This window comes from Lynx rufus, unplaced genomic scaffold, assembly GCF_022079265.1.
Source record: "Lynx rufus isolate CCGP_SWC_20201006 ecotype Redwood Valley unplaced genomic scaffold, mLynRuf1.p SCAF_22, whole genome shotgun sequence".
Classification (NCBI taxonomy): Eukaryota; Metazoa; Chordata; class Mammalia; order Carnivora; family Felidae; genus Lynx; species Lynx rufus.
Genome location: NW_025814837.1, coordinates 1,835,069 through 1,979,247, shown reverse-complemented (window position 1 = coordinate 1,979,247; position 144,179 = coordinate 1,835,069). Strand labels below are relative to the sequence as shown.

Sequence of the window (144,179 nt, the reverse complement as noted above, 5' to 3'; positions counted from 1 at the left end):
AAGGTTAAAATGTCAAATTTCAGAGTTCAATTCTTAATTACTGTACTATTCTGTATTTGTAGACATTTATCTCAACTGACTACTCACACAGGGCTGCATTTCTTTGTATTAGATTTCAAAATACAAGAGAAATATAATGAGTTAAAAGCTAACCAATGGGTAGAGTGATCTTCAGTGAATTTACCCACCTGAGCAATGCCAGAGTATTCGGTCTTTCTTTGTAACAGGCCTTGCCCATTCTCTATGCAACAATCACTCCCTCACCAACCCCATTTCATCTCTCCTAATTGAACCTTTACAGCTAGGTGTTGACTTTTTTCCTCCATATTGAGAAATCCTGCCTTTTAATTGGACTGTTTAGTCCACAACATGTACTGTAATTATTACTATGATTGGATTGAAGTCTATGTTTTTTTTGTTTGTTTTCTGTTTGTTGGCTTTGTTCATTCCTGCCTTTTTAGATTGTTTGAATAGCTTTTTAGAAAAAATAAAAAACAGAGAAGGAGGGAGCCAAACCATAAGAGACTCTTAAAAACTGAGAACAAACTGAGGGTTGATGGGGGGGTGGGAGGGAGGGGAGGTTGGGTGATGAGTATTGAAGAGGGCACCTGTTGGGATGAGCACTGGGTGTTGTATGGAAACCAATTTGACAATAAATTTCACATTAAAAAAAAGAGAAAAAAAAGAATTCCATCTTATTGCAACTTTTTAGGTTTGCCTTTTCAGTTCTCCTGTTTTCATTATATTTTTAGTGGTTATTCTAGTGATAAAATATACATCCTCAACATTTTGCAAACTAAGAGTTAGTATTTTACTACTTTACTTAATTAAAACAGAAACTTTTATCCATATAGATTGATTTAATACCCATTTAGCATTGTGTATGCTATTTTTTGTCACATGCATTATTTATATATATCACCATAAACAGGATTAGACAGTATTTTTTCTTTAGTCATTTGCATTTTATAAAAATTAATATTACTTCATTTGCATATTCATATATATGAATGTTTATATATTCATTTGTTATATATAGAAAATGTTTCTTATTTTGTCCTGAAGATCCAAGTTTCACTCAACATCATTTCCTTTTTACCCTAAGGAATTTTGTTTTGTTTTGTTTTTTAGCACTTCTTCTGGGTCAGTCTGCTATTACCAAATTGTCTGTTTTATTTTACCTGAAAAATCTTCAGTTTGTTTCTAAACTACATCTCTGAATATAGAATTCATGGGTAACAGGTTTTTATTTTTCTTTCAGAACTTTAAAATTAATGTTATTTATTTTATTTCATTTTTTAAGTTTATTTTTGACAGAGAGAGAGAGAGAGAGAGAGAGAGCGAGCGAATGTGAGCTAGGGAGGGGCAGAGAAAGAGGGAGACACAGAATCCGAAGCAGGCTCCAGGCTCAGAGCTGTCAGCACAGAGCCTGATGCGGGGCTTTAACTCACAAACCATGAGATCATGACCTGGACTGAAGTCGGACACTTAACTGACTGAGCCACCTAGGCGCCCCTAAAATTAATGTTAAACTGTCTTCCTGGTCCCCCTAGTTTCTAGTTTCTTATGAGAAACTATATAGTCATTTTAATTCTTGTTCCTTGTATGTAATATGTCATTTTCTTCCCAGGTTATTTCAATATTTTATGTTTATCATAGGTATACAACCATTTGACTATGTTGTACCTAGGCATGGCTTTATTCTTATTTATCTGGTCTACCTTTCACTGATCTTTTTAAATATATAAATGTACATCTACCAAGACTGTACATTTTTTCAGCAATTATTTCTTCAAATACTTTTTCTGCCCTATTTCCCTTTCCTTTGTTTCTGCAACTACAGCTTAAATTATGTGAGGTATTTTTATATTGTCTCACAGGACTCTGAGGGTCTTCTTCATTTGCTTTCAGCTTTTCTTCAATGATTTTATTCAAATGTGATAATTTTTTTTAGCTTCAGGATCACTGACTCTTTCCCATCTCCACTGTTATTATTGAGCCTATCTAGGTGATCATTTAATTTCATATTTTTTTCTTTTAAAAAATATTTGTATCTGTTTGACATATTTTTTCTACATTTCATTTATTACAAATGTATTTTCCTTTATTTTACTTAGCATTTTTATCATAGCTGCTTCCTTGTCTGATAATCCTATCATCATCTCACAACTGCCCCCTGTTAATTGTTTACAACCTTGAGAAGGAGTTATATTTTCCTATTCCTTATATTTTGAGTAATTTTAGATTATATTATGGATATTATGACTACTTAGTTGTAGAGACTCTGTATTCTGCTCTAATCGTTCAAAAACAGACACTATTTAAACAAGTTTTTTTTTTCAATCAATTAACTTTGTTAACTAAAATAGCAATATCTGCCTCACCTAGAGTGGGCAACTCAAATATTAGTTAAATTCTATTAGCTAAAAGTTTCTTTGAATTTTCGTAGCTCATTCATGATATAGGGATTAGTCAGATATTTGAAAAGTTTTTTTCATACACTTTGCAGCTCTGCTTTTCTGTTTACTTCCTTCAAGATAGTCCCCAACCCTAATATTCTGGTAGCTATGTTAACCCTGGCCCTGAACCTGTCTTGTTTCTTCAGACCATAAAGACAGCAGGTTTTCTCTGAGAATTTTAGCCACCCTGGGCCATATTACTCCACGTCAGAGGTCTGCCCTCAACACTAAAGTTGTGGCAATGAAAAACTCATTCTGTGCTGTCCTCTTCTGCTAACTTTAGATTATCACCAAAATTAGTCTGTTTTTGCTCATTTTTCAGGGCCTTCAGGTAATTCTTTTTGTACGTTATTTAGTTTATAGTTGTCATCTGTGGTCTGTTAAAAGCTGACACCAGCATGCTGAAAACAGAACCCTATTTCTCTTACATTTGAATCATGCCTTCTGATCTATTCCAGCAATGTAAGTGTATTTCCTCAGGGGCAGAAAACAAAATAAAATAAACTTGCCTTGCAAATATTCTTTAAAATTTATTATTTGTCTTTGAAATTTGGGTTTTAAAGCTCAACAGACAGAAATTAACTTTCTTGGTCATTTATTTGTGTGATGTTCTGTGGTGGCCTGTCTTTCTCACAGTCATGGATAATAACATTTGTTTTAAAAGATGGAGGTATTAGGAGAGAAAACTGTATATGAAAAGAAATTATCGACATTGAAAACCATACCCATTAAAATGCATCAAAATATTTCTACTACACAAGTGAATATGTGATGAGATTAGAATTCAGTGGTGGTTATGGAAATGTAATGAATGGAAAAATATATTAAAACAATAGACTGGAATTTTTCATAAAAATGAGTTGAAAAAGAAGGAGAGGATTTCACAAATAACTCTAAGGATTTGCTTCTAGGCAATGCAAAATAAAGTTAATATTCACAATGATGGAAGCTTTTGGGAAACAATCAAGACTTTGGAGGAAAAATATTTTATAGATTTTCTAACAGTGATTTTGACCTAAGTTAGGACATTCAGATAGATAAACCTTATGGGCAGGTGAAGTAAAAATCTAGAGTGTAAAGCCTTCTGCCTGTCGATCTTAAAAGTGACTAAGCTGAAAAAAAGTACACTGTTTTTACCATCATGAGCTTTTGGGAGGATTAAAGTTTAGGGAAAGAGTCAAGAAACAAAATCAGAAGATTGAATGGTAAGGTGAAAAGACTGCTGACCTGTGAATTAGGGTATTGCCTGTCCTGTATACTTGCCTCTGTAACCAACTATGCACACTTATTCAAATAGTTGTCTTCATTTCTCTGAGCTGTGGTTTCCCTACCTGAAAAATGATCATGTTGGGCCACATACTTTAAAAAGGGGTGGGGGAGAGAGAAAGTAATATTTGTTGAATACCACTACTCACTATTTTTTGGATACAATTTAAAAAATAAGCCTGGGTATTCCTTTTATTTTACCATTAAAACAAAATATCTTTATAAGAAAGATATTGCTCATTCCATCTTATACAAGAAAATACTGATACTGATAACCTAAGAGATTGATTAGATTATCAACTAATAAGGAAATGAATCCCCAAAGGAGTTCATGTGTGCTGGCCATAGTTTCCTGAGTTCCTTCTTCCACATAGTATTGACTGTCCTCTATTCAAAGCATTGCCAGTTAGAATGAAATCAGAGATACCAAGAAGGAAAGCTGAAAGAAAAGCTTAGATTTGCAAGCAGAGAAGATTTATCTAGTCTCTGTGGTATTAGAATCACCTCAATTTAATATGATCCACAATCTCATGTATTTCTAATTCATGAAAATATTAAATAAGGCAGGATTTAACATTCACACCTTTCCCAAATGCATATATTACCATTTGGCATTAGTCCCTCTTTTCTTTCTCAGTCTATTCTTGGTTGAAGTGATTTTTTTTTTAAAATCCCGAATAGCTTTAAACTAATTTGCAAGTAAACTTTTATAAAATCCTATATCAAATGATGAATTAAAAATCAAATACATTTCATGTAGTTTCTCTTTCTTATCAGTTCATTTTGGGACCCTTCATCTGATACAATTTATGCTTCATATATTCAGTCTCCCCTTTGCTTATAACAACATTATTTTCTGCTTTCCTTCCCATACTCTATGATTCTTTGCTACATTTTGTTAAATTAAATTGGATAATAACTTCTTAATTTGTCAGTTCTCATGTCTGGAGTTATTTTACAATTACTTTTTAAAAATAAATTTCTAAAAATTCTCTTTCATAGAGAGAAATAGAAGCTGATAGAAGCTGATTTGCAAAACTGATTCCACTAAATGCACCCAAACAGGTTGGTGGCCCTTTTTATTGTGGGGTTTTGGTATGTAAGAAGTATTTTTAAAAATATATGGATCCAAAGTTGACCATTCTCCTGTTGGCCCATAAGTCTTTTAATAGCACTTTTTTTTTTAATTGTAAACTAACAAGCAGGTGACTTTAATATGGTCTATTGTCCTACTTATTCTCTGAATTAGATATTCTGAAGAAGATAATAAAAATGCTTGCTCTGATGTTCAGGCCTGATAAGTGCCCCTGATGATTTCTAAGTTTGAAGCCACAGCTGTTTTATCAAAATATCTTTAGAATCAGGGTGTCTGGGTGACTCAGTCATTAAGTGTCTGACTTCAGCTCAGGTCATGATCTCACGGTTCATGAGTTCAAGCCCCACATTGGGCTCTGTGCTGGCAGCTCAGAGCCTGGAGCCTGCTTCAGATGCTGTGTCTCCGTGTCTCTCTGCCCCTCCCCTGCTTACTCTCTTTTGCTCAAAAATGAATAAACATTAAATTTTTTTTAAATATCTTTAGATTTTATGGTTTTCTCTACTGTCTACCCCCAACCCCATCATACTGTGCTTCATTGCCCACCTGCCCCCAACTTTTCTCCTTAAATGCAATTTTCCTCTTTCAATGTCCTCTAAATTTCCCTCTGCCCAGGCCTTCTATGGATGACTTTCCTGGATTTGCTTCATTCCTTCCTTTGCCTCTCTTCATCTGAGTCAGGGGATGAGTGATTCTGAATGCAGACATGATTCAGCAGAAGTGCATACACACATGTAGGGTATGGATGTATGATACTGAGTCTGATGATGGAGATGTGGTGGTGTTATGGTCAACAAGTTCAGGCTCCAAGTGTCTGGAATAAAGAATCAGAACAGAAGCCTCTCTCTGGAGAAATATAGGAACGTCTCATCAATGGAATAGGGGAAAATGAGAGAGGAAATGGCAGAAGAGTAGGTGGACAGAGGGATTCATGTTAAGCTGTTTATATTTTCATCAGTTTGAAAGGTGACCTGGAGGGGAATAAAGAGGGATAGAACAACCATGATTAGAAGGAGACAACAGGTAGATATATACTCTCTTGAGTAATTGCCATTTCTTGGTTTGCTTGCTGGTTGTTGTCATTTTCACTTTGAGAAGCTGTACATTCTCAAAATATTAGAAGCACAAATATTATTTGAATACAATTAAAAAGTACATTTCAACTTCAAGTCCGTTTAAATAAAATAATCTGAATTTTTGTGTATCTGGACCATTGTGCCTTTTACCAGTGGTAATGTTTAGAAGTGAATATGTTGGAACACTTTAAATTAGTTCTAAGACTTATAGAAATTCTACATTTGAAAGAGAATTTCCTGACATGGAAAAAAGCAAGTGAAGCAAGCCTAACTGATCTAAAAATTATTTAAAGCCATGTTTAATGTTAAATCCATTAACTGTATATAAATTTAATATAATTTATTTAACATACTTTTATATTTATATATAAATATTTTATACTTATTATATAATATATTAACATTCATTTTATATTTATATATAATATAATTTACATAGTGGGGGGAGAAATCTTACTCTATGTAAAGATTATATATTTATAATGCTAAATTTTACTTTTAAAATGCAGTATACAAGAATTGTTTGATTAAAAAATGATTTTTATCTACTTGGAGAGCTTAGCATATTAAAAAGTTTAACTTCAAACAAAATTCAAGCAGAAGCAACTATGATCTGTTTTCATCCTGTCTGTATGTGATCCCAAATCATCAACAGATGAAGCTTTTTTTATTTCTTATAACTTTCAAATAGCAAAAAGAAATAAAGTTACCTTTCATTTATGAGTTATCATTTTTTCCTCCCTATATTTTGACAAACAACATGACAGAAAAATGATTAAGTTTCTCATTTCGCAATGTGACTTCTGTGTTATTTATCGTCAAAATAAAAGTCACTTTGTGAATCAAAGTTTTTAATCTTTTTTTTTTCCCCTCAATCTCAAAAAGTGTTTTGTCAGGAAACTGGTTTTGGTAAATACCTCCCTCCAAACCCTGCCACCTAATGACAGGTAAGTCCTTTTAAATGACTCATTGCTAATTAGTTCAGAGCAACATTCCAAAAGAATATTTTATTTTTGGAACCTCATTTTATTGATTTTCTGCTCCAGTAGCGTGACTAATGCACATCACAGTTAGAGCTCTGCAAAATGTTTGCAGCAAAACCCCAAACCAGGTGATAATCACCTGATATTTACCTGGTTTCTTTACTATGTTATCAACCAAATCATCAGGCTCAATTCCTGAAAAGGTTCTTGGCTTTTACAGGAATTCCTGACAATACTGGGCATTCTTCTGTGTCAAGATGATTTCTCTTGCAAATTCCCAAATTCAATCTCAAAATGAAATGAGATGCTATGGTTTTGGCTGTTCTTTGCTTTTTATTTTTGGTTCACTGATGCTTGAAAGTCAAAATGAAACTGAAGTACAGGCCCTTGGGAGCCCAAATGAGTAATTTAAATGAATATCAATGAATCCAGCATGCTGAGTTTCAGCAGCATAGGCAATGCCAGAACCACAAAGTGTCCAGAACTTACTCAGGATGGAAACTGGTTTTAAAGATCAAGGCGGAGAATAGCAAATTGTTTTTCTATAACAATCTATGCCTACAGGATTCCTTCTCCCTGTGATTTTACTTCAAACTTCTTGTTTATGGTCTTATCTACTGAATAGTTGTGTCAAAATCATTCATTGTCCAGGACTGCTGCTTACCTTGCAACACAAGAAGAGAAATAATGTTTAAATTAACAGAAAAACTATCTTGTGATGTTTCTTCCTCCACATTTACTGTCAGGAAGAAAATCAATGAGCAGTTACATGTTTGTAATAAATGAAATGAAAAAATAAAATAGAGCTTATTCAAAATATAATGAGTTTAAAAATAAAATAAAATGTATACCTGTTGATTTAGCAGCTGTAAAACTATACAACTTGTGGGGGGAAAAATAAAATTGGTAGTAGAAAGCAGAATTAATGATGGATCTAATGAAAACTAATGAACACTGTGGCTCCTTTGAAGAAAAAAATGTATATCATACAAAATTATACACTATTTAAGAGGATTCACAGATTAAAGGTTTATAAATCCTGCTCTTGTAAAGAAATCTTTATTAATTTTGAAATTAATCGAGATAGTTTATAGTCTCTATCCTCTCAATAATTTTTATTCAAATTTGTTCAACATTTGTTTCACTAACATTAAACAAATTTTTAATTAAATATTCTTTTGACTTATGAATGTACCACTTGACTCAGTGTTTTAAAATAGAGAAAATGAATTTAGAGTGCTATGAGAGGGAAAGTTTACAATTCAAAAATTTTATACCCAGCTGAATTATCTTGCATAAGTAAAGGGATTAAAAATAAATATTAAATGTGTAAATATTTAAATAATTATCATTCATTAATAATTTTGAAGAGTAGGGGAACCTGGGTGGCTCAGTGAGTTAAACATCCAACTTCAGTTCAGGTCATGATTTCATAGCTAGTGAGTTCTAGCCCCACATTAGGCTCTGTGCTGATAGCTCAGAGCCTGGAGCTTGCTTCAGATTCTGTGTCTCCCTCTCTCCCTGTTGCTCCCCCACTCATGCTCTCTCTCTCTCTCTCTCTCTCTCTGTCTCAATAATAAGTAAACGTTAAAAACTCTTTTTGAAAAGCATTCCTAGAATATAAGCTTTAAGCCAGAAATTCCCAACCTTTCCCAGAAATGACACACTATTATCTCAGTAATTTGTTATAACACCCCTATCAAAATAAATACCTAATAGCTCTGTTTATTAAGAGGTTAGATTAAAATAACTTAAGTATTTGTGTTTTAAAACGTCTGAAAAAATAATACGAAGAAATTTAAAAAAATAATAATGATATTTTCATTTCACTATTAAATAACCACCATTATTTATTAATGGGATATTTTCACCTGTTGGGTACTGTGCAACTTTTCAAACACTGGAATTAGATTTGATATATAACCACTCTTATATACAGTGTAATCATAATTATAATGCAATGTTTACTTTTTATCACAGCATCTCCTGAAAAATTCAGTTTTATAAAGATATGTATGTGATCTAATGTTGAAGCTGTGAACTACCTTGACCTGAAGCTGTGAACTACCTTAACCTGATAGGGTTTAATAGACGTTGTTATATTTCCCTCAAAAATTTAAAATAACTGAAGTGTCCCTGTGAGCTAACTGCAGCAATCTAGGCAGCACAGTACATAGTTTTGCAACCAAGACTTTAGAGGAATAAATATTATGGACTCAAATACATAGAAAGTCATGTTGTAAAGAAACATAGGGTGCCCCTTATACAATTTGGACACGATTTTCAAATGTCCCATTAGATCTGGGCTTATATTCTTCAGTATAGAAGTAAAATTTTGGTGGGCAAGAAAAATGTTTAACAGCTTCTTTCAGCCTTTTTTTTTTCATGCTGTACTCGTAAATCTAAAAAATTGGAAAACTTCCATAAGATAAATAGACATTATTTTTTTAACTACTTCATATGCCCAACATTACTTATAGCAGTGTTCAAACATGCACAGAAAAATTCCAAGAGTAAATGCATCAGTACTTTAAAATGTAATTCTCTTGGGGCGCCTGGGGGCTTGGTTAACAAAGTGTCAGATTTTGGCTCAGGTCATGATCTTGTGGTTCATGAGTTTGAGCCTCACATTGGTCTCTGCCCTCACAGTGCGGATCCTGCTTGGGATTCTCTCTCTCTCTCTCTGCTTCTCTAGTCTTCCCTTCCCCTGCCCCCCACACACAATAAACTTAAAAGAAAAAAAAAGGCTTTGAAAAGTAATTCTTCCCCTGTGGTAAGCTGTGGATGGGAGAGGTAGGAGTTTTTTTTTTTTCTCCATTACATTCTTTCCATGTTTCTAAGGTTTTAATAATCTGCATATTTTCCTTTGCAAAAGAGGAAAAATATATTTATTTTAAAATAGAATTTGGAAATATTAACAAAAAATGTCTTTAATTAACTGGGATTAATAAAAAACATTTTCTGGAAAACAGTGAAGATTATAAAAGAATCAGGGAAAAAATAGCTGAAAGAGTAAATCAGTTTATGGACAAAACTTCAAGTGTAGAGAAAGCAATAATGTTAGTGTAGTGTCTGATATTTTTCTGGTTTTGTTTATGGAAATTTGTGCATGTCACAGTTTTAAGATTTAAAACATTTTTTAAAGAAATGCATGAAAGGGAGTTCTGTTCTACAAAGTAGTATGTACATGTGAAATGTTATTATCTCAAAAGTTTTAGAAACATGCCCTTATCCTCAGGTGGTGAGGTAAAAGAAGTGCACAGCCCACTTTGTCACCAGGCAAGATTTATTACACTGTGTAGAGACAAAAATGAGTCAGTTTCTAAGGGTAAAGTTTTACAGTTTCTTCAAATTCTAGAATGTCACAGCTTAAAATGTGCCCCAACATCTATCTTAAATATCCCATATAACAACAAACACTACATCTTCCTTGTTCTGCCTTTTGGCCTCATTATAACATCCATTTTCTCATCTGAGGATGCAATTAAGATATTCAAAGAATTATATAATGAGACAATTATTTTCATCAAACTATTTGCAAAAAAAGTATGTTTGCTTTTAAGATATATTCAATTAAACTAATGGGGAAGGGGAACTGAGCAAATTCAGCAGGGTCAAATGTTAGGCCTTCCGATTCATATCTAAGTAAAAGGAGTTTAGACATGCAAATAGAAATCAAATTTCTTTTTGCTCATGTGGCTTCATTTCTTGTACTGTTTTCCTTTATTTGATATCATAATGTAAGTAATGTTTGCTATGCAATTTGCTTTCATTTTAGCTTTGATTTTTTTCCCCTGGGTTTCTAATTTCATTTCCATATGTGGATTGTTTTACTACCAATTAGTGCTAGATGACATGAATAAGGGTTTCTTAAAACTGTTTTCAATTCTTTTAGAACTACATGGACACATTAGATGGCAATTAGTCTGAATTCTACCTTCATCCTCTAGCCCCTAATCACATCTTCTCTTCATGGAACAATTAATTACCTGTTGAATGGCCAAAATTTAAAGCAAAAGAAATAAAAACAGTAATTACAAAAATTGCTAGTGAACCAAAATAAAAACATACATTTCTTTTAATATTTGTTAAATATATATATATATATATATATATATATATATATATATATATATACAGCTTGCTCAACTAAGGTTACTTTATCCTCATAATTATCTTTTAATGATTCCATAGTGATATTACAAAGTTAATAGTAATTAGCTTATTCCCTAAACAACAAAAAAAAATGAAAAATAATATCACCACAAGACCTTGAAATAATGATTTATAAACGTCAGTTTCATTTATCTTGATTATCTGCAAAACAATACCACTAATAATAATCACTTTCATCAACAGAGGTGCTACTTGCTCTAAATATGCTTTCATACATATTATCTTATCAGGACCATAATAAGATCACACAGCTAAATTTATTACTTTCATTCTGTAGAAGAAAATACAAGGTTGAAAAATTTGAAGGACCTCCCAGGAATCTCATGACTTAAAGTGTCCAAGTATTAGCCGACCTTCAGCACAGTAGCCAATAATAGAACAAAATTTTATTAGGTATTTTTTTAATTGTTTGCTTACAGTCTATTTCCCTTTATCAGTTTTCAACTCCACAAGGGCAAGAAACATGTATAGTTCATGAATTAACAGCAAAAAATTAAAGGTATACTGGCTATTTAATAAATATATTTTGAATGAACCAATAAAAGTTTCTCTTTTTTAAATGATCATTTATTTATTTATTTTGAGAGAAAGTGCAAGCAGGGGAAGAAGCAGAGAGAGAGGGAGAGAGAATCCCATGCAGGTTCTCCGCTGTCAGCACAGAGTCCAGTGAAGGGCTCGAACTTACAAACTGTAAGATCATGACCTGAGCCAAAATCAAGAGTCAGATGCTTAACTGACTGAGCCACCCAGGTGCCCCACCAATTACAGTTTCTAATTCCTGATCCAAAATTTTATTGGGCCACCCCACTATATTCTCATCTAAGGAGTAACACACTGTACCCACAGTCTGTTTCCACACCCTCCCCCATTTATGAAATCTCTGGATACCATGGGACCACAGTGGTAAAATGACCACTAGCCAACTTTCTTCCCTCTTACTCTGACATAGGTCTCCTTGAAACTTGTACTATACACTTTGCTTTTGATACTTCCTCAGATCAGCTAGGATCAGAAACATACTAGCCTGTATCAGTGTAAATGTGCTGATGTCTGTTGGGCAACATTATGACTGATATCATCAGTAGGAGGAAAATTTCCAGCTAAGCCAATCATGACAACTGTGGAAGAATAAAGCCTGCAGCCTTCACCCCCTGCCCATCATAGGACTGAGCATCCTGGAAACAAAAGCAGATTCTAAACCACATTATTGAGGCTCCAGTTCCAAACTTTACCTACTGAAAGTGATGGGAAAGATCACTCTAAGTGTCTGAATTAGTTCCTCACTTATAAAATGAGGATGGTAATGGCTATACCTGTAAACTCATGGTTATTTGAAAAATTATATTAATATATATAAAATGATACATAATGTGATATATAAACCCAAAGTTATTACTTATTATTTGGATATTTTCCTTCTCATATATGAGAATGGTGTACAGTTAAATTTCTGTGATGTGTGTGTTTGTATTCATATATATAGGCATACCTTGTTTTATTGTGTTTTGCTTTATTGTGATTCACAGATACTGTTTTTTAATAGTCTGAGGTTCGTGGCAACCCTGAATCCAGCAAGTCTTTTGGTGCCATTTCCAATGGTATTTGCTCACTTTGTGTCCCTGTGTCACATTTTGTTAATTCTCACAACATTGCAAACTTTTCTATTATTACTACATTTGTTATAATGATCTTTGATCAAGGAACTTGATGTTACTATTGTAATTATTTGGAAGCACCACAAACCACACACAAATAAGACCGAGAACTTAACTGACAATTGAGTTTGTTCTCACTGTTCCACTGGCAGACTGTTTTCCATCTCATCCTCTCCTCAGGCCTCCCTATTCACTAAGACACAAAAATATTGAAATTAGGTCAATTAATAACTCCACAATGGCCTCTAAGATTTCAAGTGAAAGGAAGAGTTGCATATCTCTCACTTTAAATCCGAAGTTAGAAATAATTAAACTCGGTGAAGAAGGTATGTCAAAGCCAAGATAGGCTGAAAGCTAGGCCTCTTGTACTACTTATTCAAGTTGTGAATGCAAAGGGAAAGTTCTTGAAGGAAATTAAAAGTGCTACTCCAAACTTTCACTCTTCACAGATGACATGCTATTTTACATGGAATACTCAAAAGATTCCACCAAAAAATCCTTGCTAGAACTGATCCATGAATCCAGCAAAGTTGCAGGATATAAAACCAACATACAGAAATGTTTGTATTTGTATACACCAATAATGAAGTGGTAGGAAGAGAAAGCAAGGAATCGATACCATTTACAAGTCACTGAAAACCACAGAATACCTAGGAATAAACCTAATCAAAGAGGTAAAAGATCTGTATGCTGAAAACTATAGAAAGCTTATGAAAGAAATTGAAGAAGACACAAAGAAATGGAAAAACCTTCCATGCTCATGGATTGGAAGAACAAATATTGTTAAAATGTCAATACTACCAAGCAATCTACATATTCGATGCAATCTCTATCAAAATAACACCAGCATTCTTCACATAACTAGAACGAACAATTCTAAAATTTGTATGGAACCACAAAATACCCCAAATAGCCAAATTAATATTGAAAAAGAAAACTAAAGCTGGAGGCATAGCAATTAGAACTTCAAGCTGTATTACAAAGCTATGATCAAGACAGTATACTACTGTCACAAAAAACAGACACATAATATCAATGGAACAGAATAGAGAACCCAGAAATGGACCCATAAATGTATGGTCAACTAATCTTTGACAAAGCAGGGAAGACTACCCAGTGGAAAAATGACAGTCTCTTCATCAAATGGTATTGGGAAAACTGGACACCTACATGCAGAAGAATGAACCTGGACCAGTTTCTGACACCATACATAAAAATAAACTCAATATGGATGAAAAACCTAAATGTAAGACAGAAAATAATAAAAATCCTAGAGGAGAAAACAGGCAACAACCTCTGACCTCGGCCACAGCAGCTTCTTACTTGACATGTCTCTGGAGGCAAGGGAAACAAGAAAAAATGAACTACTGGGACCTCATTAAAATAAAACGCTTTTGCACATTGAAGGAAGCAATCAGCAAAACTAAAAGGCAACCGACAGAATGGGAGAAGATAATTGCAAATGACATATCAGATAAAGGGTTAGTATCCAAAATCTATAAAGAACTTATCAAACTCAACACCCAAAAAACAAATAACCCAATGAAGAAATGTGCAAAAGACATAAATAGACATTTTTCCAAAGAAGACACCCAGATGGCTAACAGACACATGAAAAAAATGCTCAATCTCACTCATCATCAGGGAAATACAAATCAAAATCACAATGTGATACCACCTCACACCTGTCAGAAGGGCTAAAATTAACAGTTCAGGAAAAAATAAACGTTGGCGAGGATGTGGAGAAAGGGGAACACTTTTGTACTACTGGTGGGAATGCAAATTGGTACAGCCACTCTGGAAAACAGTATGGAGGTTCCTCAAAAAGTTAAAAATAGAAATACCCTACAACCCAGTGATCACACTACTAGGCATTTATCCAAAGGATACAAAAATGATGATTTGAAGGGGCACATGCACCCCAATGTTTATAGCAGCACTATCAACAATAGCCAAATTATGGAAAGAGTCCAAATGTCCATCAACTGCTAAGTGGATAAAGAAGATGTGTGTGTGTGTGTGTGTGTGTGTGTGTGTGTGTATGACTGTTACATATATGAATATTACTCTCATGTGGCATTCAAAAAGCATGAAATCTTGCCATTTGCAACAACGTGGATGGAAATAGAGTATATTAAGCTAAGCGAAATAAGTCAGTCAGAGAAAGATAAACATCATATGATTTAACTCATATGTGGAATTTAAGAAACAGATGAACACAGGGGAAGGGAAGGAAAAATAAGATACAGAGAGGGAAGCAAACTGTAAGAGACTCTTCAATACAGAGAAAAAACTGAGGGTTGCTAGAAGGGTGTTAGGTGAGGGGAGGGGCTACTGAGTAATGGGCATTAAGAAGGGCACTTGTTGGAATGAGCACTGGGTGTTATATGTAAGTGATGAATCACTAAATTCTAATCCTGAAATCATTATCACACTATATGTCAACTAACTTGGATTTAAATTAAGAAAAAAATAAAGCATTATTTCACTGAGCACACAGTTGATAAGAGTGTAAAATATCCTTATTGTTTACATGGAGAAAGTTTTAGTGGTTTGGACAGATCAGACCAACCACAACATTCCCTTAGCCAAAGCCTAATCCAAAGCAAGACCATAAGTCTCTCCAATTCTATGAAGGCTAAGAGAGGTGAAGAAGATGCAGAAGAAAAGTTTGAAGCTAGCAAATGTTGGTTCCTTAGGTTTAAGAAAAGAAACCTCCATAACAAAAAGGTGTAGGGTGAAGCAGGAAGTGCTGATGTAGAAGTTACAGCAAGTTAAATAAAAGATCTAGTTAAAGTAATTAATGAAATAATGTACCATTGTTTTCAACCACACTCAAAAAGTTTAGAAAAATGATAATTGATGAAAGTGGCTATACTAAGCAATAGATTTTTAATGTAAATTAAACAGCTTTATACTGGAAGAAGATGCCATCTAGGATTTTCAAAGGTGAAAACAGTAGAAGTCAATGCCTGGCTTCCAAACTTCAAAGGACAGGATGACTCTTTTGTTACTGGCTAATGCAGTGGTGAGTTTTAAGTTGAAGCCAATGTTCATTTATCATTTTAAAAAACCTTGGGCCCTTAAGAATTATTCTAAATATACTCATTCATGGGTTTGAGCCCCTCATTAGGCTCTGTGCTGACAGCTCAGAGCCTGGAGCCTGCTTCGGATTCTGTGTCTCCCTCTCTCTCTGCCCCTCCCTTTCTCTCTCTCTCTCTCTCTCTCGCAAAAATAAATAAACACTAAAAAATATATATACTCATTCTACAATCTACAAATGGAACAACAAAGCCTGGTGACAACACATCTGTTTATAACATGAAACCATGTTATAATGGGAATGTTTTAAGCCCGCTATTGAGACCTACTGCTCAGAAAAAAAGATTCCCTTCAAAGTCCTACTTTTCTTTACAATGCATCTGGTCACACAAGAGTCCTGATGGAGATGTACAACAAAACTAATGTTTTCATGCCTGCTAACACAACATCCATTCTTCAGCCCATGGATCAAAGGGTAATTTTGACTTTCAAGTCTTACTATTTAAGAAATATATTTCATAAGGTTACAGCTGACATAGACAGTGATTCCTCTGATGGACCTAGGAAAAATAAAGTAAATTAAAAACCTTTCTAGATGGCATTAAAAATATTCATGATTCATAGGAAGAGGTAAAACTATAAACATGAATAGGAGTTTGGAAGAAGTTGATTCCAGTCCCCATAAATAACTTTGAGGGGTTCAAGACTTCAGTGGAGGAAGTAATTGCAGGTAGAGTGGGAATAGCAAGAGAGCTAGAATTAGAAGTAGAGCCTGAGGATGTGACTGAATTGCTGCAACCTCATGGAAAAATTTGAATGGATAAGGAATTGCTTCTTATGGATGAACAATGAAAGTGATTTCTTGAGATGGAAACTATTCCTGATGAAGATGCCTTAAAGATTGTTGAAATGAGTACAAAGGATTTAGAATATTACATAAACTCAGTTGATAAAGCAGCAGCAGAGTTTGAGAGGACTGACTCCAATTCTGAAGTAAGTTGTACTGTGGTTATCAAACAGCATCAAATGCTACAGAGAAATCATTTGCGAAAGAAAGAGTGAATTGATGCAGGAAACTTCATCGTTGCCTTATTTTAAGAAATTACTACAACCACCCAACCTTTAGCAATCACCTGATCAGTCAGCAGCCATCAACATTGAGGCAAAACCCTTCACCAGCAAAAGGATTACAACGTGGTGAAAGCTCTGATGATGGTTAGCATTTTCTAGCAATAAAGTATTTTTTTGTTTATTTATTTTTGGAGAGAGAGAGAGAGAGAGGGAGAATGAGCAGGGGAGGGGCTGAGAGAGAGGGAAAGAGAGAATCCCAAGCATTCCCCGTGCTGTCAGCACAGAGCCCAACATGGTCATGATTACCAGGTCATGATCTGAGCTGAAATCAAGAGTGAGATACTTAACCGACTGAGCAACCCAGGAGCCCCAGCAATGAAGTATTTTTAAAGTTAAGGTATGTACATTTTTTTTAGACATAATGTTATTGCAAATTTAATAGACTAGAATACAGTACAAACATAACTTTTCTATGGACTGGCAAACCAAAAATTCACTTGACTCACTTTACTGTAATATTTGCTTTTATTGTGGCCGGATCTAAATCCACAATATTTCCAAGGCATTAAGTGTATATTAAAAACATTATATATATTATGCATGTTATATAATTATATAATGATATATGTAATAATAAGATGCATAATTATGTGATAATATATTAGATTATATATTAATATTTATATAAACATATATTAATTAACTTTAAGCTATCTGAAATGAATTGATGAGATCTTTGTAATTTTTTCTGTGCCCTGGAATAATTTGAATGTTTTATAAAATATGTTAGAAAATTAGAACTGCTTCTAAATCTTTCTGGGTTAGATATCATTAAAATGCCAATTATTTAATAAAACTTTTTATATTCTTAAAAATCCATTTAGGATTTTTACCTCTTCTTGAGGCAGTTGATTTCTATTTTTTATAGAAAAATAACCTACATTTCAAATTTATTAATATAAATTCACATGTAATATTTTGCAATTCAAATGAATTTGTGGTTAAGATAGGTAGATAGATACACACACACGCTACATATTAAGATATCTGCTTATTTTTGACAAAATAGTTTTATTAACCAAATATACTTTTTATTTTATTGATCAATTAATTTTCAATATTGTCATTAATATTCTTTTATTTTGGTTAATATTGTTATTCTATTATAACAGCTTATGTTGAATGCTACATATCTTGATTTTCTAATTTTTCTTATTAAAAGTTTATACATTTCCTTGTTTTGATTTAAAATCGCCAGGTTGTTTTGAAGAAAGAAGTGGTTAAAGTCATTTGGTGATTACTATCTTGTTCATTTCTATCTGGGCAACATCATAATCAGAGAATTTAGACTGTCAGTTCTCCACTTTCAAGAATGTATTGAAATTCCCAATTTGACCACGTACATGATTTTAAACCTTTCATATGGACAAAATAATGCATTTCTATTTATTTGTTGACTACCAAGTGGTAACAATAAATGAGTGCATATGCAATTAAAATTCTATATTTCTATACTTACGTTGTCTCTTTGGTCTTTTAAACTGTTATTACAAATTAAACTTTTCACTATGATTATGATTCTATTAATTTTTCTCACATTTATAAGTACTTTTCCCTCTATTTTTTGCTGATATTTTGTGTAGGCTATATTATTTACGTCTTTTTTGTAAATATTGAGATTATTATAATATACATTCATTATTTCCATCCCTAAATTTCTATTGTCTTTTTTAAATTCATTTTTTTTAACTTTATTTATTTTGAGAGAGAGTAAGAGTGCAGGAGGAGCAGAGAGAGGGAGAAAGAGAGAATCCCAAGCAGGCTCTGCACTGTTAGCACAGAATCTGAGACGGGGCTTGAACTTACAAAACTGTGAGATCATGACCTGAGCCAAAATGAACAATCTGATGCTGAACTGACTGAGCCACCCAGGCTCCCCTAAACTTCTAGTGTCTTTACTCTTGAAAAAAAATCTCTTAATTTTATCCCCATCATAACTACTTAATTTATTTCATGTTAAAGCTGAGATTTGCTGTCTCAGAAATCCACTCATTTCACTATCATCCTTTTCACCACCACCCAATATTTTCCACATTCGTCTGAAACGATGTTCCAAACCAGGACATTTATCTCCTGTTCTCATATATTCTGCCCCTGGTTTGGTATAATTGTAGATATTCAGTACACTAACCGGTTCCATTATTCATCCTTGCCATCTAATCTGAGTTAGATCTTCATCCACTCCTCAATCATTTTATTCATCTCTTTTTGTCCCATTCCTCATATTACATATTCCAAACCTTCTCCAATCTTCTCAGGCTTAAACCTCATCTTTTACACATTTACTTTTAAAACATGTCTGAACTTCTACACTTGCTAAGGCTATTTATACCATCAAAAATGAGCTTCCTTTATCTCTATCTTGTCCATTTAGAAATCTCAGCATATATTGCTCCTTTCCATTCCTGCTACTTCTGAAAAAAAAAAATAGTATTCCTACTTCATACAATTAATCCCTTTGCTCATTTCTTCTTCCTTTAAAATTTTCCCCATTTCTGGGGCACCTGGGTGGCTCAGTCAGTTAAGCGTCTGACTTCGGCTCAGGTCATGATCTCACAGCTTGTGAGTTCAAGCCCCACGTTGGGCTCTGTGCTGGCGGCTCAGAGCCTGGAGCCTGCTTTGGATTCTGCTTCGGATCCCTCTCTGCTTCTAATCCACTCGCATTCTGTCTCTGTGTCTCTCAAAAATAAATAAACATTAAAAAAATTTTTTTAAATAAATAAATATAAAAAAAATAAAATCTTCCCCATTTCTGATTCATTTTAAGTCTTTCCATCTCTACTGGATCTCCTTAAGTATGCCTTAGACTTATGATTCTGTAATTTGCTTTATTTACAGCATATTATTATTTTATGTTCTATTATTTCATTGTTTAATTATGCTTTGTATATTTTGTCATGTGATCAGAAACTATTTGATGTTCTTATCACTAGGATGCCAAGATTAGGCCATTGTTTGTTCTAAACTCCCCAATTAATCAAATTACCCAAACTTACACCTCTTTAAGCAGACCCTTGCTTTTTATCTTGGCCATTATATTGTCTCTACTCTAACAAAATCTTTTCCCCACTGAAGCAAAAGTTGTTACAAACAATATTTACTAAAAGTTAGAAAACTAGAAATCAGAATGCTCTATTCTTAACATAAGTTGTGATTGTGTCCAATTAAGTTATTTCCTTATGAGTCAAAAATATCAATAACTACAATGTCACATTAGGTTTTTGAGAGAGAATTTAAACTAGTAAAAATGCTGTAGAAATATATTATTTTCTAACATGATTACTTTCATAAATATTTGTCCATTCCTTTAAAGTTGTGTGTGCGTATGTGTATTTGGCCCTTGACAAAAAAGCATATGGAGCAATAGCATTCATTGCTTGTGAGTTCTTCAGCAATAATCTCTCCGCCTGGCCTATGTGCATGACATATTGTTTTTGTAAATTTTCTTTCTTAGTAGACTCCCTTTCATTTTCCCACATGCACACCAACCCAGATTTCTTATTGTATTCATCAAACTATTTACAATTATTTGCTCCTATATCCATTTTCCACACCAGATTGGGGGCTTCCTGAAGACAAAAACAAACAAACAAACAAAAATTCTTTTTAAAATTCAATTTATATTCTTAGAAAATACAATAGCAAATAGTAAGTGCCAATAATATGTGTTGAATGACCTTTAATAGGCTTGGAGCCAATCTTCCAGGTAAGGGGAAGAAAAGTGGATGTGCTGTTGATGTCCAAGAGTAAAAAACTCTCACTTGGGAAATGAAGCACTTTCCCATCAATAGAGTACTAAGCTAATTATCTCATTGAATCCCATTAGCTCTCTGAATACCATTACCACTTTTGCCTCACTGTCCCATTGATGATCTAATGTAAAATAAAACTAAACTAGGATTTTTTAAAATACACTTCTATTTTTCAACTTAACACCTAAATAATGAAACTGCTTCTCTCTCAAAAACAAAACAAAACAACAAGGAAAGCATCTCCTCACAGCTCAACTCCCTCCACGGAGTTCTAGAATGCCCACTGAAATTGTGTATGAATGCATAAAACCCTGCCGGAGGGTATATAGATTTTTTTTATCTTGATTCCTTTTGTTGTGTTTTACAAATTGTTCAAGGCCCTGTGGGCCCAGTTTTTGAGAGAAGAGAGAAGACTTTTGAGTCTTTCCAAATCCTCATTTTAGGGTAGGGGGAGCCTACCAGGAGATTTCTTCAGCAGAATCTCCTTCATATTTGTCCGACTAGGGGTGCACTCTCCCTGGGCTCTGGCAATCCAGTTTATAAGGCTGCTTGTGCCAGTCGAGGTTCAAAAAACAAAGCTGTGGGTGGAAAAATATCCAAAAGTTTCAAAGGCAAAAGCTGCTGTCTGAAGTTTTCTAACATTTCTGTAGGAAGTAGTGGGGGAGTAATGCTGAGAATACCCTGCAAATTATACAAAGGCGACTTGAAAAGCTACAGCATGTCAGTTTTCAAAAATCCTCCTGAGGCTCAGAGACTGTGAAATTCTCATGTATGTTGATTTATGCAGTGATTTGCTTTGACCCCAGGGAAAGCTGCTTTATGGTTTGGACATCTATGCCTACCCACCTTCCCACCTATCTGCAAGAATCACCAAACAAACGTGCAAAGGGAAAATAAATGAAGAAGAAAGGGAAGCAATCATATAAATAATAATGACTGAATTCAAAAGTTAAAAAATATTTTTCTTTGTCTCTGTCTGAGCATTCCGTGCATAGTAGGCCATATATTCTGTCATAAATTTTGTCCAAAGATGATTATTTTTCTGTGTATACACTTAGATTAAAAAAAAAAAACAAAAACATATGGTACAAAATGGATGTTCCAGTAGAGACAGAGAAGGTTTTTACTTTAACAATCTTTCCCTATCCTCTTAGCCAACTCAAATTCTAACTGTGTTTCAAACCCAGTCTAATTTGCTTACTTTCTAGAACATATCCTGACTGCTCTAGTTCATACCTTGGCCATCTTTAAAGTCCCTATATTGCCTATTATCCGAAACGTATTTGATAATTAATCAAGTTATGACCAGTTAATGGTAACTGCACTTTTTTACTATTAAACATTTTTTTTAATGTTTATTTTTTTTTGAGAGAGAGAGAGAGAGAGAGAGAGAGAGAGTGAGAGAGCATGAGTGGGGGAGGGGAAGAGAGAGAAGGCAACACAGAATCTGAAGCAGGCTCCAGGCTCTGAGCTGTCAGCACAGAGCCCCACGCGAGGCTCGAACCCACAAACCATAAGATCATGACATGACCCGAAGCCCGACACCTAACCTAACTGACTGAGCCACCTAGGCGCCCCATATTAACTGCACTTTTTACCTTTGTTATTTAAAATTTTTGACTGTGGCTAACAGTGACAATTACATTTTAAAGCTTTTGGGTCATGATTTAAACTTCTGTAATAAAGTTTGACTGAATTTATTTATCTTTGATTCCTGGAAGCTTTTAAACCTCACTCTTATTTTGTCCTTATTCTACCCCACATCAGAACACACTGCTAAGAAATGCCAGGTGATCCCTCCTTTTGTGCCAGCAGAAAAACTCAAATTATTAAAGTCCTGTTCATACTCAGGACCTATCACTTGGACCCCACCACTTCATCCTCATACAAACCCCAAGCCAGCGTTACTTCCTTGCCCACTCAAGCTATTTCATACCAGCTTGGGCAGTCTGTTCTTCTCTACTCAGGGAGCCTCATTTTGTAAGTTATAAACATTTTCATACTCTTGTAGTGTGTGTCTGAAGATATCTGGAATATATATGGGTTGAATTTATCCTCCCTATGTAGAGTGGTTACGATACCTTCCCTTGCATCCAGTCCGAAGACTATGCATGGAAAAGAAAAGAAAAACTAGGGCAAATATTCAAAATGTGGGCTTCTCATTGTGATACTAATTGCACTGCTTGTGCCTTGGACCAGGCACATGGTCAACACTTCTTGATGCCCCTCACCCACCTCATAGGACACCTTCCACATAAGCTTACACTTGGTATCTCTTTCAGTCAGCACTGCCAGAGGCAGATTGAGATTGTTCATCTGTTCACTGCAAAAATGTATCTTTATTAATAGTCATCCCTTATACCTTTTATTATTTAAAAATACATTTGTGTGTTTACTTATTTATAACTTATCTATTTTGAAAATAATTTGAAGTGTCTCTATTACTTTTTGTTTTTGGGTCTTCACTCACAACCCCATGAGATAGACAAGTCAGCTGAACTTGAAATACATGGCTGCTGAGAACCACAGAAATCATGACTTGCCCTAAACCAAATTGGTAATTTTCCAGTCTTTGATTCCTAAGCAATAATCTTTCCATTACACAGCACTATTTTCTCAGAACCAATGCCAATATGAAAAGTATGGTAACAGATGTGCATGAGGTGTCGGATATGTAAGTTTTATGTTAAAGGTAAGTCATAAAGCTACTTATTTTTTCTATGGCATTCAGTTCCTGTTGATATGAGTACTCTCGTCATTTGGCTAAGTGCTTAGCATGAGTCTCCATAGGCCCTTGTTGAACTGGATGAGGATGTCTTCTGCAAAAACAAAAACAAAGCCCTATACAAAGATATATATTAGAGGTAAGTGCCTTCCTGTAAAAAAAAAAAAAATGTGTGTGTGTTTTTCTTCTTCAGGAAGCTATGGAATTAAAGGGAGGGAAGATGAGGAGAGGGAGAGGAAGAGAGAGAGAGGGGCACACACAGAAGAGGGCGAGAAAGAGAGGGAGATGGAGAAGGAGAGTAGAGGGAATGGAGGAGAAGAATGGGAAAGTTTGTAGGACTTTTTTGTCTTGCCTAATACTTATGTAAATGTCTTCCTGTCAGTTATCTATGTGAAAGAGATTAATATTAGTGACTGAAGTAATACTAAATCAAACACAGAAACAAAAAATAACAAACAACAAAACACACATGTCTTTTTGATCTAGGTCACTTAATAACTTAATATAAATAAATTTCACAATAAGCAAAGGGAGTTACATCCCATTAATTCCCATGATAGGAAGTTTACCTGGTTGGTAAATTTGCTGACAGGGCTGTACAATCATCCCAGATTATATAAATCAACTTGAAATGATTGCAGTGTTTTCCAGTAATCAGGTAAACCAAGTTCTGGATAAACATTATCCTTAGATTTATATCACCTCTTTGGGGGCACAAATCAAAAGGTAGATACCAACTCTCTCTTGGCTTAGTCTGGTATCCAACTGTCTTGTCATCCTTTACACTGAACTCTTTTGGCCACCATCTACTGCCCATGGCTAGAAACTATTTTCCCTGCTCAATGTATGCACTGGACTGGTTCATGCTTTGGAGGAGCAGTTGGTTAATGATAATGATAATGACTTAGATTTCAGTGGGCAGTAAATATAAAATTTTTGATTGTTAAGTGGCTTCATGAGTGTAGGAGACTGTTTATTAACTCTGTGGAGGACAAAGGTGATTGAACAGTGCCAAAAAGTATATGCAAAGAAAATGGCAACAGAAAACACTAAAGCAGTGCGTTTTTATTCCTGGAATGTAAACAGTGGATAAAAAACAGAAAGAAAGAATAAAAACCTTGATTCCTTGGCAAGAAAATTACATATATGATGTTAAATATGATAAAGCCAACACATTTCAAAGTAATGCAAGGACTGAATTACAGAACTCTTCTTGGGTCAATGTTTTGACTATAATAAAGGCAGGAATACCCAGAGACTGCTAACTACCAGCCATAATCACTAGATGATAGTCTCTTTATTTAGAATGAAAACTATACATTTTTAAAACTATGATTATTCAGGGGCACCTGGGTGCCTCAGTTGGTTAAGCATCTGACTTTGGCTCAGGTCATGATCTTGCCATTCATGAGTTCGAGCCCCGTGTCCAGTTCTGTGCTGACAGCTCAGAGCCTGGAACCTGCTTTGGATTCTCCATCTCTCTCTCTCTCTCTCTCTCTCTCTCTCTCTCTGCCTCTCCCTTGCTCATACTCTCTCTGTCAAAAATAAGTAAACATTAAAAAAAAACAACTATGATTATTCAGATAGGTCATGTGTTATGTTGTCCTACTTATGGCAAGGTTATATTTGCATGATAGGAGAAGATATGATTCAGTAGGCGGACAGGGAAAGATTAGGGCCTGAGGTCCCTGGGTGGGGAAAAACACCTATTTTGTAACAATGCTGAGAGTATCTGACCATAGCAAAGCCCCTAAGGAGTGAGGTTCCTCTTAAGAATGTAACAGATCCCAGCTACTCCCCCTCAGGTTTCCCCTCAGGAATTTGATAAAAGACCTAAGTATGGCCATAGACCACCCCTCACATGAGCCAATCAGGAATGGACAACCTAGCACCTAGAGTTATCCAGCCAATAAGGGTAGAACTTGGGAAGGAACAAAAAGGAAGGGAAGGGGGAGGGCTGACCAGAAGCTTATAAAACAAGGACCTTTGCCCATAGTCCTTGGGCATTAACTATTGAATGTCCCCTCTCAGTAAAGAGAGTTTTCTTACTATTCTTCCTTTCTGATCTTATACTCTAATAAACTTTTGCCTGCTGTTCATTTTGTGTCCACCTCTTGATTCTTCAAAATGGTGAGACAACAGATCCTGGGTGTTGTGGTAAAAAATCCTGCAACATTTGCAGAGGTTATTAGATGAAGTGATATGGAAAATGTGACTGATATAAAATGGAAAAGAGTAACTGAATAAACCAAATCTTTGCTCTTAGTTTCCAAATCTGAAATGCTGAAATACAAAGCTAGAAAAATTTCAGTTTTACATTTTCTGCATTTCACTGTCCTACCTAATGTGACTCCAATATCCCTTAGCACATGGTTGTGTTTCATACACATGAACTGTCAGGGCCTACATGGAGATGTCCAGTAAATGTCTACAGGTGACAATGCTGTCAGGTACAACTTTTAGGATTAAGTTTACTAATGTATTCAGGACTGTAAGGATTCCATTCATCATTTATTTAAAAGATGTGGCAGATTTAGAGAAAGCTCTTCTGCAGTTAAAGTGACCAGCCTCTACTCAGGATGTAACTCCAGGACCCAGTGATATCATTATACATTTTCAGAGAAGGATTTTAAAGCTGTCTTTGCTATTTCAGAATTCTGAAGTAAATACTCAGAGACACATCTCATTTTAAGCCCCCGCCCCCCGTCTCCCCAGACCTTGTTTAGAATCTATCAATTGGGGATGTTTAAGGGCATCCATCTAAGCTACTAGCTCTCACAATTGCAGTGCTTTATAGAAATGCAGACAACTGACACCATCGCAGGAGACCACAAAGAATCTGCCCAAGGTGAGTCTGATGTGAGTAATTCATGCTGAAACAAACATCAATCTAGATTCTTTATAATTCCGTCTAATCACCTGGGCAATTTAAAAAAAATCATAATAATGCTACTATCCACCCCAAAGATTCCAAATTAATCAGCTCATGGAGCACCCTCCTATCATCTTCTTAAAAGCACCTAAGGTGGTTCTAAAAGGCAGTGAAGGTTGAGAATAGTTTCCCTAAATGTCCATGCCTACTGACAGCCAGCACTATCTTTCTGGAAAGAATTTTGTTGCCTAAAACCCAGCAACATCTGTCTCTGTGGAATTAACACACTTAATTGGGTAGGTGCTTAAATAATGAAAGACAACTTCATGGAAAGGGGCTGGTGAGGTGTCAGGGGCCCCTTGAGAAAGTAGCCTCGAGAAACCAGCCTTCACTATCACAAATTAAACCCTGGGGAACTACTGTGACTGTTGTCCTTGATCTAAACACAACTCTACTGTCTTCTGCCACCACTGAACGATCCTAGGCCTGTTAACTTCACCCCTGGCCTTCCAACTTTCTATTACCTTTGTCTCCAGGCCTGCTTCTTTGCACAGATCCAGGAGGACCATTAAATTATGTAGTGCCAGAAGTTCTGCTCAGGCAGGGGGCATTTTTGGTTTGCTTGTTTGTTGGTTTTTTTAACCTATCCTAGTCCTTTCAGGCTTTTACCTAGAAATTCTAAGCTCTTTAGCAGGTGTCCCACAGGCGACTGAGCCCATCTTATCTGACTCCACCAGGGGAAGGAAGGCTGGCCTGTCTCTGCTCCTTCCTCTAACTTTTCTTGGCCTACCATAAATGAGGTCATCACTCCTCTGCTCCTAAACGAGTAGTAATATCTCTAACCTTGTCCCTTTTACTTCGACTTCTCTTCCAACCTACATCTTTTCCATTAGCCAAACTTATTAAAATACTGCCTTTTATTATATCTCCAGCTTTCTCAAAAATCACTGAGGGCCTGTTTAAGTATGTATGCTAAAGTCACACTCTCTTTGTAGCCTAAGAGTTGATCCTCCTTTTATGGAGATTCATTCTGTTCTTCCAACCAAGACTTTCCTGAAAGAACTGTGTGGTTCCAATACACCCTCACTCCTACTGTCCACTGGAAACACTGAGGTTCCTTGTTCACATGCTTGCCCCCTGAAGCACATTCTTTCCCTTGTGCCTGACAGGAGTGTTATTAACCCTTCGAGGCTCTAGTCATGGTTCACCTGCTCCATAACACCTCTGAACCCATTTGTCCACAGTGACTTTTTAAGCCCCATAACACTTGTTTTCTTACCATTTATTTGGCTTATAATACTGTATTCTGTGTTCGGTTTTCTGGACTTGGTCCTAGTGATTTGCCTGATCCACTGTTTTGCTTACACTAAAATATTCTGAGGAAATAATTTCTAACTGATTAATTGGCAAAGACTATATAAAAGTGAAGCCAAATGAAGTTCTGGGGAAACTTCTAGTTAAAGCTAAAGGAAAATGTTATGGCTATATGATAATTTATATCTGATATTATTCAACCCCCAAATGGAGAATCTATCTAGGAAACGCATTTTTCTAAACAAAGGGAACCGACCTCATGCAATGACGTCTCCTCTCTCTCTCCCCACACTGGGCCCAATGAGAGGTTTGAGTTCAAACACACAAAAAGTGCTTTGAAATGTCACTTGTTCACATCTGAGAAAATACTGCTTTCTTTGCCCCCTACCAGTGTAATCAACTGTAATTTCAAATCAGTATCTTGCCTCACCACAGATTGCTTTGTACATCCAGTCTTCTTCTTGTTCTTTTTCTGCCTCATTACTTATCTCCTTCACCTACTGATATTAGTTGCTCCAGATACTTAATGCAATTTTCCTGGCAGTGTAAAGTATATTCAGCTCCTTGACAGTCAGATTTGAGTTTTCCAGCATGTTACAGAAAACACTTCTTTTCTGGCTATTTGTTCTAGAATTTCAAATACATTATTAAACTTAGGAAATAGGAACTTATCTTCATATTGAGGTGGGGATGCTGCTCTAAATGAAAAGAGTTCTGCTGATCCCCATGCAGTCATTTAAAGATGGATGAGTATCTAACTCAAACATTTTAGGACATAGTGGGAAGAAGTCAAAAGAAGGATTATCTTTTGCTAGATTGATATTCTGCTTTTGCATTATTTACTATTTACTAACATGTGTGAAACCACTGCCTTTCTTTCTTTGAAAAAAATTCTCATCCATTTCTTAAGATTTATTATGGCGTTGGACTAATTTGGCATTTTCTTAGTACTGACTTTGTCTTTCCTGGGTAAGTTCTTCTTTTTCCTTCATATAACCAAATCCTACCTGTCAAATGAGATCAGCTCAGTCCTACCTCCTTCATGAAGCTTTCCCTGCCTACTCCATCTTTCACTCATTTTTACCTTATCACAACTTCTATAGTTATTATGAGGCTTCTCTGAATCCCAGGATTTAACATTTGATCATGCTGCCTTGTTTTCTGCCATATACTTTATGCCCGGTTTTCCACCTGAACTATTTTTTGCTTAGCCAATCGTCAGTCACAATTCTATCAAATCAGTATCTGTTTTTGTGCATTGGTACATAGCCCTATAGTTATACTAAACTAGCATTATTATGCTTTATATTTATTTCATGCCCCCCCAACTAAATAATAAGCTCATTGAAGGCAATAGTTCCTTCCTAAATGTCTCCTCAATCTTACTGGTTTTTCTCTCCCTCCACTGCTCTACCTTCATCTAGACTACATCATCTCTCATTATGAGAATCATAACACCCTACAAGAACCATAACACCAGAAGGTCTGCCTTTATCTGTCTCCTATATTCTCTCCATCTTATCTCTTGAGGAAAATTCAGAAACAAATTTGAGTCTATTCCCTCTCTGTTTAAAACACTTGATGGAAAACATGAATGAACCTTGAATACATGCTGAGTGAAATAAATCAGACATAAAAGGACAAACATTGTATCATCTACTTATATGAGGAATTTAAGGTAGGAAATTTCATAAAGACAGAAGTAGAATGGAGGCTATCAGGGATGAGGGAAAGAGGGAATGGAGAGTTACTATTTAATGGATACAGAGTTTCTATTTGGCATGATGAACAAAGTTCTGGAAATGGATAGTGTTGATTGCACAACATTGTGAATGCACTTAATGCTACTGGAATATACACTTAAAAGTAATTAAAATGGAAATTTTATATACTTTATAACAATGTAAGTTTATTAATTAATTTATTCATTAACAACGACCACAATAACAAAAACCTCAGAGGTCTTACAAAACTTTTAGGATAAAGATCATAGCCTTGCTCTAGCCTCAAACCCTGGATGGACTGAGCTCTATGTATCTATCTCTACAGTCACCTCCATCTCTATACTAAACACTCTATGGATTGCTTTTGGTCTGTCAAATATGCCTTGCTCCTTTCCATCAAAGAAGCTTCCCACATAATTCTCCCTGTTTCTTTAACATTTCAAACAGCTCTGCTTTGAACACCACTGGCTCTATGACAGCCAGCACAAATCCCAGTTCCATTAGTACTACCTCAAAGAAGTCTTTCCTGAGTATCTAGATGGGTGCTCTTCGAGCACCATGTCATTTCCCTTTGTAGTCCTGGTCACAGCTGTAATTGTATTTTCACTGGTGTGTTACCAGTACCAGTACCAATGGGTACTGACTGGTTTGTCCCCTAGATTGCAAGTGTCAAAGAATGGCAGAAACATCTCTGATATTGCTTACAGTGTAGTGTCTGTCACATGGTAGAAAGTCATGAAATATATACTAAATGAGTGAAACCAAAAATTTTATCATGTGCTCCCTTTTCTCTCTGTGGAAGATCTAGCTCTTGTTGGTATGACAGCAAGCAGGTCACTTTTACTGTATCTTACTTTTCAAAATGTAAAAGAAGGAATATAGAACAAAAATTTTCTTCTAACTCTAAAAAGTGAGATATAGAACTGTTTTATTGGGGGCAGAGTCTGCTTCTTGATCTCATAGGCAAAAGCTATGAAAAGAAGAAAGGGCATTCCCAGCAACTTGTCCACAACCAAAAGTTTGTTTACAAGTGCTCTCAACAGCCATAATCGTAAAGTGTTAACAATGGCTACAGCAAAGCATAACACACACATATTGTTTACTTCTTACAAGAAACTCTTTTAGTCGTCATGACAATGTTGTCACGTTATTGCCACTAGTAATTAGCAGAGTTGAGATTTAAATCCACTAGCTTAGATCTAAGTCTGGAGGGGGAAAAAAACATTTATCTATATATCTCTTTCCATTCAACAATGTTTTGGCATATATGAAAAGAATACATAAAATAAGGCAAATGTGTTTTGAGAATGTTTTCTAACTCACCATGTAATTCCATTGCATTTTAAAAAAGAATTATCGCTTATCTAACTCAATTATGAATTAATCCATTGTTCAGAAATAAATATTTAAAAATGTGTTAAGCATTTAATATGTGCCTAGCAACCGTGGGATTGGAAAAAGGCATATACCTAGTCTCTAACTTCAGTGAGCTCATAAAATAGAGTTGGACAAATTGGATTCTCACATATGAAACAATTAGAACATGCCACAATATACTGTAATGTATGACCAAATGCTGTATGCAAGGCACCATATATAGAAGGTTTGCAAACACAACGTATACTCTTAATTTTAAAACTTTGCCTGTGTAGAATACCATGTTACCTCTGCAACATGGATACATTTCTCTGTCCTTATCTCAGTAAAGCTGCACAAGTACTCATGCCAAAACTTAATTTTTAAATCCGTAATGAAATGCACTCAACAAATATAAGATATTGCCAGTATCACACTATTTGCGGGCTGGCAAATCCACTGTGGCAGTTCTATTTTATACATCCACATTTTGAATTTTGATATCCATTCTTGTATTTCCCAAGATCAGGAAGCGGGTGGCAAGACCTTTTCCACATTTCTGAAATAAAGTCATCCACAATTAAAATGGTTTACTGGAAACAGATGGACTTCCCGCAGAGATTAACCCAATTATCTTTGGTTTAAGAGCCAGAAAAAGCCATAAGACCATTATCTTACAAGACAAGAATTTTATCGTGATGCCAATCTCATTACATGAGTGAATGGAGGTGTTTAGTGATAGTTTTCCTGCATAAATATTCTTAATAGATTTAGTTTTTCAAACTCTTGGCTACTCATTATTTTCAAATGAAAGAGCTTGACGGATGAATGGTGTTGTGCATTACAGAAGGCCAGAGACTCTACAACATGTAGTTCCCTCTGCAAAAATAAGGGAACTACCCTCAGACAGAAGGGAGAGCTTCACTTTTACACCCTCTTAAAAATGTTCAAACTTGTGTTACCAATATTTCTCTTAGCAACAAAGCTCACAGAGTTCAGATATTTTATAAATATTTTTTTGTATTCATAAAATACAAGTATTTTAACATTAATAGGCCAATCCTAATACTATTTGAAGCTTTGAGGTGTATCCAATTAAAAAAAAAATTCCCTTAAGGAAAGTTACAATTTTTGCTCCCATTTTTTTGGAGGGGGAGAGGTGGTTGCCAGTTGTTAAAAATGAAAGCTTAGGCTCATTAAGAGTACTCTTTTTGTTTATCTTCATATATTCAATAAATATGCATTTTGTACATCTGATCAAGCATATATGAGACAGGAGAAAAAGCCTTTGTTTCACATCAAAAAGGAGAATTGATTTGTCCATAATATAACAGGATGAGATGGCCAAGCATAAAACAGAAGCAACTCTTCATCTAACATTGATCCTTCGACAGGGGAAAAAGAATGCGCTGGCCCTTTAAGAACTAAGACAGGTATGAGTTTTTGTACCATCAAGCTGCTGATTTCTAGTTGTGACAGCACTACAACAGGCAGAATTTCAATGTCAGTATTTCTAAAACTGATGCCATTAATACCAACTACATAGAGTTTTAGAAGTACCAAATAGATAATGACTAAATATTTTACAAACTATAAAATGATACTGTGAATTGTTGACGTTGTTGGAGTGATCGCTAATACTCTCCCTCCCCTCACTCAGGGCTGGTTTATCCATTGGATATAGTAGGCACAGTGCCTAAGGTAGATGACACTTTTAGGAGCCAGGAAAATGTATAATTGCTATTTATTTTAAATCAGAAGAAAAGTAATTATAACAATACTAAATAATAAATGAATCCATCCTAGATTAGTATATTAATATTACACCAACAGAGTCAATAAATATAATGTGTATTGTTGGTTGACTGTTTTTATTTTTGTTTTTTTTTTTTTTATAAAGTGGAGGAAGAGGCCCACAAAGGCAGAAGTACTTAGTGCACATAAAAGGGTAAACCTCTCCTCACTCTATTTGAAAATAATTTACATATTTGGAGCAGTCTTACTTCTGAACCTCTCAGAATTGCACATTTCTTTCAGCCTGGGATGGAGAAGAGTCAGATGTGAAAATTCTACATTCACACCTGGAGGAAGGGCAGAAACACACACCAGCTTCTTCGGAAACATAGGTAAGAATTCTCCCTGAGATGGTCTGATGGTTCTTGTCTCTAAAAGTTAAACCAAAAGCGTAATTCATTCATTCTTTTTTGAATCATGTAACCTTCTTGGAAACACTTGGCCTTTCCTGGCTGAGGATTCTCCATTTGCTTGTTTGTTTGAAATTTACAATGGGGACTAGATAGTTAATGATAGTTTGGTTCTGATTGCTTTTTGTTTCCACCTTGGTTTCACTGGAGCTTTGTAATGAGTCTGTGACTGTCTGCTATCCATCCATCTATTTATCTCTCTTCTCTCTTATGCTGTCTCTTGATATTGATCGATTTATCTACCTATCCCTACACACCCATCTATCTTTAACTATTTTATATTCCTGATTTAATGTAGATCAATAGGTAAGAAATAATATAAGAAATATTGCACAATACCATTTATAGATATGTTTTCTAAAAAAACCCAAATAACACCCTAAAAATTTAACGGATGTGTACATTTTTTTTGATTATAGATGAAATGAAAAAAATTGGGTAATTATGGAGGAGATGAAAAAGGGTATAGAAGAAACATGAAAAAAAATCAAAATATAACAAGATCATGTTCTAGCATTCATACACCATAAATAAATGAACATAGTATAATAAGTTTCAGTATCTCTATTGGGTCTTGAGAATAATAAGAAAGAAAGAGATAGTGTTGTGAGTCAGAATGGGTAAGGATTGCTTGAGAGAGAATGCAGAATTTGAATTATGTCTGGAAGGAGAACTGCAATATGTGGGCATAAAAGGAGGAACAGGATATGATTCATGAAAGGGAAGACCAGAGCAAAATCTGAGGGGTGGGTCAGTGTAAAGAAAGTTAGGGGGCAGTTACTAAATGTATTGCCATTCCAAGTATGAAAATGGAGCCCCAGGTACACTGTGGACAGTGAGAGTGGCATTAGAAAGGGCTTGTCATCATTGTGAAACCATAGGGCCTTTTCAAATAGAGCTTTGGTGGACAGACACATAGATAATGGGGATGTTAAAATGGGCCATGTCTCTTTTCTGAAGAAAAAGGAAAAAAAATCTGCAATCCTTCCTCTCCTCTTGCTATAACAATTCGGAGAAAGAAAAGAAGTCTATCATTCAACTGATTCCAGGGAAAAAGACAGGCAAGGTCATGTCCTCTCACACAGAGAGATACAGCTGCGGAGAGACCTGGCCTGTGATCTGCTCCCCATTAGGGTGGTGTGGCTTCTCTTAATAGGGCCCAGATCGTTTTTCAAGTAGCAAATCTGTCCAGCAGAAGGCGGTGAGCTATTGTTATCATTTATTCTGATCCATGGAACCCAGTTGATAAAAAGGTTAGAAATGCCACCTCCAGACATGTACTACATCAGATGTGCTTAAAACTGCAATTCAGACGGAGCTCCAAATAGTTTCTGCCTCTCCTGTCATCTCTTGGGCAGGAATAATAACCTACAATAACAGCAGCCTTTTTTGCTTCTAGGTTAGTACTAAAGGAATGAATATAATTTACAACCTATTTAGAAACACACATATCTACATACAACAGCAATACAATAGGATATCTGTAAAAATATTGAACTGATCAATATGAGTTAATACAGGATATTATGAGAAATGAAATAATCAGGAAGCAGTAAGAAAGAATAGATTTTTATTTAAATTTCCCAGATCATATGTTTTATTTTCATCCTATCTTTTTTCTTTAAAACACTCACACTGACCTTTCCTAAACTTTAAATTATTAACTGATTAGATATATATTCCACTGTACACAATTGATATATTTTCTAGGTTTAATTAGTATATTCTAGTTTATATATGCATTCTCTTTTTCCAAAACATTCCCTAAACACAAGAACTTGTTCTATAAATTATCTTTATTATGATTCCTAGAGATAGGAGAAGACAAAAATTGAGGCTTACATAATATATTTCTCTACAATATCACATATTCATTTCATAAGAATTTATTGCTAATCCATAATGTTGTCTGGGTCCATTTAGCGTGAATGTTATGTTAAATTCTGCACTAGCTTCTCATTCCTTGAAGAACATATACTCCAATGGCTGACACCAGACTAATAAAGTAGAAAAGAACTATATAAGAGAGCAGGCAATAGACTGAAGGCTTATGAAAACACACACAACCACCTGATTAACAAGAAAGCAACCAATATAATCAGATTGCCCAGATAACTGCCGCTTTCTGCTTGGTATTGTTTCTCCACAAAATGTCAATAAAAAAGAAGCTGACAAAAGAAAAGAAATACAGAAATAAAAGAAAAGAGAAATAATGTTCTACTGCGAGCACACAGATTGCCCAATCTTGGACACTTTCTCTATTTCTGCAGAGATGTGAACTGGATGTTACAAATACTAATCCTCAATCTCAAAGGGGTCTTTAGTCAACTAGGATTCAGTTACATTAGGCAGACTGGTCAACCAAGGCCTCACAATGAAATCAGGTTCTTTAGGGAAAAATATACAAAACAATAGTTGAAGTAGTTTAAACAAAGAACACAAGCCCTAAACAAATGAAAAAAATATATATATATAAAGAAAACAAGGGCAGCCAGCAAGTAAAAACACTGAAAATAATAAATAGGGTGGAAACAGATACTCACTCATATATACAAGAACTGGATGCTTCCCTGTGATCGCTCCCTAACTCTGAAGAATTCTCTTTCTCGGGAGTTGGGTCCTGCTAATATACCCTAAGGAATTTTCTGGAACAGAAGCTTCCGTGTTTCTGACTCCATAATTTTGTTGGTGATGGTGGTAGTGGTAGATGGTCTGGTTTATGTTTTGTTTGCTGTTGCTTGTTGTTCTCGTTTTTAATTTTTATTTTATACCTGGCTGTCAGAATTCTGTGTGGCTGGATTATACCCCCAGAATGTTAAAGGCTAGAACTCCCAACATGGAATTGATGTTGGAAGCTGAGGAGCTTTCAGATGCCAGTTGATATAATCCATGAAGGTTTTCTTAGCTTTCAAAGGAAGTCAGTCAGTTCCTATACTATTCTGATTTACCTCTACTGGTATCTGGTAGAATAACACAATATTATTCCAGTTAGGCTACATATAAGATTTGATCACTTAACTATGGTAAAACACTGTGAATGCAAACTAGGAACCTATTATGATAGGTTTGTATTGGGTGGGTAGCCATAGTACATACCCAATGGTATAATGAGAATATTTGATATTGTTTTTCTTTTTGTGGGTGTTTATGGAAACATACAGGAGGTAGTAAATTCAAGGCTTGGGCCCGAGCAACTTGGAGAAAGCCAGCAACATGGATAGAGTAAAATTGAGAAGAGCTAACATGTTAAGAATATAAGCAATTCTATTTTAAGTTAATAGATAGCAAACTGAGAGATACAAAAATAAATTGGGAATGAAGCTTAAGAAATTACAATGGGAATGTAAATTTCAATGAAAATTTAGAAAAAAAGTATGAAGAAAGTTAATTTTGATCAGATATGTGAAAGAAGCAGCTTGAAAGTTATATAAAACATATACATGTTCTCTTACAGTCAAAAGTGAATCAGGCTTAGTAAGCCTGATTGGGAGACACAGTATCCTTCAGTATAAACTTTTCCTTCATCAAATTCTTCACTGAATCAAAACTGAAGTAGAGTGCTGGAGAGAAGACCTAGTCAGTAAGGAGATGAAAGTAAGAAGAGAGCCTTCATGGTCTCAGATGTGATTATTTTTCTGTAGGAAAACCTAGTAATGCCTAAACCATCAGCAAAAGCTAGAAACTAAAGACATCAAATAACATAATTTCCACTTTGTTAGATGCAGAGGACAGAGAGAGAGGGGAGCCTTGTAAATGGCTATGAAATAAATTAAAACCTTTTTATATTTCAGATATATATATATATTTTTAATTCACAGGACTAGTTACATCATATTAGTCAATGTTTTCCATAGAAAGTGAGACACATAGTCCTGGGGTCAGAAGGAAGTGTCAGAATAAATATTTCTAAGTTAGATTCTTGGGTTTACCAATGACACCTTCTACTTCCTTGGAAAAGCCATGTAGATGGCTGGCCTCCATTTGTGACAAAGTAATAAGCACAATAACACATACTTAGAAAACTCTCATGAGTGTTTGAAGAACTAATTAGCTAATATTTGCCAAGTACTTTGAAGATGGGAAGTGCTAAATAGTATTACTATGTCATGCTTGCTGAAGACTAATGAGCTCAGAGGGAGATGGTCCCACCAAATACAAGCTTTCTGGAAAAAGCATAGCCTCCTTCTTCCTCCCCAAGTAGGAAATGAGAACAACATGCATAAATAATGTCATCAACCACCTGAAACATGGTAGGTGCCCCTAAAATTGTAGCAATTATCACCATCACCATCAGCGTCCTCATCACCCTTGCTCTGCAATCAGTGTCCTACTGATGCTGGAATTTGTTTGAATCCAGCTGTTGAAATAATCAATAAGGTATGCAAGAAAAAGAGCAATATTTTTCTTTAAAACAGAAACAGTCTTAAATAAATCAACTTGTTTTATCTCAATAATACTTACTAAATTCATTGTTTTATACACTTAGAACCCAGAGTTTTGACTAATAGGGGTAATTGACCTCTATGTTGGTAACCTACAGATACAGCCTGTGGTATATTTTATTCTATAATCCATACCATTTTTGGTAAGTTTTTGAAGTATTTTAGGAATCAGTTCTATAATGCTATTTTTCATCACTTTAGAAGAGTATGGACCTGAACTCAATTCAAATCAATTGTACAAAGTGAAGAAACACAGATTACTGATGCTGGGAGATTCCTCACATCCAGACTGTTAGCCCCTCTGCAGACACAGGACTGATCAAATCATGCATTACGCTGGTTACTGACCACAGATTTCTTAATCTCTTACAGTCTGGCTCCCTTCTCCCCCACTATTCAAGACACACACTGTTGTTGCTGTTGTTGTTGTTGTTGTTATTGTTGTTGTTGTTGTTGTTTGAAGCTTACAATACCCTTAGGTATAAAATCCATTTTTCTCTTTTCTCCAATTTGCCATCATTTTCAATTTTCCTGTGCTATTAAACACCTATCAGTTTATATATTTTTTTAATTTCTTTCTCTGATAAATTTATTTCTTGTTCCTATCCCCCCTTTCTTTCTCTGTTTCTTCCTATGCTTTAATATACACATTTCCTAAAGATCTGTCCCTGTTGCATTTTTTGTCCTTCTGCACTGACTATACGAAAAAGATAACCCATTCTTATAAATTTGAAATCACCTCCTTGAGAAATGCTACAACTGTAAGTTATCTCTTGAACTACATTTCTACATTTCTAATATTCCATAAGAACTCTTTATCTGGGATACTTTGCAGACTTTTTTCACTTCAATACTTTTAAGAGTGAATATATAATTTTAACTGCAAACTCTTTCTTGCTTGCACATTCCCTTTCTATATAATGCCCCAATACCCCTTCCAGGATCTCAGATTTAAACTCTCATCTTTGTATAACTTTGATGTTTTCTTTCTCCTTATCTACAACATGGACTTTGTTTCCAATTCAATATGTTCAACCATCCTAAAACATCTCCCATTCATTTTGTTTTCCATTCTAACTGCCTGGGTAACATTCATTATCTCTTTTTCACTTGTGCCCTTTTAGTGGTTTCCTGACTGGTAAACCTACGTCCATCCAATCACTGCCCAGATGTATTCATCTTATGTTTTTGTCCCATATTAATCTTCCTCAACAGGGAACTTTAACTGTGTTGTTCCCTCTGGCTCAAAAATCCTATGGGCTTCTATTATCTTTGTGCTTACCTTGCCCTCCACATATCCTTTGCTCTAGCCAAACTAAACTCTTTTTTAGGTCCAGGTTTGTGGCCATTCTGTGCCTTTCTCTTGGTGTTCTACCTCCTTAGATTTTTCTATCCTCTTCTCTCTACTTCTCAATTCTTATTCATTCTTCAAGGTCCTGTTCAAGAGCCACCCTCTCTGAAAGTCTACCATATCTATTCATTGGGAAATAGTAGCTGGGTACTTCTTCTTCTAAAAAACCTTCTAGGTAGCTTTGGCTAGTCTAATGTAAATAACACAGTAGTAAATGTCCTTTGTCTTTTTTCTTTTTTTTTTTTTTCTGGATTTTTTTTCTCCCAAAAGCATGGACTGCATGTACCTCACATCAGTTGCAGTTGTATAATTCAAATGCAGATCTCGGTTTTGGTTGGAATTATTAAATATAGACTTTTAACCTTATTTAGAGCTAGGTTTTGAAATTTAGATATACCTAGCTTAACCAAAAAGCGGGTGTTCTCTTGAATACACGTGGAGGCCAAATCCCCAGAGAGCAATGCATATTTGTTTGGTTATACTTGTTCTCTCTGTGGATGTATCTTTCCCAGTGTTCTTGGCAAGATAGTGATAACAGTAGTGGTGGCAATGGTATGGAGGGGAAGAGAAAAGAATAGGAGTGAGATGTCAGGTTATTCAGTTCGAGGTAAACTTCTTTTCTCTTCTTGGCCTTCTGCAATTTAGTATCATCCTAAAGTAACTAATATCCCCAGCATTTATCTAGAGGTTCTGTTGTTATTTCTTGATAACGTCAAGTGCAAGCATGTGGTAATGGGAAAAGACATGACCAGTGTAGATTAAATCTTCAATAACTAATTGCCAAATAAATGAACAAGCTTCCCCATTTATTTTTCACTGTGGTTAGGACAAAAGCAAATAGAACCTGGAAAATGACACTGCATTACCATTAACTTACTCAGCTAATTACCCCCCAAAGATCTATTGTTTTAGATGTGGTCTCCTTTTGGGAAGATGTCAATGTATCTTGATTTCCAACTATGAATTCTTCTAATACACTTTTTCTTGGTTTCTCATTTGTCCTGACCATCAGAGGCTCTTTCCCTTCTTTACTTGGCATGGTAGGCTCTCTTACCTTAGGGACTTTGCAAATCATAAGTTAGTTTTGTGCCATGATCCTCTTTACCCTAGAGTAACTCATTTCATTCCTCCATAGGACATCAAGATGTGTAACTCAATAAATTGTCTTTATATGTCTCTATATATGATATATATATATATATATAAACACATATATGTGTGTATATATGTACATGTGTATACATGTATATGTGTGTGTATTTTTTCTCTCTATTCTGGAAAAATTATTGGCTTATTAAAATTTCACAAAATTCTGGGTTTGAAATATCTAAGGCAGAGTGGGTCAGTGGGTAGGTGGTTTCTTCCACCACTATTAGAAGGGCAGCCTACCACACAGATGATAAGCTGAATTTTGAAGGCCACTGAGCAGTCAGTATTTGTTCAATTTATCATAATCATAAAAACACCTGGGTCCAATGATCATATAAGTCATCCACAGAATCTGGTGGGGGAACACATGCTTCTCTCATCATTTGGAGGATTTTATCCTGATGTTAAAAGAATTTACAGAACGTAAACCAACTCTCTTGTTTTGCAGATGAGGAAACAGAGGGTTTAAGATATAATGTGACTACCTTAAGGCCACACAGCCCTATTGGCAAGTCAGGAATACAGAACTGGATATTACCTTGACATGCAGGACCGTACTATTCTCAAGTCATTTTATTAAATTTAGAGTAACCAGATAGGATTGGCTGTGGTCATATGATTCCAAATACTAATATCACCAAACTCTTTCTGATCAGGAGAGATGATCTGGGTAATGGTCATGCACCTGGGTCTTTTTTGCACATGCTATTAATGACACCTACATTTCCTTACCTCCCTTTCTGCCTGAAGAATTATAAGAAATTGCCCATTCCTAGATCTAATACTCTCCTCTCTAAAGGCTCCCTAGATTCCACTGTTCATCCCTAGTGGTTTCATAGTCTTGCTTGACACCTCTATTGTGATATTATGTCACTGTATCTATTGTACCTGTATTTATTTTACTAATGGACTTTCAAACCCTTGAGGTCAGAGGCCTTGACCATCACATTTATTCATTTCTGCAACCAAACTCTGGCTAGTACAGAGCAACTGACCAAACTATATTTGCTAAATGAAAGCATAAAAATTAAAAATGTGAATAATTAAAAGAGATTTGTATTACTTTATTTTTCTGCCACACGGTTTGTCTGTTGCACCCATATACATACACTGTTAATCTAAGCCACTAACTGGGAGTTACCAGTGGAAGAGTAAGGTAGAAAAATGTCCATTTTCTTCACTTATTTTTTTTCTGGTATATTTCTTAGAAGTGGACCAGCATAAATGTTAAGAGGCTAGAGTGACATATCAAGAGATTTGGGTCATATCTTCATTAGCTTTGACAAGTCCTTTGCACTTTGTTTCTCAGTTTTCTGAAGTCTCAAATGGGAATAATGCTAATTTCAAAGATATGTAATGAAGGAGAAATTAGATATTATACATGAAGCTTTTTAAAAATATAAAGAAGCAATGCTCATTAGGTTATTGTTAAGATGACTATGACTGTAATGATAACAATGGTGCTCCAGAAGATTAGGAAAGAAGCATGGATCTGAACCTCTAATGCTACATTTTTATTCAGCACTAAAATCCCTTCAAATGGTTTTATTGAATGCCATTGCCCAAGAACTTCTGGTTTCTTTAGTTCTAAGCAATCTCAACTACCATTTAGTATTTCATCCTTTTTGGGGCGCCTGGGTGGTTCAGCCAGTTTAGCGTCTGACTTTAGCTCAGGTCATGATCTAATGGTGGTTTTTGGGTTTGAGCCCTGTGTTGGGCTCTGTGCTGACAGCTCAGAGCCTGGAGCCTGTTTCAGATTCTGTGTCTCCCTCTGTCTCTGCCACTCCCCTGTTGGTGCTCTGTGCATCTCTCTCTCTCTAAAATGAATAAACATTAATTTTTTTTAAATATTTCATCCTGTTTGATCATTGTCTTTTGAACATGCAGAAGTTGTCATTTTCTACAGCAGACACACTTCGGTAAGAATGTGGGCTCTGAGTAGGGCCGTAAATTCTACATTTATCACTTACTTGGCTATGTAACTATATGTAAGTAAAAAAAAAAAACACCTCATTAAATCTTAGACACTAATAATCAAAGATGCCTTATAGGATTAAAAAAAATTTTTATGTTTATTTTATTTTTGAGAGAGAGAGAGAGAGAGAGAGAGAGTGCAAGTGGAGGAGGGGCAAGGAGGGAGACACAAAATCTGAAGCAGGCTCCAGGCTGAGCCTGTCAGTACAGAGTTCAATGTGGGGCTCGAACTCATGAGCCATTAAGATCATGACATGAACCGAAGTCAGATGTTTAACCGACTGAGCCACCCAGGTGCCCCTACAGGATTTTTTTTAACAGTAAAATGAAATACTGATAGTTTTATATAACATTTGGCACCAAAGTAAATAATTAAAAGAAATAAATAAAAAGTAAAAGATATTATTAGTTATCTATAATCTTATTAGATATCTAAAATCTCTTCTGTCATCTGCCATCATAATAGAAATTTTAATATTATAATTTAACATTTGAATATTTTGAAATACTTGCATAGTGAGGGAAGTACAGTATATGGGAACAGACCCAAGTTCAAATACTGGCTCTCTCTCTTACTAATGTATAAAATGGATAATAATTGAAATACATGCCACACAATATTGTTCAGATAAAATAAGCAGCATATGTAAACACCTTGTACAACATCAGCAATATAATAACAACAATGCTGTGATAAATAACAGTAATATTTAACACACATAGTGAGATTTATGACTCCGACTCTATTCTTAACATTGTACATATATTAGCTCATTTATCCTCCACAACAACCCATTTTACAGATAGAAGAACTCAGGTACTGGGAGGTTTAGTGATTTGCCTTGAGTTTCACAGCCAGCAAGTGGGGGATCCACATTCAAAGCCAGGTCCTTAGACCCCAGAATACATGCAGGTAGTGAACATTATTCTCCCAATAAATGATAGTGGTCACTGGGCTGAATCTTCTGCAATATTCAAATATTCACAGGAGGGCAAGCACCAGCCTAGTTCCTAGGGTAAAGCATTCTAGAGAGTCCCTTATCAGTAAGTATTAGATGGACCTGAAGTAGAGGGCTGCCCAAATGCTCCAGACTCAGGGAGAGATGAAATGGGGGGGGGGGTATAAGAACCCAATAGTTAACTTTGACTCTATTCTAATTTCCCTCACTCTTTACCACTACTTACCCCACAGGTTGGGATGTAAGTGAGAGCCTTTCAGACTGGGAAAAAATTATTCTTCTTATAGAACTGGACTAAGAAGCCATGCATCAGGGCCCAAGCAGCCTGGGAAGGCCTTGGCCTTGACTACACCCCTGAGATGTGGTCCTAGGGACAGTGGAAGCACATTATAGCCACAGATTCTTGCCTTCTCCACTTGTCCAGACTCTAAAAGTTTGTGGAAGAGAAGTGGAGGGATTTGGGAAGAAAAGGCTAGAGTAAGATGGTGGCCACAGACCATTTGGAATAGAACATTCTCTGCTGCAGTATTTGTTGCTTTTATGTTCCCCTATTCCTGTAACTGAAATATTGTTCCTACAATGAAGAGTCCAGGGCAGGGTGCTCTGCCAACTGAATGTGCAGTGTAGGACAGAATAGTGGGCTTTATCCCAGCATGAGCCCAGGCGACCCTGCAGGGTGGAGGTCCACAGGCCCCCTGCTGCAGAGTCCAGCGCCTTGGCCACGGTCTCCGGTTTGCTCCAGAGAAGCAGGGAGTATTGAGGTGGCTTTGATAATAGGCTGCCCACGGAGAAGTACAAACGCTGGTCTCCATGATTAATATAGATTTTCAAAATACTCCGTTCTTGAGGGAAAACACATTACTAGTGGTAGGAGCAGCCAGAGGAATAATAAACTATTTAATTTGAGTTTGCTTTTAGGTTCGAAGCCTGTGCACTAACACAGTGTGTTCTTACTGATATCTCTTGCTCAGGTTTTCACTTCTTTAGTGGTAACCTGCTATTCAGTCTATTAAATCTCCTTCCGAAATCCCCAAACTCATTCGAGGCCTCCATCACTTTCTCCCTCCCCCCTCCTGTCATCAAATCTACCTTTTTAAAGCCCCTTTTCTTCCATTTGTTCTCTAAACAAAACTCTGCAGCCGCTGCCACACTTCCTTTCCAGATGCTGCTAACAACAAATTATTCCCCATGGGTTTTAGCTAGGATTTCACCCCTGTTCCATTTGGCTCTCAGGACACATTTGTTGAACTCAAAAGCCTTTTAACTGCCTTTTTTTTCCCCCTCCTCGGGAAAACTCATAACAACACACTGTTTCTCTCCCCAGAGCAACTGACAGGCCCCAGAAATAATGAAACATGGAAAAATAATCTATCAGGAAAGCTTTGATAGTTGACCTATTTGGTCACTGTCTTTAACAACAACTTCATATTATTTTTCTTTTCTACGTTTGTTTCATTTAAAGATCTATGTTTATATTCATCTGATTAATAATGATAGGACACCATCTGATCAATAATGAATATAAGTGATCCTGAACTTAACTTCAACTGAATATTTATTTACATTTAAAAAATGTGAATATTGGCTTATGTTTTATAAATCCTGTTTTAACAATTCTGTTTTTTCCCCCAACATTCTCAATAGATACCTCAATAGATAACTCTACTAAAAGTTTGTTGTTGTTCCTGTTGTTGTTATGATATGTACTCATTTTGTTTTATTTTGCTGTTCTGCATTTTAGGTACAGAACAAAAAGATAAAGCCACAATAAGGAGAAAATGACTTTCTTGAGTAAGCAGTTATTGGAAATAGAGAAGGTGCTGTTCATATTCCCCTTCCATTGTCATAGCTCTGTGCAGCAATTATTACTTTAAGCTTTTACTTTCTGATGAAAGCCATAAACATCCTCACTCTCAAAATTTTAGCATTCACATTAATTTGCTTATAATTGTGGGGAGGGCTAAAGCACAAAACCAACTGGAGTATAATATGGATCTATGGCCACTGGCTTAAGGATTCTGATATAGCCAGATATGATCCCTGCTAAGTGACAAATTCAGGGTCTGAGGTCAACATAGTCAGATGCTTGGCTTTTTCTCTAGGGTTAGAACATTCAGTCATATATGCATGTATATGGGAAATAACAGTATGATTGTATCTTAAAGAATATTTAAATAAATTATCTATAACTTAAGGCCCACAGATTTCAAGATACAATATGTTGTTGACCTCAGTAGGATGCCACACAAAGACTGAAAGAAGATTAAGAATGAGAATTGAATGTTGTATTCTATATTCTTCCTTTCTCTTTAATGCAAGCCCCTGGGGGGAAAAAAAAAAAAAAACCATGGCCATTGTTGGCTATTATTTCCATTGAGCCTAGAACACAGTTCTCTCACAGCAGGCATTCTGTAAGTGTTGATGAACTCACACAAACTAGGAAAGTAAAATCTGTCAATGACCAAGATAAAACAGGCAAGTTAATTACTAGGAGGGTGAGCTAGAGCCTCCAGTGGTTCAACAGAGCAGAAACTTGCAAAGGGAGTCCCTGATTGCTTTAAGGACTGTTAGCCTTTGCCCCTTAATTTGGGTCACATGGAAGCAAAAATAAGGTAGGTGCTCAGCTTGGACACTGACACACTGACTTTGAAATTTATCTCAATAATCTCTTTCTAATGTGAGAGATCAGATTTTCCTATAAGATTCTGCATCTTGTTACATATTAATTATTACTTATTCTAATGACTTCCAGCACCAGGAAGTTATAATCAATAACAACAACAAAAACAACTTTAAAAACATTAAAATGCCTTAAAGTATCTTAAGACATCTCCCTCATTGGAAGCATTCAAATAGAGCATGAAAGCCTTATTAGGGATGAATAGAAGTCTCTGGTATAATGTGGAGTTAAGTAACCTGGAAAATCTCTTCAAAATGAAATCCCCCAATTCTATAAACTCCAGCTAGTCCAACCTGAGATATGAATGTCCTATGATATGATTCACCACTCCTTGTAGCCAGTACAATGGAAATATGTAACCTTCAAAAGTTCTTTCACCTCTTTTTTCTACTTAATTCCCTTACTTTTAAGAAAATGGCCTAGAAAACAAGGAACAAGCAAGGTTTTATGAAGAAATAAGAGACAAATGGAAATATCTGGATTATGAACTCAAAACTTGTTTAATGAACAAATGATTTTACAAACATAAAGTAAATACGAGGACAGTAGTTTGATACCAAGAGATGCAGATGATATTAATGTGTTAAGAATCAGGAGTCCCTAAAAATACACACTAGAACCTTGGTTTGTGAGCATAATCCGTTGTGGAAACATGCTTGTAATCCAAAGCACTTGTAATACAAAGCGAATTTCCCCATAAGAAATAACACAAACCCAGATGATTCATTCCACAACCCAAAAATGCTCATATAAAATGATTATAATACTGGAATATAACAAAAAATAATAAAGAAAATATGAAATATAAAGAAAAATAAACAAATTAACCTGCACTTGCCTTTGAAAGCCTTCGTGGCTGGTGTGAAGAAGATAAGAGAGAGGTGGCTTATTGTGTAGGATGACTTTCACTATCACTAACGGAATCACTACTCTCTATTGGTTCCATGGAATATTTTTCTTTTCATGCAACTTCAACAAAGAACCCATCCAATGACGCTTGCTTTTGCCTCTTTTTGAGGATTTTGTGGAAATGTGACATTGTGTTGTTGTTAAACAGATTCATTGCTTGCACTGCTACAGCCTTATTCAGGTGGTGCTTTTCTACAAAATGTTGCACTGTCTCCTACATTTTACACACCTCTCTAATCTCATTTGAAGTGAGGGATTCCTCTGCCTTTTTCTCCTCCTCTTCTGAAGCCCAGATCTCCTCCATAACCTCTTGCTGTTGCTCTCAATGCAGATCCATCAGTTCGTCGATGGTTAGCTCCCGGCCATGTTCCTGCATGTCCAAAAATGCAATCAGGCTATAGTTTTCTCCAAGCAGAATTGAGGGTTGTCTTGGTGACCCCATCCCAGGCTTTACTGATGATCCTGAGGCAGGTCACAATGTAGAAATGATTTTTCCAAAATTCTCAGAGGATAAGGTTTCTCCTTCAGTCACCTCGAAGCATCAGTGAAATAGTGCTTTGATGCAAAGCTTTTTAAAGTTCGAAATGACCTGGTGATCCATGGGCTGGAGGATTGGAGTGGTGTTGGGAGGAAGGAACTTGACCTTAATGAACTTGAACTTCTCCAGTAAGTCAGCCTCAACACCTGGAGGATGAACAGGAGCATTATCCATAACCAGCAAGGCTTTGAGTGGCAGATTCTTTTCTAAAAGGTATTTCATCACTGCAGGATGAAAGACCTTGTTGATCCACTCAATGAACAAGATACGAGTGACCCAAGCCTTGCTGTTGGATCTCCACACAACATTTAACTGGCTGTTCTACACCTTGCATTTCTGGAAGGCTCATGGATTCTCAGAATGATACAGGAGCAGGGACTTGACTTTGAAATCCCTGCTTGCATTAGCATGAAAAAAGAGGGTGAGACAATCTTTCAAGGGCTTGTGCCTGGGTATTGAATTCTCTTCTTCCGTAATGTGGGTCCTCTTTGGCATCTTTTTCCAAAAAGCCCTATCTCATTACAGTTAAAAACTTGCTCTGGCAGGTAACACTCAGAAACCATGAGCTTCTGGAACTTGGTAGTGAACACCTCAGCTGTCTTAGCATCTGAACCCGCAGCCTTTCCATGCCTCACCACACTATAGTTGACACTTCTCCTCTTAAAGTTATCAAACCATCCCCTGCTTGCCTTGAAGCCTTCTTCACTTTCTGTTGACATACTGGCAGTTTACTTAAGAGGTCGGTGTACAAGGCAGCTCACAGATAAAGTTCTCGGTCACAGTATCAGCTGCTATTTGCTTCTCATTTATCCAAACCAGAAGCAACCTACTACATCTTCTAGAACATGTGGCCATTGATTTGATATTCTTGTGACTCCTTTTGCTGCACCTAGCCCCCTTATTTCCTCCTTCTTCTTTAATATTGTGCAAATGGTTGACCCAGACTTCTTACAAAATCTTGCAATTTTGGCCACTCACATACCTTGTTGGTACTTCTCTATGATTTTCTTCTTTTTTTTAATATTTTTAAATATTTATTTATTTTTGAGAGAGAGAGAGAGAGAGAGAGCAAGCAGGGGAGGAGCAGAGAGAGAGAGGTAGACAGAATCTGAAACAGGCTCCAGGCTCAGAGCTGTCAGCACAGGGCTTGATGTGGGGCTCAAACCTGGGAACAGCTAGATCATAACTTAAGCCAAAGTCGGATGCTTAACCGACTAAGCCACCCAGGCACCCCTTGATGATTTCCTTCTTCCACCATAATCATCTCCTTACTCTTACTGCCTTTCTTTTCAACCTTTTTCTGCATGGGGACCATTGTATATGCTTGCATGGATGTTGACTACAGTACAGCATTAATAAACTCCTGTCATATACTCTGTTTAATGTAACTGGCAATAAGGTAGCAGAGGAAAGAGTCTATATCTGCAGGCAGCTGACCTACAATGAAGCAAAGCATTCCTAAGCTTACTTTTGTATGGAAAAGCAAAGGACTGCCCATATGTGCTTTGAAGTGACAAAACATAAACTAGTGTCACTTGTGGGCACCTTCCAACATTCTGAAAAATCACTGATTTCTACCAAACACCGAGGCCTGACACTGAGCATCTGAGCATGGGAGATGATCACCTATAATCCTGCAGAGAGAGAGAGAGAGAGAGAGAGAAGAACCATTGGCTCACTTGCGATCATATGACATTTGGCATCACATACTACTTGTACTGCAAGACTTTGCTTGTTTATCAAGTTAAAATTTATTCGAAATGCTTGTTCATCCTGTGGAACACTCACAGAAATTGCTCACAATCCAAGGCTTTACTGTACTTATTCAATCAATTCGTAAATCAGGTAACTACTGGGGACTTTAAATAACAGTAACATGCTATGTCCTTGGGACATAGAGATGATTTGAATAGGGTCCATCATCAAGATATCCATAGTCTAGTCAGGAAGCAATACATGAAAAAAATTCACTGGAGTATTATACGCTCACCAGGTATCCCAAGTGGTGGTAATAGTGTACCTGACATGCAATGGTTGCTCAAAAAATATTTGTTAAGTGAATGAAATGCTAACATCAGGCACAAACATGGTTTTGTGGAAGCAGTAGTAAGCCTAATTAAGAGCCAGAGGTATTCTTTAAAATGGAAGCAGTGTTTGAACTGAATCCTAAAGATAAGTTGGAGTTTGATAATAGAAGGGGAAAAAAAGGAATTCTGAGCAAAAGGAACACTGTTTGAAAAGGCATGGGAGTTTGAAAGTAGATGTGAATTAAAAAGACAGCAAAAATTTCATTAGAACTGGACCATCGATACAGTAAGGGCATGGACCATAACTGAGGTTAAAGGAGTAAGACAAGGTTACCTGGTGAGAGGGCTTGAATAACGTTCAAATTAGATTTTTAGTTGAAATGCAGTGTAGAATTGTTTGCACATGATTTGGAGCTGCAGCGGTCACAGTGAACAGGGGTTAAATCTGTCTAATGTAGCAAGATGGTGGCCATTATAGCTATATTTGCTGTCATTTGAGTTCTCTCCAGGCCATCTGGGCTACACTGAAATTCCAAACAGCATAAGGATCTCATTTATATACTAACAATATGGAAGTATGCTCAGATACATTGTATTGGATTTTGCCTCAAATCCTGTCATTGTTATTTTATGAAAACAAAAGCTGGAATACAGCAATCTCTTGTTCAAAACCGTGAAGGGGCCTCTATGGTCTTCTGAGTACATTGCAAACCCCCTGACATGGCTACTCCTAAGTAAACCTTTTATGTCTCATACTCGCCAATGGCCCCCTATGTATCTTAAATCTGTACACTGCTTCTTTCTCCAATGATGAAAAAAAAAAACAGGTATCAAGGGAAAATATATCTCTCAAATATAAATCCTTCTGTAAACTCCCCAAATCCCACAAATATAGTCTTTTTTTTTCCTACCCTGGTTTATATAAATAGGTACTTCTGTCATGGTTGTTCTGTTAAGCCATCTAAGCCATCTCAAGGCCTTCTGTTATAAGCAGAACCACATCATTGAGGACAGATAAGTAAATGTGCCCACTGTTTCCTGGACACTGGACAGTTATTCATAAGTATGAATAAAACAAGGTGAATATAGAAAGCCCAGATCCAGAGAGATGGATAAGTCATTTTAAAGAGGCAAATCCTGCCTTCTGGGCAAGGTATAGACACCCAGAAGTCCCCTGAGCCCCTTGTCTTTTTCTTTTCTTAGGAGAAAAGTACATTCTTGGTTTAATCTCTCTAATTAAATAGCAACTTCTTCCACAGCTCTGGAGGTGGTTACATCCGAAAGCAATAAAACCTAGGATTCCTTCACTCAAAGAATCCTCCTAGTTATCTGTCTTCTAGGTCACATATCACAGGATAGACCCTTAGGGCTGAATTTTTAAAAGGCAACCAAGCTTTTTCTTGTGAAGATGACAGGTGTGTTATGTATTACATTGGACAATGACATAAGAATTTCCAGCATGAAAGACTCCTCCTATCCTGTTCTACCCTCTTGAAATGATCAAAGGTTTAAAGAATATTCATGTCCAATCTCTTAATGGTGCTGAGGCTGAAATATGTGTGGAGATACCCAGGAGATTTTTAAAAAGTGCTGCAAGTAAAGTTCTCACTGTCAAAGCTTGGTAAAGCTTACGTATTGGATGATGTTCTTGAAATGAAGAAGAAAGTTCAAGATGGATATTGGCTTCCCACAATTGCCAGGAAGTTGAAACTTTTTCTAACTAAGTTCTCAGGCATCGTTCATGGACTTTTACTAAGATCTACTGTCAAATATTGTTTCTCAGAGTTTTTTCCTGGCTTCTGAGAGCAGGTAGGATTCCCTTTTATGTGCTCTGACATGTACTAGTTTCCAAGCCAAGTACTCAGACAGATTGTAAACTTCATGAGGGAGAAACTCTTTCTACCTTGTCAGCATCAAACACATGGCATATGAGAAGCACTCAAATTTGTTTGACAAATAAAGTATTAAACAAGTTAATGATGTAGGTAGGTTTTCCAGTTAACAATAGCTATTTCCAGCATGGAGTAAGAGGGAAACAAACACATTTTCTTTTCTAATAAAATCACTAGCATGATTTTTTGTTCTTTCTGTAACATGAAAATAAAATTGCACTACCACCAAAAGTATTAAGGGGGCCTTTGACAAAAGCTACATAGTAATTGAGACGTCTTCATTGCAGAATGACCACGTGATTTACAGAAAGTTTTACAATGTGTTCTTTCTTCCCCATATCTGATTTTTAAAAATTCCTAATGGTGGAATGCCTGGGTGGCATTGTCTGTTAAGCATCCAACTTCAGCTCAGGTCATGATCTCACGGTTCATGAGTTTCAGCCCCACGTCAGGCTCTGGGCTGACAGCTCAGAGCCTGGAGCCTGCTTCAGATTCTGTACCTCCTTCTCTCTCTGCCCCTTCCCTGCTCCCACTCTGTCTCTCTCTCACTCTCTCAATAATAAACATTAAACAATATTTTTAAATTCCCAATCGTTTTATCTAGCCAAGAGTTTCCTGTAATTCTGAACATTGGAAATATCTTCAACTCATACACATCCAACTGGGGATCAGACATAAATCATCACTGATCAGAACCCAGCTCTACACACATACAAAGCTCAAGCAGCTGGCTGGTATTCATGAAACCCAGGCTGGAATGCTCCTTCTAGGACCTTGAGTGGCCCCAGATTCTTCGTCTGATTATAATTCTGTGATTGCTTTCATTGAGTTTTTGTTTTGTTTTTTTTTAAACACTTTAAAAGGGATGCTCCATATGGAATTTCTCCCTTTATTTCTGTATTTTAAGAAGTTTGATAAATTGTAAGGATTTGCTTATCTAGGGATAAAGTCTCTACTGAAAATCAGAAATTTGTGTATTCTCATCAATAATTACATTTTATGGCTACAGAAAGATTCTACTTTACTGTTGGTTTTATTAAGTCAAGTGACACAATCATTTATTGTATGTAGAAAACAAAAATGAAAAAAATTAAAAAGCAAATTTTGTGATATATTCAGGGATTATCTATCAGACAAATCTTCTGCACCTTTAGAATCCCTATCAGTAACCTTGATAATAAGAATTGTAGACCTAGTTTTACCGGAAAGGGATTTAAAATTTTGTATTTTTGAGATGTGAAAACTGAGGAACAGAGATATTATCAAATTGACCAAAGTGCACAAAGTTACTTCTAGCTTAGCTGGCACTGGAACTCAGATAATGTCCCACAATGTCCAGTGGTTATGAGGCTATGGAAAGTTCAGTGAGTCTTTACCAGATGCCCTTGTATGAAATGCTTACCTTGGCACTGAGGCCATTTCTCCATTTTGGCCTCCACAAGACATTGCATCTCTAAGCCTCCACCTCTTGCACCTTCCTTCCACTCCTTGCTACCCTTTACTTTGCATTCCTGTCATGCTGGCTTTCCATTGTCCTTGGAGAAGCCCTAATCACTTGACTCCCAGACCAGCAACATGCTCTGCTTAGAACCTACCCTCAGTGCCTCACCTCATATAGTCAATACTTAGTCACTACTTAGATCTCTATTGTTTCCAAACACTTTCACACAATAGTATAACTAGAAAATGATAAGAACAAACAAACATTAAAAAACATTAAGCAAAATGAGGAGATTGCTCATAGTAGGACTAATTTTCTCTAGGTCTTCACTCAGCCTGAGTCCTATCTGGTCACCCTGAAGGCAAAGGGATGAAATTTCTGGTCACATCTGTAACGCATTTATTCCCCACAGCCCAGAGCCCAGAGATGAGAAACACTGCTAACCATTCACTCCTTTCTACTAGGTCAAAGACAAATTATACTGTCTCATGACTTCTCATACCTCTCAGTACTTCATAGAATCAGGATTTTACATTTAGGCTATTAGTGTCATGGAAGCGAAGCCACTGTCAACTTCTATTCACTCTTTTGGCTCTAGAAACCTTATATTCTTAGTATATCTTGATTAATTAATGAAAGGTCAAAATATCCAGGGTCCTACAATGAATATATAGAAAATGTGCGATATGAATTTGGGATGTCTAGATTTGGAGACAATGTCCTCAAACTAAGCTGCTTCTACTCCAAATTTTTAAAATATTATGAGAGAAACAATAAAATATGTAGTTTCAATGTAAATTTTTAAAATCTGGTTATTCTTCAGTTACTTTGGAATTTTGGATAACCAGAGAATCCATCTGTGATTATCTTCAGCCCTCAGTATGTATTCATGTAATTTAGTTTTGCTTTCTCCTGTGTCCCAGGCAAGGTACTATGCTATTCATTCACAAAAATGTGTGTCATGAATAACTCACCAGGTATGCACTTCTGTCCATCAATAACTGTACTTTATTAGTAGCAGCAATCACTAAGCAAGTGTGATTTATATCCCCTACTCCAAGTCTGAAGACGGGCTTTCTTGGAATTTACTCCCAGAGTTCTTACTTAGCCCTAGTATCAAGTATGGAAACTTTACCCTTTTTGCCCTCCTTGCCCTCCCTGCTTTTCTACACTATTATTCTGTTGAGGACAGGTCTTTTCTGGGCCCTACACCACTCCACTCCCATCCATTCCATAAGCACTTTGCTGCTCTCTAAACCCCACGATGACTGTAGAAAGAACTATTCATGTTAAGGTGTAGATGACTGATTAACATAAAACAAACATTTTCAAAGAACACATTAAAAAGACCATGCTTAATACAAAGATGTAAAATGGACTAATATAAACTATGGATTTGTGATTATGGAGACCAGTTTAGGGATTCATTTTGGAGTTTGAGGATGCCTCCCTAATGCCTCTCAAATCAAACTGCACCAACGGTTGACCACCAGAGGCCACATCAGTGCTACGCATGACCTAGAGATAATAAAAAATCTTGCAGTGCGTTCCCCAGACTCTTAAACAGAGCTCAAATCCATTGTATTCATTCTTTGTCTATTGCCTACTTTCAGATTCTCTTTTACACTTTAATTAAGCTCCTTTTGGACTCTGAGGAGTTAAAGAGCTTTGCTAAGAAATAATGACAGAAGCAAGGAGAAAAGGAAAAACTCCTTTTGAAGAGACCTTTTTCTACCTTATTATTATTATTATTATTATTATTATATAGGAATCCCAGCTGTATTCATACTCTGTGCCTACCTATACACACGTGGGAAGAGGGCAAAGATGGATGTTGGCATGAGCAGAAAATGGTGCTCCCTGGGGCAATGAAATAACTTTAATAAAGGCCATTATGTTTGCAGATGGGCATATGTGTGTGAGAGAAAGAAAAATAGAGACAGAAAGACTGAAAAAGGAGAAATGAAAAAGATTAAGACAAAGAAAGAAAAAGGGGGAAGGAAGGAGGGGGAAGGAGGGAGGGAGCTAAGGATGGGGAAGAAGATAGAGAGAGGTTAGCACTAGCTCACCTGGGATGCCCCTAATGGTAAATTTATAATAAGGAGATGAGGCTGCTGAATGATTTACTGCTAATCCCATAGCAAGAGCAGGAGGAGGTGAAGGAACAAAGGTTTACAGTCCCTTTGGAGATTTGTTTCATCTGCACATCAGCCCACAATTAATGGCCATTTAGCTGTTGTTCTCCTGCTGGACACTGGTGGATTGATTCAGTAAATAAAAGTGACAGAGCGATGTCCCATGGAGGCAGGCGGCAGAGTCTCTGCACCTGTTATTTGTGCATCTCCGCTTGCCAGGTCGTTGACCTTTAGAAGCTGGTGAAAATTAATAAGTGAAAGCACAAAGCTGCTTCTTAAAAAAAAAAAAGGACCCAGGCAGCAGTTAGACTACCATTCTTAAGAAGTGGTCAGTAAAGAGTTACCACTTTATCACTTCTCAGTCTTCAGACCAGCAGCATCCATGGGAGGTGAGAGTCAAGCGCCTCTCAGCCAGTTTCACTAAGTGGTCCATGAAGGCCCAGGGAAGTGGAAACATTGGGATTCTCTGAGAGTGGAAAACCACAGTTCATTCTGCCAGTTTAGGGTTCAGCCTGCCCCATTGTTCCTTGAGGCAGTTTGGGGGACAGTTGGGGGTGGGTGGTGAGTGGCCCAGCCAAACTGGGCTGGCACATCTGAGCAGCTGTGCTTGGCATGGCTATCTGGTGAGCAAACAGCTGCAGTGGGTAACTGATCATTTGCAAATAGTTAATGACAGATTTGTCCTTTGTGTTCACTGCCATTGGAGGGGAGGAAAATAAAAGGGAGGGAGAGTCAGGCCAGGGGATTTTATGGCTGCTGCTACTGCAACTGCTGTTACTGTGGTTGTTTCCAAAGTGATAGGAAGGTCAACCGAAGTTAACAGGGCTTGCTTCTTTCATGGGCAAGCTGCCTCCAGACTACAGGCGGTGGGCAGACCATGGTGATCAAGGAAATTGAAACCTATAAGGCCTAAATCAGGATGTGTCAACCTGGTATTCTTTTATTTTCCCCTTCCTTCCTTCCTTCCTTCCTTCCTTCCTTCCTTCCTTCCTTCCTTCCTTCCTCCCTCCCTCCCTTCCTTCCTTCCTTCCTTCCTTCCTTCCTTCCTTCCTTCCTTCCTTCCTTCCTTCCTTCCTTCTGTAACTTGGCCTTTGTTTTTTTATTTATTTCTCAGTAAATTGCAGTCATTTAGCAAGCATAATTAGCCTTTGTCATGCAGATGAGGAAAGGCTGAATTTAGTTAAGTGAGTTACTGAGCATTAAATAGTGCACTTGATTCACCTATGAGTGTTATTTGAGGGATTATAAAAGACACCTGCCCTCATATGCCCCTCTAAATAGAGTTGCAGCATTAGCAATGCATTCATCTGAGTTAAGGCAATCCAGGTTTAAACAGCCTTCCTTTAAATGGCTAATTCCACTGGGATATAACTCACTTGTTTTGTTGTAGTGCATCTAACCCATCAGCAGGGCCTAGAAAACCTGTCACCAAAATATGTGTTGAATCCGGCCCCTTCCATTTCCACTGCCATCAAACTAGCCAAGCCATCACTGTGTCTTCCCTGTATTTTTGCATTACGCTCCTAACTGGTCTCACATTTTCCCTCAATTACCCCTTTGCCATCTTCCTCCACCAGTAAACAGAGTGATCCTTTAAATCAAATCATGCCACCAGCTGAAAAGCCTCTGCAGTTCTCCCAAGTACTTAGAATAACATCCAAATTACTTACCTTGACCTGCAGCCTGAACCTTAACTCTTTTACTCCCTTATCTCTACCTACTTACTATTCTCTAGCACCTCACAGGCTTTATGGCTATTCTTTTATAAGAGAAACTTGTTCCTGCCTCAGCAGCTTTGACCTTGCTATTTTCTCTCCCTGGAGTTCTCGCCCCAAGATGTCCACTTGGCTGAATCCTTCTCAACAGTCAGGTCTCCTCATCTCAAATATCATTCCAGAGAAAAGGCCTTTCCTGACCACTTTGTGTAAAGTAGACTTGTCCTCACAGTTACTCTTACAATGCCCCAATTCTCTGAGTATTCCCATCACTGAGAAAAATACACTACCCAAAGTGGAGTTCAATATGTACTACGTAAATGAAGAAATTAAGAAAATTAGGAAAATTACTTTATTAGAGTTTAACAAAACTGGCACTAAAGAATGGAGAAAAATAATCCTTCTGATAGAAAGCAAGCAGGGAGGGGGAAAAAGGAGAATCTAGGGTGTGAAATTTATCAGAAGGAAGTGAATAACCTAGAAATTCAGGGACCTTCAAGAGAAATATATAATATGTAAGAGGAGATAAAAAGTGAGAAACAATCAGAAATAATGTGTGAGAAGTACTGAGTTCTTTTTAAATAACTTTTGTGTTGTTATTGTTTTGTTTTGTGTGTGTGGCAAAAGTATTGTATATTCAAAACGTTAAGTGTTAAATGGCTAGTCAGTCCTTCTTACTAAGCCAGAATTAACAATCACTAGGTTATGAAAATTGTAAAAAATATGCAAGTTGTTTTCCAGACTTCTTCAATCCCCAATTTCCCATGTTCTTTAATGGCATTATCAACCAACAATCTAAATGGGAATAGGCTCATAAAACCTGTCCCAAGTCAAGAAGGATGGGATCATTTCATGGCTTACAAGTAGCTCAACTGCATCATCTACCCCAAAGTGCCCTTAAAAGTAGTTGTGAGATCCTGGCTTTCTAGTTCAATGATGCCAGATGGTTTATAGAACCCCAGAGAAAGAGAGGAGTATCTCTGTAAGTCTCAGAGCCTAGTACCTGGTAGTTATCAAGGCTAACTCAAGAATATGTAGAGATGAAAAACTAATTTTTTAAAATCCAAATCAGTTAAGGGCTGAGCTCATAAGAAAACATAGTAGACAATTATATAATCTATATATTATGTGTAATAAAGTTTTCAACTATACCATTATCATAGACACACTGGCATACTACCCACTCACACACCCACACATACCCATCTCAGCCTTTATTATCATACCATGATTCCTTTGAAAATGCTGGGAATCTGAAGGTTTTGATTTGGCTCAAGCTATATTTAAAGGCTTTATGAACCACAGATAATCAGGCAGCTATTTTGAAAGTAGCTGTGGTGATATGTAGACACAGTGAGCTGACATAAGGTGATGGGACCTAGTGATATTTTAGTAGGAAAAGAGATTCAAAATGTGGCAGGAAATAAGCATCTTTAAAGTTTCGGCTTTAATATGTGTGGGCAGGACCAAAGAATGAGTATTTCTAACAAGTTTCCAGGTGATGCTGATGTCGTTTTCTAGGCTCCAGACTTTAAGAATCACTGGTCCTAAATTTGACAAATGACATAACTAAAGCCTAGAAAGATTCAAAATTTCTGGAAAGATTCAAATGTAAGTGGGATAAAAATATTTATCCCACAGATATTTATCAACCACTCATTAGTGCCAAGGGAATATTCTTCCCACCCTTCCCATCAGTAGAATGTGGCGTGGTGATCATTCCAAAGTGTGAGAAGGCTCTTGTGCTTTTGCTAAATACCCTGTATGGATACTTTCAAAGGACTTCCTTATAACTTTCAGACTCAGTGGGGAAGAACTGGCACCAGTGATTGACCCCCGTGGCCTGGCATCCTGCCATTAATTCATATGCAGATGGACATGGCTGTGCTCCACTTACTCTGACTCCTGTACACTGCCTTCCTTGGATGCCTCCATCTCAGCTAGGGAATTTGGTTGACAAAAGAGACTTTGTTTAACTTCCTCTTTGAAAATATCTTCTTTTTGGTCACAGAACTCAGCTAAGAGCAAAGAATATGACCCAGACCCCTAGATGTGTGATCACTTCCCTCCCTACAGGAAACTGCAGAATGACTTGCCAGGGAGTTGGACAGCTTAGGGTACTTGAGTTGGCCCCCAGTGAAAAGTACATAAAGGCAAAGTTGTGGTCAGGAGAGTTTATGCCTAACTAGGGAAATTGCATCCAAGAAGGCTTCACTGTGGGGTTTCCTATTACGATGGTTCCAGACAACAGGTCAATTATTTCTCACTCAGATGATGAAACCAGAGGAAGGGGGAGATCAAAGGGTTACAGTAAGAGGTTAATGACTAAAATAAGTTTAACAAATAAAGAGAAAAAAAATGTTCTCTGCACACAGCATGGAGTCAACCCCTAAGAGTCACTTTAAGAGTAGGTCACAGAGTCAAATGCTGCAGAGCTGTGCTGTAGAAGGGCTGGGCAATTTTATAATGAATAATGGCATTTATATAATATGATGGGTTAGAGCTGGAAGCTGAGGGCTACTGAGATCAACAGTAAGTACTGACCCCAACACCCAAGGAAGAGTCTTATTGTTTTTTTGTTTTTTTGACCATTGTGGGAAGCTCACTGCTCATGCAAGCTTATCTCCAGATCTGCACTAATCTGCTCTCGTTATCCAGGCTTCCTTTCTGATTAGCAAGAGGTCAAAGAATCTGGACTTGGACATGCTGACCATCTGACCCACTGACATGGGTAGCAGGGGCAGCACAGCCTTCAGGCCTTTGTTAGAGAAAGTCCCTGTCAATGTCCTCATGGGCTTTATAAAACTTAAGTGACAAATTGCAAGGTTAGGATCTGATGGTTGGAGTCAGGTGGGATTCTTTACAGAAGGCTTCCAGAGCAAATGAGTTTGTAAGAGAACCTGACACAGTCACTCCCATACTTTGACACAGAGATGGACCGGAGGTGAACGTGTATGTGTTTGTGTGTATCTGTATGTGTGTGAGGACTGGAGGATGAAGAGGCAGTCTGGTGAATACTTTACCAGAAAAAGAATCACTTGTACAAGCATCAGAGCGAAGACAAAGGCAATGCTGCTTTTGTTTTTGAAAAGCAAATGAGGCCTTATGCAACCACAGCAGTGTTAGTCTTAGGAAGAAAAAAAAAAGTGAACCTGAGAGGATATACACTTCTCAGTACCCTACTTTGTTCCAGAGATCATTGGAATGCCTCTGTGGATGTTGCCTTCAGAGGTTATAATGTATTGCTTTCAAATATTCCTTATTATAACAAAGTTTCAACTTCTTTTAAAGGTAGACTTAAATGTGGACACCTGGGTGGCTCAGTCAGTTAAGCATCCAGCTTTTGATTTCAGCTCAGGTCATGAGTTTGCGGTTTGTGGAATGGAGCCCCACATCAGGCTGCACACTGAACAGTGAAACTTGCTTGGGATTCTCTCTCTCCTTCCCCCTGCGCTCGCTCGCTCTCTCTCTCTCTCTCTCTCTTTCTCTCAAAAAAAAAAAAACTATTAGACTTAAATTAAAAACAAAACAAACATGTTTATCCTATATCTCTCTTTTAAGATTGGGATGAACTTGGGTAAGTCACTTACCTTCTGTATGCCTTAATTTCCCCATCTATAAAATAAGAATAAAATAGTATATGCCTTCTAGAGTCTTGGGAGAATTAAATGAATTAATACACTTTAAAGGCTTCAAATAATGCCTATAATATAGTAAAACAAAACACTCTGTAAAAAGTTGGGTGATACCAGATTGAAGACTGTTGAAAAAAATATATAGCTAATGAAATTTGGCAGTACATTTTTTTGGTGCAAAACAATTAATGAGGCATATATCATGAGACACAAAATTGTTGGCATTTATGTGGATAGCATCACTATCTACCACCTTCCCCACTCTTTTTACCAGAGCCCCTTCTCCTGATTTAAACATTATCTAAAGGGGTAAAACATTCTCTAGCCTGAGGGGACTTTGTAAATTTACACTGAATACCCTTTTCAAATTCATTCAGGAAACAGCTTCATAGGATGCTCTGAATTCACCATTTTCCCCTTTCCCACAGATAATTAAATGATAACTTAAAACTCAGTAGAAAACAAAAGTTTATTTGTTGTTTTTGCTTTTCTTTAAAAGCCACTGTGAGTTAAGCTGACCCACTATTTTAAAAAGTTATTTACCATGTAAAAAGGGACCAAAGTCACTGTTCCCATTTTGTATAGGGGATTCAAAAGAATGTCCTCTATCTTTAATGAAGTATTGCTAGGACAGAGGGCTAAATCACAAAATTTCGGTTATCCAGGCTACTAAACACTCTTATCAAATAAGAGTAATTTAAAACCAATGTAAATCTCATATGCAGTCAGCTATTTTATATACATGTACATATACAGTTTAAAGAGAGAAGTAAAAATAAACAAGTTAGATGAAATTTGGCTGGCTTTATAGTACACTCTGACCTAATCTCCTGCAGTAATAACTTCAAATCCAGCCTAATAGAATAGCATGAGTAACAGCATTTTATCCCAATTAACTCAGCTTGGCACTAAATAAGCTTGGGTATCTTCTATAAAATTTTAAATACTTCCTCTTGACCACCTGCACACATTCTCATGATTTGCAGTTATTTGATTTTATTGTTTTTGTTTTGTTTCATTTCATTTTATATTTTTACTTTCTAATAGAGAGGGATGAAAAGTACAGAATGGGAAATTGTTCCAAATATGCCCAAATCGCATTCCCTGTGCATAGCTCTGAGTTTACGCAGTGGGAGAAACAATTGCTGAGATCTGCAGAATGGATTCATGTATTTGCTAAACCTTCCTCTCTCCTTTTAAAAGACTACTCCAAGAATTTTTGGCAAACAAATTTCTTACAAAATAAAAATAATTATTTGGGCACAAAACTTTTGGACTATACAGACTGCTAAACTTAATGGTCTGTAGTATCTTTCATGAGAAATGAAGTCAGTATCCTAGAACCAAGCAAGGAAACAAGCTATATAAATCAACACAGAAAGAAATCACACTAATGACTTCTCCCAATTTAAAGAAATGTCAAAGGCAAACATATAAATGGAATGCAATCAATATGAATAATAATAACTATCATGGGTACTGAACTTTCCATCAAAATTTTGTTTGAATATTCTGGCATATTCTAACATTTAAATAATTCTAAAACTTTTAAAACATAAACAGGGATGAATTAAAGTGCTTTTTTTCCCAGGGGGTGGGAGGTTATGTAGGTATCAAAAAGATGAAAGAATAACATACAGAAAAACATTACCATGTCATAACATGCTGACAAATCTTGCAAAAATAATTTTTATATATTTATAGATGGCACATTTGCTTAATAAAGGCTATTAACCTCTGTGAAGCTGATTCATTGAATTAATACTTAACCTGTCACTAAGTATTTGAAGGAAGATGATTTAAAAAAAAAATTCAGACTGTTTTTTTTCAATTTATAGTGATGTCTTTCCAAAGCTTTACTAGATTAACAAAGAATATTTACAAAAAATGCCAGCAAAATACAGCATTATATATCTAGTGTCTAAATTTATCCCTCTAAACTTCTAGGAGTTTACTATTGTTTCTGTGAGCTAGTTTTTAATAGAATGGATCAACATGGAGAAATTAGGAAAAGAAATGGAGAAAAAAGAACTGAATACTCTCTGTCACCTTGATTTTTTCTCTCTCAATATTAATAAAGCAATAAAATCCAGTGTGAAAGAAATGAACACAGGAAGGCCTGAATCTGAGTCTTAACTCTGTATTCTGAATGAGAAAAATAACTTCTCTGTGTCTTATTTTAATTCTGCTTAGTCTGTGGGTTTGGAACCTAACATAATTACTGCTTCACATTTTAATTATGAAATCTTTTAAGAATATGGAAAAGTACACAAATGATATTTCAGTCATAGATCTACTACACATATTTAACAAATGCTAATACTTTCTTATATAATTTGTACATCATAAAATTGATCAATTTTGACTTTACAACTCAAAGATTTTCAGCAAATCTGCAGTTATATAACCATTACCAAAATCCAAGATTAGAACATTTTCATCACCCCAAAGAATCCCTTAAAATGTCTTTCATAGTCAATCCCCATTCCCAGATGTGCCTTTTCTAGGCATCTCATATATGAAATCATATAGCAAGGGGTCTTTTGAATCTGGCTTTTTCTACTTAGTACAGAAATCAGCAAACTGCAGCCTTCAGGCCAATCCTGCATGACTGCTATTTTTATAAATAAAGTTGTGTTTCCAATAGCTACACCCATTCATTTATATATCTATGGCTACTCTCCTGCTACAAGGTCAGAGTTGAGTAGTTGCAGCAGAATTTTTAAAATATTTTTACAACAATATTAATATTTTAGATTCGTCATCAGTTTTGTATTCATTCTCAATCATGCTTTTGTATTCGAGGTATAATTAATTTATATAAAAATTTGGAAGTTTTTATTCTGTTTCTCCTCTCCGGATTATCTAATATATATAGAAACTGCTTGTGGAATTTATTTGTGAGAGATGTCTTTTATAGCATTGTTCCTCAAATTTTTTTTTTGTCAATTTAGATTATCTCCACTGAGGTTTGTTTTTGACAATTATATTTTCCTAGAAAGCAATCTACTTCATTTAGATTTTCAAAGGTATAGGTAGAATTGTACAAAAGCGTTAGTGACATTTTTTTTTTTTACAAAGAGTTCTCTTTTCGTAGTTTATTCGAAGTTTCTCTTTTTAATTTGTATATCCTCTTCTTTTGTCATTATTTAAACTAGATTTCTGTATTTGGTTGATTTTTAAATGTCACCTTTTTATGAAGTTATTCAACTTAAGCTCTGTATTTCTAGTCATAATATCACTTTTGTCTTTATTAATATATTCCCTCTGATTCCTTTCTCTTCACTATTTTGTTCTTTTACAGATTGTTGAGTTGTATAATTATTTTTTTACACATTCATACAAAAATTTAATGCTAAAAATTTTCTGCTAAGCATTACTTTAGCAATATCTCATAAATTTTAATGTGACTAAATTATTTTCATTATTTTCTAGAAATTCTGACACTTAGTTTTTATTTCCTTCTGTCTCCAGAGGGTTTAATAGATATTTTAAATAGTTTTATAAGAAAGGTATTTAAGGGGCGCCTGGGTGGCTCAGTCGGTTAAGCGGCCGACTTCGCTCAGGTCATGATCTCGCGGTCCGGGAGTTCGAGCCCCGCATCAGGCTCTGTGCTGACAGCTCAGAGCCTGGAGCCTGTTTCAGATTCTGTGTCTCTCTCTCTCTGACCCTCCCCCGTTCATGCTCTGCCTCTCTCTGTCTCAAAAATAAATAAACGTTAAAAAAAAAGAAAGGTATTTAAAATTTGCTATTAATTACTATTTCTTTATGATTGCTATTTTTATTATTTCCAGTTTTAACAAATTCAGGTTTTTCTTGTGGAACAATAAGAGTAGGAATTATTTATAAATATGTTCACATATACCAAAACTACCAACAAATACTTTCTATTTTTGGATTTCTAGGTTTACTATATATTTAAAAGACATCAGAGGAACTAAATTGAATGGAAAATGATTTAACATGAGAAAATATATTGATATAATCCAAAACATGAAAAGGTTTAAGGCAAATTACTATAAGATTGCTTCATGAGATACAGAAAACTATTTGATACAGTCCAAATACTTTCACGTAATACAACATATATCCGTCAGTATAGCAGGAAACAAATTCTTAATATGGGGAAAGGTATTTTCTATTTTCAACTATTTCATATACAATTTGATTAATCACTCTCAAATTTTCCCTTATTAGTACTTGTGGGTTTTTTTTTTTTGGCATGTGATAGTATATATTTGATACAGTAATGTCTTCATTACTATAACTGCTTTAGTTCACCTTCACTTTTGAGTATGATTATTTAGGCACAGAAATCAGAAGTGAGAGAATCATTCACAATTTAAAAATTGATTCTAACACAATGTATCTTATATTTTAATTGCTGTCCCTTGGTAAATTATCTCCTTCTGTCTCTGATACAGGACAGATTCTCAGGATTTCTTTTTTTTGTTTGTTTCTTGTTTGTTTTGGTTTGGTTTTTGCCTTTGAAATTTTTACTCTGCAATTTTATGCCACTATGGTGCATGAAGCAAAAAACCAAAACCAAAACCAAGAACAAAAACAAAAAACATTGGTATCCACCTAAATCTATTATTTCCTGCTTTTATAGCAATAATACTATAGCCAGCCACATGGATAGCTCATATTTCCCAACCTTCCTTCCATTTAAGTGTGCCCAAGGGACAAATTTCTCTACAACAGAACAGCTTTTAAGAAAGCAGATAAGGTAATGTACCGCTAGGTGACTATAGTTAATGATACTGTATTGCATATTTGGAAGTTGCTAAGAGATTAGATCTTAAAAGTCCTCATCACAAGAAAAAAAGTTGTAACTATGTATAACAGATGTTAACTAGACTCTGTGGTGATTTAAAAAATTAAGAGGAGGAGGAAGAGAAAAGAAAGAAAGTAGGTATGTCTTCAAGAAGTTTCTCATTCCATTGCCTAGCAATGGATAGTGGTAAGTCTATACAAAGGTAAAGCCACAAAATGACAGGATTAAAAGTCTATAAATTGCCATGTAGCAGATAGCCACTCAAAAACCTGAGCACTTGTCCTGGATGATTTTGTGAGGGAGAAATAAGTTTCAACTAGTTTGAGCCATTATATTTTAGGATTTATTTACAGAGCAATTCAATCTACCCTAATAAAATGTGTTTACACAGGAATTGTTTTTATTATTTTTTTAGTATTTATTTTTTAAATGTTTATTTATTTGTTTAGAGAGATAGAAAGAGCACACATGAGCACTCACACAGGCAGAGCAGGCACACAGAGAGCGAGGGAGAAAGGGAATCCCAAGCAGGTTCCACATTGTCAGTGCACAGTCCAATATGGGCCTTGAACTCACTGTGAGATCATGACCTGAGCCAAAATGAAGAGTAAAGATGCTTAACTGACTGAGCCACCCAGGTGCCCCAGGAATTGTTTTTATTTATCCTACTAAGAACTTAGTGTAATATTTAACCTGAAAATCCATGTTGTTCTTTAATTTCTTAAGGTTGTAAATCACCATAACTTCAAACACCTCTCCTTCATTCTCTCCAGCTCCCTCTTCTATGAGTGTTTTAGAACATGTATTCAACTTTCTCCTTTTCTTCTCCAGGTTTTCCAACTACTTAACTTGAGACTTCTCAAAAGTAGAGTCAGAGACAAAGTGTAAATAAATTGCAACTGGTTTATTAGAGAATGATTCCAGGGAAACGTGAATTAGAGTGAGGAGAACATGAGATTAGAAACAGAAGTGTTATGGACTGAGTTGTGTCACAGCAACCACAAAAAAAAAAAAAAAATGTATATGTTGAAGTCCCAAACCCAGTAACTCAGAATGTGAATGTATCTAAAGTTACAGCCTTTGAAGAGGTAATTAAGGTAAAATAAGATGGATGGGCTGTAATGTAACAGGGACAGATGTCCTTAGAAGAAGAAATTAGAACAGTGACAATGTATTCCTATTCCTATTCCTATTATTGTTGTACTAGGGCTGCCATAACAAAATCCCACAGACTGGGTGGTTTATTTATTTATTTTTTTTATTTTTTTTTATATGAAGTTTATTGACAAATTGGTTTCCATACAACACCCAGTGCTCATCCCAAAAGGTGCCCTCCTCAATACCCATCACCCACCCGCCCCTCCCTCCCACCCCCCATCAACCCTCAGTTTGTTCTCAGTTTTTAACAGTCTCTTATGCTTTGGCTCTCTCCCACTCTAACGTCCTTTTTTTTTTTTTTTACCTTCCCCTCCCCCATGGGTTCCTGTTAAGTTTCTCAGGATCCACATAAGAGTGAAACCATATGGTATCTGTCTTTCTCTGTATGGCTTATTTCACTTAGCATCACACTCTCCAGTTCCATCCACGTTGCTACAAAAGGCCATATTTCATTTTTTCTCATTGCCACGTAGTATTCCATTGTGTATATAAACCACAATTTCTTTATCCATTCATCAGTTGATGGACATTTAGGCTCTTTCCATAATTTGGCTATTGTTGAGAGTGCTGCTATGAACATTGGGGTACAAGTGCCCCTATGCATCAGTACTCCTGTATCCCTTGGGTAGATTCCTAGCAGTGCTATTGCTGGGTCATAGGGTAGGTCTATTTTTAATTTTCTGAGGAACCTCCACACTGCTTTCCAGAGCGGCTGCACCAATTTGCATTCCCACCAACAGTGCAAGAGGGTTCCCGTTTCTCCACATCCTCTCCAGCATCTATAGTCTCCTGATTTGTTCATTTTGGCCACTCTGACTGGCGTGAGGTGATACCTGAGTGTGGTTTTGATTTGTATTTCCCTGATAAGGAGCGACGCTGAACATCTTTTCATGTGCCTGTTGGCCATCTGGATGTCTTCTTTAGAGAAGTGTCTATTCATGTTTTCTGCCCATTTCTTCACTGGGTTATTTGTTTTTCGTGTGTGGAGTTTGGTGAGCTCTTTATAGATTTTAGATACTAGCCCTTTGTCCGATATGTCATTTGCGAATATCTTTTCCCATTCCGTTGGTTGCCTTTTAGTTTTGTTGGTTGTTTCCTTGGCTGTGCAGAAGCTTTTTATCTTCATAAGGTCCCCAGACTGGGTGGTTTAAACAACACAAAATTATTTTCTCACAATTTTGGAGGCTAGAAGTTCAAGACCAAGGTGCTGGCAGCTTTGTTCTATCCAGAACGCTCTCTTTTTGGCTTGCAGATGGTCTCCTCACTGTGTCCCCACATAGTCTTACTTCTATGTGCATGGATACCTGGTGTCTTGTCTCTAAATTTCCTTTTTTAAAAAGATACCAGTCAAGTTACCTTAGGGCCCACTCTAATGATCACATTTTAACTAAATCATCTTTTTAAAGGCCCTATCTCTCAAGTACAGTCACATTCTGAGGTACTGGGGGTTAGAACTTCAACCTATGAATTTTGGGGGATGCAATTTAGCACATAACAGACATACACAAAGGGAAGATCATGCAAAAAAATGGAAGACAGCTACCTACAAGCCAAGGAGAAAGGCCTTAGAAGAAACCAACCCCACCAACACCGTGAGAAAATAAATTTCTGTGGTTTAAACCACCTAGTCTCTGTTACTTTGTTATGGCAACCATCACTGACTATTACAGGAGGGAAGCCAATACCGAAATCATGAGATACCACTAAGGAGGTATCGTGGAACATGACTCAAAACATGGGGCATTTATCTACCAACCTCCACATAATACTTATTGAAGCTACTCATAAGGACATTAGTTCCTTGACACTTGAAGCATTTTCTGTGTGTGATCTAGGTACACTGTAAGATCCAGGAATTCCCTCAGGCAAAGAGCCACAGGAAAATGCAATTAAAAAAATCATCCACATAAATGAATAGTGTTTGTAAAGGAGATATAATGGGGGACTGATGGTGGAGCCTACACCATTCTCTCAATGTTTCACTAATTTCTCTTTCTGTTGCATTTAGGTAAATATTTATTACCAAATTTGTCTTATAATTCTCAATTTCGCTGGTTTTTTTATTCTTTTCATTATAAGCATAATACAACAGACAAGGAAAATGGGTTGTTTCTGTGGCATGCAAAGCAAGAAAGTAAAATCAATACCCTCCAAAGTAGATAAAATGTCTATAAATATAGTTAACCTTATTTTCACAAAAGAGTGAATATTATATTTTAATTTTTAAAACGGATAAACAAATTTTACAGAGAAAATAACATTTAAATGTAACATAAAATAATCTAAGGACATAATATACCATATATATATGATGCATACAGTAAGAATATATCTAGAATATCAAGTAAGAGTCTGCAGTAGTATAGTAGGCCCTAAACATATGTATAATAATAAAATAAAAATAGGGAGCTGATATGAATCCTCAATTGCAAATGAATGACCAACAAAATGCTATTCGTATTAAAGAAATGAAGATGTGACTAAAAGCATTTTAAAAATCAATATAAATTATGACTGATAACTTATACTGTTGTCGTCTAGTATCAGACAAAACAGCACTACTACTGATAACACAGAAACGTATCATGACCATTACGGTCACTGACAAATCCCTAGGAACTTCCCATACAATCTACAATTTATGAACTATTTCTATGAATATCATTTTACCTATATAAACTTAATGTTGGGAAAGCTAAGCATGTCTTCTGATTTGACAACTCCTCCTATGCAATTCATCAATAGTAACATGTCAAATAAACCTAATTATTTCTAGAATTTCTCTTTTTACAAGATATAAAAACACAAATTTTTGTGATTTTCCAGGAACCCTCTAGGATAGCTAAAGGGCAGTTTTTAATGCAAAAGATATCATTTAGGATTTTACCTGGGGAAGGCAAAATATCAAAAGTTGTCAGGAGATTTGAACACTTCATTAATTATAGGGTCAAGGGTTGCTATGCACTAATACTTTACTGTCAATTTAACCAAACTGACAATAAAATATTTTTTAAAAAGGTAATATGATTTTTATTTTACTATTTTATTTTTTTTAATGTTTATTTATTTTTGAGAGAAAGAGAGAGACAGACAGACAGACAAAGCACAAGGCGGGGGAGGGGCAGAGAGACACACACAGAATCTGAAGCAGGCTTCAGGCTCAGAGCTGTCAGCACAGAGCCCAACACAGGGGCTCAAACTCACAAACCGGGAGGTAATGATCTAAACTGAAGTTGAACGCTTAACTGACTGAGCCACCCAGGCACCCCTAAAAAAGGTAATACAATTTTTAAAGAACCATATTCCCTCCTAAGTGAGAAACTGTCATTTACTTAAATAAAAAAGGATTTAATAAAATAAATATAAAGCATAGAAAGTTATCCTGGTAAGACACAGAATCTCTGTAATCTAGGTACATGACACAGAAGGTAAAATTTATCTTTAATAGTTTCTTTTAAGGAAGACCAATAGTCCAAAATTATGTATTCATTCTAACATAGAGAAAACCAAATTTAGTTTTGCATTAGTATAATTTTTGATACTAATGCTCTTTTTGAAAGTCTCATAAATAAACTCATCAAACCATAATAGCTTTGGCCATAATACATAAAAATGTCTCTTCACAAACCATATAACTTTCTGTGTCTATATATAGCCCTTGTAATACAACTTTTCAAAGTGACAACATGAGCATATGCATAATGAGACCTAAGTATATGTAGTCACTCTTCACAAATAAAAATGAAGCAAAAATATATAAACTTAAAATTATAATTAGCAATTAATGTTTCAGTATTCTATAATACTTATAGGTATAAATGAATATTGATTTACTAATTCAACTTAGTATTAGTTCAAGTTTTTCAGTTACCAAAAGATCTTCAAAATTATCTTCAAGCTGACATATTATAAAACATAACTGTTTTGAAATAAAATATGTCATGGTGTGCCTAGGTGGCTCAGTTGCTTAAGCATCTGACTTCAGCTCAGGTCATGATCTCACAGTTCCTGTGATCGAGCCCTGTGTCAGGCTCTGTGCTGACAGCTCAGAGCCTGGAGCCTGCTTCAGTTTCTCCATATTCTCTTCAGTCTCCATCTTCCTCTGCCCTCCCCCACAAATATAAATAGACATAAAAAATTTTAAGTTGAAATAAAATACATCAGAATAATAATTCTATTTGGTTTCACAAATTTACATTTTTTAAATTCTTAAACATTTAATAAAAGTAACACTAGTTTATTCAATCAGTAAACCCATATAAGTTTAGAGATGATAAACCAAATTAAAAAATAAATCTTGTAATTACACTTTACCCTGATAAATCATAGAAGATACAGCTGCTGTTATTTATTATGTTTATATCAAACTAGTCTCATTTGCCAAAGATTCACCTAAGTTATATAAACTTGAATTCTTAAACATTCCTGAGTTATAACGAGTAACTTTTATTTTTCACATTGAAAATACTGGAAGTGTCATATCTTCATTTTCTGGAAAGTTTAGGAATATTCAATTAAAAATAATTATTATTTCTATACTAATTAGAATAGAACTCCTCCTTTAAAAGATTGTATAATTGATTTGGGGAATACTTTTAGAGGTGTAGTCAAATATTATATACTCACACAATGAGAGGTAAAGAACTTTTTGAGTTATAAACTATAAACATACAAAGGTACAGAGAGAAAGCCCATAACTTCAATTCTAAAATTTAGCCAGGGGTCAGGTATAAACCCACAAATATAAATTTATCCACCTAGACACACATTTCCTAGTGGGCATAAAATTCTTAATTTATTTGAGCTCAAAATAAACAAATAGACAAAGAGAAAAAGACTAACATACCAGATTCTCTCTCTCCCAACAGATATAACATCTTTATAAACTATCAATCTATTTGCAAATATGGCCAAATGATCAGATAATGAAGACAAAAGATGCTGGTGCCAGAAATCAAGTAATCAAAAGGAATCAAATCAATTCTTTGTCATGAAGCAGACGAAGAAAAGTCAGGAACACAGGATAAAAAGCAGGGTTCACAGTTGAGCCCCAGATCACTAGTCAGAAACAAAGCAAAGGGACTCCAAGATGCCTCATTACCTGGACTGAGTAGTGATACAAAGCCAAGGGCCAAGCCTACCTGAATCCTGGCACCAAATCAAGACAAACTGCAACAGACAATGAAGGAGATCTTTTTTATTCAGGCTATTACAATAGAGAGAATATTCATTAGTGAGAAACTTCCCAAAGAAAGAGAACCTTTTCTTGAGTAGAGGAATAATAGGTCTTGTCCCTGAATATGTAAGAGCAGGACAGTCCTTTGTAGTTACCTATTTCTTAGAACACAAAAAAAGTGGCAATATTCCTTGACAATTGCTCATTTCTGGAAAGATGAGTCAGTTGAAATTCAACATTGTTGGTGTTTTCTTTATTTTTTCATGTGATACTGAATTTTCAATTTTGTGCCTTTTTTTGAGTGATGTTGTTTATTCTTTAAAAGTCCCATATGCCATAGCATAAGAAAGTTTCTTGACACAGAAGTTTCTTAGCTGTATCAACTTGGATCCAAGGGTTTTATTCATCAAAGAACAATTTTAAGATGAATTTACTGGCAGGGTGCCCGGGTGGCTTAGCTGGGTAAGCATCGGACTCTTGATTCAGCTCAGGTCATGATCTCACGATTTGTGGGTTTTAGCCTCACATCGGGCTCTACCCTGACAGCTTGGGATTCTGTCTCTCCTCTCTCTCTTTGCCAATCCCCCTCAAAATAAATAAATAAATAAACTTTTTTTTTAAAAAAAGATGAATTTACTGGCTTTGATTTACACATTGTACAGGAAACATAAACTCAAATCAAAAGAATCCAGTGCAATGTCCTGGGGTTTCAATTCCTTATCCTTTTTTTCCCCACTCTGTCTCTTTAACATTCAATTCCTAATAAAAAATAAAGTGCAAACCTGTTTGTATCTTTGTGAATCTCCTTGTGTAGAGTTCTGTACTAGAAGTATTCTTATTCTGTAGGTGACATTCCCTGAGAAAATGTTTATTAAGAAGTTCTAGGGGCGCCTGGGTGGCTCAGTCGGTTAAGCATCCGACTTCAGCTCAGATCATGATTTCATGGTTCTCGTGGGTTCAAGCCCCACAACAGGCTCTGTGCTGACAGCTCGGAGCTGGAGCCTGCTTCAGATTCTGTGTTTCCCCCTCTCTCTCTGCCCCTCCCCTGCTCATGCTCTGTCTCTCTCTGTCACTCAGAAATAAATAAATGTAAAAAAAAAAAAATTTCTAGAATCACCACCACTTGAAGGCAAGAGAAGAAAGCAGGATTGGGCAGAGGGAGGAGTCAAGCTATAAATTCCCTTCAGGAGACTTGGTTGCTCCTGTAGGAGTTCTGGAGGTGGGAGGACTCCATACATTTGCCCTGCATTCAGTTGAGAAGCCAGGCCTCTATGCCACTGTGCCCAGCCATTGGACATGGGCGAGCCCAGGAAAGGGGCATGAGTTTAAGAGAAGTGTCTCTCTTCACCAGAGGCAATCCCCAAAAGGGTCTTAGCGATGACTATCTTCTGTAGTTAGGGAAATAAATCTTTGATTCATAGGAGGATCTCAATAGCCTAGTGCAGTGTCTACAAAGTATCTTCCCAAAATGATGGGGATAATTTGGTGCCCTGGGATTCACACACAAAAATCAGTTCTAATGAATCACTGCTCTGGTTCAAGCTCCTATTTCCTGCCCCTTGTTCGAGAGTGTTAGAATCCTAATCTGTAACTTCCAAGCCCTGGAGTTTACTGTGAATGTTAGAGGTGTCACCTTCTCCTTAATGCTTTGGTCTTGATTTCTGCTCTCTTCAATTTTAGCATCTTCCTATTTTTCCTCCTTTAGAGCTCAGCTGTAAATTTGTATCATCTCATTCATAGTTATTTTATAGTACCTTTCAGATCATTTTATTACTTTGTGTTCTTGAGTTCCAAAACTGCATCTTGCTGTACATACTCTATGTCATCAACTCTGTTTCTTGGTAGAGATTGTATTTGTTGCCTGTGACTCATTTCCTGTATTTTCAGTCAGAGAGGGCCTGTCTTTATCAACTCAGTACAACATGGTGATCAGTTTTTCCTTAACATAAGAATGTTTATCTCTGAAATATTAAGATTTTAATCATGAAATGCTGCTCAAAATTTCCTTTTTTTTTCCCCAAAGGATTCCCTCAGAAGCAGTGTAGCACATAAATGTTAGTAGACACAATATTTTACAGATTTTTACTGGTAAAACCAGAATTAGAAACAATTCTAATTAGGAAAAATTTGGTAATTAATATGATTGGTGTTCCAATAGACTTTAAACAATTTTGTTCCATTGTGTTATTTTGGCTTTTTGAAAAATGTATTTACTGGAAAAATTCTTTATGGATAAAAGACAGGGATGAACAACAGAAACTGCAGAGAGAAAACTGAGTACTTTTCTGGAATGTGAGAGATAAAACTTTTGCTTTTCTCCTTTGCAAATAGTGTGAAACTATCCACACCATTCTATCTGGAAGTGATGCTGCTTTGCGTTTCTGACCTTTATAACTCCAGGGTAACATTTTCCATTATGGAATATCATCCTGACTGATCTGACTCTTCCACAACTATACCTTTTTAACCAAAGACTACAATATACCTAACATCATGATTTTGTTCAAACTATAGTACGTTATAACCATGCAATGCAAATATTAGTGTGCCATAGTCAAGCTGAGCCTTAAAGCCTGCCTCTAAGACAAGGGATGATGATTCCTGAACATGAACAAGGAAAGAACAGGTTTTCAATTTCCGATACGTTAATTGCTGGCTCATAGATACTAAATAATTAAGTAACAAAGAAGCTCATAACTTACTCAACAAGAGGTCTACTCAATGTTATTAAAAGCTAGCTCACATTCTTACTCCGCATACAACTCGACAGGTGCAAATGAAGACTTAAAATAAACAAACAAACAAAAAGCCCCACCCCTGTTCACGGGGCTCTGTCTTGCCTGATTAATCAGTGGAGATCTGGCCCTTACTTACAATTGCCAAGGACCTGATAGCAGCATGAATATGCAGAACAAGCAACAATTAGACTTAGGAGGGTGACTTCTTCTTAGCCAGTGGACAGTGACAATAAGGGTGGTTTTGCCATGCTGAGAGGCAAATAATCGGCTGCCCACCTCCTATCCTACTCTCCAAATGTGTTTATATCACTAATGAAAATAAGTCCAGAGGCTTCCCATGGGTCAACATTCCACACATCAGAAAAACACTATACAATTCAGCTTGAGCGACAAGTCTTCTTAGATGTCACACAGGGCTGCTGGAATAGGAGTAGAAGCTTGCAGGTCAAGAGAGACATGAATTCTTAATGCCCCAGGAGTCCAAGGACAGAATAGCAGGGGAAGTTTCATGTTCAATTATTTATCAAGTTCATTTATAAAAATAAACCCAATATCTAGATCAGTTGGTGCATATGAGAGAGTACCATGTTTATCAATAAATAATACGGACAATTCAGCTTTTCACAAAATTTCCCTCCCCTTATAATCTTAAGGATAAAACCTGTCTCATCTGGCAGAATACATGTCTGGAGTCATATATTTCTGTTTTATGAATAGTGCCCCAAGCTACAAATATTCATAGAATATAAAATCATCACCCATGTATGAAGAAAACTTATTTATTCTTCTAAATTAATTTTTATACAGTAAAAACAAGAATAGCAGCTACAATTTGATGGATACTTATATAAATATATTTCAAGTAATCTAAAGAGAAAAATATACCAACTATATGCATATACAGATATACTCACTCACATATATTTTTAATCTTCATGAACATTGTAAAGTAAGATATAATATTCCTGTTTTACAGATGAGGGTTAAGATATTAAGTATTAAATAATAAATGAGTAGTAAAGCTGAGATTAGATCCTAGTACTTCACATTATTTAACAAGAACCTCATTTTTCTTATCTTTAGTTGCATGGGTCAAGAGAAGGGCTCTTATATTTGGGAGGAGGGGTCAAATATCATATTATCCTCATATTTAACTTGCAGATAGTAATAATAATATTGATTTATATTCTCTGTTGTAGTGTATAAAATACTTTTCATATATAACATTCATTCATTTAAAAGTTACTGAGTACCTAGAATGTGCAAAGTACTATGTCATATGTCAGATATACAAGTGGGCAAAGAGATGACTGCTCCCTTTAATGAGATTATATCTTAGTTAGGGAAGAAAGATAATAGTCTGGGTAATAACAGCTATGATAACTATGATAGTTATAGTGAGTACACACAGTACTAAAGAGAAGAAAATAAGTGCCCAATAAATTATCTTGGTGGTCAGTAAAATCTTCCTAATACCTTTTTGTTAGATGGATTAATCAAAGACATAGGTAAAATAAAACAATGACAAGTTAGTGACATGAGAAGGAAGAAATATAACCAATTGGTGTGCCAGAGTACATCCATATCTGGTCATACTGGTTGTCGAGAGTCAGTCAATGGTTGAATTTTCAGGAATTGTCTGAGCCTGTTTTTAAAGGCACAGTAGCAGGAAATCAACTGTAGTTGAATTTACATAACGAATTTGACAAAACCTACAAATCAAGATTCAGGGTCTGTTTAATTTTCCTGATAGTCAAGTGATAAAGTTTTGTCAGCACACCATTCAGTAGAACTAACTCTGTGTAGAGATAATAGTATAATAGGATATCTAGAAAATCTAAGAAAATAAATGATAAAGTAGTTAAATAATAAGTGAATTATGTATGATAGAAAGATATAAAATTAACCCACAAAAATAAATAACCCTCATATGTAAGAATAATAATGAACTAAAAATACGATGGAAGAGAAGATTCCATTTATACTGACAACAGTAAATAAAAACTTAGGGAATATTAAAACAACTAAAAAAGTAAAACCTATCTGAAAAAAAAAAAACTTTGAAACATTACTGAAAGATGGAAATACAGACTTGAATAGAAGACATATTCTTTTACATGAATAAATTTTGATTGTGCCCAAGTTAATATCTAAACTTAATACAAATTTAACAAAGGTATCAAACCCTTTTTAAGTTAGATAAATTGATTCTAAAGATTATATTAAAATATGAACCTGAAAGAATACCTAGGAAAACTCTGAAAAAGAATAAGAGTGAATAAGGACTAGTCTTGTTATATATTAAAATACTAAAAATTTTCTATAATTAAACCAATGTGTTCCTGGCACATGGATAGGTCAATAAACAGAAATAAGAATCCACAGGTAGATACAAATACACATAAATATTTGGTATAAAGTAAACATGTGGTTTCAAATAACTGGAAGAAACATAGCCTTATTAAGTAGTACTACTAGAATAATTAAAGAGCCATTAAAATAATAAAATAAGATTATTACTGCACACTACACACAAGAATATACTCCACATGGATGTACAACTAATGTTAAAAATAAGAGTTATACCCAAAGAATACAAAAATACTAATTTAAAGGGATACATGTCCCTTATGTTTATAGCAGCATTATATACAACAGCCAAGATATGGAAATAGCCCAAGTGTCCATCAACTGATACATATATATTCCACATTTTCTTCAGTAATTCAGTATGTGTGTGTGTATATATATATATATATATACACACACACATACACACATATTACTCAGCCATAAAAAAGAACGAAATGTTGCCATTTGCAATGATATGGATGGGGCTAGAGAATATTATGCTAAGTGAAATAAGGCAGTCAGAGATAGACAAATACCATATGATTTCAGTCATATGTGGAATTTAAGAAAGAAATAAGCAAAAGGAAAAAAAAAAGATAGAGAGACAGACAGACAGACCAACCAAGAAACAGACTTTTAACTATAGAAAACAAATTGTTGGTTACCAGAGGGGAGGTGGGTGGGAGTATGGGTTAAACAGGTGATTGGGATTAAAAAATGCACCTGTTGTGATGAGGACCAGGTATTGTATGAAAGTGTTGAATCACTATATTGTACACCTGAAACTAATATTACACTGTATGTTAACCAACTTGAATTTAAATTAAAACTTAAAGAATAAAAGTTATAAATACCAGACCCCCAAAATAATAATGATGGTAATGTTCACAATGCACTCTAAAACACATTTGAGTCCAAATGCTATCAAAGAGAAAAAGAGATTACAAATAAGAAAAATGAAGGAGGAGAGCTCTGATTTTCAAAAGATTGACAGATAACAAATATAAAACAAATTACAAAATTAGAAAAACCACTGTGCAACATTTACCCTCCCTCCACCCATAAAATTAATTGTTTGAGGCCTGACATATTAATAGACACTAAAAACCACTGGTTATTTGGGAAGAGCATTTTAACACAGTCTCAAAATATAACTCCACAGATTCCTTTTAAATTACAAAGAACAATGGTATTATTACTCTGAGGATCTCTGACAGATGCCACTTTTAAAAAATAATCAATATAAGGATCATCAGTAGCAGGAAAAAACCTGACAGTACAGACCTCTAATGTGATTTAAAAGGAAGTACATAACATCTATGAGGACATTGTTTTTAAAACGTTTAACCTAGGGGCGCCTGGGTGGCGCAGTCGGTTAAGCGTCCGACTTCAGCCAGGTCAGTATCTCTCGGTCCGTGAGTTCGAGCCCCGCGTCGGTCCGTGAGTTCGAGCCCCGCGTCGGGCTCTGGGCGGATGGCTCGGAGCCTGGAGCCTGTTTCCGATTCTGTGTCTCCCTCTCTCTCTGCCCCTCCCCCGTTCATGCTCTGTCTCTCTCTGTCCCAAAAATAAATAAACGTTGAAAAAAAAAATTAAAAAAAAAAACAAAAACGTTTAACCTAAATGTCAGAATGAAGACACAATCATTTCAAACAAATTAAAAATATAGGACATTTTACTAACAATTAGTCACAATTTTTAAACAAATAGCAATGTTATGAAAGACAAAAACTATTGGGATACTGGTTGAAATTAAGGGAATATAAAGAAACTTGACTATCGGGGCGCCTGGGTGGCGCAGTCGGTTAAGCGTCCGACTTCAGCCAGGTCACGATCTCGCGGTCCGTGAGTTCAAGCCCCGCGTCAGGCTCTGGGCTGATGGCTCGGAGCCTGGAGCCTGTTTCTGATTCTGTGTCTCCCTCTCTCTCTGCCCCTCCCCCGTTCATGCTCTGTCTCTCTCTGTCCCAAAAATAAATTAAAAAAAAAAATTTTTTAAAAATAAAAAAAAAAAAAGAAAAAGAAACTTGACAATCAAACACATGGACCTTGAAGAAATTCCAGATCAACACCTCACACCAGTCAGAGTGGCTAAAATGAACAAATCAGGAGACTATAGATGCTGGCGAGGATGTGGAGAAACGGGAACCCTCTTGCACTGTTGGTGGGAATACAAACTGGTGCAGCCACTCTGGAAAACAGTGCGGAGGTTCCTCAAAAAATTGAAAATAGATCTACCCTATGACCCAGCAACAGCACTGCTAGGAATTTATCCTAAGGGATACAGGAGGGCTGAGGCATAGGGGCACTTGTACCCCAATGTTTACAGCAGCACTTTCAACAATAGCCAAATTATGGAAAAAGCCTAAAAGTCCATCAACTAACTGATGAATGGATAAAGAAATTGTAGTTTATATACACAATGGGATAGTACTTGGCAATGAGAAAGAATGAAATATGGCCTTTTGTAGCAACGTGGATGGAACTGGAGAGTGTTATGCTAAGTGAAATAAGTCACAGAGAAAGACAGATACCATACGTTTTCACTCTTATGTGGATCCTGAGAAACTTAACAGAAGACAGTGGTGGAGGGGAAGGAAAAAAAAAGAGAGGGAGAGAGCCAAACCATAAGAGACTCTTAAAAAGTGAGAATAAACTGAGGGTTGATGGGGAGTGGGAGGGAGGGAAGGGTGGGTGATGGGCATTGAGGAGGGCACCTGTTGGGATGAGCACTGGGTGTTGTATGAAAACCAATTTGACAATAAATTTCATATTAAAAAAAATAAAAAATAAAAAAATAATGGAGTCAAGTCTAGAAATTCTTCAAGAAAAACAGTAATAACCCGAAGTTTATACATAACCAAAGAATAATTTAACTATAAAGGCATAACATAAGCATATTTAAAGATCCAATATAGTTGGAACAAATACTTCCTGAAGAAAATACCAGAGAATCAAAATGAATCAGCCAAGTAATAATGGAAACAATGGCAAAAGGAATGGTCCTGAGTTTTGAACTCTAATTAATGTGAAACTAAGACCAGCACAAAAGTGGACATGATGGCTGCACAACATAATGTACAATTTTATTATCAATAGTGTAGAAATTAAAAATGAATAATAAAAAGAGAAGATTAAAAAACAGAAGGATAGTACAAGTTTCCCTATCTGACAGTATTCATATGAAATCTTTTGTAAGCCCAAATGGCATAAAGCAAAGAAACAATTACCATTAAATTATATGGACAATGGGGTGCCTGGGTGGTTCAGTGGGTTAAGTGTCCAACTCTTGATCTCAGTCAGCTCAGGTCATGATCTCATGGTTTGTGAGTTCTAGCCCTGTGCCGGGCTCTGTGCTGACAGTGCAGAGTCTGCTTGGGAATGTGTCTCCCTCTCTCTTAAAAAAAAAAAAAAAAAATTACATGGAAAAAGTCTTGAGTAGTCCCAGACCCAAAAAAATAACCCCTCTGAGTCTTGTCTTATATCTTAGGACACATCTTGTCTATGGATGCATCAAATCAATCAAGATAAAACACAGATGCTCACAGACAAAATTCAAAGCTTTGGCAGCCTGAGGCTGAGATGCTGAGTATAGTTCTTGGGTGTTGGGTGTGGCCACTCTTTCTGTTTAGGATGTAAACTGCCTCTATAACAGCTTGCTGCAAAATGAATGTTGAACACTTTTTTTTCCTTGTTTAATAAAAGCAGAAATCTGTTTAGGATTTATTTGATTAGTGAAAACATATAGATCTTTCATAAATGTGAAGCAGTGTAATGCAAATTTTCAAAAAGTGGGGGATACCTGTGTATGAAATGTGATCGCCAAAACTGATATGAAAATTATAAATAGATACATTGTAAGATATAAAGAAAACCACAAAATACTATAATCAAATAAAATTGGGTAATGGAGCAGAAAGTAGGAATAGAAGATCAAAATTCAAACATTAAAATTTATCAGAATAAGCACAAACATACTCAACAATATAAAGGAAACAAACAACATACTAAAAAGATACAGCACATTTGTACATCAAATAACTGATAAAAGTAAAATGAAAAAATACAAAAAATTGAGATTACATATCCATGCTGTATCAATAAATATAAATGTTCTAAGCTTCACCATAAGAAAAACAATTTCAGAATTGATCAGAGAGCATAATTCTTATAAGTTGTGAATTCAAGAGATTCTTCAAACCTCAGGACTTTGCAAATGTTAAAAGACAAAAGCAGGGGCAAAATGTTAAAAGACAAAAGGCAAAAGCTTACTCACAAATGAAAATGAAAGTAGCGAACAAAATGATCTTATCATAAAAATAGAATTCAGGTAAAAAGAAAATGTTACAAAAAAAGATGGAGTATGCTTTATAATATCAAAGAATATAGTACACGAATAAAATTTATCAGTTATGATTATCTATATAAGAAATAACAGTATCAAAACTCATAAAGCAATATATAGATAGGCAAAAACATATTAGATAGCTTTAATCCACCCCTCTCTATTCTCAACAGATAAGGTGTAAAACAATATTGAAACAATAATATATAAGATCAAAATAACATATTAATATGGTAGATATAATTAATTATCTTGACTAACATTTCTTTAAAATCAGAAAATACAAGTATTGACATAATAGTGAAACTGACCCATATTAAACCACAAAGAAAACTTTGGAAGTTTAAAAAAACAGAAATGATACAGAGTTTATGCTATGATCAGAGCAAAATAAAGCTAGAAGTTAATAACAAACAACAATAACAGCAACAAAAATAAGAACAAAAAATCTATACCATATCAAAATGTGTTAAAAAGATATCAAAAATTCTTGGGGATAATCAAGAAATGAAAAATGAATTTCATAAGCACTAGAAAAGAAGAAAAAATAAACATATTAAATAGAACCTATAGGATACAGCTAACAAATACATATGGTCATAAATATTTTAAGAAAAATTGATTTAAAGTGGGGTGTTAACCTCCTCGCATCCATGGATAGATCATCCAGGTAGAAAATCAATAAGGAGACCATGTCTTTGAATGACACATTAAACTAGATGGACCTAACATTTCATCCAGATACAACAGAATACACATTCTTTTCAAATGCGCAAGAAACATTCTCCAGAATAGACACATTTTAGGCCACAAAACAAGTCTTATTAATTAATAAGATTGAATTATACTGTGCATCTTTTCTAACCACAATGCTGTGAACTAGACATAAATCACAAGAAATAAACTGGAAAAACATAAATATGTGGAAGCCAAACAACATGAAACTAAACAACAAATGTGCCAATGAAGCAATCAAATAAAGTAAAGAAATAAAATAAAATAGATGGAGACAAATGAAAATGCAAACACAATGGTCTAAAATATGGGGGACACAGTAAAAACAGCTTAAAAAGGAAATATATAGTGACACAGTCCTACCTCAAGAAAACGTTTGAGTAAAAAATCTAAGTTTACACCTAAATGAACTAAAAGAAGAACAAACAAAACCAAAGATGAGTGGGAGAAAGGAAATAATAAAGATCAGAGTAGAAATAAATGACATAAAGACTAAAAAAAAAAAAGTCACTAAGAACAAGAGCTAGTTATTTGAAAAGGCCAACAGAATTTATAAACTTTTAACGAGATTCATCAAGAAAAAAAGAGAAAGGATCTAAAAAATAAAATCAACAATGAGAGAAAAGCAACAACTGACACCAGAGAAATACAAAGGATTGTAAGAGAATACCATGAAAAACTATATTCCAACAAACTGGACAACCCAGAAGAAATGTGTAAATTCCTAAAAATACACAATCTTCCTAAACTGAACGCAGAATAATTATAAAATCTGAACAGACCAATTACTAGTAATAAAATAGAATTGGTAATAGAAGAACTACCAAAAAATAAAGTGGAGGACCAGATGGATTCACAAGTGTCTACCAAACATTTAAAGAAGAATTAATGCCAATTCTCCCGAAACTATTCCAAAATATAGAAGAGGAAGGAAAGCTTCCAAATTCATTCTATGAGGCCAGCACTACCCTGATAACTAAAATCAGACAAAGACACCATAAAAAAAGAAAACTAACGGTCAATATCACTGATGAAAATAAATACAAAACTCTACAGCGAAACATTAGCAAACTGCATTCAATACAATAAAATGATCATTCACTGCAATCAAGTGAGATTCATTCCTGGGATGCAAGAATGGTTCAAGATTTGCAAATCAATCAGTGTGATACTACATCAAAGAAGGATAAAAAAAATGAAGGATAAAAATTCTCCATCATCTCAATAGATGCAGGAAAATATTTGACAAAATTCAATATCTATTTACAATAAGAAAAAAAAAACTCTTAACAAAGTGGGTTTAGAGGGAACATACCCCAACATAATAAAGGCCATATGAAAACTCCACAGCTAACATCACACTCAGCGGTGAAAAAGGAAGAGCTTTCCACTAATACCCAAAACAAGACAAAGATGTCCACTCTTGCCACTTTTACTTAACATAGTATTAGAAGTCCTAGTTACAGTAATCAGGCAAGAAAAAGAATTAAGAGGCCTCCATATTGGTAAAGAACAAGTTAAAATATGTCACTATTTGCAGATGACATGATACTATACATAGACAATCCTAAAGATTCCACTAAAAAAAATGAAATGAATTAAGTAATAAATGAATTAATAAATTTATTATTAAGTAATAAATGAATTCAGTAAAGTTGCAGGATACAAAATCAATACCCAGAAACCAGTAGTATTTATATACACTAATAAAAAAATAGCAGACAGAAAAATTAAGAAAGCAATCCAATTTATAATTGCTCCAAAAAGAATAAAATATAGGTATAAATTTAACCAAAGAGGTGAAAGACCTGCACTCTGAAAACTATAAGACACTGATGAAAGAAACTGAAGATGACACAAACAAATGAACAGATATTCCATGCTCATGGATTGAAAGAATTAATATTGTTTAAATGTCCATACTACCAAATGCAGATTCAATGCAATCCCTATAAAAATACCAAGCATGGGGTGCCTGGGTGGCTCAGTCAGTTAAGTATCCGACTTCGGCTCAGGTCATGATCTTGTGGTTCGTGGGTTGAGCTCTGCACCTGACTCTGTGCTGACAGCTCAGAGCCTGGAGCCTGCTTCAGATTCTGTCTCCCTCTCTCTGTGTCCCTCCTTCACTTGTGCTCGCTCTCTCTCAAAAATAAGTTAAAATTTTTAAAAATATATTTAAAAAATTTGTTAAAAGAATATGCAATGGAGAAAAGACAGTCTCTTCAGTAAATGCTGCTGAGAATGCTACATGTAAAAGAATGAAACTGGATACTTTCTGACACCATACACAAAAATAAACTCCTAATAGATTAAAGACCTAAATGTGAGACCTGAAACTATAACAATTCTATAAGGGAACACAGGCAGTAATTTCTCTGACATGGAACATAGCAATATTTTTCTAGATATGCCTCCTAAGGCACAGGAAACAAAAACAAAAGTAAACAAAAAAAAAATAGACTACATCAAAATAAAAAGCTTTTGCACATTAAGGGAAACCACCAACAAAACAAAACAAAACAAAACAAAACAAAAAAATCAACCTACTTAATAGAAGATATTTGCAAATGATACATCCTATAAGGGGTTTATATCCAAAATATATAATAAACGTATACAACTCAACACCAAAAAAAATTATTTTTGATTACAAAATGGGCAGAGGACCTGAATAACATTTTCCAAAGACATACATATGGCAAATAGACACATAAAAAGATGCTCAACATCACTAATTATCAAGGAAATGCAAACCAAAATCACAATGAGGTATCATCTTACACCTGTCAGAACAGCTAGACTCAAAAAGAAAAGAAGTAACAAATGCTGGTGAAGGTGCGGGGGAGTGGGGGAAAGAAACACTTGTACAGTGTTGGTGGGAATGTCAATTGGTATAGCCATTGTAGAAAGCAGTATGGAAATTCCTCAAAATATTAAACATACAAATAACATATAATCTAATAATTTTACTACTGGATATTTACCAAAGAAAAATAAAAACATTAATTCAAAAAGATATATGCATCCATATGTTTATTGCAGCCTTATTTACAATATCCAAGGTATGGAAGCTATCTGTGTCCATCCATATATGAATGGATACACACACACAGCCACACACACATACACCCACACACAAACACACCCAGAGGAATATTACACAGTCATAGAAAAAGATGAGATTGTGCCATGTGTGACAACGTGGATGGACCTAAAGGGTATTATGTTAAGTGAAATAAGTCAGACTAGGATTGACAAATACCATATAATTTCACTCATATGATGAATCATATGAAAAAACAAATGAAAAAAAAACAAAAACAGAATCAGATCTATAAATACAAAGAACAAACTCATGGCTGACAAAGGAGAAGGGGGTGGGAGAATAGGCAAAATGGGTGAAGGGAAGTAGAAGACACAGGCTTCTAGTTATGAAATGAGTAAGTCATGGGAGGAAAAGGCACAGCATAAAGAATACAGTCAATGATACTGTAATAGCACTGTATGGTGACAGATGGTAGCTACACTTGTGGTGAGCCTAGTACAGCATAGCATGTAAACTTGTTGAATCACTATGCTGTACTCCTGAAACTAATGTAACATTTGTGTCAACTATACACAAATAAAAATAAAAATTGAGTTAAGCATTTATTATATAAAGTCTTACGAATCTAATTATATGTTACAAATAGAAAAAAAATCTCATGTAAACAGAAAAAATAAATAATCATATATTAACACCAAAGTTAATGAATTAGAAACAGAAAATCAATAGCACTTCCGTTCTTTGGAAGATCTAATAATACAGATCTCTCAGCATGGTTGCTATTGGTGTTTTGGGCAGTAGTTCATTTGTTTTAGGAAGGTGTGTGATGCCAAATGAAGAACATTTAGCATTACAGACTTTAAGTAAGTATCACTCCCCTTAGTTATTATGACAATCAAGAAGTCCCACACGTTTTCAATGCTTTCTGAGGGAGGGAGTTCCCTCCATGGAGAACATTAAGATAAATGTTTTAATAAAATAATAATGATCAGAGAGATAGAAAGCTGATACATTGGGGTGTCTGGGTGGCTCAGTCGGTTGAGCGTCCGACTTCAGCTCAGGTCACGATCTCACGGTCCGTGAGTTTGAGCCCCGCGTCGGGCTCTGGGCTGATGATCGCCCAGAGCCTGGAGCCTGCTTCCGATTCTGTGTCTCCCTCTCTCTCTGACCCTCCCCCGTTCATGCTCTGCCTCTCTCTGTCTCAAAAATAAATAAACGTTAAAAAAAAAAAAGAAAGCTGATGCATTAACAAAATAAACATAAATTTAAGGAAATAATCAGAGATATAGATACAAAGATAAGAAAATTAATCCATGTGTTAGTTTGAGTTTGCACAGAAGCAGATTCTCAGGCAAGGATTTCTGGTGCAAGTAGTTTATTGGGGAGGCTCATGGCATAGAGAAAACAGTCTATAAAGAACTGTCATCAAGACAGCTATCACCACGGGGTGGTAACTAAAACTTAATCTGGGAAATAGTTTAAAGCACAAGCTTCAGATTCACCTCACACATGGGTGAGGGAATGGGAACATATACACACTGACTTCTGTCAATCATTGTTTGAATGATGCTCCCAGCTGCTACTAATTAATTCCTAGGCATTTCTAGGCTGCCTCCCACAGCTTAGACAAAGCTTCATGCAAAGAGATGAAAATGATGACTAGAGAAGGGCTGAGGATACAGGCAGGGTACTGATTGGCTGCTCAATAGACTACTCTGCTCAAATCTGTGTGAGAATGTGAATAAAATGGATTATTTTCAGGACAAATATAAAATTATTAAAGCTGAACCCAAAAAGTAGAATCTAAACACATCAATCGCCATGGAAGTAAAGGAGAAAATAGCCAAGTGATTTACTATCTCCATTAACCAACTCCTATGCTTGAAAACAAAACAAAACAAAACAAACAAAACACACTCAAGTTTCAAAAGAAGAATTTAACCAAATCTTTAAGGAACAAATAACACCAACATGATTTAAAAAGAGTGCAGAAGAAAAGCAAGGACTCAGAACAGCTTCAGAGGAAAGCAAAAAAAGATATCAATGAATGTAAACAGATACTGTGTTCCTGGTAAGTATACTCAGAGCTTCCTGAACATGGCTAAGTAATCTATAAATTTAACTTAATCCCAATTTAAAAAAATAGCACAGTAATTATCAGGAAAACCAGATGAAAGTAAAAGAAAAAATAATGCAGAAAATTTTAAAGCATTAATAGCCAGGTAAAATATGGAAGTAGAGAATAATGATTCGTGACTCTCTCATATAATATTGAAACATCTTGTAATTAAAACTGGTTGGTATTAGTAGAATAGTCAGACAAAGAAAGAAATGAGATACTTGGAAATATATAATCATACACACACATATACATATATACATACACTTAGGTACATATATATAAACATACATATACATAGCATATAGTTATAAGGACATAATGATTCCTATATAAATAATTACAAATGTGTGCTGGTAATGTTTAACAATAGGTTCACAGAGGAGAAAAATATCTTAATTTTTAGCATTTGCCAATTTATGTAATGTAAAAATTCCCACCATGGCTAATTCCAAGCTGTAAATATGATGTTACCAAACACAGAACTGGAAGAGATGTGTAGTTGCACATCATTACACAGTATTTCTATCATACTTTTCTATAGGTAAATAACCTCAAGAGCATTAATAATAGTAAAATAATTAGAAAGATTAGTTTTTTAATATTTATTACTTTTGTTTTTACTTATATTTGTTTTATTGCTTGTTAAATTTTATGCTGATATAATTTTTAACAATGACCTGAAGAGTTGGCTTTATAAATCTTAGAAATTTAAAAATTTCCTCTTGGGAACCAGTACAAACCACCTACAGCATATTACAACACACATAGAAATTTAGGATGGGATGATTTTGAGAAAGAAATGAGCCATTATATGGAAATGTTCTTTTTTAAAAGTTTTATGTATTTTTGAGAGGGGGGAGCAGAAGACAGAGAGAGAGAGAGAGATCCCATAGTAAATGTTCTTAAGTACTAGCTTTTATGTTAGTATTTGGTGTATGCTAAAGATGGTATTTCAAATTACTAGAAAAATAGATTATTCAATATATGGCTCAGAGACCACTGACTAGTCACCTGAAAATATAATAAACTTGATTTCTATTTCATATTCATACCAAAATAAAGCCCAAATGATTAAAAATTTAAGTGTAAAAATAAACAATCAAGCATAAAGTACTGTTTCTCCAGAAGCCATAAAATATTGATTAAATTCAGTTACATAAAAATCTAAATTTTGTGAATAAGCCATATATAAAGTAAAAAGTAAAACAAATTATAAAAATACTTGCAATTCATTGCAAAAAAGGATTAATTTTCTTAACAGATAAAGAACTTTTAATATATAAAGTGATTTTTCTTTAGTACATGTGCTGCCAAAGTGAACACTGAAGTGATTTCTTAAAAGTCAGTAGGTAAAAGTCCAACAAACCAGTAAAAAATGAGCAAATGAAACAGTTCAAATGCACATTAAAACAATGATATGGTTCCCTTCCTATGTTCATCTCTTAAGTTTCTCAGATACCACATGAGTGAAATCATATGATATTTGTCTTTCTCTCACTAATTTCGCTTGACATTATACATTCTGGAAGGAAAAATAAGATAAAAACAGAGAGGCAGGAAAACCATAAGAGACTCTTAAGTACAGAGAACAAACTGAGGATTGATGGAGGGGTGGGTTACATAGGTGATGGGCATTGGCGGGGGGGGGCACTCTGCAGGATGAGTACTGGGTGTCATGTGTAAAAGATGTATCACTGACTCCTGAAGCCAAGACTGTACTGTATGTTAACTAACTTGAGAATTAAAAAAAAAAGAAACTAATAAAAAGAAAAAGAAAAAAAACAATGATATACTATTCATAACTTACCCAACTGAAAACAACAAAATGCTTAATACTCAGTGTTGGTGAGATTACCAGACAATCAGTATTCTTATAAACTGTTGGTTTATAAGAGTATAAACTGGTACATTTTTTATACAGTGCAATGTGACAACATTCAGTCAAATTTTAAAGAAGAAAAGCATGCATGCTGTTTGACCTAGCAAATATAATTCCATTAAAGTATTCTACAGATATCTTGTTATAAAATATAATTAATAAAACAAAATTTATGTAAGAATAAAATAATTTATATAAGGATGTCCTTTGCACATTGTTGATCATAGCAAAAGATTAAAATCACATAAATATTAAATTTACATAATGGAATTCTATGTATTTACTGAATGAAGCAGCTGCCCTTATAATTATATATACCCCTCAATATAATAAATCAAAGTTCCCGATAGTATATCTAGCTGTTAGCATTTGTATACATGTAAGTATTTATATATAAATATAACCTATATATAAATATACACACATTATATGGACAAATTGCCTATGATCATACACATGGAAAGTGGTAACCATGGTTAACTCCTAGTAGAACTAGATGACATAGGAAAATGATAAAGACTTAATCTTTTTTATGCTGTACAACTTTTTTCATTGTTTGAATTTGATACTTTGTTTATGTATTAACAATTAAGAAGTCAGAAGAATAATTTAAAATTTGTTAATGTTTATTTATTTTTGAGAGAGAAAGAGCATGCAAGCTCAAGAGAAGCAGAGCCGGAGAGGGAGACAGAGGATCTGCTGTTTGTGTCAATGCAGACAAAGCCCGACGTAGGGCTCAAACCCATGAACTGTGAGATTTTGACCTGAGCCAAAACCAAGAGTCAGATGCTTACCTGACTGAGTCACCCAGGTGTCACTGTAGAATAATTTTAGAAATAGATGGGGAACTCACTTGGAGTATAAAAAAAAAAAAGTAAATTAATTAAAAGAAAGTTGGGTAGTTATTCCAGATATTTTCAGAAGTATCTGCATATTGCTTCATAAATGCAATTTGTCTTGAGATAAAAATCTTGCTTGAGAATTCAGCACTGTTTAGCACCTTTATGCATGAGAATTTTATCATTATTGTTGATCAAATACAATGATGGTGGTGTCCTAATGTTCAGAAGGCATAATTTAGTTTGGGGATAGTTCAACTTTTCTCTTTGGAATTCTCTGTACAAATCTTACATGAGTAGAACTGATTTAAATGGAATATCCCTGAGAGGCAAAGAAGAGACTTGATATTCTTCTCCACAAGTACTCTTGCTGTGTGATGTTATATCTTGTACCATAGATTATATATTCAGAAGCTTAAATTCAGGGGAAAATAAATTATTTCAAGACTCCATCACTACTGGGGTCTCCTGGGTGGCTCAGTGGGTTGAGTGTCTGACTCTTGATTTCAACTCAGGTAATGATCTCACAATTCATGAGATAAAGCCCCACGTTGGGCTGTGCACTGGCAGCTGGGAGCCTTTCTCTCTCTGTCTCTCTCTCCCCCCCTCTCTCTGTTCCTCCCTCACTCAAGCTCTCTCTCTTTCTTTCAAAATAAACAAACAGTAAAAAAAAAAAAAAAAAAGACTCTATCACTACTGGTTAATGAGAAGGAACCCACATCTGATGAATTGATCAAATGTAAATTGCAAGCCCAAGTCTATATCTATTTCCATTATCTTATAAAAAAATCACATCATGTAAAGAAAATCACATCTTGTAACTAAGAGATACACATCGCAGTAAAGTCTCCCCCAACCCCACCAATCCAGATGGTAAAAGTTACACTTGTTTCCATTTAGTAACCAAGCAGTTACATTTAGAGCTAATATAATTCCCAGATATGGAGAAAAATTCTCAAAGGTAGTTATTGTTATTAATAACATTAATAATACTATTTGATTCTCTTCATATGCTCATTTTTCTCTATTCTCATAAATGAATTTTTAAAACACCATCTGATTTTCTCAGGCACCATTCTCTCAAAACGACATATTACTTTGTGTAGTTAATGAAAAGCAACAGTTCCAATAGATGAATAGGGAATGTCCAACAAATCAGAATGGACAAGCTGGTTTAGGCAAAAATAAGAATTGTCCCAATCTCATTTTTATCCTGGGGAATCTTAATTAGACTTATGGTAAGCTGCATTACTGTTAATAAGGATTAATGTCATAGTGATAAGCAGAGCATACAAATCAATAAATGCCACGGTATCAATATATGAACAGAGACACAAATAGCCATTTCAGTTCTTAATAGTGAACTCATTATAAAGTTAAATATTTGCTATGCTCAGGATTTGAAATACCTTCAGAAGCAGGGCGACTCATACTTGCACTAAAGGGCAGTGCAGTGAAATTTCACAGATAAATGTAAACCTTACATGATTTACAAACTTGCCTATAGGGTTATTTTGCAACTCTGACATGGTTTGGAGTCTTGTCCTCAGGTATTTTGGGAGTAGAATGATGATTAGTCAATCAATCTAATGAGTTTTTATAATGAGTTTTTATTAATTATTACTATGGATTGACTATTGAGTTGTTTCCCTCTCAGGAAGTAGAATAGTCACCTGAGCTTACAGTATTGTTAAGGAGGAAAACTAAAAAGAACACATGAAACAATTATAAAGTAACATATTATTTAGGGTTACTTTTGGAATCAAGAAAAAATACCTAAAAAATAATGGCTTAAAGAAGAGAGATTTCTTTTAAAAAGAAAGCAGTCTGGGGACTATGAGTTCCATGTGGTAGAAGGAATTCAGGAACTCTCCACTTCTCTACTCAGCCATTCCTTTGATTTGGCTCCAACTCATGGTGCTGGAAGGGTCCTGTTCCAGGTGACAGATTGTGGGAGGAAGTGGAAGGATGTGCCTGCTCACTTTGAGGAAGCTCCTTGAAATTGCATACACTACTTCTCAAATCTCATTGAAACTACACATAGTCACATGGTCAGATAAAGCTGCAAAGATATTGGGAAATGTAATCTTCACCTGGTTAACAATGTAAGTGAATAAAAATTGAAGATTATATTATTGAGGGTCAAGAGGAGAAGGTATATCAGGAAATAGCAGCTTTATGTATATTTCATCACTTTTCCCACTAATATCCTTTTTTTGTTGCAGGATCCAGTTTATAATACAACATAGCATTTGTCATATCTCTTCAATCTCCTTGAATCAGTAAGTTTCTTTGTATTTCCTTGCTTGTAATGAACTTGAACACTTTTGAAGAGTACTTACTGGTCATGTTATTTTGTAGAATCTCTTTCATTTGGTTTTGTCTGATATTTTCTCTTGATTAGACTAGGGCTGTAGATTTTTGTGAAATAAATCCGAGAGGTGAAGAAACCTTCTCACTGCATCATATGTGGAAATACATATCAAAATGGCTTATTCCTGGTGAAGTTAATCTTGATCACTTGGCTGTGGTGGTGCCTGCCAGATTGCTCCATTGTAAAGCTGGTAATTTTTCTTTCCATACTCTACTGTTTGCAAGTTAGACACAAAGTCCATCTCATCGTAAGAGGGAAAATTTAAGCTCCACCTCCTGGAGGGAGGAGTATCAAATAATTTGTGTGCATAGGTAAACAACCTCAGTTATTAATACATATTATGGAAAATTACTTTAAGGGTATGCAAATTTCCTATCTCCCCTTCAAGTTTCACTTACTAATTTTAGCTTTTGTTAGTGGATCTTGTCTGAAGTAATTATTACTGTGATGTTCTAATGATATTTTCTATTTCTCTCATTCCTTCTACATTTATTTATTGAAATTATTCTGGAAGGAAGATTGTCAAATAATTATTATTATCTAATTTTGACTTAATTATTCAATTATTATTCAATCATCAATTTATATAAATATATATGCATGTATATTTCAGTTATAATCCAATGCTTTCTGTACTTATATTGTTCCAATTATTGTTGCTTTAGCCATTGGGAGTTCTTTCAGACTGAATCCCACGTCCTTCTGATATAACTTTTCCTTTTTTATTTGCACTTACTTAACTTTTGGAACTACTAGATGCTGAATTATCTGATATTTTCTCTGCCTAAGCTCTAGAATTAAACATTTTTGGTTCCTTTGTCTGGAGAATGGCATTTTTAAACCAAGATCTGAGCCCTGTATGTACTTTTGCTACTTGGGTATCACTGCTTCTGGTCTCTTTCAGTGGGCAAAGATAGGACATTTGTATTCTTACCTATAGACACACACACACACACACTAATCCAGGAATGCAGGATTCATTGTTGTCTTGTGTCCCTGCTTATTTATAAAGTGCATCCTGACAGTGAGAAAACTGTCTCCTGCTGTCAACAAATTGTTTGTTTAACTCTAGTAAATAGGTAAAACAATATCATAATTACTAACCTATGCCTCTGTGAAAAGCAAATTTACCAACTGGAGTGAGTGTATATGCATGGTTATTTTTTCATTTAGTATTACAGTATCCAGTCAAAACACTGTTTACCAAACTGATTTAACTCAGCCATTCCACCCCCCCACCATGTCATATATTTACAATTCAGTTAGAGTCATTTGTCATAGTCTAAACTCTAGTCAAAGAATCCCCGACAATCTGGTGACTTTTTTTTTATTTGAATACAGTAAATTTCACTGTTTGTTATACATAATTCTAAGAGTTTTGACAAGTGCACAGTCATGTAGCCATTACCACAGTATGAAACAAAGCTATTCCATCACCGCAAATCCCCTTTATGACTCCTTTATAGTCAATCCCTTGGTAGTCCAACCTGACAACCCTGGTCTCTCATCCATTCCTAAACTTTTGCCATTTTCAGAATATCATATAGATTGAATCACATAGTGTATAGTTTTTTGAGTCTGGCTTCATTCACTTAGAAAAGTACATTTATGATTCATCTTTTTTGTGTGAATCAATAATTTGTTCTCTTTTATTGATGAGTAGTATTCTATTATATGGATGTACCAAATTTTGGGTACTCATTCGTCTTTAACCTAAGTAGAGAGAGGTTCTCTCTCCAATTTTCTGGAAGAGATTGTTTAGAAATGGTACTATTTCCCCCTCAAATATTTGAAAGAACTAATCACTGAATCCATCTGGATATTTTAACTTATTTTTGAATATTTTTAGCTATAAATTCAATTTCTTTAATAGAGAATATATCAGGTTAGTTATGATATGTTTGTTTTTCTAAAAAGTAGCTCCTTGATCTAAGTTGTCAAATTTATGTTCATAATGGTGTAGGAATATTATCTCATTATCCTTTAATGTTTGTGTGATCAGTAATGATGTTCCCTCTTCCTTTCCTGATAGTGGTAATCCATCTCATCTCTCATTTTTTCTTGATCAACCTGGCAACAGATTTTTTAATTTTGATGATCTTACAGAAAACAAGTTTTGGGGTGTCACAGATTTTTATTGATTTTCTCCTTTCTATTTTATTGGTTTCTGTTTCCTTTTGTGTGCTCCCCTTCTTTCTGCTTCCTTTGTTTATCTTGTCTTACTTCCCATAGTGTCTTAAGGTGGAAGTACAGGCTACTGATTTTAGATCTTTCTCTTTTTTCCTAGAATAAACATTTAATTTTCACAACAGCTTAAATGTTGCTATTGTATCTTTGATGCTAATATGTTTCTCACTTTTAATATTTTATCATTCTAATATTTTTTTTCTCATTGTTTCTTTTGCAAAGTCAGCTGTAAACCTTACTGCTGTTATATTGATGATTGACTCTCAATTATTTTTAATATTTTCTTTTGTTTTTGGATTCTGGCAATTTTATTGTGTGTGTTTATTTATTCCTCTTATTTAATTCATTGTTTAAAGTTGTTTTCACTTTTGAAAATACTCATTTTATCTTCAAATATTGCTTCTGCTCTCTTTTTATTCTTATATTGAAATTGAGTATATATTATACCTTTACATTGTATATATTATGTGCTATTACAATGTGTTTATTTATTTATTTGATTTCTGTGCTTTATTTTGGATATGTATATATCATCTATAATTCCACTATATTCTACTTCACTGATTCTCTCTTCTGTTGCATCTTATTTCTCGTTTATCCTATCACTTAGTTCCTACTTTTATTTATTTTTTATTTTTTTTATTTTTTTATTGTATATATATATAAAGAGAGCTTGAGTGGGGAGAGGGGCAAAGAGAGAGAGAGAGAGAGAGAGAGAGGGAGAGAGAGAACCTAAAGCAGACTCCTTGCTCAGCTTCAAGCCTGATGCAGGGCTTGATCCCATGACCAGAGCTGAAACCAACAGTTGGACACTCAACCAACTGAACCACCCAGGCACCCCTAGTTTATAATTTTATTTACTTGTGTTTTGTTTCAATTCTAGGATATCCATTTTGATCCTTTATGTAGTCTTAATTTCTCTGAAACAGACTATGCTTTTATTTCTTGCATACAGTAAGCATAATTAAAGTCATATCTAATAATTCCAGTATTTAAGTGACTGAATTTCTCTCTATTGTCTGTTCTTTCTTCTGAGTTTCAATAACATTGTTTCATTTTCTCAAACATTTGATTATTTCTGACAGCCAGACATTATTTATGGGAAAAAATGAGATAATTTCAGGAGTGAGATAATAATATATTTCCTCTAGACATCTAAAGAACATTTACATTTCACTTTTTTAATCTTGCAGTTATCTACCAATGCTGGTTAACCTGAATTAAATCAGAGATATTTTTCTAATCTGAATTCCATTTCCTAAAAGAGATTGTCTCTGTTCTGTGTTCACTTTCACCACATAGACCCACAGCCCCATCACTCCACAATATGAGGCCCTGAACTCTAGTGTTGGACTCCAGCTCCTTTAACTCATCAAGCTTCCATTTGGTTCCCAACCTTCCAGTTTCCTATGTTTGGTCAATACCTTGAGAAGTAGTAGCTTCAAACACTTGTTTCTCCTGGCTAGATTTTCTTTGTCTCCTAGATCTTGGCCCTGTAATTTTTCACTATTTTGACAGTATCCCTGTGCCTTTAAATGTAAATTAAAAAAAAATCTTTGTCAAGGTTTTATAGTCCTTAGTAGAAATACTGGTCCAAATTACTTACCCTATCATTACTGGAAACAGAATTTTACATATACAATGTTACAAACACATAACATTATTTTTCTTCCTAAAGTGCCATTTAAATGTTTCATTAACTTTTTCTTTTACTGTACAAGGCAGGAGTCCAAGTATATCTCTACCCTGCCCTTTTCTCCCATTCTAATCTCATGTTAATTTCATGTGGAATTTTAGTTTCCAATATTTATGGAAAAATTAACCACAAAATTGCTATTTTATTAAAAGTAAGTTATATCAATTATTAGCCATTGCCTTCTGTAGCATCTTTTTCCCTTATAGTTTTACCTTTCTGGAATCTGACATTAGTAGTTCTTAGAGAGCTGGAGACAGGGAAAATTTGTCAATTTTTGTCTTTCTTTAAGTAACTTTATTTTATCCTTACACTTGATCAAATAACTTAGGGGAATTTAAAGTTTTTTTTTTAACATTTCAACTATATATCTATATCCATATCTATATCTATATCTATATCTATATCTAGATATAGATATAGATATAGATATGGATATAGATATAGATATATATACTGTATCTATATTTTATATCTACATTGTATATATTGTATATTTTTATATAATATCTATTATATATATTTATATATATTTACTCTGATCTATTTTTATTCTCTTCTTTGACCTTGAGGTTTTATTTATTTATTTATTTATTTTTACACTTATTTATTTTTGAGAGAGAGAGAGAGAGAGAGAGTACAAGTGGGGGAGGGGCAGAGAGAGAAGGAGACACAGAATCTAAAGCACTAAAGCAGACTCCAGGCTCTAAGCTGTCAGCACAGAGCCTAATGTGGGGCTCAAACCCACAAACCATGAGATCATGACCTGAGCCAAAGTCAGATGCTTAACCAACTGAGCCACCCAGGCGCCCCACTGACCTTGAGGTTTTAAAGTGTTATATGGCTATAGGTGTTTTTCTCATATTATCACATATCACTTGGAGGTCTCTGTCAATAAGGCTACTCCTATCTTGTTGAAATTATTGGTAGTTTTCAGAATCCAAAGCAGGCTCCAGGCTCTGAGCTGTCAGCACAGAGACTGACTAGGGGCTTGAACCCACCAACAGCGAAATCAGGACCTGAGCTGAAGTAGGACGCTTAACCAACTGAGCCACCCAGGTGCCCCTGGAAGACCCCATTTTTAAATGACACTGGCAAGAAGGATGAATTGGGAGTAGCCTATGAGGATAATGAAGTTCTACCAGTAAAAAGTCAAGACTTTTAAAGGACATGTGCTCTACATAGTAAGAAGCAAAGCAACAAGATAATTTCTTAAGAAGGTAGCACCTATCTATCTGATATGTGCAGATATGTGTCCGAATATTGTCTTGAATGTGCACTGAATATTGTTGAGAAACATTAAGCTCAAAATGAGACAGTTTGAGATAAAAATTCTTGGCTACTCAAAATTTGATCTTAGATGTTCAGAACATGAACATTCAAAAAAATGATCAGCAATAAAAAGACACATAAAATATAAAGCTGATTAAAAAGAAAAAAATAAATTTAATTCAAGGTGCCTGGGTGGCTCAGTCAGTTAAGCATCCGACTTAGGCTCAGGTCACGATCGCATGGTTTGCAGGTTCAAGCCCCATGTCAGGCTCCGTACTGACAACTCAGAGCCTGGAGCCTGCTTCAGATTCTGTGTCTCCCTCTGTCTCTGTCCCTCCCTTGCTTGTGTTCTCTCTCTCTTTCTCTCTCCCAAAAATAAACATTTAAAAAAATAATAATAAATAAATTTAATTGTATAAGAATGATGTAATCATCTCATTCATCTTTTTTTCTAAATATAACTTTAAAATCACTATCTAAAGCATATATATCTATACTTTAGCTTTTATTCTTGATTGTTTTTGCCTTGTATTTTTCATATAAATTGGATTTTTTTTGATCCAGTGTATTTATTGAAAGATGATCAATTTACTTCTAGATAGACATTAATTCATAGTTGATTATTCACAATTCATGTGTTTTGGTTAAATTCTTCTTTTGAAAATTACTTTTATGGAAGGCTCAGTGCTGAGAGCTAATACTAGCACTTATCAGACAGAGATGCTTTACCTCTGCCTGATAGTTTTAATCCAATAGAGCTTTGATTCTCATCTATGGTTCTTTTTAGCATTGCCCCTTCCTTTCCATTTTCACTTTCTTCTAATACAATTAATGCAAATATTTTTAAGAGATTGTGTGTTTATGACTGTAGTCACATTTTTTCTGACATCACAAAATTCTTTTTTGTCACATACTTTAGGAGCACTCATAATATGGCAACAAAGATAAAATAGATGTATTTGATCTTTTCAGTGTATTAGAGAAAGAGAAATGTACAGAAGCCTATTCTGTAACTTTTGTTGACTGGGCTCTTATTATTTAGGATTACTCTGAGGAGATGCTTTGCCAGTTGTTGGGTGATCTGGCTAGAGTTTATTTGAAATGTCTCTGTGAACAGAACCTTTAACTACTTACTCTTCCACTACATTATGGATCCTGGGAAAGGCAAACTGAAGAAAAGGTCTATTTCATTAATGATTCCTGACTATAACCGATGAAATAAAGTCTCCTTTGATGTCATCTTTTACCAATTTTTTTTTTTCTGGAAACTTCTTTAAGTCAAGGATTTAAAGAAAGGCAAGTTAGACTTCATGCATGACAAGATTCTTTCTCTCTTGCCTGATTAAAATGAGAGAAGGAGAGAACCCTGAGAGTATTTTTAATACATTTTCCCCTGACACCGCATAAATCTAGGAACATTTATATGCTAATCAAATCAAAATAGGAATTATTAGTGACTGGAGAGCCCCAACATGGCTGTTATTTTCCCATCAACATATGATAACAGCTCTGACGCTGAATTAAGGAGCTGAATATTATATAAGCCCCAAAAGGTTATAGTACATGACAGGTTTAAGCAATATTAAAACCTAGAAACACTGCCCCACCTATTACATATTTATTCGGAATTACAAATTGTAAATATTTAAAAATACACAAAGATACAGTGTGAGTAAATTCTTAATGTTTAATGAAATTATTCATGATATACAAAGAGTCAAATAACTCAACAAATACCATGAAGGTTAATGCATGCGAATGAATCTGAAGAGTCCAGCAATGAGACTAACACACTGTGTCCTTTCCTAAGATGATCATAAAATGGAATTAAAGTAACCTGATTTCATGGTTAAGGATATCTCTGGGGATAAAAGGAAGCAACTTTCACTGAAGACCTACTAGCAGCTAATCAAGATCCAATGTCAGGTCTCCATCTCCATGGGTGGGAATCCATTGATTTTTTGTACTGTTCATATTTTAATACCTTTTAAAGAGAGAAACCTGGTACCTTAAAAAAAAATCTATATATTTAGCTTGTCTTTTGGCAGTTTATTTTATCACCTCTTAAGAGGTCAGCTGCTGGATGGGAAGATCTATCATATATAATCTCAGATGAGCAAATAATGAGAAATTCAAGAAAAAGCCAACAAAGAGAACTGGTGTGATGGGCCCAGTGGGGATATTTTTATTTTGATTTCCAGGGTTTCTAGTGTCCTTATTTATAATGATCGCAAATCATAATGCAGAAAGTCTAAATTTACACTTCCCATTTTTAATGCTGCAATGCCCACACAAGAAAAACCTTGTCTGCAGTGAATGGGTAAGAAGAATTTCCTTGGCAGACTCAATTTACATCTACATTCAAAATGCCATTTTCAAGTTCCTATACTAGCTAGCAATAGCAAAATTGCTCTAATGTTTACAGAGCCTTGAAGAACTGAGACAGACAAGACAATTGTGAATAAGATTTCAGCTAAAGCCCTGTGAAAATTCCAACATTTATAATATAAGATGAAAATTGTTGGAAAATATTTGTTGATAATAGAATCTTATAACTATACCCAGATAGTTTAATTGATAGAATTTCATCTTCTCAGTATCTTTCCATCTATCTATCCGTATATTCTGACTGTATATAAATAGTGGTAAGTCTTATTTTTTAATTGAATAAGAAAACATGTTTATGTAAAACTCTGCTTTCTAGAATCAAAACAGTAGTGTTGGATTTGCATGTATTTTTCATATTTTCTAAGAAGATGCATCCCTTATCATTCAATTAGGTATATGTTGTTTTCAATGTAATAAAATCAATATCTTTGCTTTTAAGAGAAACATTATTTATTAGCAAAATTCTCACTTAATTGGAGAGTGAGTTTAATTTTTTTAATGCTAATCAGACAGAAATTACTTAGGTTTCAACAAATGGATAAAATTTTATGAATCTTTTAAGATACACCTTTCTTATTAAAAAGAAGACAGAGACTTGGTTTTATGTAACATACTTTATTGGTTTGGCAGAAGTTATCTATCATTTCCTAAAGAAACAATAAAATACAGCATCACTTAGATTCCATTTAATCTCTAGGTTTTTTAGGTGGATTAGTAGGTATTTAATGTAGATTTAATATTTTTTTTTATTACTAGTACTTGGGTAGATACAAATGGAAAGACCTATACCTATCCCACTTGATGACTTCTTTAGCTCCCTATGCAATATACAAATAAACAGGTACGAACAAATTTATACAAGAAATGTTGGTATTTGATCCAGGGGCTAGACAAATTTGAGTTTGAATTTACCTGCAGAAACTATCAACAAATAAGCCAATTGACTTAGTCACTTACATTAAGTGATTTGATGTAAGTGATTTACCCAGTGATTTACACTGGGTTTCTGATAAAGTAGAGGCGACAGTACTACCTAACTTACAGACTTGTATCAACTAAATTACTAACAAGTACAGAGCTTGGTTTCTAAAAATAATGCTATAAATGGTCCATTATATGTGCTAATACTTTGGTGATGGTCAAACTTTTACTGACCAATGGATTGTGTAAATTGTCATACTGCTTGTGGACTCAGCAACAGGAAGTTCATTCCACAAATACCAAGTAGAATGGAACAGGCAGTCATAAAGATCATATTTTTAATCCTCAAACTCTTTATAAATCCTGAATATTTAACCCAAAATTATTCTGTACAGTTAGATGAATACTCAGAATGAAGTTTTCTAAATGTTGCAAAAAATAATACTGTCATGTCACAAACGTCTGTATTATTCCCCACCGTACTTCAATGCCTAGAAGAAATCTGAGGTACAAAGGAAGTACTGAGAAATATTTGTGGTATAAATTATTTGAATAGACAATTTTTATTCAAGGGCTACTCAACCAGGATATGTTCTGTTTTTGCTTAATATTCAGAGTATGACTCAGAATGAGATTAAAGTCCAATCTTTTGTGGGCTCATACATAAACAAGAAGAATGATTAAGAACTTCCAGTGGGACCAGCAACACCTATTAGATAACTTTCTGAAAAGTTAGCCCGACATTCAAAGTTCTTCACAATTTATCTTTTGCTAAATTTTTAATCCTTATCTCCTAGCATTGTACCACATCCAGTGCATACTATTTTATCAGACCAACATTCATTTCCTCTGTGACTTTTAGCCATGTTTTACTTAGTACGCAGAACACCCTTCTTAATTCATGTATATAGAAAAATTGCTTTCATAATTCAAAGTCCAGATAAAATATCATTAGTTCTGTGAAGACTTTCTAAGTTCCTGCTGAAAATTAATCACTCCCTCCTCTGTAATCCCATAGTCATTTACTATCTATATCTAATGTATTTATTATCACATTTTATTATAAATAGTTTTATTTGTAATTGGAACATAGCCATGAACTCTCTTAGGACAGGATCTTTGTTGATATGTTCATGTTTGCACATCCTGCACTTAACATATTTACTGCTATTTAATTTTGGTTAATAAAGTTTTTGATTTACTGAATTAGATTTAGAAAGAAGAGGCAAGTAGAAGAAAATAAAAAAATGAAGTCATAGTTCAATATCTCACAATTCTAAATACTTAACTAAAATTCTGGTTGCTTGCAGGGTGATTCAAATTCAACCTTCTTCAATTAAATTGTGAGTTTTAGTGGGTAAATAACCACTCCATCATAATTTTCAGCAACAATCTGATGGGACTGAAATGTAAATCGGGGCATCCATCACACTTCCTGCTGTTGATGGCAAAACATCCTGCACCTCTGGATTTCTTAAGAGTAATGGATATGTCTTTGTTGTCTTTCTCTTTACTGAAGAAAAGTATAGCTTTTCTCCAAAGAGTATTCTCAGCAATTGAGTGTCATTAAAATTAAAAATAGTGATCAAAGAAATAAGCAGAAGTAAACAATGAGCAATTCACACACTAAAAACAGTGACATAAGGTGGAGAATAATGGAAATGAAAAAAAAATATATAACGATGACTGGTTGACAGATTGCCGTCGTTTTACTCTCTGGGGTTTTGTCACAACCTTCAGTAGGGAGATAACATTGAACATCTGGTGGACAACCAGTGCGGAACCTCAATGAAGCTGAGCATGTGCAGTAGAAGAGGAATGAGCTTGGGGCTGTGGCTCATCTCACACATATCTAAGAAAATAAAATGAGCCAAGAATAGTATTGAATAATAACAGCCAACTTCTAGGAAAACATTTGAGTTATAGCACAAAAACCAACCAAAAATCACTATCTTGTTTTTGTCATATACCAGCTATCAGAACTTGGACAACATTTGACCTCAATAAGTCTTTATTTTCTCACCTATAAAATATTGAAGGTAATGATTCTCAATATAATAAGTTCTACTGTTATACCGATTAAGATGATACCATTGCCTATGTTTTGCAAACTGTTATATGAGGATAAGATAACCACTGCTTCTTTTCCTTATAATTATGTTATCACCCACTATTTTGCTTGAATTTATATACTTACGTATTTATTGATGTTTAAAGAACAGTCTCCTACATTATACATTATTTCAGGTTATTTAGTGGCCTCAGCTGTCTTTTCATCAGCAACCTCAATTTTACTTCAGGTTTTAATGATTGATTTTTCTGTTCCCTTCTAGCTGGCATTACCTATCTTCAGTTGTGTCCTAGTAAACATTTAATAACGGGCTCTCTGTCTCTTGGGGAAAAACACTGATTGGTAGCATTTCATGATTTCCTCAGTTTAAACACTCCCACTGTGGCTGACTTCAAGCTACCAACATGACATCATGTTGGAGAGTTGGAAGACTTGGGCACAATCATTTCTCACCAGCTGGTAAGAGTTATTAGCTCTAGCACACCACTGCCTCATACTCAATATAAACTAATTTCTCTTACAACTCAACGTAAAATTGGGAACTTATCTAAATTCTTTCTTAACTTGTTATCTCTGAAACAAATAAAATCAGGTTTTTGCCAGAAAATGCTGAAAAATAACTGAAAACTAGTGAGAATAATAAATAATTCAGTATTATAGGTAACAAGTTCCAAAAAATTTGAGGATAGTTGTGACTGAATTTCATTCAAACATAAACTAAACCAGACTAAATTTTGCTAAAATACCTGGAGCCAGATGTTCCGCTGAGTCCCCTAATGAATAAAGACTGGCTGATTTTGCTGCCTGGTTCACTATATATCTCTACCAGTCCTAATTAAAGCAATCTGCCTAATGAATAATCTGTTTCCAGGGCAAAAAAAAGGAAAACTAAGCCTAGTATTGGCACTGAGTAGTCCAAAAAGGACCGAATTCTGTTTGACAGCTCAGCAGTTTTCATTCTGAGAGCCTCAGGAGAGAACCTAGAGAGAAGGGCAGCCTTCTCAGAGAGGAACTGTCCTCCTGTACCTCAACAGTGATGAGCCTCATCTCCAAGCTGTTCTCTTATATGTTTCATTCTATTTTCTACCCAATAACTCCCTAACACAACTGAACCTGCCTCCCAGGTGAAGAAGACAGGTTCCTACACAGACTTGAAATATTTCTACTACAGAATTTAGAATTGATCTTGGTTTTTGGTAGCATTTTTCACCTTTATTAAGGCCTCTTTCTACTTTAAGTACTGGAATTTTTCCCCTCAATCCTATTTGACTTCCTTCTACTCAATTTTCTTTTGAAACTCGAAGAAACATTTTATAATGAAACATATTCAAAAGCCAATTAATAAGGTTGACTCTAGCCTGGATATATTCTCTCCAGTGCCTTCTTTGGCAGGCATGATCATTTTTGTGGTTCTTTGTACCATATTTTCCTTAGGGAACATGGAATAGATGCCAGTACCTTAAATTCTTAAAGATACTAACTCTTGGGGCGCCTGGGTGGCGCAGTCGGTTAAGCGTCCGACTTCAGCCAGGTCACGATCTCGCGGTCCGTGAGTTCGAGCCCCGCGTCAGGCTCTGGGCTGATGGCTCGGAGCCTGGAGCCTGTTTCCGATTCTGTGTCTCCCCCTCTCTCTGCCCCTCCCCCGTTCATGCTCCGTCTCTCTCTGTCCCCAAAATAAATAAACGTTGAAAAAAAAATTAAAAAAAAAAAAGATACTAACTCTTTAAGAAAGTCCCATTATGATTGTTTTTCCTTTATTTTAAGGACAGATATGAATGGTGTAACATGCATCTAGTAACTAGCCAGTACTTCCTTGATCTGTCTTTTGAGTTCCTTTCCTTTTCCAAGCTGAGCAATTCCATCTCTCTCACTATGTACTCCTCTTAAAGACAGCTAAACACCATCACATTAGATGCAACAGAGAACAACACTACATTACATTTCCCTCCTCAAGAGCAACTGAAGATTTGCTTTATGCAAATAGCATCTTGGGTCAGGACTAAATGGCAAATATATCGTTAGTTCAGACTCTAGAGTAGAGTCTGGAGCAGAGGAATGGCACACCTTCTCCTGATCCCTAAAGACTAAATGGCAATAGACTTTACTTGAGGTAATTTTACTCCATGGAAGCCCTCACAGCTCACTTCCAACACAACAGCACCTAGAGATGATTCACAAGCCAGCTTTGCCAAGTACACAACAAATCACATCCTCTTTTTTTTATATTTCTGAAATGAAACTAACAACCTTTGTGTAGAACACAAAAATTGTAATGGATACAACTTTTATAGAAAAGTATCAAATATCTCATTGAATTTAGCCATCTTCCATTAAGAGACATGAAAGATAGTGTTTCATTAGAACAACCAAGAATAAATGTAGCAGTTAAAGCAGCCAACTTTTTTTTTTTTAAACTCGTGTGGTCTGCTTCTTAATCTAGAGAAGATAAAAAGTTAGAGGATTTTATATCACTTTTCCTTCCAACTTACACTTTCATGATTTTGCCTTAATCATTCAATACTTAAGCACTTATCATGTTTAATATATTTTTAAATTTTGGAATTCTTAAGCTTTATGTTCCCGTGTGTTTTCTCATTGGATCCTTGCAATAAACCCTGTGAGAAAACTTGGGCAAGCACTAATATGGCCACTATTTAACACAAAAGGGAACCTAGAATCAAAATCCACCAGTGCTAAATTCAAATTCTAAAGCTTCTTTCTAGACTTTCAAACTATAACTTGTTTTTAGGTGTTTACTTCTCTTTCTAGCATATTGATTTTGCTGCCTGACCTTACGTTGGAGGCTGTTCTTAAGCTATCTAGTACTGACTTAATTATTCTTCTATGTGAAATTTTGCACATTCATTTGCCTTTAACTTTGAGGCAATCCTATTTTCCAAAAGCTGGTAAAAACATCCACAATATACACTTCAAATTAAGAGCACCCAGAGGACCCAGAGGACAGTGAAAGTTGATGAGCTTTTAGAGAAACATGGGAAACTGGTAGTCATAAAAGTAGTGAGTATTAAGGAAGCATCTTTCTTGACCTAGAGTATGGGGAAAAACCAGAAAAGGAAGGTGGTGTGTTTTCTCTCCATTGCGGTCATAAGATGTAATGCCTATTCTCTCTGTAGAGTAGAATGGAGAAGACTGATAAATACATTAACAATGTTTATCTACTCAGTAATCAAAGGAAGGGAAATTAAAATACCAATGAATTAATATTTGTACCTTTCAAACTGATGATCTTCAGAGAAAAGGACTATACCTAGTATCCCTCAGGCTGTGAAGAAAATGTATACAACTGGGAAACCACCTATTTATTGATATAGGTGGAAATTCTGGCAAGAAAACAAGTTCTACCTAATAATTTCATATAGTATATTTTTAATAAACAATTTCTGATTAATTATAGTACATTTCTACTTAGGCATTTAGTCATCTCAGAAATATTTGTTTATTGTATGTCCTTGGAAGGATGATGCATACTTAAACCATCAAATAAACATACATGGCAATAAATAATTATTACACAAGCATAGTATGGATAATAGTGTTTTAGGTTTTTGGAAGAGAAAAAAAATCCACGAGGACAAGTGGCCAGAACAGGCTTCTCAGTCTGAGTGATACTTGCTATGTTTTGTACAAGGTACAAGGGTACAGAGAGCAATGAAGAGGGAATGTTAGGTGTAACACAGCTATTGGGGAAGGAATGTAGGGATATTTGAGATACAGTACACAGTTAATCTGACTGGATGGAGCATTCGAGTATGACAATGGATAGGAGATAAAGAACTTTCCTTCAAACTTACGCACTATTATTATCTTACCTCTAAAGTGTTGGTGATGACATTTTTAAAATTCATAATAAAAACATGAGCACCTAGATTCTTCTAGTTTACTTTATTTAAGTCAAGATCTTGAGTAGTTTCATAAGTGGCAACCTAATTCATTTTATTTTTAGTAATTGAATCTTATGTTGCAAATTAACTGAGTGCCTTTTCATTTCATCTATTTTTAAACTAAAAAATGTACATGGCAAGGATTGTAGTGAGGAGCTATTTGAATGGCCAGTTATTTTTAAAAGAGCCCAATGAATTCAAAGTGACTATCGCCACCGTATATCATTTATGTTTCTGCCTTGGACTTGATTGTATTTAAGTGCATTTCTTCTCTAAAGTATGTGCCTCAATACTTTCTTCAAATATACTTCAGATTATGCAATAAAACTAAATCCAGTTGCCCAGCAGAATGAACCTTAGTGCCAGAGACAATACTGAGGCTCTTAGTGTGAGGGCATTTCTGCTCCCTGAAACAATGAGATATCAACAGCCATGCATTCTTCCCTGAAATGCAACAATTGTAATTATTCATGAGAAGCTTTTTGTTTAAAATATTCAGTATTTTAAAATAAATATAGCTAAATTTGTATTTCTTTTGTTTTCTTATATTTTCTGAATCCTTCAAATGACATACTCCTAAAGAAAATAATGGCAGAAACTATATTGTGTAAAAAGTAAGTCTATTCTTTAAACTCCCAGGTACAGTACATTTTAAATTATCCAAAGACCCAATCCACTGTCATTTCTCATGAATTTCAAAAGCTTCCAGCTTGGTTACTAGCAGCTTTTATATAATCTCTATTCCTAGATCATTTCTTGTCGTCTAAGGAAACAGTATTCTTCAAGACAAGAGTGATCTCCTCCACCTACAACCAAAGGCTTTTGACACCAGGATTTCTTATAATATCTTTCCTTCTTGGAAATTCTTTTTTTTTCCTCTTTATTTTGGTAAGAAATATGCATTTTCAATTCAGAGGCTTCTCTACACAGCTGCATCCAATACTGATAGGATCTATTGTTTGTAGATACTCAGCTCTTCAAGAAAATATGAAAACTTAATGTAGTAGTTTCAACTTTGCGTAGTAATACATTTTATCTATAATCAACACTATGAAACTTCTGAATCATCTTATATCTGTTGTATCTTATATTCATGGGCAACTATCATATACTCTGCATTGATATCAATGCCTCACTTATTTGCTTTATTTACTAAATTGCATGTTTGTATTGTTTATGAGGAGATCTGTCCATTTTTGTGACTTTTCTTGCCCTGTCTGCTTATAATTCTAGAGACAATAGATTCATTCTGTCATCTACCTTATAAAACTGCACCGGTTACTTATTGTTACTCAGTGACTTAATAAGATGCCAATACTTTGTTTTATTTATGAATTTTCAATTTGGACAGTTTCAGTCAGGATGGCTCAACTGTGCTTTACATGACATCAGCTGGGCAGTTTAATTGAGTATATATTTTTTTTTTTTTTTTTTTTTTTTTTTCAACGTTGATTTTATTTTTGGGACAGAGAGAGACAGAGCATGAACGGGGGAGGGGCAGAGAGAGAGGGAGACACAGAATCGGAAACAGGCTCCAGGCTCTGAGCCATCAGCCCAGAGCCCGACGCGGGGCTCGAACTCACGGACCGCGAGATCGTGACCTGGCTGAAGTCGGACGCTCAACCGACTGCGCCACCCAGGCGCCCCAAGTATATATTTTCAAATGGCTCGTGCACATGTCTGGAAAGCTGGTATTGGCTATCAGCTGAGAGCTAGGCTGGAGGTCTTCATTCTTCTACAAATAAGCTTCTTGATGGGGTTATTAGAGCTTCCTTGCAACATAGGTGCGATACTCTACAAGGAAAGTTATCTAACCCTGCATATATAACATGTAATGAGACGTAGAATAACTACAGTAGACCCTCTCATTGAGTAAAGGAAGAATTAAGGATGTACATTAAAGGCATTGGTTCATAGTATTTCTGAAACCTAACTAGGCACATGCTGTCAGTTCATTGATTAGTGCTCAGTCTTTTTCCCTGGAAATGATTCACGATGGCTCTTGGGTCTATACTATGAACCATCCTTTACTTTCTATCAAAAACACCCCATCTTTGCAGCTAAGTAGTTTAAGCTTTTGGGGATGTAGCAAATTAGGGGCCTCCTTTCATTCTGTCAAAAACACACCATCTTTGCAGCTAAGTAGTTTCTTAAGCTTTTTTGGACGTAGCAAATTTGGGGCCGCCTTTCATTCTGTACTATCTCTGTACTTTTCAGCCCATGTCAGCTAATTACTTTAAAAATTGGCAGTTTCTGGGGATCATACTATAATTCACTCCATTAGATAAAATCTACCAATGCAAATCTCCAACATAGACTCTTCTCTATTTGGGCCCCATTGAGGCTACTGTTGGGACACTTTTAATATTCTTAGAAACTTTATTACTTAAGTACAAGACACAAACTTAAAAATATTAGAAGCTGTATTAAGCATTCCTTTAAATGTTTCTGAGGTTGGGAAGAAAACAAAACAAAACAAAACAAAACAAAACAAAACAAAACAAAAAAACCACGTCATATAGTCCTGTTATGTAAACTTTTATCATCAGGCCATCCTAATCTAGTAGCACACTGGATTTGATGTTTGCTCTAGAGTCATTTCTGACTTTGAGAATCAATTTTTTGGTAAAGATCAGAAATGGGAAACATTTCTATACTAAGCCCTTAAACTCATAGTTCCTTTATATTTCCTCTAAATTGTGCTCAATAGCTCTACAGTTGCTTCAATTCTCGCCTCATAGTTTATCCTAGGCAGCTAGAAAAAGTCAGTCATCAATTCCTATGTTCTGTTCTGAAAATCTATCCGGTGAAATCTATGAGTTCATTAGGTCTCCTCTATATGTCCAAAGATGTCACAGGCAGTAGTGTTGACAAACATGTGCCCACTTCATAAAGGGGAACTTCTTATCTCTAGCCTCCATTGCAAAGGTTTTAGGTATTTGGCTTTTTTTTTAAATGTTTATTTTTAAGAGTGAGAGAGACAGAGCATAAGCAGGGGAGGAGCAGAGAAAGAAGGATACACAGAGACCGAAGCAGGCTCCAGACTCAGATGTCAGCACAGAGCCTGACGCAGGACTCAAGTCCAAAAATTGTGAGATCATGACCTGAGCCAAAGTCAGACGCTTAACCAAGTGAGCCACCAACGTGCCCTTCATATGTTTTAGGTATTTGTTACAGTGGTACCCACTGTACCAGAACCAGTTCTGTTCCAGTTGCCTATTGCTTGTAAGAAACATTCTCAAAGCTTGACTTCAAACAACAGTGATTTTACTTTCTCTCATTATTCTGTGGCTCAGGAAATTGTACATGGCTCAGCTGACACTGAGCTGACAGCCAGATGATCTGGTGGGTACCTAAAGGCTTCACTCACATGGTTAGCACCAGAGTAAGGATGGTTGAAAGAATGGGCTAATCTGAGCCTCTCTCCCTCTCTTAAACATGAGTCTCCAGGCATGCTTAAGTATTCTCTTCATCAGGGTAGTTGGACTTCTTACTTGGGGGCTTAGAACTCTAAGATAGAGTGTTCTGAGAAAAATTAAGAAGTTACTTCAGGACTAGTCCCAGCAACTGGCACAGTATCACTCTTTCTATACTCTCTTAGTGAAGCAGTTATGGAAACTGCCCAGATTCAAAGGCAGGGGACACAGACACTCCCATTTCTCAATGAGGACAGTATGAAAGAATCCATGGCTATCTTTAGTCTACCACAGAGAATGTGCAAATACCAATGTAATTTCTAACAAAGATTTTTCAAATAGGATTGGTCTAGTTTGTATAATAAGCCGTAAGCCTCCAAATTAAGGTGGCAGTCTGGGTCATACATTTGCATGTATTTTTAATGGAGAAGATTCAGAATATAATATGATCACTTAAGTGTTTTGCCTAAAAAATGACTTTTTTTTGTTATTTGTTACCACTCTTAAGTGGTAACACTTGGAAATTTCTATTTTATTTGATTTTTGGACATTTGCCAAAAAATTATCTTTAACACACCTTTTGTTGTATCTTTCTCTTCATGACTTCCATTAAGTATAGGAAAACTTCCCCAATCTTCCTATTCTGAAGGTCCATATTCATTTTCTCTGATCATTTCATTTTTTACGCTTTCACCTCCTATTAGTTTCTGCCAAGGCTGACAAACTTCATATGCTATTCTTTGCTGCAAGCTAAGAGATCTTTCTGTCTCTTCCTGAAACTTTTGATCTGCTATCTCTTGCCTTGAAACCATCAAGCCTGCTGTTTTTATATCTTAATTGGTTTTCTTAATTTACCCATATTTATTCCCTAAAAGATGGCAGGATAAAATTTTCAATTTCCTCCAACTCTTACAGATTTCACAACATTTGCATTTAGAGTATACTAAAAAAGGCATATTTCTTTTCATTTCTAGTATCTCCTAATAAGGCTGCATTAACTTTTACTCTGTTTCTCTCTTTTTTTTTTTTTTTTTTTTTAAATTTTTTTTTTTTTTTCAACGTTTATTTATTTTTGCGACAGAGAGAGACAGAGCATGAACGGGGGAGGGGCAGAGAGAGAGGGAGACACAGAATCGGAAACAGGCTCCAGGCTCTGAGCCATCAGCCCAGAGCCCGACGCGGGGCTCGAACTCACAGACCGTGAGATCGTGACCTGGCTGAAGTCGGACGCTTAACCGACTGCGCCACCCAGGCGCCCCTCTGTTTCTCTCTTATATTTGAGCATGATAACTATATGGCCAAGAAAAAAAATGTACAGCAGAGAATCATATTTTTTTTTCCTTTTTAAAGAAAGGTTTGCCTGACCAAAGCTTTATTTTCAGATGTTATTAGTTCCTTTTTTGTCTTGAACCTTAGTTTATCAAATCTAGAAATTGTGTGGGATTCTTGACAAACCCTATTCCGGAAATATATTTGGACTAGGCAAACGCTTCGGAAGAAAATAAGACTATGACCTCCTCTGAACTCTGTCCTATTTGTAGAATAAAAGCAAAGAGCAGTACAGAAATGCAGAAACACTGATAGAAAACCTGTGAAGTAAACCTCAACTCAAAAAAACTTTTCTATAGATATGGAAAGCCCACTTTGTTATATTTTTTTCAAGTCCTCTATGAGTTACTTCATTGTAATCCAGTATAATGTTGTCAAGGACCAGAATAAACTGTTTTATGATTATTATATTCAGGCGGTGAGATTGGGACTAGAGAAAGGGAAAAAAAAGCTAAACTAACTCTAAAAAAATGTCAAATTCCTTTTAAGGACTGTTCTCAATTGGACAGTAATGGGAATCAAAAGGAAAAGTCACTGTTTCACCAGACTATTTTATGTTATCTCTTTCCCTTCTCTCTCTCTCTCTCTCTCTCTCTCTCTCTCTCTCACACACACACACACACACACACACACACACACACAGAATAAGGAATGGTTTTATCATTGTCATCAACATCAGAAATTCATTAAGGTATACAAAGGACACATTATTGGATACTGGTGATATGTTGTTGGCAGGATAGAAATTAAGAGACATGTGTTGAGCATTTGCTTAATGTTCAACCTGTGTTAGGCATGTGCATTTGTGTTACCTTCATTATAACATGGCAGTATCAGATATAGTTTGCCAAATAAATAATATAGATTGCAAGTGAAAAAATATATAAAAAGTCAAAAGAACATTACCTTGCTGAGTACTTACTCATAAAATATAGATTTTATAAGAAACAAAGAAATGCATTTTACAAAATATCCAACTGAAGGGAATGACATTAGTTTGGACCACTCATAACCCTGCTGGAGATCAAAGGGTTTACCTTATTTTTTTAAGTAAGACCAGGGCCAAGAGAGGTGCTTATTCACACTAAGCCACATAAGATATCCTTCTTCTGGGACCTAAAGAATACTTTCTTCTCTCCCAGGTGAGCTGCCAAGACAATGATCTTCAGAAGAAAATAATGTATTCCCCAAATAACTATTTGTCAGGAGATAGGAGACTGGTTGAGGTAACTACTTTGGGCCCTTGCTAGTGTCAGGCCTCTAAATCTTACCTTCATTTCTACCTACAAAAGTTACTTTTCTGCATAGTAATGCTTCTCTTTTATTATATAATGTACCTAAATAGCCTTTTATTTTTACAGCTAACATTTTTGCTATAGCAAAAAATTTTAATATACTGCATTATAACACATGAGAGTTTAGAAAACTATGGCCCACAAGCCAAACCTGCTATTTGACACAGCTCACAAGATAAGAATATTTTTTTACATTTTCAGATGGTTGAAAAATATGAAAAGAAGAATAATATTTCACAACAGTTGAGAATTATATGAAATTCAAATTTCAGAGCCCAGAAGTAAAGATTTTTGGTTTTCGTTTTGTCTTTTTTAACAAGGCCATGCTCAGTTGTTTCACCTATGGTCCATGACTGCCTTTGTGTTACTGCCTAGAGCTGGGTAGTTGGGACTAAGCCATATGGTCCACAACACTTTAATTTGCATATTTACTATTTGACCCTTTACAGAAAAGTTTGCTAACCCTTATTTTTTGTTGTTGCTGCTTTTGATTTTATGCTTATTTATTTATTTATTTTGAGAGAGAGAGAGAGAGAGTGTGTGTGTGTGTGTGTGTGTGTGTGTGGGTGTGAGTAGGGGAGTAGGGGAGGGGAAGGAAGAGAGGGAGAGAGAGAATCCCAACAGGCTGCACTGTAAGTGCAGAGCCCAATGAAGGGCTCAATCCCATGAGCCGTGAGTTCATGACCCGAGCTGAAATCAAAAGTCAGACGCTTAATTGACTGAACCACCCAGGTGTCCCAGTAAGCCTTATATTACATGTTCAAGTGATTCTTTCAGAACTGAATGTTCCTAAACTAATTTGCATTGTCTACCTTAGACAATGGAAGGTCTTGATGAATTCTTCACTGGACTTGGGGATACTCTCAGACATAGAACTAATCCTTGAACTTAGTGGGAGAGCCTCTGCTGACAGTGATTTTGGTATCTATATATTTGCCAATCAGACAGAAAAGGTGAAAAATTCATTTGGAATATAATGGAGACTGCTATAAAGTTTCCTTTTGAATCTGTATATTGAAAGGGATCAATGAGGATTATAAATTCAGCGAGAGGAGACACTGTCAATAGTTTTGCAATAAATTTCCCAGAAACTTTGATGTTGGTGGAAAACAATAATATTTACTTCTAAAAACAAAACAAAACTAACACACAAAAAACCCTTTTATCTGCTGATTTCAAGGCATTGCTCTAGGAAGCTTTAAAACTCCCTTGTTTTGGGTAGCATGCTTTTATCCAATGACATAAACAGGATGCTGTCTCTTATTTCAAAAGTGACTATATCCATTTCCATGGGTGTGCTGCCTCCTCAAATTGTTTCTAATTCATCAATCCTTGACCATTAGAATTCTCTTATTATTTCCTGTAGGACTGAGGTTCTAATCCTAATTTCCTAAATAATTTTCTTGTTGGAAAGATGTCCATGAGATGCCCAGACAGCAAATAGCCACCAAAGTCAATTTGGAATTTTCAACTGATATCATACCAAACAATTTTGAAGGGACACATTGCAAAGCAATCTTGAAAAGTAGCACTGCCAGGGATCCAGGTATTAAGGTGATATTTGTTAAGTACAGAAGAAATAGTACAATGAGTTCACATATTAACCACTTATGAAAGAACGTTGTGATGTTGTACTTCCAGCCTCCAAACAAATTCAAAAAAGTATGCCAAATTATTCTAAGATAAATCAAATCACTACCATGAATTATTACAATGTAGAAATAATGAGGGGTAATAAAAATTAACTCATCATATTTCTATCTTATTTATCTTAAACTAGGTAGATTATCTCTCAGTTCCATCAACTTACCCCACCATCTGTTCACTGGTTCCTATTATTTCTTTTGCCTGGAATCATTCACATTTTTCCCTTTCTATTATATCCAACATAATGGCTCTCAAACTATTGGGAACAGCTAAAGATTTGAAAAACCAGAACCAAGTGGTACATCAAAGGGGCAATTGTTTAGAACAGGTTCCGGGCACAGATTGGAAACTCAATAAAAATGATCTTAAATTAAAATTTTATAGTAAATAGAAATACAAGTAAGAAGACAAGTTTAGGCACAAGGAGAGATTGGGGATGTCCACAGAGTCAGTTCAGAAGCGTAATCAAGGAAGCTGAGGAGAAAACTACAGTCAAGACAAATGGACTTGAAATTTACATATCAAGAGCACAGATTCTCCCTATATAAATCCCCTATATGGGACTGCAAAATTCTAATTAATAAGTTTTGTTGAGATATGCCACATATTCCTGCTGAGGTACTTAATAAACACTCTATGTGTTTTTTTTCCTAGTCGTCTTGACAACTTACTTTCTTCTGATAAGACATAGGATTCTCTCACATTCCAGATGGCTGACAAACACTGGCAGGATAAAGGAAATGTTTTTCAGTTGTGTTAAAGAACATGGGCCTGTAGGAAGACTAACTCATCTGGAAAACTATTTTCCATTGGAACAATAAACTTAAAAAGAAATATTTCTCATAATTACTGTATTGAAAATTATACTTATTATTTAGTAGACCCTAAATACAGTGATCCAGAAATTAAACACTGTATCTGGGGGCACCTTGGTGGCTCAGTCCATTAAGTGTTCGACTTCGGCTCAGGTCATCATGATCTCACAGTTCGTGAGTTCAAGTCCTGTGCTGGACTCTGTGCTGACAGTTCAGAGCCTGAAGCCTGCTTCGGATTTTATGTCTCCCTCTCTCTCTGCCTGTTCCCTGCTCATGCTTTGTTTCTTTCTCTCTCACAAAAATAAATGAACATTAAAAAAAAATAAACCCTATATTTGAAATTTCTGGCAAAAAAAATGGTGAAGCAAAGACACTTATGGTCTTTTCTCTAACATTTTTCTCAAATTAACTATAACAGAGATGCTATTTGAGAACCTCCCTCCTCATCAGATTATACTAACAGTGATTCCACATTCTGTGGAGCTTTCAGAGTCTGACTCTTACTTCTGTGACAGATAGACTGGGGGAGGTGCTGAAGGGGCAGCTATATTTTCAAGGATGCTTCTGACCTTGAATTATTCTTTTTTTTTCTATTTCTGGCTAGCACTGCATCTTCAAAATTTGAAACTGGGCCAACTACACTAATTTACAAAAACATACCAAAAGCCAAAATCCACTCACACAGAGCATCCATGAGATAGTAACTTTGTTTTTGGTCAAAAGCAATCATCTTGCTGGTTCTCACCCTCTTTCTTTTTTATTCCTCTCTCTGCTTTACTGATAAAACTACCTGTTCTTAGCTCCTATTGCTAAAGGTACATATCAAAACACATTTGGACAAGAAAGAAATTGTCAAAAAAAGTAACATTATGTGCCTACTATAAGATACTCTGAGCTTCTGGTTAAACCACATTACTAGAAAAAGAAAAGGAGAAGAAAAAGAAAGTAAAAACATATAAGAAAACACTATGTCTAATAAACAAAGATATGGTCACCATCTCAAACCACAAACAATGAGCATTTATTTATATCACATCATCTGAATGTGTCAAGGGATCTATGCTTCCATTGATTTTGAGAAAGATTCCGATTTCTCTGAAATTAAAATAGTACACTCTTTTAGTTTCTACAAATAACACTGTTCAGTAGTATGGTCCCTCTTTGGTGAGCTGGAAGATAACTGAGTATTGCCTTAGAAGGAACTGAGATAGGTGAGATGATCCTACTAGGGTCACACAGCTGATAAGTAGCAGAACTAGAACTTAAACCATGTAAAATTGAGTATACATTCTTTCCACTTAAAAAGAAAATGAAAAATTGCATGTGAGTATCATCTTTTAGTTTCTACTTAGGTTATTAATGGCTGAGTTCTCACATATAAAAAACTGACTTTCGCCTGCCTAATGTGTAACTCCTTAGTTGTCTAACTCTTTAATGTTTAATTCTGCCTAAATCTTTAAAATGATGTTAAGAATCATGGTGGTGATGGGGTGCCTGGGTGGCTCTGTCAGTTAAGTGTATGACTCTTGATTTTGGCTCAGGTCATGATCTCGTGGTTCATGAGATCAAGCCCTGAATCAGGCTCTGCACTGACAGTACAGAGCTTGGTTGGGATTCTGTCTCTCCCTCTCTCTGCCCCTACCTGCTCCCTCTCTCTTCTTCTCTCAAAATAAATAAATAAACATTAAAAAAATGGCGGTGGTGATAAGAGGAGACAATAAGTAACAACTTAGTTCACATATTGTACTGAGATTGTAAAATCTATCTTTTTGTTTAATATACAATTTAACAAGGTAGATACTACTATTGTCTTCTACTTTATAGATGAAAAAAGTAAACTTATAAAGATTACATATCTTTCCAGGATCATACAAGCACTAAATGGCAGAGCCACTTCCTGATCTCAAGTCAGCCTGACACCAAAGGTATCTTAACACCATGCTATTCCTCTACTTACAAGTAGACCATTATTCTGATGCAAATAACAGTTCATCCTATCTGTTCAAACTACCTAAAATTTATCTTGTCATCTAGTATCTCAAAAGCCTTTACTAATTCCATAATGTTAGAAGAATTGAGAGCAAATTCCATAGTTTTACTTTGAAGATATTCCACAGCATGGGGTGCCTGGGTGGTTCAGTCAGTTAAGTGTCTGACTCTTGGTTTTGGCTCAGGTCATGATTTCACAGTTTGTCAGTTCCTGCCCCATGTCAGGCTCTGTGTTGACAGCTCAGAACCTGGAGCCTGCTTCAAATTCTGTGTCTCTTGCTCTTTCTGCCCCTCCCCTACTCGTGCTCTGTCTCTGACTCTCAAAAATAAGTAACAAACGTCAAAAAAAGTTTTTTTAAGATATTCCACAACTTAAACTTGTACTTTCTCTTATACTCTACTACCCTATTGTATATACCTTCTGATACAGTCATATGGCCCTTTAACTGTTTCCCCAGGCACTGTGCACATTTTTAGCCTGGCTGCTTTTGCTTATATCTCATATTCTGTCTGGGATATTTTCTTGGGTTTTCTTGTTTTAAAATACTACATAGTCTTAATAATCTAGCTTTATAATCCCCCCTTTCCAAGGATTTTCATTCCATCCTAGTATATCCCCCTGAAATCACAGCATTTAATATCTGTTACTTTTTTGTTCCACTGACCTCATAGAGCCTCAGGAATTATAAACATCTTATAGTGTTATTTAACTTTAAGAAATGTATAAAAATTCATTTCTCAATTATAACCTGATTGAGGGTGGGGACACTGTTTTATGAATCTAGTCTTCCCTGCAGCATCTAGCACTATGGTTTTTTGCCAGTGAATGCATTATAATGATTTGCCGATTTAATTTTATGTATAGAATATATGAGTTCAGAATTTGAATGTAGGAAAAAAAATCTATAGTTCCAAATTTACATTTGTTAGAAAGTAAATATACCATTGCATTTGCTTAATTTCAGCAGCAAATGAATTTTGAAAAGAAAAATATGTTATTAAGATTTTGATTATGTTATATAATTATAATATTTGTAGCAGACAGCTTCTGGCATGGCTTCAAATAATCCCTTACTCTAGATATTCATGTCCGATGCAATTCTCCCCCCTTGAGTATGGGCTAGATATGGTGTCTTGCTTCTAATGAATAGAACATGGTAAAAGTGATATGTCCCTTCTGTGATTCATTTGTATAAGAATGTGACTTTCATTTTGCTGGCAGACTTGCTCTCTTGCTGGTTTTGATGAAACAAGCTGTCATATTGTAGGGGCACACAGGGCAAGGAACTGAGGTTAGGCTCTAGCCAATTGCAAGGAATGAAATGAGGCCCTCAATCCAATACTCTGCAAAGAATTTAATCTTCCTAAAACCCAGGTTAGTGAGCTTAGAAGTGGGTCCTTCTTCAGGCAAGAACCTAGCCCTTGACTATAATACTGTGAGAGACCCTGAAGCAGAGGATTCAGCTAATCTCTTCCGGCACTCTTGGCCCACAGTAACAGAAATGATATGTGTGTCTTGTTTTAAGTCATTCAGTTTCGAGATACTTTATTCATTAAATAATTTTATTTCATTCACATACATTTATATGGCGCAATTTCCATTAAATGTGTAACTAAAACTTTTAAATCTTGATTTTTTGCAGTCCATATTCTCTGCCTGAGCAAGAGCATTATCAGTCATACATAACACATCTTGATTCTATGAGTAAAACTGAGAAGAGTTTATACCTGTTATATCTCATTTCAAAGTTACAACAATGCTGTGAGGTAGATTGATAAGGGGGGCAGATGTCTATATTATTGCCATTTTCAGAAGACACTGACACTAATAAAGGGTTAAGGTACATAGAAAAGGATCAACCATATGTCTACTAGAGTGAAGTTGAAGGTGAAATTATATTTTAAGGTACTCACATCATATGAGCAATTGCCTCTTTCACAAATGTTTATGGTTTCTCCTGCTCATTAATAGAAAAATATACAAAAAGAAAATGGACTATAATTTTGTGTGTGCGCATGTGTATAGTTAAAACAATATCATCATTATTTTATTTGAGAATATTGCATTCCCCCTAAGTGTAAGCAACCAGCTTTCTACTTTCCAGGGAGCTAAAAGAATCAAACTATATACAGCATACTAGGCTGGGTGAATTTGAGATTCCCACAAATGATTTGTTCTCCTGAGACTAACACAGCATTGTTGCAGATAAAGTCTGAAATATCTGCCCTCTCCCTGGGTGACTGTAAAATCAGAGGAGTGCCAAGGAAGTTTTCCCCAGCATTTGCTTTCACACCTTTTGGTGCCACTGAGCAAATAGTTAACACAGAGAAAAATAACAGCAATTTGTCCCAACTAGTAAGAAACTCAACATGTGATGCCAAGTTATACTAGCTTTCTGGAGACTAAATATGCTCAGTTAATAATGTGTATGTACATGTGTGTGTATTTTTTTACACACTTAAATCAACAAAGAGCATAACCTCAATTTAGGTATTTATGAAAAATGCCAGAAAAAAGTATTAAAACTGAAAGAAATATTAAATGCAGCATATATGCATAGGTATATGTGTGTGTGTGTGCGCACACACACACACACACACACACACACACACACCTATGCATATACATACACCCAATTTGTTTTTTAATCAATAGTTTATTTATTAATCCTGACATTATTCCCAGGGCTAATTATGGTCAAGAAATGAGAAAGCTCTCTAGAACCCTCAAGGACTCCTTAAGTACTAAATAATGAGGGGTCAGTATTAGTGCGGAGCTGGCTGTGTGAGATATGAGCAGACATGATGTGATTCTTTGTCTTACATTAAAGGGCTCAAACCCACCATTACTATTCCTTTTCAGTATTATTCCTTACTCTTTGTCCTGGAAAAACTGTTTTTAAACAACAACCACCTAATCACCCCCCCAACCCCAAATTATATGTTTATTTCAGATTTTGTGCTTTACTTCTTTGTCTTTTCTTATGTTCTTTAAGGGCAGGACCTATAACATCTGTGTTTTCTACACTGGATCATGTCTTAAACTATTCATTCAGCAATTATTTTATACTTATCTCCAGTACTCAGACAGCTTTCAGGAGGACACTGGAGTCAAGCTTGGGAGGGTGGTTTCACCAGTGCTTAAAACAGAAACCACTATGCTGAGAATTTTCTAGTTTATACCCTACTCAAAAAATTGTTAAAATAATTAAATTCTGGATTGGACCTCAGGTTCTTAATTATTATCTGACTTATGATAATCCCTGAAGCTTTTCCTTCATTTTATGGAAGAAACAGTTCTTTCAAATGATCAATTTTTGTAGATTGTCTCATATTTTGTTGCTCTGTGCAAATCAACTCTTTGGAATAATTTCTTTTGGAAATTCTATCTGATGAACAATTATTTCCAATTTATTTTGTTATTAATGATCAATGTATTAGTTAGGGGAATCTAGCTACTATACAAACAAATCCTCACATATGCTAACTTAACAAATAAAAGATTAATCTCTAAGTTAAGGGGACTGATGTAGGAGTTCCTTGTCTGCAAGCAGCTCTCTTCTGGGCTGTAATTCAGAGACCCAGGATTCTTGAACCTCTTGGTTCCACGTTCCCCTATGACTTGTAAGTCCTGTACTAAATGTGAGTAAGTGGTTGATGTGAGAGACAGGTAAGAAGGCATATCTCCATTCCACTCCTAGCCACATGGTTACGCCTGGATGCAAGGAGGCTGTGAAATATCTTCAGCTGAGCATCTGCCTCCTGCCACAACTCATTAGGGAAAGAAAAATATGGAGTGGGAAATATTAATATTCGAAAGTTATCTAGCTCTCTCTGCTACTCCCTATCACAAATGATTAAAGCTCATAATTTCTGCTTTTTCTAAACCTTTAAAATTTGTCCTACAAAGACTAGTACTCAATTGTACACTTCCTTATATTGAATTTCACTTTTATTATTATTATTATTATTATTATTATTATTATTATTATTGGTTTGGTTGTTTCTGTATATATTGGCAACTCTGAATATATTATGGCTAACAATTTATTCTATTTATTCTAACTAGAGAGTTCTACTCTCCTCAAAACCCTTGAGTAGTCTTCAGGTATTCTGGCTAATGATTCCATGGTTCCTAGAATTCTAAGACCAAAGTTGTCATAAGCGTCTGTTCAAAGTTTCAAAAGTATAGGAATGGCACAAAAAAGTCTTTTTGCTTGTAGTAGTTGTGGTTTTGTTTTGTCTTCTAATGCAATACTTGCATAAGTAAAACAAAGGGAAATTTCTGAATTATGATAATACTGTTACTAACAAACCGACTTTGCATTTGTATAGTGTTTGCAGGGTGTCTTTACTTTTCAAAGCACTTCCATGATGTTTATTATATTTATTTTGGAAAACTATCTGGTGATATGGGAAGATGCATACTCTTATATCCTATATAGCAGGAAGACATTTTATCCCAGTGTGGACAAATTAGTTTCTCATACTAATATAAATTAGTGATGACACTAATACTACAATGGATGTTTTGGGGTTCACAAACCAGTGGTTTTTCACAAAATGCAACAAACTGTAAGCTCTTTGACAGTAGGGAAGTATGTGTTTCAATTTTCATTACCTATTTGTACTGTGGAATGTTTTAATTAAAGAACCTGTGTGTATGGAGACAGTGGTGTTAATTATTACTGTTTAGTAGGTCTACCACCCATTTGACTTTTTACCTTTTCTCCTCATGGACACCCACTGAAAACATCTCCTCTTGTATTACTTTAGCATTATCTCTCAACCGACCATTTCTGCAGATCCAAGGAAGACATGAATAACAATACCATGAATATATCCAATGTTATCTATAACCCAGAATTTTCTTGCTGCACTATCATGGTCTATAGGTTTTTCTTCTTCACCTGAATGTCAAGATCAGGGATGTGTCCTAAATATTTTAGTACCCTTTAGAACCTTATTATAAAAGTATGATCCAAGCTGGGAAGTTTTCTCTCTTCTAAAATTGCAATGATTTTTTGCTTAATGAATACCATGTGTTTACTCTTCCTTTGTGAAGTAAGACTTATCTTTAATGTTCTAAATTTAAATTGAGTTTCAAGAGAGCCTCGGCTTATTAATTAGTCTTCTAGGATTCAGTGGTCAAGGTTGTATTCCCTCAAGCCAATCCTTTCACCATTTTAGAAGCAGAAGTTGTATTCTCCTCTCAGCCTTCATTTTCCAGACTAAGAGTCCCTAACTCTTTAGACTGTTCCTCTGAGGATATGCTACACACATAAATCAGGTTTCCAAGGAAGCTAAAAGAGGTAATTATTATTTGCATTTTGGGCATTTAAAAACTCAAAGCTCAGAGGTGAGGATACTTAATTCTAGCTACTTCACCAGATTATAAATTTCTCCTGGGAACACAGCTCCTTCTGTTTGTTTTATCTACATCTTTACTCCTTAAGATTCTGGTGATACAACCATACAAATAACCCTGAGTCTAGGGCTCTTAATAAAAAATACATTAGGACCCATCAATGTACTAATCCCAATTCTGGTTTCTAGGTCCTTCTCAGCCAAGAAAAGTAGACTTGTACTATTACCTAGGAGATTATTTTACCAAAAGAAGGAGACTTTTTAGAACACTGAGGTGACAAATTCCCTTTTATCTTCTACATTCCAAAGAGTATTTCCATCTAAGCTACATGGATCTATGCCCACCTGTCTTAGGTGAATAGGTACAATCCAGGTATATTGAGAATAATCATCTTCTCCAATCTGAATGGTTTCCTATGGTTTAGTTGTTACCAAAGGACAAAGCAGAAGTGCTTTCCAAGGTCTTTTTGAGTTTAAACCAAATTTAAACCTTTTTTTTTTCTTCTTTGGCCTCAAAGTTACATTTTAATTACAGTGCAATAATTTGAGGAAGACTGGTAATAGGGAAAACTTTTAGACCTTTTGTTCTTTAGTGCAGTCAAGGGAAACCTCATTAGAGAGGATTTTCTTAGTTAGCAGGGCTTCGAGGTTAATGAGCTGTGAGTGATAATATATAGTAGTAATCCCTCCTGGCAGTAACAGGTTGTATTTTATACATTCCTTAATCTCAATAGGAAAGGAGGTGATGGGAGAGGGTGAGAAGGAAACCAATTTAAGGGGCCTAGGGATGTTCCAAAAATCCCACTCCTGGTATGAATCATAATTGAAAACTTCACATATTTAAACCTGAGAAGCTGAAAGATGAGTGGGTAAAAACATTTGTCCATAAATGATTTTAGTGACAAAATGGTGACCTGTTTTGATTCCAAAGCTGGATTGAATGAGGTTCTCCAAATCTGGCATCACCAAGGCTAATTTCCTTTTGATGTCACAAGAAAGAGCCAGCAAAATTTAGAGTCATAAATCCTGGATCAATTTGATAGAGATGACAGACAGTAGGAGGGTGAAAGTAGATGAAGGTGGTGTTAATAAGGAGATGTCCTGAGTTGAATGCAATTTTGGGGTACAATTTACATGACTTAATTACATAATGGGGTAGCTTTGAAAGTGACTGAGATTCCTCATCAGATGACCTTATTTTCAGAGCCAGTACAGCAGTCCTTAAGAACCTTTTTTGTTCATCCCACTTGGCACTTTGTTGTTGAGAATCCTCTAGAAATCAACTCGGTTCATGCCTTAAGTTTAAAGAGACAGAACTGCCTTTGTGAGCAAGTTTCAGAACTCACCTGGCTGAGCCACAGTGTCATCTTATTTGTGTGACATTAGATACCTTTGTGTAAAGAAAGGAAAGAAAAGAAGGAGGTATGAAGTTCGCTTTCTACTCGTTTGCTAGTTTTGCCTTTATAGGATTGCATTTTAGAACTGCCATAAATTATTTATACTTTTAATGAAATAAAGTTCAGAATCCTTGTCCTGACATTCAAGGTGATACATAATTTGATGTTATCTAACTGTTCTATTTTATTTCCCATTTCTTTCCTCCACAAATTCTGTTAGAAACCAGCTGGAATAGAGGTGCCTGGGTGGTTTAGTTAGTTAAGTGTCCACCTCTTGATTTCGGCTCAGGTCATGGTCTTAAGGTCATGAGATTGAGCCCCTCATCAGGCTCTGTGTTGACATGTGGAGCCTGCTTAGGATTCTCTCTTTCCCCTATCTCTTTGCCCCTCCCCCACTCACGTGTGTGTGTGTGTGTGTGTGTGTGTGTGTGTGCGCGCACACACATGCCTACGAGCATACTCTCTCTCAAAATAAATAAATAAACATTTTTAAAAATAAGAAGGACAACCTGGAATATTGATTTTCTCCCAAACATGCAAAACCCTTTTGTACCTTCACTCATTAGGTTACTGTTGTCGGGAATGTTCTCCTTCACTTCTAGTTATCTGCCTCCTATTCTTTAGGATCTAGCTTAAAAAACAATCAATCAAATAAACAAATACACTTACATTCTTCATGAAAGCTTCCTTGTATTTCTCTTTAGAGAAAAGAGAAAAAATTATCCCTTCATTATCTCATGAAGTACCATTTTTTATGGCTATATGCAAAAATATTTTGAAAAAAATTGACAGTACTTTATAATTCAAGGTTCTTCTCAACTTATTGGCATTGTAGTTCCTTTTTCATAAAATAAATGGTATTTTAACACTGAAAACATAAAAATAATCATTTTAGAACAAAAGACAATCTTATGAATCCAATAGATTTGATTTGATTTGATTTGATTTGATTTGATTTGATTTGATTTGATTTAGAGAGAGAGAGAGTAGGGGAGGAGTAGGAGGGGGAGAGAATCTCAAGCAGGCTCCACACCTAGCATGGCTACATCTAACAACCATGAGATCATGAGCTGAAATCAAAAGTCAGACGCTTAACTGACTGAGCCACACATGTACCCCCAAATCCAATGTGTTTTATATCATGAAAAAGCAAACATTTTCCTTCCTTCCTTCCTCCTTTCCTTCCTTCTATATTTTTACATTTTTATTTTTTAGATTTTTACCATGAATGCATGAAGATTTACTCTCCAGTGCCTTGCAGAATTCTTGGACATGTTTCTTCAAGAAGAAACTTTATCAAGCTGAAAAATTACTGAGAACGTTCATCAGTGTTTCTCTCCCTTGGCATGTCTTGGAGAAACCCTGACAAATGCTTCCTCAAATATTTGAAGCCCTTTGAGAAGGCTTCCCATTGACAGAAAATCCATCCCTTCCCCTTTTTTTTTTTGGTTTATTTCTAAGAATATGATAAGACAAAAAACATTTGTCTGGGCAATCATGGCTGGGCACCAGAAGACACCAAGAACACTCTAGATTGAAATACATGCCTACTTTGTTTTACTTAGGGAGACCAGAGAGTGTCAGGGTACATCAGGGCCCTTTACCCCTGTGTTCCAGCTCCTCTTATTCAAGTCTCTGGGATGCAGGGCTAAGCCTGAATATCCTATGCTTCTTTATCTTTGTAAGACCTAAATTTCAAAATCAGTTTTTGGTCTTCTACCATCTTACTTGAAATGTCTTTCAAACAACACAAACCCTTCTGTATAACACACAATAGTTTATATTAACTCTGAGTTCTTACCTGTTTTTCCATGTTGATTTGGGACTTTTGGGGATTTCTAAGGCACTGAAGACACATATGTGACTACTTCAGCAGGAATTAGACTGATATTACTTAGTCCCTTAATTTTACAATGTCTCTTCTTTGTTCTCAATAGTTCCTGGGTCAAGATTCAATTGACAAAATAAGCATTATTGATTGTTCCTTTGAGGGAAAATTATAGATCAATAAAAAGTATATATAAAACATTTTTCTATGGTTTTTAATGGGATACAGTTTTTAAGATAAACATCTGGGTGATTAGGGCAATTTCTTTTTCCTCACAATCATAATTTTAAGCTTTTTGGTGTTCAAGAATAAAATTTCAGGTTTAGTATGCTTAAATTAATGATATATTCTATACAAATCTTATATTTTTGACTTTGAAGTTTAAGTCTTTAAAAGGATATTTTGACAATGGGATGGAATTTTGCTACCATTTTAGACATGTCCTTAAAGAATTGCTATTTCTTCAACCACTCTTGGATAAAGTAGTTATCTAGCATTTTGTAAGAAAAAATTTAAAAATAGGTTCCAAAACTGAGAGTTAGTGGAAGGGTTGTGGGAGGAGAGGTGGGCTAAATGGGTAAGGGGCACTAAGGAATCTACTCCTGAAATCACTGTTGCACTATATGCTAATTTGGATGTAAATTTAAAAAAAATAAAAAATAATAAATTAAAAAAAATAGGTTCCAGAATATTTCCTAGCAGTTAATGTTAATATGATCTTTCTCCTTCAATAGATCAATGGTAGAATATTTTGGGATGCCTGGGTGGCTCAGTTGGTCATGATCTCACAGTTCGTGAGTTCAAGTCCCGCATTGGGCTTTGTGCTGATAGCACAGAGCCTGGAGCCTACTTCAGATTCTATATCTCCCTCCCTATGCCTCTCTCCTGCTCATTCTCTCTCTCTCTCTCTCTCTCTCTCTCTCTCTCTCTCTCAAAAATAATAAACACCAAAACTTTTTTAAAAAAATGGTAGAATATTTTACTGGGAACTCTACATTGCTGAGCACACTGAGAGGGACTATGCTGGACGCCATACTTCACCAGAGCTCATGAAGCTGGCAAGCACAAAATAGAAGAAATAGAGAGATGAATGTATCTACCACCTGATCCTAGAAACTGTGTATGTTCTACCTATAATCCGTCTCTTCAGATTCCTACATCTGCTGCCATGCCTTTCATCATAAATAAAATCTTATAGATATTCCATACACAATATAATTTTTTCTTCTATTCTTTGATTAAGTTTGAACACTGATCTTGATGTTCACTTTAACCTGAAGTATAAAAACAAATATGTTTGGAAAAAGGAAGGATGCAAAGGGTGAGCCCATTGTGCTATTACTTCTGGGACAAATGCTTCCCATTCATCCTAAGCCTTGTTTTCCCCTCCATTGACAATAAAACTGCTACCAGAGTTAGTTTCCTTGGAGACAGAGGAAATGAACCTATAGCATTTCCTGGAATTCATCCATTCCCAAATGTTGTTATATTTATTTTACCTAAATTACCAGCATTAACTATTAATCTGTTCTCAAATTCCACTTGGATTTATGTCACCAAGTTTTCTGTATTAATTCTAAATTTATTTTATTTTATTTATTTTTGAAAATACTGAAAATACTATAAATAATGAATTATTAATATACAAATTACTTGAGTCCTCTTTGATTCAATCCTCTTACTTACTGTCTATCTACTCTGTTCTAAATCACCTGCCAGGTACTATGGGGAAGTAAAAAGAAAAAAAGTGTTAAGTGTAACGATTATTCCTAAGGAAACAGATGTGGTCATGGGTCTAAGTTTTAGAGAGGATTTCTCCTTCCCATACTCTACTCATACTAGCCCATAATCAGTTTCTTTCATCCTGTTCTCCAGAATATATTTTTATTTCTATTACTTCTCTACAACTCTACCACTACTGTGCTCATTCAAACCACTAACATTCTTTGCCAGGACAAAAGAAATAGCCTTCTGAATGTCCCACTTTCTCCCATACCTGCCTTCCCTCCCCTACAGTATATTTGTCCCAAAACACCCAGTTATCTTAAAATTTTCAAGTTAGATCATGGTCCCCCACTGCCTTCAACTTTCCAATTATTTGTTTGTTTTAAAGTTTACTTGTTTATTTGGAGAGAGACAGAGAGAGCGTGAGGGGGCAAGGAGAAAGGGAGAATCCCAAGCAGGCTCTGCACTGACAGCACAGAGTCCAACTCAGGACTCAAACTCACGAAACTGTGAGATCATGTCCTGAGCCAAAGTCAAGAGTTGGACGCTCAACCAACTGAGCCACCCAGGCCCTTCCAATAATTTAAATTAAAATCCAAACTCCATTCTCTGGCCCCATGCTTTTCCCCCTGACCTCATATCCTATAAAACTGCCACTCAGCAGGAACAATGTCACTTGGGAGCAGGTCAAAATCTCTGGGATGGGACCCAGGAATTGGTGCGATAACAAACCTTCCACGTGATTCTGATGCATGAGGGTTCATTGTCCCAAAGCCCTGTTTCCCTTAGGTTTGATCCAACCCTACAGGATTTCTTTTTGCTTTTTGAACCATTGAATTCAATGTTGTTGTCAGGATCTTTAATCCTCTATTTGGAATGTACCTACCCCTGATCTTTGCATGGCTTTCTCCTTGTCAATCAAGTTCCTACTAAATACTATGCCTTTGAAATGTTCCCCTGACTACACCATCTAATGCTGTCCTCCTTATTCCTTTCTTCTACATTAGGTTCTCCTTTTCTTTTCTTCTTTTTTTAAGTTTTTACTTAAATTCCTATCAGTTAACATACAGTGTAATATTAGTTTCAGGTGTGCAATACAGTGATTCAACACGCACATACAACACATGGTGCTCATCACAGCAAGTGCCCGCCTTAATCCCCATCCCCCTCATCATACAACCCTCTGCTAACCATCAGTTTGTTTTCTATAGTTAAGTCTGTTTCTTGGTTTGCCTCGCTCTCTTTTTTTCACCCCAAAATATGGAACACTTCAGGAACACTGGCCAAGATAGAGTGAAACTATGTCACATTATTCGTCAGATAAGGACTCCACTCACCATTCTGCTCCACCTTTCCTAGCTCTGACCCTGGAAGGATCAGCATAGGTCAAAGTTAACAAACTGGGCAAAGAATAAGCTATCCACTAGCCAAGGTCATGCAGACACCAGCTGCAGTGCAGATGCCTCGCCTCTTCCATCGTGAAGGACTTGGCCTATAGCCTTCTGGATTAGTAAAAACGAATGACCATAATACTGAATAAAATGTAAAGCTTTGATTTTTACTATATTTGGACTTACTAATTATCTATTAGGTTTTTAAAATATATATGTGTATACACACATGTATATAATCATGTCATCTTCAAAAAGGTATCACTTTACCTCTTCCTTTCTGATTTGCATGCCTTTTTTTTTCTTGTCTAATTGTTCTAGCTAGGACATCCAGTACTATGTTGCATAAAAGTGGCAACAGTGGCCTCTTTGTCTTGTCCTGAACTTAGAGAAAAGCCTTGTAACTTTGCACCACTGAGTCTGATGTTAGCTGTGGGTTTGTCATAAATGATCGTTAATATGTTGAAGTAAATTCCTCCTATATGATATTTGTTGAGAGTTTTTATCATGAAAAGAAGTTGATTTTTTCCAGTGCCTCCTCTGCATCTATTGAGATGATCATATAATTTTTATCTTTCATTCTATTAATGTGGTATATCACATCTATTGATTTGTGCATATTGAACCAGCCTTGCCACTCAGGGACAAATCCCATTTGATCATAGTGTGTGACCCTTGTAATGTGCTCTTGAATTAAGTTTGCTAGTATTTTGTCGAGGATAAGGTACTCTTGAATTTAGTTTGCTAGTATCTGTGTTCATTGGGGATATTGGCCTGTAATTTCATTTTCTTGTAGTGTCCTTGTCTGACTCCTGGATATATACATCTGAAGGAAACAATATTAGTGTCTCAAAAATATATTTGTACTCTCATGCCTATTGCAGCATTATTCACAATATCTAAGGTACAGAAATATTCTAAATGTCCTCCCGTGGTTAAATGGATTAAAAAATGTGAGATACACCCTCCCCACACACACACAGAAGAATGTTATTCAGCAACAAAAAAAAGAAGGAAATCCTGCCCTTTGCAACAACATGGATGTAACTGAGGGAATTTTGATAAGTTAAATAAGCCAGATAGAAAGAGGCAAACACAGCACGGCATCACTTCTATGAAAATTTTAAAAACATATAATAGTAAAGCTCATTTCATAGAACCAGAGAATGGAATGGTGGTTCCCAGCAGCTGTGGGGAGGGGAAATGGGAGATACAGGCCAAAGGGTATACAGTTTCAGTTATAAGATGAATAAGTTCTAAGGCTCTGAGGTACAGCATGATGGCTATAATACAGTATTTTATATGTGAAATTTGCTGTGAGTAGACCACATTCTCACCACACACACATAAAAAGAGTTAATTATGTAAGATGATGGATGTTCTAATCATCTTTATCTTGGTAATCATTCCACAATGTATATGCATATCAAATCACCATGTTGTACACTTTAAATACATACAATTACATTTGTCAATTATTCCTCAATAAAGCTGGGAAAAAACTAAATAAAAATTATCTACATGGGGGCCTTTTATTATGTGGAAATCACCCAAAATCATGGAAATTTACTTACATTTTGTTCAAGGGTAGGAGACTATATTTAAAGGGACACAGAGAAATACAGTCAATATGCTTTCCAATTACATTTTATGAGAGTAGAACTTGTTCAAAATACAGGCTGTACTTACTTTCTGCTGAGCCATATCACCAAGAAACAGGGATCTCATCTATTATTGTTCACTAAGGTATTAGCACAAGATCATGTCTGGTATTAAGGAGTACTTAATACATATTAGTGAATGAATGAAAAAAATGAAAGAACAAATGCAAAAAAAAAGGAATACAACTGGTAGACTGGAGGTTAAATTATGACTCTGCCATTATGTAACTATGTCATAATTAGTAAGCCCTAGTTAATTTCCTAGTAGAAATTAAAGAACCTACCTCTCAGGTGATTATAGGAATGAAATAAAATAAAATAATGCGTATAAAATGTTTAGTTCAGTATCTGACCCATAATTATTATTATGATTACAATGCTTTAGGTAATAAGACATCTACATGTATAATATTGTGTTAAAACATAAAATCAGTAAATATCTTAAGGATTAAAGTGATTAGGTTCAAGTTCTGAGCATTTCAAAGTAGACAGAATTTGTAGAGTTGGAGCAGAGAACAGAAGAGGGAGGCATAGAGTGTGAGGCGGGAGACATGAGAAACATTCCAGGTGTCTAGGAACTGCTGGGTATATAACAATCAGAGTTCACACTTTTATCATCTCACAACTAATTAATTCATCAGCCTCTACCATTTTCTTTTCCCTAAAATATTGCTTCAATAATGGCACTCCCATAACAACAAAACTAACAACAAAAAAAGAAAAACAAAACAAACAAATGCCAACAAAAATGCCCCCACAGAAACTCTCTCTGCCCAGAAGGAAATCACAAGTCCTTATGTTGGTGTTCTAGATCCATTGCTATACGCAAAACGTCCAACTTCAAGTCTTACTATTCTTCACCAAGAACGTTCTTTGAGCCATATTCATCTCTTTACTGCCCCATGAATGTATAACAAACATTGATCACTGAAGTGTCTGTTCATTCTGTATTCTCTTCAGGGAAAGTGCTTCTCCCCTCTGAGCCTGTTCAAGTTGCCTCCTTCATCAGAGTTCAGCTCAAGTCATCCCTCCAGGGTTCACTCTCTTCTCCCTCTGAAAAGCCATTCCTCTAATTGGTTATAATGCTCTTTTGTCCATTTATCACATGCACTGGGACACCCTGTTCATTGTGCTCTCACATAATCATTTCATTCCTGTAATTTAGTTATGTACAGCTTATTTTTTTATATATTTATCTTATATCTACTACTAAGAATAATATAAATGCTTTGAGGATAGAGGCAATATCATTTACTTCTGTGTATCCTGCTCACTAATACTATATTGTGCACATGATCTGTTTTATAGAATTCTGCTGTGATGTGGATGCTGTGCATCCTGATGGCTTAGAGTAGTGCCAGTGTTAAAGTTGTCACTATATCTTATCAAGGAAACTGATATAGCCCAGGCCTCCCCCTGAAACTCTGGATCACCTTGAGGAAGACCAAAGGAGATATATGTTCCGCAATAACCCCAGCCATAGCCAACAGCATCAATTTAAACTTTTGACTTATCCTCAGTCAGTATTGAGAATATCTATTTCTGCCTAATTGAAAAGGAGTTGGGTACTACTTGAAATTTTCTTTATAAGTTAATTGGCTTGTAAGTATGAAGAAAAAATGGGAGTTGGATGAACACAAAAAAATTTATATTGGTCACATAATCCCAAATAGGCTCTCAGATAGACAAGGATGGGTAAGGAGGGGTTCAGGTCATTTGTATCACTTAGGATGAATTCTTTAAATATCTCTGATAGAACCAGTTGAAATAAATTTGGAAATAAAGTATAATATTACCACAGAGTCATATTGTTGGTGACAGGAGAGCTAAAAAAATAAAGAAAAAATAACTGGCTGGTAATATTTTAAAGGGTAACCAATGCTCACCAGCAGCTGCAGTAAGACATTAAGTAATAGAGCACAGTAATGTTAACTGCTCTCCTGGTAAGAGTGGTAAATGAAATAAACCCCAGCATCCAGGGTATCATTAATCTATAGTGAATAATGGCAGTGGTAGTGTAAGGAGATTAAAAAGGGCATTGTAAACATTTGTGGCTGTATAATATACAAATTAAAAATGTGAGAACGCTTGCAGCTGCATAATCTACAAATTAAAAAGTGTAATAGCATGGCATTAATTACTGGCTGATCAATTCCCCCATAATTGCTGGCATGTAGATGAACAATTATAGGTCCGAAATGTTATTTGAGAAAGAGACATTGACCTTGGAACTGTAAGGAATGATACTCTGTTATAAGGTAATACAGGATCCTATCAAACTCAGTTCCAATATTTGTAGCAGCCGCCAGCTCAGTGCAGGGCTGTAATCACCACACTATTTCTTTCGATTATGGTGCCAGAGGGGTTACACATTGTTTTCTCTTTTTGAACAGAAACACCCAGTGACCTTCAGCCTTCTGAAAATGGGACCATCAGGCCTCATTTCCAAGTTCAAACAGTTTTAATAAAAATGAAATAGCAGGAGATAATGTACTTTACCCTTCTAGGCCAAAAGAACAGTTTAGAAAGTTGGAAAGACAAACTTGGTTCAGATGTGAACATTCCAACTGGGATTGTGGCTGTAGACGCAAATGTTTCCAGACCAACCATGTTCATGTTGACAGTTGATAGTCAAATAACGAGAGACTCAAATATTTGATTGATAGTGGAAATCAGAACACTTATCTCTTTTCATTTGCCCTCCTTAATAATAGATGACACAACAAAGCTATGCTCTTGTTGGCAATTTACTGTTATGGTCACCATTAAGACAAGCGAGTTGAGAGGTTCAGCAGAGCAGTTGCTATATCAGACATGTGGCTTCAGTTGAAGTTAGCTCTATTAGTGCCATTTCTGACACTGAATTGCAACTTCACGCCCAGGAGTTACTAACATTCTTAGTCCCCTTCATTCATTTACTACATGTGGCAATCTTGATTTTGTTCACTGTCCTTATGTTAAAACTGTCTTCATCAAGATCACAGTAATTGCCAGTTCCAGTGGACATTTTTTTTTATATGAAGTTTATTGACAAATTGGTTTCCATACAACACCCAGTGCTCATCCCAAAAGGTGCCCTCCTCAATACCCATCATCCACCCACCCCTCCCTCCCACCCCCCATCAACCCTCAGTTTGTTCTCAGTTTTTAACAGTCTCTTATGCTTTGGCTCTCTCCCACTCTAACGTCCTTTTTTTTTTTTTTTTTCCTTCCCCTCCCCCATAGGTTCCTGTTAAGTTTCTCAGGATCCACATAAGAGTGAAACCATATGGTATCTGTCTTTCTCTGTATGGCTTATTTCACTTAGCATCACACTCTCCAGTTCCATCCACGTTGCTACAAAAGGCCATATTTCATTTTTTCTCATTGCCACGTAGTATTCCATTGTGTATATATACCACAATTTCTTTATCCATTCATCAGTTGATGGACATTTAGGCTCTTTCCATAATTTGGCTATTGTTGAGAGTGCTGCTATGAACATTGGGGTACAAGTGCCCCTATGCATCAGTACTCCTGTATCCCTTGGGTAGATTCCTAGCAGTGCTATTGCTGGGTCATAGGGTAGGTCTATTTTTAATTTTCTGAGGAACCTCCACACTGCTTTCCAGAGCGGCTGCACCAATTTGCATTCCCACCAACAGTGCAAGAGGGTTCCCGTTTCTCCACATCCTCTCCAGCATCTATAGTCTCCTGATTTGTTCATTTTGGCCATTCTGACTGGCGTGAGGTGATACCTGAGTGTGGTTTTGATTTGTATTTCCCTGATAAGGAGCGACGCTGAACATCTTTTCATGTGCCTGTTGGCCATCTGGATGTCTTCTTTAGAGAAGTGTCTATTCATGTTTTCTGCCCATTTCTTCACTGGGTTATTTGTTTTTCGGGTGTGGAGTTTGGTGAGCTCTTTATAGATTTTAGATACTAGCCCTTTGTCCGATATGTCATTTGCAAATATCTTTTCCCATTCCGTTGGTTGCCTTTTAGTTTTGTTGGTTGTTTCCTTTGCTGTGCAGAAGCTTTTTATCTTCATAAGGTCCCAGTAATTCACTTTTGCTTTTAATTCCCTTGCCTTTGGGGATGTGTCGAGTAAGAGATTGCTACGGCTGAGGTCAGAGAGGTCTTTTCCTGCTTTCTCCTCTAAGGTTCTGATGGTTTCCTGTCTCACATTTAGGTCCTTTATCCATTTTGAGTTTATTTTTGTAAATGGTGTGAGAAAGTGGTCTAGTTTCAACCTTCTGCATGTTGCTGTCCAGTTCTCCCAGCACCATTTGTTAAAGAGGCTGTCTTTTTTCCATTGGATGTTCTTTCCTGCTTTGTCAAAGATGAGTTGGCCATATGTTTGTGGGTCTAGTTCTGGGGTTTCTATTCTATTCCATTGGTCTGTGTGTCTGTTTTTGTGCCAATACCATGCTGTCTTGATGATGACAGCTTTGTAGTAGAGGCTGAAGTCTGGGATTGTGATGCCTCCTGCTTTGGTCTTCTTCTTCAAAATTCCTTTGGCTATTCGGGGCCTTTTGTGGTTCCATATGAATTTTAGGATTGCTTGTTCTAGTTTCGAGAAGAATGCTGGTGCAATTTTGATTGGGATTGCATTGAATGTGTAGATAGCTTTGGGTAGTATTGACATTTTGACAATATTTATTTTTCCAATACATGAGCAGGGAATGTCTTTCCATTTCTTTAAATCTTCTTCAATTACCTTCATAAGCTTTCTATAGTTTTCAGCATACAGATCCTTTACATCTTTGGTTAGATTTATTCCTAGGTATTTTATGCTTCTTGGTGCAATTGTGAATGGGATCAGTTTCTTTATTTGTCTTTCTGTTGCTTCATTGTTAGTGTATAAGAATGCAACTGATTTCTGTACATTGATTTTGTATCCTGCAACTTTGCTGAATTCATGTATCAGTTCTAGCAGACTTTTGGTGGAGTCTATCGGATTTTCCATGTATAATATCATGTCATCTGCAAAAAGCGAAAGCTTGACTTCATCTTTGCCAATTTTGATGCCTTTGATTTCCTTTTGTTGTCTGATTGCTGATGCTAGCACTTCTCCAGTGGACATTTTTTACACCTAATCTCATCTGACCTTCTTATGGAATTGGACTCCACTGACAACTCCCTTTATCTAGAAACTCCTTTTTTTTTTTTCCTTTTTTTGACCCTCTTTCATGACTGCCTCAGTTTCTGTACCTTATTGGCTTCAGTGATACTAACATTCAAACTTCATTCCTTTTTCTTTTTCTATTCATTCTTTCCCAGTGAAGTTCCATCTACTTCTAATATATCCGAGGGCTAAATCTCTGGTCCAGACCTCTTCTCTACACCTCATAGTCTGTAGCCAAAACACTACCAGGCATAAAGAAATGGAGGGCTCAGCCCCTCAGATCCTGCATATATGCACCTTCACACCAGACACGGAGTTAAAATTACCCTCCTTCTGTTCTCCTGATTGTGACTGACAGCTAGAATGCTGTGCCCACCCCATTTTTTAAGCTCCTGTACCCTCAGGCCAAGTCAGTCATCATGGCCTGTTTATACTGTCCTCTATTTTTTCTTGAATCTTTCACTATCCTATTGTTCTTTTTTTTCCCCAGTGTTTTTGTCATAGCCTCATAATTTTTTCTTCCTCCACTTTAAGTACTAACTTCCCAATACACACATATAGGGCCATCCACAGTCATCACTGGCCCACTTGTAACTGGCCCACTTGTAACTTTTCAACTGCTTTGTATTTTTACTGAGTAGAGTTAAGCCTTTCATCAAGACCTCTGATTCCTTCCATAAACTGGCCCTTTATTCATTCTCCAATTGCACATGCTACTGCTTTCTAATCTTGCATGTTTTCTCCAACAACAAGTAACCATGATAACAAACTCTTTCAACAAAGCCAGCTTTATTAAACCTCCAGGCCTTTGCACATACTCTTCACCCCTGTCTGGATTCCTACTTCATCCTTGTCATCTTAAAGTGTTTTCATCATCATTTTTTTAAGGGTCAATTTAGAGACCATTTTCCCTCAGAATCCTTCTTTGTCACCCTCAACAGAGCCATCCCTCTCTCATTTCTTTATCCCTACAGATACTTTCATTACAACACTTCTCAAAATGTGTGGTTTGTCTAAATGGCCATTCTCCCTCTCCTGTGTCTTTGTAAATGTGTTTCCTATTATGAAGCCTGACATCTGGTAGGCACTTGGTAATTTTTATTTCATGAATTGTATGGAAGTTGGTAAAACCAAAAGAAGTGCTTGAAAATTAGAAATAAAAATGTAGACAAAGTACTCCTCTCTTGGGAGTACTTTGCTTATATTAAAGCAGTTGCAGTGGAGATAACAAAAACAGTAATAGTAATATCAAATGCCAACACTAATAATAGTGTAACTAGTCATAGTAATACAAATGCCAATCACTTCCTATGTACCAGATGTTGTGCTTCTTTTTTCTTTCTTTTTTTTTTTTTCTTTTTTGGCATGAATTATCCCATTTGATCTTGACAACAGATAAGGTAACTGAAACTCTAAGTTAGAGAGTTAAAAAAAGAAAAGCCTGTTCAGAATCACAGTGTTAGAAAATAGTGAAGCTAGGGGTCAATCCACAGCTATCTGATTCCAGAGTCTGTTCTATTAACCATTAATTATCCCACCTCCCCAGCCCCCCTTCCCAGTACTAGTTAAATTATATTTTCATTGAACAGCTCATTTTTTATTGAAAATACTGAAATAACATGTTATTTTGGATTTGTTTAGACCCAGAACATTTATCTATGTATAGATATACTCCTAACCCACAGATTTTCCTTTAAAAAAATCCTAAATACCTTGAAAAGAGACTGACCTCAGTGAAACTTTCATCTGAAGCATTTTAAACAATCACATATCACACATACACACCAAACAAATTTTCAAATAATACCAGCACTTTCTCCCAAAGTAATATTCATCAATTTCTCCACTTGACTGTTCCATCTATTCAATACAATTATGGAGACTTGAAATACACAATAGATATTGATTCAGTTTCTCACATAGAGACCATTTAAAAATAAGAACTTGGGAGGACATTTTGAGTGAAACCATTTACATAAAAAATAAAATACTGGCATATAGCTTGAGGTCAGTCTTAAAAGAAGCCATAAAACATATAAAATTAAAGAAGCAAGTATCTTCAGGAACTTTTAATAGACTCTCCCCTTTGTGCTAATCAAAATAATTAGCATTTCTATTATTCCTTGGAATCTCACTATAGAACTCTTTGCTAAAGAGAGGAATTCAGTGGTTTAGAAAATGATTAGCATTTATATTATTACAAGGGCAACCCATTAGAACATTACTTCCTACAAATTAGAACTCAGAGTTATGAAAGCTAGTACTTCTACCACAAGCTGGAAAATATGTGTAAACTTACTCACCATGGAAAGGAATTCACTGTGGAGTTCATGAGACTGGACCTACAGAAGAACAGAAAAATGGAAAAGCAAAAATAAGAAGAGAGTGTTTTTAAAGTATCAAAATGAACTTGCTCTAATGTGGTACTACCCACAGACCAGCTCTCAGTGAGTCCTCAGAATGGCCCCAGAAGGTAGCTCCATGGGATCAGACTCACGATTCTACTTCTGCCCCAGAGAGATAACATTAGTAAATCTAAAGAGTAGGAGAGGAAGAAAGTCAGACTTCCAGTTCTTTATTGGTTTCTCCATGAAGATATTTTAAAGAGAAAAAAATCTCAAATTTAGAAAAATAATTAGTTGTTTGAAAATTATTGTAATTAAATACTTTTTTTTTTTAATTTTTTTTTTCAACGTTTATTTTTATTTTTGGGACAGAGAGAGACAGAGCATGAACGGGGGAGGGGCAGAGAGAGAGGGAGACACAGAATCGGAAACAGGCTCCAGGCTCTGAGCCGTCAGCCCAGAGCCCAACGCGGGGCTCGAACTCCCGGACCGCGAGATCGTGACCTGGCTGAAGTCGGACGCTTAACCGACTGCGCCACCCAGGCGCCCCTAAATACTTTTTATTTAAAAATCTGTGTGTAAATTCTAATCAGTTTGAGTAGACACAGTTTCCATCAAGAAAATAACAGTTCTTCATTTTCATGTCATCATTGCTTTTGGTTTGCTTAGTCTTTTATTTTTTTGATAATTTTTTTAATGTTTATTTATTTTTGAGAGACAGAGTGCGAGTGGGGGAGGGGCAGAGGGAGAGGGAGACACAGAATCCAAAGCAGGCTCCAACCTGTCAGCACAAAGCCTGATGAGAGGCTTGAACTCATGAACTCTGAGTTCATGACCTGAGCCAAAGTCAGATGTTTAACCAACTGAGTCACCCAGGCTCCCCATGGTTTGCTTGGTCTTTTAATACATTAGAAACACTTAAAAAAACATCTCTATGAGGTTTTCTGATAGAAAAAGTTAGAATGTCCCTTTACATTAATCAGGTCACTGGAGAAAGCCCCAGACTGTTCCTCTTTCCCTCCCCCTAACCAACTCAGATGCAAAAGAGCAGGTACATGGATGAGAATGGATCAGGGTCAAGGTCATTGAATGTGACAAAGTATCAGAGTTACAGCCTGTCTCTCTTTCAGGGTACCATCCTCTGGCTCCCATTATCAACTATCCTAAATCAGAGCAACATGGAAGGAGACTTCACCTCCTTTGGCAATTGTGAATAGTCCTACCCAAGAAAGACTGGGGAGAGACTACTTGAGCTAGTGTATAACAAACTCTCTCTCCTTTTTTCCCCTCAAAATTGTTCTCTTCCCCTCTTTTAAATTTTTTAAATCACTTTTTGTTTTGAAATAATTTTAGACTCACAAGAAGTTGCAAAAATAGTACAGAGAGTTCCCATGTATCCTTTACCCAGCTTTCCCCAATGACAACATCCCACATAACCACAGTACATTACTGAAACCAGAAAATTTGTTATTGGTACAATACTATTAACTAAACTACAGATCTTATTTGCAGTTCATCAGGATTTACATACATATACTTTTTGGGTGGGATGTATAGCTCTATGAAATTTTATCACATGATAGATTTGTGTAATCACCACTACTATCAAGATAGTAAAGTGATACCTTTATATCACAAAAAAGAAACACCCTTAGTTACTTATTAATAGTCAAATACTTCCTCAACCCTAACCTTAACAAACACTGATGTGATATAGTATCCCCTTCCTACCTCCCTTCATTTCTTCTTTTTTTTTTTTTTTATTCTTTCCAGGCCACCATTATCTTTTCCCAGGTTGCTAAAATTATCTCTCCATTGTCTTTTGTCTTGTCTTCCACAAATCTAATTCCCGCACTGCAATGTGATAGAGCCATTTAAAACACATGGGATCATGTCATGCCACTATTATATACCCTATTTTAGTGACATCGTCAATATTTTCAGGATAAATTCTGAGTTCCATATTTTTTTTTCTTGATCTGGCCCTTCTCTAAACCTCTTTCATGGTCTCTTAATATATTTTCCCTTTGTATGCTGAATTCTAACACTAGGGACTGTCTTCCATTTTCTCAGTTGGATTACATTCTCTATGAATCTTCTAGGTCTTGCATATGCCAGCTATACTTCAAAGAACATACTTTCTCTCTCCTTTTATCTAAATGATTTGTGATCAACCTCCATCTCTCAACTTCAGTGTTATTTCCTCAAGAAATTGTTCTCTCATCGTCCAAGTCTGTGTCAGGTGCCCCTTCCATCCACCATCATAAGACCTTGTACCTTTCTTGCCATAGCATTCATGAAACCCCACATTCCAAGTGTCCATTTAGTTGTGTCTACTCTTCACTTTGCTGTACACCTTAAGGGTCAAACTGTGGCTAGACCATTTATAATTCTAACCCCAAAGTCTAATTCAGTGATTAAAACATAGAGGGTGTTAATAAGTGTTTGTTGAATGCATTAATGAGGGATGTACCTTGTCATATGGGACTAAAGTGCTGAGAAGATGGGCAATGGGGGGCAAAGTTAACACTTTGCCCACTACTACATTTTTTCATGTGCTAGCACTAATTATATATGCACTGAAAACCCCTTACAATAATGATCTCTGCTATGTCATTTCTTACATCACCATCTCAAAATGTTGAATAAAAGTATACTATGTACAGTGAAAAATAATTCTTAAACTGCTTGCAACCCATTTCCCACTGTGAAGGAACACCTCAGTAAAGCTTAACTTCTCAACTGTTGGTGAAATGGCATCACATTTGTGCCAGGTTGGAGTAGAATGAAATCCACATGTCACTAAATTTGTGAACCCAGTCCTCATCCTCAATGTGAGTCAATAAAGTTAGAAAGCCTTTCACTTCAGAATACAAAACACCTCATTGCACATTTCATATTCCATATTTCTAGACTAACTTATTAGAGATGCGTACACCATTTGCTGTTGCTTTGTGACACTGGCAAATGCTTTTAAATCTTGTAAATGTTTTTTTAAAATGTGTGAAATGTGTTCTTTTCAAGGACGTGAAAGTGAACTGAGGCCAAGTGGCAGTGGGCGTGTTGGCTATAAATCTACTCAATACATAAATATATGCATATTGAATTTTTCATCACTAGGCCGACTATAAAATATCTACCTTGTTGAATGTGTTATTTGTAATGTGCAAAGTTCACACTTCTAAGAGAACCATAACTTTTGCATTCTTATTTTGTTCTGTGACATGCAAAAGTGGGTTTATTTTCCCTAAAACATAAAACTAGACTTTTGTGAATATAATACTCCATCAGATTAAGGGCTAGATGTATAGAATATTTTAACTATTCAAGAATAGATTCTGGTATATTATTTTATGTTAATTGTAAAGATCAATTTTTTTTATTTTCCAGCATGCTTAGAGGATATCAAATTTTATTGTTCTTTACTCTTCTGAATGAATGTAATAGATATGGCAATTAATTTTTTAAAAATTTAATGTAAAAGTGATCTATTTGCACATGGTATACATTATATACACACTCTCCATTATACATGTCTGTATAAATGCTGAAATTGATAATATTTAGCCATTTGGTAGATGAACCGGTCTACTATGCTTATTTGCCACTTGACTCCTTATAAAAATGGGGGAAAAAGGCTCTTATTTCAGTTAGGCAGGTCTCAAAGAAGTTGTCTCCTCTTAAATAAGTAAAAAGATAAAAAATCAGTGAGGACAGCACTGTCTTTTGGAGAATGGACCTTCCCTTTAGGTTTTTGTAATCTACAACTGATTTAATAAGATTTATTCTTTTTATGATTTATGAAACACTACTTGTAGTTGAGAAATAATTCAGCATTATTCTGGACAGGATATGAAGAATGACTTTTTTTAGCCTTTAAAAGGAGCCTATTCTGCTATTCTTTGAGGCAAAGAAATAAGACTGCTAATCTTGGGCACTATTTCTCTGCAGATGGTACTGGTCAGATCTTGTTCTTTTGGTTGAAAATGTGAATTTTATACCTTTATTATGGTAAAAGGATTGAGCTGCAACTTAAAAAGGAATATATGTTCCTAGGTAAATGGCAAACTGTTTGACTTCACTCTGGACTGCAGTACTTGCTGGAAGCAGTTTTTTCATAGTTGGATATGAAAAATAAAAAAGACTCAAAATGCATAAATTGTAGCAGATGCTTCCTTAACTTACCCTGGTGAAATAATTTTGATGGGTGGTTATGAATTTGTAAGTAATGTTTACTTCTGAAATGCCATAATTGCTTTTGGAACTATTGGAGGCATTTTGAATTGTATCTGTTTTTATTGTAATATGGAATTGTATTGCCATTTTATGAAGTGGCATCTTTTTGATGCATGGAAGTTCTGGATACATTTGTTATCCATCATGAGGAAACCAGATAAGTAAATATTACAACTATAACTGAAATGCTTCTTTTTTACATGAATAAATGAAAACCATTTTGAATCTGAAGGCAGAAACACTCTATCTGCAGACTGACAAATTGCATATTTGTTTGGTTTCAAAAAGCTGGTGTCTGGCTTCTACACTGTGACTGAGAGAAATGTCTGTCTCCTGCATGACAGAGCCTCCGAGATGGAGGAGTTCTCTTCTTTATGGAGGTGGGAGAGGTCAACTGAATGGACCATAAAGAAAAAGGGTCCTTGTCTATATAATTACTTTTGAATTGAATAAGACCACACAGTCTTTCCATCCAAAATGTGGTAGCTTATCTATATTGCTACACTCCCAAATCCCTCTCGGCTTTCTAATATTTTCTATAAACGTTTACTGAACACATAACTTTGTGTAAAATATTAATAATTAGTTTCCTGTTAAGATACTTTGGCCACTGATAACTTAGGATTCTGTGATCAATCTAGCTTTAACATAACCCCCAAACATTGACCATATAGAGTGATACACATGTGTTTTAATCTAAAGACTAAACAGACCTGAATTTCAAAATGGCTAAAAAAGTACAACTAGCCTTTGGAGTAAGAACTACCTCTACAAGTGATCAAGTGATTCAAAAGAATAACCAGGTGTTTGACTTCTAAGAGGTACCAGAAGTTAAAAGAGCTTTTCTTAATTATGAGATAAGGAGTATATCCAGTACAATGACTTGTTCTTGTAAAGCAATGTTTGGGCAATATACAAAACAAGTCATATAATACAGACATTTTTGTTGTCAGATAAGATGTGGATCAGGTGGATGACTGGCCACATGGATAGAGCAAAGGGAATGGAACACATTTGAAGACAGACCATCTATACCACTGCCTCTTAAACTTCAATGTAGATACAAATCTCCTGAGGAATTGTGATAAAATCCAAACTCTGAATAAGGATTTCTTGGGTGGGACTCAAAACTGTATTTGTAACAAGCTTCTAAGTGATGCCAATGGCACTGGGCTATTGACCACACTTAGAGAAGCAAGGTGAAACAGTTAAAAAGAACTCAGCGATGGAGCACCTGGGTAGCTCAGTGGGTTAAGTGTCCAACTTTGGCTCAGGTCATGATCTCACAGTTCATGTGTTTGAGGCCCACGTTGGGCTCCATGCTGACAGGTCAGAACCTGGATCTTGCTTTGGATTCTGGGTCTCCCTTTCTCTCTGCCCCTCTCCCACTCATGCACTCTCTCAAAAAGAAACTTAAAAAACAAAGCTTAAAAAAATAAAGCGAATTAAAAAAAACAACAAAGAACCCAGTGATTAGTGCAAAATGAGTTAAAGTAAATTTGACATAGAAACTTTTTTTCCATTTCTTTGCTACAATTCCAGTGTCTCTGTACAGTCAGAGTTTATCTCTGTTGATGACAGTATCAAATCCCTATTCTTCAAGTGCAATGACATTATTATTTTACTTTCTCTTAGACATGGCTTTATTCACTCATACAAAAACAAAAGATCAAAAAATGTCATTACCATTTTTAAAAGGAGTATCATCAAAGAAGTTATTATAAACTATATAGACCAGTAAAAATAATCTAACTTCCAGACATAATACTAGACAATTATTAAAGAGCTGGCTTGTAAGTGCCTAAGAAAAGACAGCCACAAAAACAGGTCCCTCTGAGCATTTACTAAGCACAAGTCATGTTTCAATTGCATAGTTTTTTTGGCAGTAGATGTAACAGGTCTAGATTTCCACAACTGACATTTTTTCTGTCACTAAATTTAAGAACAAAATGTAAAAACAGAAATTAAATGCAAGGAAATTTGTTTTTTGTTATCAATTATTATTGGAAAAACCATATCAAAATAAGGCTGATTAATTTATTGAGGTACATTGATTAGAAGTTTCTAAAATTAGACTAATAGGGTAAATGTGTTCAATTTTATTTAAAGTTTTGTTAATGCATTAGATACATTAATAAATTAGATAATTAATAAAGAAGACATTGGCATCAAAAATTTATATAGCATTGAGCTGTGAGAAATAGCAAAGATATTAACAAGCTAAAGTAACAAGTCATGTACTGAACCTATGTATAAATAACACCAAAGAGTACTTTTGTCTAATAGTCCTTAAGGTCAACAGTAAAGTTTAGATATCTTAAAACATAAACAATGCATAATTTTATGAGAAAAAAATGATCAAGTTCTCTGACAGGTCTTTGTCTTCTACAAATTAAGGATCACTCTGAGGGGAGTCAAGAAGTGTTTTATCAAAGAGGTGACCTGAAACTTGTCCATGAAGTACAGGAATGAGTAGACAGATGGACAGAAGAAGCAAGTGACAGTGCTCATTTAAATTAGTTAAAATTAAAAGGACTATAATAAGGAAGGCTGTAGGATAAAAAATGTGCATGGCCTCTGTAGAAATATACAAATAGATTATTCATGAAGAAGTGCAAAGGTTATGTTGAAGTGAAACAAAACAGGGCATCTTGAAAAGTTATAATATTGTCATATGTTTAATTTCACTTTTTAGATCTTAATTTTCTTCCTGTTCATTAGTTATTTTCAAAATACAGCTAATAATTTTTTATAAATTCACAATGTAAATCTTCAATAAAGAATCAGAACCTAAGTGAATAAACGGCACAAGATTTGTTTTTTTCTTTTTGAAGAGGTGCTTGTTAGACAGTAGAAGAGGATTCTTTCGTACTTCAGTCTCAGGATCAAGCTTGCAGTGGAATAATCTCTTGCCTCACCACTCCTCAGTTATGGAGATCTTCATTCCTCTGTTCACACTGGCCTGAGCCTTTTGACTAACTTCCAAT

At 35.6% G+C, this 144,179-nt stretch overlaps 1 pseudogene; it reads left to right on the top strand.

Annotated features, from left to right (window-relative positions):
* The first annotated feature begins 12,946 nt into the window (after positions 1-12,946).
* LOC124517522 (tigger transposable element-derived protein 1-like) lies at positions 12,947-16,970 on the top strand (annotated as a pseudogene).
* Positions 16,971-144,179: the final 127,209 nt, after the last annotated feature.